Genomic DNA, 127858 nt, shown 5'->3' on the forward strand with positions numbered 1-127858 from the left:
GTGTTTGCCACAAAGAAGAGGTGCTTCCAAAGTACCTGAAGGCAGGACAAAAAGCAATGGAAGGAAACTAATCAAGGAGAGAAGCAACCAAGAACTAAGGAGAGATTTCCTGACAGAACAGAGGAAGGACTTGCTTCCAAAAGTAATGGATGCTCCAACACTGGACGTTTTTAAGAAAAGATCGGGGAGGTTGGACTAGAAGTCCTCCAGGGTCCCTTCCAATTGTTACTGTATTCTTGCAGTGGCAAAAGCTCTTTCTACATCCTGCCCCTTAGCAAACTTCAAATGTAGGACTCGGATCGCCTCTCCCTCGGCCTTTAAAAAACAGGAGCAACATTGATATGAGTGGAAAGGACGCACCTCCCCGTAGCACGAGGCGGGAGCGGGGATTGGGCCTGGTTCGCCTCGCCCCTTCCCGCCCTGAGGGTTGGCTGATGCAACGTGGCCACGCTTGCAAATAGCCCGAGAGCCTGGATTTGGGATCCTCGTGCCACGGTGAAGCCGATACCTCGGGATTCACAGAACGGGTAAGGAGGGCAGAACCGGGGCAAGGTGGGCAGAACCTCCTCGGGGCAGGAGGTTGTGAACGAGGGAGAAGAAACGTTTCCATGCCCGAGGATCACATAGCTGGGGCAGCTGCACGATTAGAAAGTGAAGGCTTGCAAAGATAAAGCTCATTGTTCTTTCCCTTTTCCTGCCCATTTTTGCACAGTATCTCTTTTGCCGATTGCTTCCCCTATTGAGGTTCGGTCTGCTACCTGTCCAAAATTGCTGATGAGAGCCATAAATAGAATAAAACGAATAACGACCTTTGGGTGCCGAGGCAAAGGAGCTTTTCCCAATTTAGGAAAAGGGGCGGAGGGGAGGGGCTCTTATGGCGTAAAATGTGAGACAGGTAGGGATTGCGATATGAATGTATTAAATGGTGTGTCCTGCACAGATTTTTTATGAGATTTAAAACATGTTTTATTTATCCAGTTTTAATTCTAGCTTTCTGCCCCTGGAACATCTTAACACAGGTACCGAAATTCACCTGTAGAATTCTTGATGTAATAGTTAAAGCCACAGCATCTATCTGATTTGGTGCAGAGGTGACCTAGGATGTTTTGCTTTCTTAAGGAATACTTGTGAAAGGAATAGCCTTTGACATACCTGTTTAACACTTGCAGGTTTATTACAACATTGTTTGGAATTTTGCTGGCTGTAAAATTTGCCAATCAATAAGATGCAAATGTTTTCCCCCTTTTGAACACATACAGAATAAGATACTGATCAGTTAAATAGTCTTGCCCAAGGTAAAGCAAAGGGTTGGCCTTAGGTAGTAGATGGTGAGGATATGGTAGGGAGGTGCTCCGGATTGGCAAACACTGGTATTCTTTGACATAGGGAGCACAATTTAGCGAAAAACATCTGTTGCTGCATCATTTTATGACCTTTCTTGCACAGCTGTTGAGTGAATCACTGCAGTTAAGTCAGTAACACATTTGTTAAGTGAATCTGGCTTCCCCATTGACATTGCTTGTCAGAAAGTCACAAAAGGTGATCATCACATGTCCCAGGGACACTGCAACCATCATAAATTTGAACCACTGGCTAAGTATCCAAAGTTTGATCAGTTATAAGTGTGAAAAACAGTCCATAAGACACATTTTCAATGTTGTTGTAACTTTGGTCACCAAATGAATGGTTGTAAGTTGACCACCTGTGTGCACGTGAAGTTGAGGTATGGTTCTCTCACCAGGACTGAAATGTGTGTTATTGCATCCAGGATCAAGAAGAAATTTTTTTTGTCTAAAATGAGTTCTATCACAGTTCATTCATAGGATGAAAAAAAGCTTTGGTTTTGAGGTTTTTAGAAATGCTATTTTTTTAGTGGCCACTTTTAATGCTTGGTCAACACTGAAATAGAATCTTAGTTAGCCTTCTCAAATAACAACTCATAAACACACTGGGCATCATCCAACTCTACATCCTTAGCACTGGAATTGTGCCTTGATATAGGAATTCTCAAATTATGGGTCAGAAACTTTTAAGGTTTGTAAAAACATTGGTGGTGGTGGGGAGCAGTTTTTTTTTATTTTTAAAACCAGTTAGGCTTGTGCAAACAAAATGAAAACATTAAAACCTGCTCTAGATTTTGCTCCTGACCCTGCAAGTTCGCAGTTGGCAAAACATCTGTGGAGATTTTCAGTCATCCAGGTCTGAGTTGTCTCAAAGATGCTTTTTTTTCTTCAAAAGGCAACTGGACTGTTTTTTCCTTGAGGTAGAAGAAAACATTTCGCTTCTCATCCAAGAAACTTTATTATTAGTTTAGGAAGAAGAAGAATTGATGAACTTCATCAGGATAAAGCTTCTTGGATGTGAAGAGAAATGTTTTCTTCTTCCTCAAGGAAAAAACAGTCCAGTTGCCTTTTGAAGAGGAAAAAAACACCTTTGAGCTTCTCAATTGGCAATTGTACTGCAAAGATTCAGAACTGTGATATATAGATTAAAAAGTATTAAAATTAAGATGTATATTTCTTGGCTTAACTTTAGAGAAATTGTTAATTTTGTTCACAAAGATGAACCTATGGTTTGAAAACGCCTGTCTTCACGTATTTAAATGTTTTAAATAAAACAAGATACAAAAAAGGATATTGAGACTCTGGAAGAGTACAGAAAAGAACAACAAAGATGATTGTGGGGCTGAAGAGTACAGAAAAGAACAACAAAGATGATTGTGGGGCTGGAGATGAAACATACATGCAGGAACTGAGTATGTTTAGTCTAACAAAGAGAAAAACTAGAGAGAACATGATAGCAGCCTTCCAATATTTGAGAGGCTGTAACAAAGAAGAGGGGGGCAATCTATTCTCCAAAACACCTGAGGGCAGGTCAAGAAGTATTGCGTGGAAACTTATCAAGAAGAGAGAGCCAGTCTAGAATTAAGGAGAAATTTCCTGACGGAACAATCAGGAAATTGTTTGATTGATTTCTTGATTTCAGAAGTTGTGGGTGCTCCTTTAAAGGTTTTAAGAAGAGATTGAATAGACATTTCTCAGGAATGGTATAGGGTTTCCTGTTTGAACTAGAAGACCTCCATGGTTCCGTCTGTTATTTTGTATTCTATACATTAATATGTGGTCCAGTACACATACCCTATACATTATTATAACACCTATATGTAGCAGTGGAGCTATATTTGGAATTGGGTGTAAACAGTGGTGTTTGGGTAGGAGAATCAGAGTCTGTCAGCCCTTATAAAGGCAATAGCAATGCCATATTTACCACTTGTAGTTTTCAATCATATTTCACAGATGCCCGTAGGTTGAGAGATAAGCTGAACCAAACATATGGAGTTGGAAAAATTATCAATAGGTCATGCTAGAAGTAGATTAATCTATGAAATAAAACTGTTTTGTGCAGCTAAATTTGGATTGTTCCTTTGATGGTAAAGGAATTCATTTCCTGTACAGATTTTCCCTGTCACAAAACTATTATTAACCAATTGTTTAACACTAACAGCTGCGAAATATACTTCCTACCTAAAATATGCTGTTGGGGGTGGGTTGGAATTTGGAATAATTGATTATGGATTTAGACAGATGGAGTTTTGTGTTTAAGGTTATAATAATCTTGGCTAGCTTTAACCTTAGAAAAATGAGTTAATTAAGAAATTTATTCAGTTAATCATAAGGACATGTGTTGTGCAAATACAGCCTAAATTAGAATGTTAGTATATGTACTTGTGCGAGGGGAAAAAGTCTGGGAAATAAATGTATGAGGGTGAAGGCAGAGATGCGTTTCCCATGGACTCAACAGTATTTATACACAAGCAATTGTGGTGTGTGGCTTGGGGTCGAGGGTGGAGTAGTTTTTTATTCCAAAGGAGTAACAGATGTGCCCATGATGGTGATAAGAGTTTAGGAGGATTTTTTTGTTTTGTTTTATAGTGAAAAAGAGAACTGGTTTGGAGACACTTCCATTGAAAGCCCTGGCAAGAGGGACTCATTCCAGAAGCAATGTATGCAATAATAAAATTCAAGCCCAATCAGGAATTCCCTTGCAGCATCTGTTTCAACAGCATTAACTATTATGGTTATACTCTTACGACATTCTTATTCATGATGAACACCTGTTTTTTCGGTGGTGTTAGACCCTGGAAGTGATCTCTCAGTGACTACCTTTGCATAACATAATTTAATTTCACATTAAAACATACATCAAGCCCATTGATTGGGTTCGCACAACAGCCTGGTGATTGAATATATTCAGTACTGCCTTTTCTATAGGAAATATGTATAACCACATAGTGCTACTTCCTCCTGTCTTTCCTCATAACTCTGTGAGGAAGGCTGGGTTTATTCATTTATTTCAGAGAAGTGACCATGTTATGTCTGCTAATCTTAAGTAAATACACTTGGGTGGGAATACAATCAGTATAAAACAACAGAGTTAGGTTAGGTTTAAAAAATGGCTGGCATAAAGTGATTTGGTAACAAAATATCTGAAAGAAGATCAAAATAACTCAGTTGTTATGAATTGACTAAACAAAGCTAAAGTTTTTAGATGCAAATTTTCCCCTTTACCAAATAATTTTTGAAACATTGACGGGATTTTATATACAGTGTCCTTGTTTAAACATGCCACTAATTTATTAATTATTTGCCTACACTGGACCACAAAGAGATTAATAGCCATATTTTAGACGTGTGTTGTGGGAACCCTGATTGTGAGGTTAGTTCATATATGGATAAACTATAAAAAAATAAGTTGAGTAAACTATATTTCAGTTAACCCTGGAAAAATACTATATACCATAAAATACAGCCCAAAACTGTTTTTTCAGTGTTGGCAATCTGTTGAGCATGCAGTGCCCTGTAGTCTATGATAATTCAATAAATTGTTGTTTACTTACATGTGGGTTAGCATACTCCCTGAAGACAAACTAATTTGCTAATGAATCCCCATGCATGTGTCTATGATTCCATAATATGGAAATGATTTCCCATGGACTTCTTAGGCTTTCTTTTTCCTTCCCTAATACTGAGAATTCTGGATAGCATTTCATTCATGTTCTGATCTAGTCAATCTCTCCTTAGTTTTTCCAGGCTTTATCCATGACCACCTGCTTTGGCACAGACTAAGAGATCTAGTCAAAAGTAATCAGACAGTAACAAACCTGAAGGTAATTGCCTGTAAAGTTAAGCTGAGTTTACAATTAGCTGGTAAAGGAAATAAACTTCAGATAGTCCTCAACCTACAACCATTTGTTTAATGACTGTTCAAAGTTACAGCTGCACAGAAAAATGTGATTTATGACTAGTCCTCGCATTTGCAATTTGCACATGTGATCAAAATTCAGGTGCTTGGCAACCATCATATATTTCCAATGGTTACAACATCCCAGGGTTATGTGATCACCATATGTGATCTTCTCAGATGGCTTCTGAGAAGCAAAGTCAATGGGAGAAGCAGAATTTGCTTAATGAGTGACCACATTTATGGAACCAGGAGAAAAACAAAACTGATTATGAGAAAGGCCAATCTAAATTAAAACTATTTAAATTTAAAATACTTGTTTTGTGCCTTTTATAATGTTCATGTTTTTAATATTAACAATATTAAAATGAATTCAAATGTTTGGTTTATAACTTGCTATATGCCACCCAGAGTCATTTGATTGTGAGATGGGCAGCTATATAAATATGATGAATAAATACGTTTGAAGGGGAATAGGAGCAAGGGGAGAGCAATCTTAATTTCTAATAGTCTCCTAATCTAAGACAGAAAGTTAAGTGGCAAGTTGGTGGCTTTTGTCACTTTTTTAACGAGCGCTTCTAAAGTGACTTAGGGTTTTGGTGCCAAGGCTTGTAGGTCACATTGTAACACGATGCTCAACTGGGCACAAGAAGGTGGGTGGTACAGAGATTTTGGAACTGGCTCTGGAACTAGTACTTTGTGCCACTTTGGATTAGAGAACTATAGACATAGTTTGCTGCAGAAATTTTTGGGCTTCAGTAGATTGAATTCCAAAATCTGGGGCTGGCTGCATGCAGCTCCCTGTAATAGGCTGCCGAGGTATTAACTGGTACTTCAGTAAGTTATGGCAACCCACCTGCTATCTTTGCATTAAGATTTTACATGGTTGTTTTGTTTCAGTATTACATCTGAACATGCAAACCCATATATGTAGGGGTTCTGAGAACCCAGCCGTTCTGTCTGTGCTGAGTCAATATGAATGGAGAGGACCATTCCTTCACTGCAAATGCATTACAGGTAGTCCTCAACTTACAACCATTAGTTTAACAAACATTTGAAATTAAACCAGAGCTGAAAAAAGTGACTTATGACTGGTCCTCACAGTTATGACCATCACAGTCCCTACGGTTGCATAATCAAAATTTGGGCACTTGGCACTGACATGTATGAATGATGGTAGAGGCATCCTGAGGTCACATGATTGTCAAAGTCAATGGGAGAAGTCAGGTTTGCTTAATGACAGCATGATTTGCTTAATGACTATAGTAAAAGAGGTCATAAAATTGGAGGTGATTCACTTAACAACCACTTCATTTAGCAATGGATGTTTTGGTCCCAGTTTTGGTTGTAAGTCAAGGATACTTGTACTATATTAATTAAAGCTGCCTATGAAATTTTGAGCATGCTTTTTCCAAGTGACCAAAATGTGTGGATATCACACGTGACAAGACGAACCTGGCCTCGTATGATATTAACTGCTGCCAATTTCAATATTCTGGCAATTTTTTTCCCATTTTCTAAGGACATAAACACAGCCATATGCAGGCATGTTCAATTTAAGAAAGTATCGCTAAAGCATAAAATGAATAGGGGATTTGAGGTTGGTAGATGGGCAAAGATGGGAATCTGTATTTAAATATTATGTTATTATGGGAAACTCAATCCTGGGAGAGCTAGAGTAGGCTGAAAGAGTGACTGGTTCCCACATCCATCTAGGGCAGGTCACGTTTGCTTCTTGTTAACTTAGTATGTTCCGTGAGTACATCTATTGTGGCTTCAAGCCACAACTTAGTGTGATATGCACATCAAACCTCTCTCACGCCTGTTTTGATGTTTTAACCACCATAACATGCTGCCTCTTGCTAAGAGGTCAGATACATTACAAAATAAAATGAGTCTAATACCAGCATGCCCTTAGCATTTCTGTAACCGACTTCAGATCACCAAAAACCTGTTCAAGAGGAATCTGACTGCTTGAGGCCATAAACAGATGGAATTCTCTCCTTTTTTAAAAAAGGAAAAAATTTCAACTATGTGTTGGTTCCTTCTTCTGGGAAACATTTGAGAATAAAGATGAGATGGATGAATATCTTTTCCTGTTAAAGTAAATAACATAATTAATTTTGTTTCTACTTGAAAACCACTTTTATTTATTTATTTATTTATTTAAATTTTTATACCGCCCTTCTCCCGAAGGACTCAGGGCGGTGTACAGCCAGGATAAAAACAGTAAATATACAAAGTTAAAAATATCAATTTAAAATACCTATTCAATAGTGGCCGAATTAAAACCGTCAGATTGACCAACCTAAAATACCCCATATAAAATTACAAAAGATTAAAAAATTTAAAATTTAAAAATTTAAAAATCAGTCCAGTCCCGCTTGAACAAATAAATGAGTTTTTAATTCCCGGCGGAAGGTCCGAAGGTCAGATATTAAACGCAAACTGGGGGGAAGGTCGTTCCAGAGAGTTGGTGCTCCAACAGAGAAGGCCCTTCCCCTGGGGGCCGCCAGCCGACGCTGCTTGGCGGACGGCACCCTGAGGAGACCCTCTCTGTGAGAGCTTACGGGTCGATGGGAGGCATACGGTAACAGCAGACGGTCCCGTAAGTACCCGGGCCCTAAGCCATGGAGCGCTTTAAAGGTGGTAACCAAAACCTTGAAGCGCACCCGAAAGACCACAGGTAGCCAGTGCAGACTGCGCAAGAGCGGTGTTACCCGGGAGCAACGAGGAGCTCCCTCGATCACCGCGCAGCTGCATTCTGGACTAACTGGAGTCCCCGGGTGCACTTCAGGGGTAGCCCCATGTAGAGAGCATTGCAATAATCCAGACGGGAAGTGACGAGAGCATGAGTGACCGTGCATAAGGCATCCCGGTCCAGAAAGGGACGCAACTGACGGACCAGGCGAACCTGGTAAAAGGCTCTCCTGGAGACAGCCGCCAAATGATCTGTAAACGACAGCCGTCCATCCAGGAGAACGCCTAAGTTGCGTACCCTCTCTGTTAGGGCCAGTGACTCGCCCCCAACAGACAGCCGCGGTTGCAGCTGACTGTACCGGGGTGCCGGCATCCACAGCCACTCCGTCTTGGATGGATTGAGTCTGAGTCTGTTTCTCCCCATCCAGACCCGTACGGCCTCCAGGCAACAAGACAGCAGTTCGACAGCTTCGTTGGGGTGGCCCGGGGTGGAAAAGTACAGCTGAGTGTCATCAGCGTACAGCTGATAACTCACCCCGAAGCCACTGATGACCTCGCACAACGGTTTCATGTAGATGTTGAACAGGAGAGGCGAGAGAATCGACCCCTGCGGCACCCCACAAGTAAGGCGCCTCGCGGTCGATCTCTGCCCCCCTGTCAACACCGTCTGCGACCGGTCAGAGAGATAGGAGGAGAACCACCGATAAACGGTGCCTCCCACTCCCAACCCCTCCAACTGGCGCAGCAGGATACCATGGTCGATGGTATCAAAAGCCGATGAAAGATCCAACAGGACCAGGGCAGAGGAACAACCCCTATCCCTGGCCCTCCAGAGGTCATCCACTAACACGACCAAAGCTGTCTCCGTGCTGTACCCGGACCGGAAGCCGGACTGGAACGGGTCTAGATAGACGGCTTCATCCAGGTACTGGGGAAGCTGCCATGCCACCACACTCTCTACAACCTTCGCCACAAAGCGAAGGTTGGAGACTGGACGGTAATTACCCAAAATAGCTGGGTCAGGAAGGCTTCTTGAGGAGGGGTCTCACCACCGCCTCTTTCAAGGCAGCGGGGAAAACCCCTTCCAACAAAGAAGCATTTATAATTCCCTGGAGCCAGCCTCGTGTCACCTCCTGAGTGGCCAGCACCAGCCAGGAGGGACACGGGTCCAGTAAACATGTAGTGGCATGTAACCTCCCCAGCAACCTGTCCACGTCCTCGGGAGCCACAGAATCAAACTCATCCCAAACAACATCAACAAGACGTGTCTCAGTCATCCCATCCGGATCATCACAATCTTGGTCCAAGCTATCCCGAAGCTGAACGATTTTATCGTATAGATAACCACTAAACTCCTCAGCACGTCCCTGCAAGGGGTCATCCCGTCCCCCCTGATGTAAAAGGGAACGGGTCACCCGAAACAGGGCAGCCGGGCGGTTATCTGCCGACGCAATGAGGGTGGAAACATAGGAACGTTTCGCAACCCTCATTGCCACTAGGTAGGCTTTCGAAAAAGACCTAACTAGTGTCCGATCAGCCTCGGAACGGCTGGACCTCCAGGTACTCTCTAGGCGTCTTCTCCGGCGTTTCATCTCTCTCAGCTCCTCAGAGAACCAAGGAGCCAATTGAGATCTACGCCGGGTCAGAGGCCGCAAAGGCACGACACGGTCCAAAGCCCCAGCCGCAGCCTGTTCCCAGGCCGCAACTAGTTCTTCAGTCGTGCCGTGGGCAAGATCATCAGGAAACGGCCCAAGCTCCGTCAGGAACCTCGCGGGGTCCATCAGGCGCCTGGGACGGAACCAACGCTTTGGTTCCGTCTCCCTGCGGTGGTGAGTGGCAGTCTGAAAGTCTAGGCGGAGGAGAAAATGATCTGTCCATGACACCGGTGTTGTCACTAAATCCCCTAATACCCTAATTTTTGGACTGCTTGAAGTGGAAAAAAATGGAACTTTGATTTTAAGTTTTACTGATTAGATAGATTTGTTCTTATGGTCAGTGGCTAGTATATATTATTATATAAAAGTAAAAAGTTGAGGTGTCATATACCTTTTTCTATTGCACCAAAAGGAATCAGAAGTCAATGCTTTTTTTTCTTTTCCCCCTCTGTCCTAAACTTTTCTCTCTTTTTGTTTCTCTTCCCTATTTTACCACTATTTTCATTTTTCTTTGTATTTCTGTATTTTATATTTTGATAAATTAATAAAATTTAAAAACAGGATTTCAAAATGTATTAATTGATACTATCAGAGACTAGCAAACTCCTCTGCCCAGTAGGACCAGAACATCCCCTGAAGACCCATCTAGTTGTGAGGGCTCCCTTTGGCTTTTTGTCTCCTTCAGTTCCTCTCCTTTCCTGTCAGTTCTTAGCATTCCATATCTGGGCTGCAGTAATCAAGATCATCATTAGAAGGCAGTAAAGGGACACTTTTGCTGCCTCTACAGGTCATCTGGAGTTTTGCAGTCCAGATATGATGTGCCCAACTTGATCATCTAGATTAGTTTCCATTGCAGTCCCAGAGGAGAATTTTGAGCTAACAACTCCATTGCTTGTTCATCTGTATGTTTTCTTTGGAGAAAGCAAACAAGGAAGTAAGTGCCAAGGCGCTGAGAGGACTACAGCAGCCAGCAGCGCATCATCGATTATGTCATCTTTCTGTACATGACTGGATTTGCGTGGAAAAATTCAGTCACAAGCTGATCACACTGTGGTTCACTATCATGCGAACCCAGAACATTGAGCAATAGGGTTATGAAGCTCCTGCGATTTGGTAGAAAGGCATTATTTGGAGCAACCAGGATAATACCTGCCTACTTCTCTTTAAAGTAGAGGTAGACTCTTTAAAATAGATCTGTGGACCATCTCCCAGAATACCCTTGGGGTATTCTGGGAGTTGAAGTTCATACATCTTAAAATGGCTAAGGTTGAGAAACATTGTTTTAAAGGATTGGCCGCACAATGTGGAGCAAAGATGCAGCTGCTTTAAGGGGTTGGGGAGAGGTATGCATCAGTGGTGGATTTCAATTTTTTTTACTACCAGTTCTGTGGGCGTGGCATGGCTTGGTGGGCGTGGCAGGGGAAGGATACTGTAAAATCCCCATTTCCTCCTGATCAGCTGGGACTTGGGAGGCAGAGAATAGATGGGGGCGGGGCCAGTCAGTTTTTTTACTACCGATTCTCTGAACTACTCAAAATTTTCACTACCGGTTCTCCAGAACTGGTCAGAATCTGCTGAAACCCACCTCTGGTATGCATCTGTGTGCTTGGTTGCCTGCCTTCTCAAACTGGATTAAAAAGAGATAGTTGGCAGCTCAGGGAAGGAGGAAGCCAACTTACTGAGGGAAACCCCATTTTCATGATAAAGAGAAGAAGTGGGCACACACAACACATTTAAGTAAAAAATGAATAAACCATGTCATGATGATTGTGCAGAGCCACACATTATGGATCACCCTAAGAGAGATGTAATTTTAACAGGGATATCCTTGATATTGGTGCCTTCATAAATAATATAGTAATCTGTTTAAAATATTTGAGTGGAATCAAATTAAAGGTTTATCTGGCCATAGTTTACTTAAATTATATGAAATAATATCCCCCAAATCTGGAATATTTCAAATTTATAAAAATCATTGGATATATTGAACTTAGACATTGGATATCATATATTTCTGAAAAAGTTATATGCCAGACATTAAAAATTGTCTTAATGAAATTGGTCATCTCTCCTTTAAATTAGTTTTATATTTAAAGACAGGCAAAAATAGACACTACAATTTCATTAAGTCCAGATACAATTTACTGTCAAAAAATTAAATCACAATGTAATTTCATTATATATGTATTTCTAGGGGAAGGACATACCCACTGAGTTATTTCCAAAGTTTTTCTGCTTATGCTGGAAACTTTTGCACTACTAAAAATACAAGGACCACTGTATCCACTAACATGCAATTAGTTATCTCACCCAATTGCTTAGAGATGGTTGTTTACAACTTACAACATTCGTTTAGTGACCGTTCAAAGTTACAACGGGATTGAAAAAAGTGTCTTGTTACCCTGCAACATCCCTGTGGTCCCTGTGATCAAAATTTGGATGCTTGACAGCTGCCGTCTATTTATGATTTTTTTTAAATTTGCATTTATATCCCGCCCTTCTCCGAAGACTCAGGGCGGCTTACACTATGTCAGGCAATAGTCTTCATCCATTTGTATACTATATACAAAGTCAACTTATTGCCCCCCAACAATCTGGGTCCTCATTTTACCTACCTTATAAAGGATGGAAGGCTGAGTCAACTCTGCAGTGTCCTTGGATCATATGATTACCTTTTGTGATCTGACGAGCAAAGTCAGTGGGGAAGCCAGATTCATTTAACAATCGTGTTACTAACTTAACAACTGTGGCAAGAAAGATCATAAAATGAAGCAAAACCTAACAACCGTCTGTCAGCAACGTTTAGCAACGAAAACTTTGGGCTCAATGATGGTCTTAAGTTTAAATTAAATAAGTTAAATTCACCAGAAAAAAAGGCAGTCTAGGATGTATTTGAAGTGTTGGCCAAAGCGTTGGCTCTCTCACCAAATGTCTGCCATGGAAAGTTGTTTTCTGTTAGAAAATGGCTCCAAAACATCCATTTACGGTACTAAAATCCAGTGGCTAACCTAGTTCATCAACATAGCATCCATACTACACCATTCCAGATGTGGTTAAGTGTAAGAGAAGAAGGGCTGATGGTCATTCTCCATGTTTGTGCAGATCACTATGTGATAAGCTGTACGTGGCCTCAGCAGTTCAGGGTTTCAGACAGGTCCTAAAATTATTTAATTTCGAATGGCTTTTTCCCAAAAGTTTTTGTGGAGTTCTTCCTAGAATGAAATTGCTTTAAAATACTTTAGGTAATCTATATGTGTTGTTTCTTGGCACATAGCTTTTTATTTTTTACTAATAAATATCTTAAGTTTTAATTAAGGTTAATAATACAATGAAAAAAGAAGCAGCAGAGGTATAGAAAAAGCAAGTTGTAAATAAAAAGGTTTAGAAACACAATGAAGGTAACAAAATATTAAAATGACATTAATATAAATATAAATACTAAAATATACTTTTGAAAGTTGGAATTAGTGTTAAAAGTAAATCAAATTACAATTAAATCATTGTATAGTAATTTACAGCCTTGACCAGTATAAATGGATTTATAAATTACTGTACCAGGAAAAATAACAAGATCTGCAGTTTTGGAAAAATGTAACAATATAGCAAATTACCAAAAATTAATGTTTATAGATTAGATGCTATATTCTTATGTTAGAAAGAACCTTGAAACCCAGTTAAATTCAATAGCAAATTTATTTTCTAAATATAAAGTTATTTTGACAGTGTTACATAATTCCATAATTTATTTTTTCTATAGAAGAAACCATTCATGCTTTCAGTAAGGAGGACAGAATATTCTAGCAGATGTTCCCATATATAGTACTATACAAACTCAGTTCAGTATATTTTGTATGAACATAAATTTTAGTACTAATAAAATAATAGAAAGGAAAAATCCATCTTTAATTTTGAATTCATTCTCTTATAAATCCTTGTCCAGAACTGTGGAATTGCCTTATATACAGTACAACATTGTTACCAAAAGTGGAAGAATGATCCAGTCTGACTTGCATTTCCAGCACTTTTTAGAAAATAAATATTATGTTAATAAAAATATTTCTGTTTGATACTTCCATTTGTTGGATATCAATTGTTCTATTAAAATTCTGCATCCAATTGATCATGCAGTCTAAACTTGTTCATTTTCTGAACCATATTTCAGCAGCAACCTAATGATCTGAGTTTCGTGTGATAGATTTCATATTATATGTTTTCATGTTATTTTTTTTTTAATTTATATCCCGCCCTTCTCCAAAGATTCAGGGCGGCTTACAATGTGTTAAGCAATAGTCTTCATCCATTTGTATATTATATACAAAGTCAACTTTTATTGCCCCCAACAATCTGGGTCCTCATTTTACCTACCTTATAAAGGATGGAAGGCTGAGTCAACCTTGGGCCTGGTGGGACTTTAACTTGCAGTAATTGCAAGCAGCTGGTGTTAATAACAGACAGACTTAGTCTGCTGAGCCACCAGAGGCGGCTATATGTTTTTCAAATTGGTCAAATCTTATTTTGGAATTTCTTTGGAATTATTTTACATATTAAAGCCAGAGTGTTGTCTGTTACCATTCTGAGAGAAAATCTCAAAAGACTTCATCTTTTATTAATAATTTTTGAAGTCTGTATAAATTCTCTCCCCATTATTCAAATGTCTTTTTCCATTCTTCACAAACTTAAATATTTAATATCAAAACAAGTAGTGATAATTCTGGATTTTTTCATCTATATTATCCCATATTTTTAGCATGCTCCCTAATAATCCCTTATAGCTATATTTTGTTTGATTGGCATCAGATCAAACATACTTATACACAGTGGTGGGATTCAAGTGATTTAACAGCCAGTTCTCTGCCCTAATGATTTCTTCCAACAACCGGTTTGACAAACTGCTCAGAAAGTTAAAAACGGTTCTCCCGAAGTGGTGCGAACTGGCTGAATCCCACCACTGCTTATACAACCCATGGTCAGATTGTATCATTTTAAAATGGTTGTTTCATTGAAATTGGAGAAATTATGTAATTTTATGTCTCTTGTAAAGTTTTAAGCATTTTAATAGCAAGTATACAAATAAATGAATTTCTGAATGAACAATATTAATTTAAGGCTGTTACCCTGTTTCAGAGACCGCTGCACCACAGAGGTTTAGTTTGTAAACTAAAAAAATCCAGAAGCTGCAGAAACGGAGGAAGGTGGGCACATTGCCCTGAAACACATTTGGCCACTGCATTCTTGTGTGATCACACGAAAAGCCTACTTCATAGGTAAGTTCACAGACCCTGTATCCTCTTGAGTAAATGGGATTTAATTGGAACCAGGATTATCTTTGTCACCTTTTATCATAAGCGAAACAGAATCAAATAATCAATTAGGCAAACCCAGGATTGTTTATTCTAATTGCTAGGGACTATTTTAGGCAAAGGTAATTATTTCCACAGTCCTTTTAACAGGGCTTGTTTGAAGTAGAAGTACTCAGAACTAAGCCTGAAATTTGGGCATTGCAAAATACAAGATTATAGAGCTGTGTTAGAACATCTATGTTGCACACAAAAGTTCCCAGGTTACAATCTTGACATTTTTGATAGAAATCAGGAGTCAAATATAGAAGCTAATTAGAAATACCTCTGTGCCCATTCATAGGTTGGTCTGCTTTTATTAAAAATAAATGATGAGGAGACTTGGACTAATGCACCACCTGACATTCATCTACAGTTTCCTCTCATTCCAGATGTCTTCTCATTCCTGATGTTTTCTCTATTCTGATAAAGTTCTGAGGACAGGTTAGAGCCTGGAGTGATCTGCAAAATATTATAAATTCTACTCTTTTCAGTTTAGCATCGAATGATTGTCTCTCCCTAGCCTTATCTATCAGAGGCAATTAAATGTACCCTGGACACTTTTGCTTAGGAAATCAACTGCCGTATCATGTGAAAGCTCTTTTGTAATTGAGCACCCACAAACACACTGGTCTTGCTTCATCATTTGATGTAAGATAACTGCCTTGAAGAACCGTCATTTGTGTGTAATTTACACAGCTAAAGATAGAAAAGTCTCTCCTAATTTGTGGTAGATTAAGGTTAGCAAACAAAGCCATGGAATATTTGCAGAGGACAACTGGCATTTATAATCTTGTTCCAGGACTGCCCCTTTTTTAAAATTCCCTCTCCTTGGTGGCTGGCACCCATTGCTGCCTTTCATATCTGAACTTCCCTTGTTCCATGAAGGTTAGATTAACCTCAGTTTCTCATTGTGAGGAATAATTTTTTGCATAGATGATGGAACTGGGGAAAAAAAGAGAGTAGAGAACAAAGGATCACCACAGACTTATTGTTGGAATTAACTTTCCTAGTTAAGATTGCTCTCTCTCTCTCTCTCTCTCTCTCTCTCTCTCTCTCTCTCACACACACACACACACACACACACACACACACACACACAACACTGTTGTTCAGTCACTAAATCATATCTGACTCTATGGCAGGAGTGAAATCTACTTACCTTCCTTACTGGCTCGGAAGTGCACACGCCGTGGAAGCAGACCTTCTGCGCATGCGCAAAACCTTCAGAAGGTAAAAAACACATTACTTCCTGGTTAAAACCAGGAAGTAATGACACCCGGGCGAGTGAGTGGAGCTTCGCTCCGCCATTGCTACCGGATCACCGAACTACTGGCTACAATCGATATCGGATCACGCGATCCGATCTGATCTGGGAGCATTTCACGCCTGCTCTGTGTACCATAGCACGCCAGGCCCACTTCCTCCTCTGTTTTCCGGAGTTTTTCCAAATTCATGTTCATTTCATCAACAACACTATGTCGCCATCTCATTCTGTCCCCTACTTCTTTTGCCTTCAACCTTTCCCAAAATCAGGTTCTTTTCCAGTGAGTCCTCTCTTCTCATTAGGTGGCCAAACTATTTGAGCTTCAGCTTCAGTATCTGTCCTTCCAAAGAACAATCAGGGTTGATTTCCTTCGGGATTGACTGGTAATGCTTTATTAAATAATTCTGATTTTTAGGATCAGTTAGTTTACAGACTAATTTCAGCATCATCACTTGGGCTCCAGAAATAACTTTCAGTATTGGTATTGTATGATCCTATATTCCATTTACCAATGGAGTAGTTGCATGCTGCACCATCTGGAATTTCTCTGACCTAAAAAGAACATTCCTGTAGACTATGTGACAACAACCCAGTTGTGAGATTATTAGGCCCAGGCTATGTGTATACTCTTTTAGCACAGGGTTCTCCAAATTTGGCAATTTTAAGACTTGTGCATGGCTGGCTGAGGAATTCTGAAAGTCCACCCGTCTTAAAGTTGCCAAGTTTGGAGACTCTTGCTTTAGCAGGAATGACATTTCATTCAGATCAGGCTACCTTCCTTAACTGAAGAATCATCTGTCCAGAAAATCCATACATTAAGTACCCAGTTAAGAATATCCAACTTACTGACAAAATAGGGGGAGGAAGCAGTATTTTTTTTTATTGAAAGAGTTTTAAAAAACAAAAACATTTTCCCCCCTTTTTCCCCCCTCCCTCTCAAAAAAACCCCTTCCCCCCTCCCTCCCCCCCCCCCGGCTTCCCGGGTCAATCACAAGGTATTGTTATACATAAACCAAACATAGAATAAAATTTTCCCTTCCAATCCAAATAACCACATCCAAAGCTTTTCATCTCCCAACCCCCTCCCCATTACATAAAATAACTTTCTAATTATTCAAAGGCAATCTGATATTTCTTAATCTGATATCTGTTTTGTAGATAATCCATTTTTTCCATTCAATTAAATATCTTTCCTGCGTATTGTCTTTTAAAAACGCTGAGATTTTAGCCATCTCAGCCAGATTAATAACTTTCAGTATCCATTCTTCTATTGTGGGTATCTCTTCTTTCTTCCAGTATTGTCCAATCAATAGTCTTGCTGCTGTTATTAAATTCAGAATCAATTTAGTCTCAATCCCTGTACAATCCGTTATAATTCCCAAAAGGAAAAATTGTGGCAGGAACTTTATCTTCTTCTTCAGTACATTTTGAATAATCCACCAAATTCTTATCCAAAAGACCTTAATTTTCTTGCAAGTCCACCAAATATGAAAATATGTAGCGTCATCACAATCACACCTCCAACATTTCGCTTGGATACATACGTGATAATTTTTTGGGATCTAAGTGCCATCTATAAAACATCTTATAAAAATTTTCCCTTAAATTCTGTGCTTGTGTAAACTTAACATTTCTAACCCAAATTTTCTCCCATGTTTCCAACATTATTGGTTCCTGAATATTCTGTGCCCATTTTATCATACAATCCTTTACCAAATCCTTTTCCGAATCTATTTCAAGCAACACATTATACAATCTCTTTATATGCTCCTGGGTCTGATTTCTAATTTGCTTTATTAAATTTTCCTCCCTTTGCATTATACCAATTTTTTGATCTTCTTTCCATCTAGCACTTATTTGCCCATATTGAAACCAAGTATAATTCCTCCCTTCTTCATTTAATACCTGTAATGATTTTAATTGCAATCTACCTCCTTCAGCATACAAAAGTTCTTTATAAGTAATCATTTCCTGTTTCTGTTCTATATTTATATTCTCTATTGCATGTCTAGGGCTCGCCCATATAGGAATCTTGTAATCTAATTTATAGGAATATTTTTTCCAGACCCGCAAAAGAGCACTTCTCAACACATGATTCTTAAAAGCCCTATCCACTTTTTTTTCATAAAATAAATACGCATGCCATCCATATAACAAGTCATAACCTTCTATATTTAAAATTCTTTCCTCTGTTAAGTTAAACCAGTCACTTATTACTGAAAGGGCTACTGCTTCATAATATAGTTTAAAGTTAGGCATTCTTAAATCACCTCTTTCCTGTGAGTCCTGTATTATTTTCATTTTAACCCTCGCCTTTTTACCCTGCCATATAAATTTGTTAATCCCAATCTGCCAATCTTCCAAATTTTTATCCTTTTTAATTATTGGTATCATCTGGAACAGAAACAGAAATCTAGGTAACACATTCATTTTAATAGCCGCAATCCTTCCCAATAGGGATAACTGCAATTTCTTCCAGACACAAAGTTCATTCTGAACTTTTTGCCATAGCAAGTCATAATTATTCTTATAAAGTTTCTTGTTCGATGAGCTAATATAAACCCCTAAGTATTTAACCTTTTTTACTACCTCAAATCCTGTCATTTCCTCTAGTTTTTGTTTCTGTTGTATAGACATATTTTTAATTATCACTTTTGTTTTATTCTGATTTATTTTAAATCCTGATACCTTTCCATATTTATCAATTACTTCCAACAAAAATCTACTTGAATTTATAGGATTTGTTAACGTAACCACTACATCATCTGCAAAAGCTCTAACTTTATACTCATATTGTCTAATCTTAATTCCCTCTATTTTCGTTAATTCTCGTATTTTATCTAATAATGGTTCCAGAGTCAAAACAAACAATAATGGTGATAATGTTAGAATATTAACCTTATAATCTTTCAAATAATCATAAATGTCCCTATTCAATATTTTGTCTTTTGCATATAATGCAGTGTAAAATTCTGAGAATGCCTTTTTAATTTTATCCTGTTGATATATCTCTTTACCTTTATATTCTATTTTTTGTATGACACGTGCTTTCTGTTTTTTCCTTAAATTATATGCCAACCATCTCCCAGGTTTATTTGCATTACAAAAGGTATTATGTTTAGCATATTGTATATTCGTTGCCACCTGGTCTGCCATTAACATATTAAATTGACTCTGTAATATTTTTATAGCCTCTTTAAGTTTGTGATCTTGTGGGTTTTGAATTAATAACTGTTGCTTCCTTTGAATTTCTTCTTCCAAATACCTACGCTGCCTTTGTTTATTATTCCTTTGCCTATTGTCCAAATAAATCAATATCCCTCTAATAAACGCTTTGCTCGCCTCCCACACAGTTCCTATAGGTGTCCCTTTGTACATATTAAAATCAAAAAATTCTTTCAACTGTTTCTTACAATAATTTACATTATCCTCATATCTAAACAGATTTTCATTCAACCTCCATGTTCTACCACCTTTTTTCCCTTGTAATAATTCCATCCATACTGGGCTATGGTCAGTTAAACACCTCGAAATATCTTCATTTTCTTCACCCTAGAAAGCAAGTCATTAGAAATTAAAATAAAATCAATACGTGAAAAAGATTGATGCCTATCGGAAAAAAAAGTAAAATCTCTCTCATCTGGATTCCGTAACCTCCATATGTCTCTAAACTCAAAGTCTTCCATCATTTCAAAAAAGGATTTTGGTAATTTTGCATGTATAGGTATCTTCTTGGAGGAGGTTCTCTTATCCCTTCTTGTAACAATTACTCCATTCCAGTCTCCTAATAAAATAAACGAACTATAATCCCAGAGGGCAACCTCTCGTGTAACATTTTGTAAAACTTTTCTTGTTGCTGATTAGGTGCATAAATACCTATCAGCAAAGTCTTTTTTGCATCTATCACCAGTTCAATAGCAATAAATCTTCCTTGAATATCTGCCTCAATTAACTTAGCTGGTATATCCTTCCTGATATATACAACAATTCCATGCTTCTTTTCCAAAGCTGATGCAACAAAATGTTTACCCAATTTTGAGTTAATTAAATATTTTTGGTCTGATAATTTTATATGTGTCTCTTGCAAACAAATCACATCATTTTTAAATTGTTTCAAGTAGTGAAATATTTTCCTTCTTTTCTGAGCTGAATTCAAGCCATTAACATTCCATGACAAAATTCTATTTGCCATTACTGGCCTCCTGAAGCTTTGAAGCAGACAACGGAAGCTCCTCCTCCGGTATCTTCCGTCTAGCTCCTCCCACAGCTTCCATACTGGGATCCTGACTTTTACTTTGAGACTGTTGCTCTTCTTTACGCTTAAGAGCTCCTCTTGTCACCCTTTGCTCTTGTGGTTCCTCTAATACTGGCAGCAATGAAGGCTCTTGGATCACCACGCCTTCTTGAATCTGTTGAAGTTTTCTATCACTTCTATTTCGACTTTCAAAACTGTAGAAAGAAAATCCTTTGCCTTTAAAACAGTGTCAATTCTATATCTCCTTCCTTGATAGAATACTGTCAGTCCAACTGGCACCTCCCATCTGAATTGAATCTGATGTTTTTTAAGTTCTTGTGTAAAAAAAACAAATTCCTTCCTATCTCTTAACATCTTTGAAGGAATCTCTTTCAGCACCTTCAGCTCCTGTTCTCCAATTTTTAAAGTTGTCTGATATGAAACTTGCAGAATCTGATTTCTCATAGTCCTTTTCACAAAATAAACCACAATGTCCCGAGGAAGCTTTCTCTGTCTTGCAATCCAGGAGTTAACTCTATATATTTTATCAATTTGGTAAGCTACCTCTTGGGGTTCCACTTCAATAAATTCAGCCAATGCTTCTGATATAATTTTTCTTAAGTCTTCTCCTCGCTCTTCTTGCATACCACGGATTCTAAGAGCTCCTTCCATAAGTTTATATTGTAATATCACAACCTGATCTTCATTTTGATCCACTTTTTTCTGAACACCTTTCATTTTGTCTTCTAAATGCTTATTTGACTGAGAGATCTGTTGCATCTCCTCTTCCAATCCCTCAATTTTTTTTTACTCAGTCCTTGAACTGCCATGAGAATATCTTCTCTTATTTTTGCATTAAAATTCTCCATCATTTCTTTTTGCCTATCTTCAGAAAGTTTTAATTGTACTTTCAATATAGCCTCAAGACTTGGTTCAGATCCCCTTCTTCCAGAAGGCTTTAAAGGTTTAGCTGCCATTCTGTCTTCAAAAGAATCAGGAATTTAAACTTAATAACTTTCCTTCCCTCCTTTCAGTATAAAAAAACTCCGTTTGTAACAATCCACAAATAACGCTACTTTATCGTACTAAAAAATTTTACTTTCACTTTCAGACGCCATTTTAAAAGTCAATTAATCAAAGACAAAGAAAGGTTTCAGGTTTCAAAAAGGGAGTCGGTACTTGCCGTGCTGATTCTACATCAAAGATCGAGCGCTTGTGAAATTCCCGTCTGCTTAGAAAATCAATCAATTTAATAAGTCCTTTTGAGCAGAAGCGACTCTCCTGCTCCTTTTTCCTGATAAAAAACAGGAGCGTGTTTGAAGTTGGAGGGAGTGGAATTCGATGGGATCATAAATCCAGGAAAATTCGCTCTTAAGAGCAAACCCCCTGTCAGACCTGCCACTCTTCCACAACTCTGCATAACCCCCTTTTTCCCATAGGGTATGCTAAGCTCAGTGAACAGTGATTTTTTTCTGTTTCACTGACTTGTACAATCTTCTAACACGGAGTGCTCTGTTAGAGCACCCAACAGGAGCGGTGACGTCACTGGAGCCTGGGGAGGAAGCAGTATTATGTATGTTTGCTGCCTTGAATTATTTATAAAGTAATAAGCACAGTAAATATTTATTTAAAGCAATTATTTATAAAGTGACAAACACAGGATAAATAAACTTGGTACTTTCGAATGGTCTGCTTATTACTAAAAATGGGGGAGGGTGTTCTCCTTCGAACCATTGAAGCTGTGTAGTGTTTTCATGAAGTATTGAAGCCGTGCATTTTTAATATACAGCTTGTCAGCTCAAGGGAGGAGAACACTTTCCATCATTTTTAGTAACAGTCCATTCATAAATACCACTTACATACAAATTCAAATAAGATTTAGGGATGGAACTTGTTCTTAAACTGGAGTACAGTCTGTATTAAGATTCAGCTTTATTTTATTAGCCCTCATTCACTTCAGGCAATCCTCAGACACCTGGTTAGCCCTTCCTGTTTGAGGGGAAAGTCTATGGAGGAAGTTGATTACCAGCTGCACATGACACGGATGACATCACACTTCACATATCTGGATGACCATCCCTTGTGGGTTATTGTAGAAGAGCAAATTAGAACTAAAGCAGGGGTGTCAAACTCGTAATGACATTTTGTCATCACGTGACTTATCACAACTTTTTTCCCCTTCGCTAAAATGGGGGTGGGGTGGCCGGCGCATGACGCATCTGGCCCGCAAGCCGCGAGTTTGACACCCCTGAACTAAAGGATCCCACAGTGCAACCACTGTGAGGATGCAGTAACTTTCCACCACTGCTATAACTTGAAAATTCCAGCTGTTGTTCCAGCTCCTCGCTCACAGAGCTACTCCACTGATACTCCATGATCAGTAATGTCAAAAGATCCACATGAATCTGCATAGTAGCATTTTTTGAGGATCGTTACTCAATAGCAACCGAATTGTTTCAGTGCTTCACTCAGATCTGAAACCAAACTGTAAAAGGAATCAACTTGAATCACCACATTGCAATCAATGTATGTTTGGCACCGTCTCGTTCAGGAACCTGTGGCTCTTGGTGGATCCATAAGCAGAACAGCTTCTTCTAAATTGTGATACATAATTTGAGAATAAGATGAGGATGATTTTATCTTCAAATTGCTTTAAATGTTACTGTTATTGCACAATGACGAACATATCGGTGATAGTCGAAGTCTCATTTTCAGCAGGAAAATTTAGGGGTTAGGAAGAACACAAAAGGGAGTTCCCAGGAGTTGAGTTGGAGATGGCAGCTGGTATTTTAGAATAGGTGGAAATGTTTTAAGAATTTAGCTCAGAATATGCAGAAGTGAAAAGAAGTGGGAAAGTTTTGCCTAGGGTTATAAAGGAGAACAAGAAAGGAGCGAGAAGTAGCTATGTAAATCTCATTGTCAGATTGGCGAGTTTGACCTCCCTTAATGAGATTTACAAAGCTACTTCTTCTTTTTTTTTGTATTCTCCTTTATATTATAAAAACAGAAATAGATTTGAATAATTTATTTTTGTTAATGTTTTTAGTTTTTATAGCTAAAATAAATAACAAATAAGTGTGAAGTGTTTCTGACAGTTATCAGTCTTGTAGAAAAAATGTAATGAATATATTTATTCAACATGGTAAATCCAGTTTTTCCTCAAGATAAATCTGCTACCCCTCCCCTGACAAATGGAGAATTTGCTCACATTTTCTTTTTCCATCTCTGGCTATTTCATGAGAGCTAGCTTTTCTTTCCCAGCCACAAACAGCCATTCTGTTTGTTTAGAGAGAGAGAAAAAGAAAGTTTCAAATTTACCAGAACATTTTGTAAAGCATCTAAATTATATATGCTTATGTCAATTTGAATAATTCTAGAAACCACCATTAGGACAAGAAGAATGAACACTTTGAGGCAGTTTGAATCTCCCTGACCAAGATGGAGACATGTCCAAAAAAGAGGGTTGAAAAGCATGTTGTTCTGGGGAATGTTTGGCTCTAAAGAAGTATTTTTTTCACTTGATGGAAATGAATACTTATTAAATTTCTGAACATGGGACCAAAAACAGTTCCAGAACAGGCAAGGGCTTGATTTATCTCCTCTTCTGTTACTTTCCCTTCATTTTCAGGCAAAAAAATTGTACTATTACTATTTCTCCTTTTTCTCCTCCTCTTCCTCCTCCTCCTTCTCCTTCTTTTTCTCCTCCACTTCTTCCTCCTCCTCCCTCCTCCTCCCTCCTTCTTCTCCCCTCTCTCACACATTCACATCAGAATTCAGAAATGCAGAGCTCCACAGAAATTTACTTTGGTATATGAATTAAAATTGGGCACGGGCCTTATCCTCAAGGTTATCAGCCAAAAGCTTACACACACAAAAGAAGAGAAGGGAGATCAGTTTAATATTGCCAAAACAAACTGGTAAGTTCTTCACAGAACATTCTATCCTGATGAGGCCAGGCTGAATTTTTAAAAAGATTTTCCTTTTCAGACGTAGTTGCTGAGGCAATTATTGGTGCCTTTTAGTCCTTTCTCCAGTACTATATCAGGGGTACCTTCCCCTTGGAACAGAAAGTTTTACTTTCGTATGCTGAAGGCAGGTTCCCTTTGTGGTCAGTGACCAGCATAGGCTAGGACTGGGTGCCCTCATCCATTTCTCCCAAAGGTGCTTTTTTTTTTTCCCCCTCCAAGAGGCAACTGGACTTTCTGGTTTTTCTTTGAAGACTTTTCGCTTCTCCTCCAGGAAGCGTCTTCAGCTTAGAGGAAGCTTCTGGAAGCAGCTAAAGAAGCATCTTGGAGGAGAAGCGGGAAAAAAAAGTGTCTTTGGGACAACCTGGATGACCGAGAACCCCCATAGACATTCCTCATCCTAGCCTTCCTTTCTGATGCCTCCTAGCCTTGCTTGCCTTCCATCCCTTGTGGTAGCCACTCTCCCAAAGCCCATGATAGTGGGCTTTGGGAGAGTCAAGAGATATCAATAAGAGATATCAATAAGTCCTCTTGTGGTATCCATTTTATATGTGAAATTATGACTGAAATATTTCTGCATCTATATTGGTTCTCAGGAAGTTTCTCCTTAGTTTTAGGTTTGTTCAGTTTTCATCCATTTCTTCTTGTTTTGCCTTCTGGTGCTTTGGAAAATACATTGCCCCCCACAACATATTTGTGGCAGCCCCTTAAAAGACTGTTGCCTATCACACTCTTGGGCAAGCATGTGAGCCATTTCCTCCTTTCATTGGTCCATGAAAGTGCATCTATAGTATGTAGATAATAAAGTTGAAAAATGGTGAACAACATTTTTACAGAACTATTGATAACATTGAGGCTGGGTGTGAAAAGGAATGGCTGGGAGGGGAGGGGCCAGGCAAGGCACCCCTTGACATGAGTGACATTGAGTTGGCCACACCCACCCAGTCATATGACCACCAAGCTACACCCACCCAGTCATATGACCACCAAGCTACACCTACAGAACCAGTAATAAAAAAATTTGGAACCCACACCTGACATACATACATGAGAAACATCGATTTATTAGAGTAACACTGGTGTGGGTAGATGACAGATAGGTAGGTAGGTAGGTAGGTAGGTAGATAACAGTGTTCCTCAAATTTAGCAACTTTAAGAGGCTTGGAATTCTGGGAGGTAAAGTTAAAAGTTGCAAGGTTGAGAAACACTAATACAAAGGAAGGAATCATCTGGCAATTTTCTGAATTTGAGGGACATTTCTATTTTTTCCAAACTGGTGTTTTAGAGCCAAGATTGTGGCTCCTGAATTAATCTTAACATTTCAACTAATTGTTTTGGGTGGTTTGTCCATTTGTTAAACTTTTTTGTCACTTTTCTTTTTCTAGATTTGCTTCTTGAAGAACATCCTCCAGCATGTGTATATAAATAAATCATATTACACGCGCATTTCATTAAGCCAAATTTTTCTCATTTAAAATTCTGCTATTCATGCACACAGTGACCCAAAACAAATTTGATAGGTTATGACTGAAGACAGATAAGTTCATTGAAATACATGCTAAACATATAATCAAAAACTTCTTGTATTGTGCTAATACTATACAAGCACACATAACACATATACACATTTTATCTTTTTAGATATACTTAGGACATGCTAGTGCCTCTGTAGTTGCATGACAGTGGGAGGGCAAAAAGCTGCTTTCGGGTACTAAATACCTGATGTATGAGCATATATTTCCTAGCAAATAAGGGATCTATTGTCAATGTGCAAAGATTCCATACACTTAGAAGAGTGTAGTTAAGCTTTTTTTAGTGCTACACTTGAAGAAGAAGACCAGAGAAGAGGGAAATCTGTGTACACTTCTAATCAAGCAGAGACTAGTATTTAGGTGTGTCAAAGGAACATAAGTTCTGCATCACAGTGTGTATCCACATATACATTGGTGTGTTTGGATTGCATACTCTCTCCCTTGATGGAGAAATCTAAAGCAGACCTAGAAGTAGCTGGAGATCTTGAAGGTGAATCCCATCAAGATCTTTTGTCTGAGGAACCAGATGCCCGCCCTATCTGGGGATCAAAAGCTCAGTATATCCTCGCCCAGGTTGGCTTTTCTGTTGGACTTGGCAACGTCTGGCGTTTCCCCTACCTATGTCATCAAAATGGTGGAGGTGAGTTGACTTGGGCAGTTTTGCCAAATTTGGGACTTGGATTCTATTGCAAGATTATCTCTCTTATTTCTAAGAAATTATAACTTCTCAGAAATGACTAAAGAAGCAGCTTATAAAGCTCTGTTATAATTTCAGTATTTTCATCCTTTTACTATTCTATAGGTATGTAATATATAAAACTTAGCCCCTGTAAATGGAAAAGGAATGATTTTCTGAGTTAAAGTACAAATTTGAGAAATAGCAAATAGACCATTTTAGCAGTTTGGCCAAAAGCAGGCAGACAACCAAAGTGGTGGATTTGTTACAAAATACATTCTCTACCATTTACCGTATATACTCGAATATAAGCCGATCCGAGTATAAGCCGAGGTCCCCAATTTTACCCCAAAAACTGGGGTAAACTGGGGACTCGAGTATAAGCCGAGGGTGGGAAATGAGGCACCTACCGGTTGGGGAAACCCTCCCTCCCTCAGCTGAGAAGGCTGGCGGCTCCCCGCCCCGCCCTCTCACTGCACCGGCAGGGCTTCCGTCCGGTAAAATGTGAAAAAAAGAAAAAAAAAAACTCGAGTATAAGCCGTATATACTCGAGTATAAGCCGAGGGGCTTAAAAAAAACAACAACTCGAGTATAAGCCGTATAGACCCGAGTATAAGCCGAGGGGATGTTTTTCAGCACAAAAAACGTGCTGAAAAACTCGGCTTATACTCGAGTATATACGGTAAATACTTATTTTTGTGGTGTGAGAATTGGATACTCTGTATTTTCACAATTTTAGTTATCTAGTTGCCCAGATCCCCACACACTCAGTTTCTAAACAGTGTTGTGTCAAATTGATGCTTTTCACAATAAAGAAAATTATTTCCATTTCTAAAACATTTGGAAACAGTATTTTGAAACAATCATCTTTTAATTGTAACAGCAAATCTATCATACATGTGATCTATTTCATCAGCTTTAAAAGGGTCAACTCTTTAAGGTAGTGGTCCCCAATCTTTCCAGTTTGGTGGCCTGGCGGGGGGAGCGGGGAGAGGATGTTCTGGGGGAGCGGTGTACACAACTCACTGCTCACACAAATGGAGCTTTGCAAGCGAGTGTGAGTGCCCACTGCTCACAAAAGTGGAGCTTCGTGTGCAAGGGCCACTTGCGCAACCTGGTTCTGAACAGGCCATGGCCCAATGGTGGCCCAGGGGTTGAGGACCCGTGCTTTATATACGGATATAAATGTCTGGTTAAATCATCTTGCTAGGTGCTTAAGAAAAAAAAGAACAGAAAGAGACCAGAGGCATAAATGCAAGAGACCTTCAGAATGCGATCCATAAACGATATTCATCTCTTAAGAGAAATGAAGGACAAAAGACATATTTAAAGGAGAAGATTCATTCTTTAGCAAGCAAGGGCAGTAGTTGGGGTTTGCTTAATCTGCTTACAGCCAGTTTGGTGTAGTGATTAAGGCACTAAACTAAAAGCCAGGAGACCCTGAGTTCTAGTCCCACTGTAGGCAAAAAGCCAGTTGGATGACTTGGGCTGTTCACTCTCTGTCAGCCCTAGGAAGAAACCAATGGCAAAACACTTCTGAAATCTTGCCAAGAAAATTGCAGGGACTTGTCCAGGCAATCATCAGAAGTCACAAAATGATTTAAAGGAACACATTGAAAAAAACCCAAAAAAGATCTACTGGTTTACTGGTGCATCATCTTTTCCCTTAGTTTAGCCTGATTTTTTTATTATTATTTTTTTATTTATTTATATCCCGCCCTTCTCCGAAGACTCAGGGCGGCTTACACTATGTCAAGCAATAGTCTTCATCCAATTGTATACTATATACAAAGTCAACTTATTGCCCCCCAACAATCTGGGTCCTCATTTTACCTACCTTATAAAGGATGGAAGGCTGAGTCAACCTTGGGCCTGGTGGGACTTGAACCTGCAATATTGCAAGCAGTTGATGTTAATATCAGGCTGCATTAGCTTGTTGTGCCACCAGAGGCCCTAATTCAGGAGACACTAATTTGTGGAATAATTGCCAGAACAACTGGAATCCGTAAAATGTTGCCTCTTGTTGGACAGGTTCCTTTCTGCTTTTATACCTGCTGCTTCTCTTCATCATTGGAATCCCTCTCTTCTTCCTGGAGTTGGCCGCTGGGCAGATTATCCGACAGGGCAGCATTGGTGTCTGGAAGCACATCAGCCCTCGCCTAGTAGGCATCGGCTTTGCAAGCTGTGTGGTGAGTGCCATGTCACCATTCTTCTAAGTCTGACATTTGTTTATATGTCTTGAAAACCTCCCCAAAAATACCCTTCAGAATAAACTAACCAGTGAGAAAAATACAATTGGTTAACCTTTCTAGTAATCAAAAGGAACTTTTTTACTTACTTACTTACTTAGTTTGTTTATTTGTTTGCTGCCTATCTTGTCACCAGGTGACTCTTGGTAGCTTATAGCCTATATATCTTCCCTATTCCCCATGACCCATTTTTGTTAGCTTCTGGCGGGAGGCTTCGCACCATCTGAAACAGAAAAATTAGATTCTGTAATAGCTTTATACCATATAGTATCAAGCTTGTTAAATCTCAAGACTCTTTTTTCCATTATGTATTCTAAATCAGGGGTCCCCAACTTGTGGGCTTTAGCCCACTAATGGGCTGTGAGGGTTTACAGCTGGACCATAGAAATGGCCAGCGCGCATGAGTTCATCTTCACTTGTATGAGCAGTGGATGAGCACATGCGCACGTGCTCCGTTTGTGTGAGTGGCAGGCAGGCGTGCATACTGCTTGTACAAATGGAGCTGCGCACACACTTATCAGCCACTTGTGCAAACCATTCCCTCCCCAACCCCTGCCAGTTTGCAAAGCTGAAAACATTGGGGAACTCATGTTCTAAATGGTCTGTGATTGTATATGTGTGTATATACATATACATACATACATTGTGTTTGTGCGTGTATGTATATATACACACAAGCATATACATGCATACATACATACATATTTTTGAGAGTGGGCATCAGAATTTCATTTTTTTAATATATGCTCATAGAAAATAGTGACAATAAAGGTTATCTATTGGGTGGAAATGTTTACCCTCTGCTACCTACAAGCATACTCTTATGGTCTAAAAAAGACTTACAACCAGTTGCTTTGCAACAGTTCAAAATGATAGTGGCTACCCAGCCTAGTTCTGACGTTCCAATAACCAGGAAGGCTCCCTGTGGTCATTTGAACACATTTTGGGTGCTCAGTAGTAAGCCTATATTTGCAGCCATTTGCAGTGTCCCACAGTCACATGAGCACAATTTGCAAAGTTGAAATCTGATGTTTTTTCTAGTATTTAGTAAAAACAACTCATAGCAAACAATGGGTTTGTTTAGCAACCACTGCGTCTTCAAATGTTTTCAGATTGGGATTGCTTGTGATGTGATAGAAGGGAAAGAACACTTATTAAAAATATTTAATTTGAATTAATGAAATCATAGAGGAAATCAAACCTAGTTCAGTTTTATTTTGGCCTGTTCCCTACTGTTTAGAGTGTAATCCTCAACCTGGAAAAGCTTAGAATGGCTGATAAAATGCATATCTCTGTTTTGGAAAATAGGAATATTTCAGAAGTTTCATGTTCTAAACACATTCCTTTTAAAACGTTTTTGACATAATCTGTAGTTTGTCTGCAAATGGCCCCTCTTCATCAAAATAGTTGTATCGATGTCCAGGGATAATGTGGAACACTGATTCATTTTGCTTTTCTTTTAGGTGTGTTTTTTTGTTGCCCTATATTATAATGTCATCATGGCATGGAGTCTTTTCTACTTGGGTAATTCTTTCCAGTTTCCCCTTCCATGGAGTGATTGCCCAGGAGCAGAGAATGAAACAGTTGCAGGTAAGTGGAAACACAGGAAACAACAGCCATTCATGGCCTTTTCTGTTTTTTGTGCCATCTCTGTATCACAGAATTATGCTGCTTTTAACAAGGATTCCTCCACACCGTTCCCAGTTTTGAAAAATGGGGTGGAACAATGGTTTAACTAGCTCTTTCCCTCCTAGCTTTAAGTTTCAACTTCTAAGACTGTTCAAAATACTGATATCAAAATATCAGGAGTTGGTTGAGTAGATCAGTCCCAACTGTGGTTTGACCATTACAGGTAGCCCTCAACTTACAACCACAATTAAGCCCGAAATTTGTGTTGTTAAGTGAGACATTTGCTAACTTAATTTTGCCCCATTTTACAACCTTTCTTGCCACAGTTGTTAATTGGATCGCTGCAGTTGATAAGTTAGTAACCCGGTTGTTAAGTGAATCTGATTTCCCGATTGATTTTGCTTATCAGAAGTCATAAGTATGAATCAGCTGCCAAGTCCATGAATTTTGATCACATGATCATCAGGATGCTGCGAAAGTTGTAACTGAAAAATGGTCTTAAGGTCATATTTTTCAGTGCCATTGTAATTTTGAATGGTCACTAAACGAACTATTGTAAGTCGAGGAATACCTGTATAGATGGGCTCTAACTCAGGTGTGTCTAATCCATTGGCCACATGTGTCCCTGGACAGCTAGTAATGCGTTCCCACAAGATTGTAAACTTTTACGATTATTATGTGATTTATATACATTAACTATATCAGGGCTCTCCAACCTTGGCAACTTTAGGCTTGGAGGACTTCAACTCCCAGAATTCCCCAGCCAGCTTTGCTGGCTGGGGCATTCTGGGAGTTGAAGTCCTCCAGGCTTAAAGTTGCCAAGGTTGGAGACCCCTGAACTATATTACATACTTTATATGGGGTCCAAGACAATTTCTCTTTACTCAATGTGTGGAGTCAAAAGGCTGGACACGATGCTTTAACTCAAAGGGAAAGCATATGATTTTGATGCAAAATTTCTAAGTAGGCCTGAGAAAAGCACTTTTGAATCACAGACAGTTGCGGTTAGTCAGGGTGGACAAAAAAGAGACAGGCTCCTGGTCTGGTATGAGGTAGGCATATTCAGTTGTTGTTTTTAGTTGTGAAGTTGTGAAGGACCCATTGCGACCTCATGGACAATGTTCCTCCAGGCTTTCCTGTCCTCTACCATCCTGTGGAGTCCATTTAAACCAGTGCTTCTCAAATAGTGGGGCGCGCCCCCCAGGGGGGGCGCAAGGCTCCGTAAAGGGGGGCGCGTTTCCTCGTCTCCCACCGTAGTCACAGTGAAGCCAAGCACTACATACGCCTCGCCATATTTTCGCGGGGGGCGTGAAAAATGTTTTCTTCTTCCTAGGGGGGCATGACAGAAAATAATTGAGAAGCACTGATTTAAACTCACGCCAACTGCTTCAGTGACTCCATCCAGCCACCTCATTCTCTACCGTCCTCTTCTTCTTTTGCCCTCAATCTTTCCCAGCATTAGGGTCTTCTCCAGTGAGTCCTTCCTTTTCATTAGGTGGCCAAAGTGTTTTGAGTTTCATCTTCAGGATCTGGCCTTCTAAAGAGTAGTCAGGGTTGATCTCCTCTAGGACTGACCGGTTTGATCGCCTTGCAGTCCAAAGGACTCGCAGGAATCTTCTGCAGCACCAGAGTTCAAAGGCCTCAATTCTCTGGCACTCAGCCTTCTTTATGGTCTAACTTTCACAGCCATACATTGCAACTGGGAAAACCATAGCCTTGATTATACGCACTTTAGTTGGCAGGGTGATGTCTTTGCTTTTTAGTATGCTGTCTAGATTTGCCATAGCTTTCCTCCCTAGGAGCAAGTGTCTTTTAATTTCTTGGCTGCAGTCCCCATCTGCGGTGATCTTGGAGCCCAGGAAAATAAAATCTGTCACTACCTCCATTTCTTCCCCATCTATTTGCCAGGAATTGAGAGGGCCGGATGCCATGATCTTAGTTTTCTTAAAGTTGAGTTTCAAGCCAACTTTTGCACCCTCCTCCTTCATCTACATCAAGAGGCTCTTTAGTTCCTCTCCACTTTCTGCCATTAGAGTGATATCATCTGCATATCTGAGGTTGTTGATATTTTTCCCGGCAATCTTAATTCCAATTTGTGATTCATCTAGCCCCGCCTTTCTCATGATAGACTAGAATAGAATTTTCATTGGCCACATGTGATTGGACACACAAGGAATTTGTCTTTGGTGCATATGCTGTCAGTGTACATAAAAAGAGAAGATACATTTGTCAAGAATCATAGGGACAACACTTAATGATAGTCATAGGATAGAAATAAGCAATCAAATCATACTAGGGAACAATATCAGTAAAATCATAAGGATACAAGCAACAAAGTTACATGCTGTGCTGTGCATGTAAGTTAAATAGGCAGGGTGACAGTATACAGCCTTGCCGAACTCCTTTCTCAATTTTGAACCACTCAGTGGTTCCGTGTCCAATTTTCACTGTTGCTTCTTGACCCGCATTTAGGTTTCTCAAGAAACAAATAAGATGGTCTGGTACTCCCATCTCTTTAAGACTTACTTGCCACAATTTGTTGTGATCCACACAATCAAAGGCTTTAGCATAGTCAATGAAGCACAAGTAGATGTTTTTCTGGAACTCCCTAGCTTTCTCCATGATCCAACATATGTTGGCAATTTGATCTCTAGTTCCTCTGCCTCTTCAAAATCCTGCCTGTACTTCTGGTAGTTCTCGGTCCACATTCTGCTGGAGCCTAGCTCTTAGGATTTTGAGCATAACTTTGCTAGCATGTGAAATGGGTGCCATGGTACAATAGTTTGAACATTCTTTCTTTGGAATTAGAATTGTAAACTGATCTTTTCCAATCCTGTGGCCACTGTTGAGTTTTCCAAATTTGCTGGCAAATTGAGTGTAGCACTTTTACTGCATCATCTTTTTAAGATTTTGAATAGCTCGGCTGGAATACTGTCACCTCCATAGCTTTGTTGTTGCTTAGACTTCCTAAGGCCCATTTGACTTCACATTCTAGGATGTCTAGCTCCAGGTCAGTGACCACCCCATCGTGGTTATCAGGGATGTTAAACTCATTCTTGTATAGTTCTTCTATACTGTAGAAACTGTATAGTTCTAGAGAACTGTATAGTTCTAGAGAAAAGTATAGTTCTTCTATACTATAGAAACTGTAATTTTGCCACCTCTTCTTAATCTCTTCTGCCTCTGTTAGGTCCCTGCCATTTTGGTCCTTTTTCATGGCCATCTTTGCATGAAATGTTCCCTTCATATCTCCAATTTTCTTGAAGAGATCTCTGGTCCTCCCTATTCTATTGTTTTCTTCTATTTCTTTGCACTGTTCATTTAAGAATGCATTCTTATCTCTTCTAGCTATTCTCTGGAATTCTGCATTCAATTGGGTGTATCTTTCTCCCTTGCCTTTGCTTCCCTTCTTTCCTCAGCCATTTGTAAAGCTTCCTCAGACAGCCATTTTGCTTTCTTGCATTTCTTTTTCTTTGGGATGGTTTTAGTTGCTACCAGTTGTACAATGTTGCAAACCTCCGTCCATAGTTCTTCAGGTACTCTGTCTATCAGATCTAATTCCTTAAATCTATTTGTCACTTCTACTGTATATTCATCAGGGATATGATTTAGTTCATACCTGAGCGGCCTAGTGCTTTTCCTTACTTTCTTCAATTTAAGCCTAAATTTTGCAACAAGAAGCTCATGATCTGAGCCACAGTCAGTGCCTGGTCTTGTTTTTACTGACTGTTTAGTGCTTCTCCATCTTTGGCTGCAGAGCACATTGTCAATCTGATTTCTGTGTTGACCGTCTGGTGATGTCCATGTGTAAAATTGTCTCTTGGGTTGTTGGAAGAGTGTTTGCTATGGCCATCATATTCTCTTGACAAAATTCTATTAGCCTGTGTCCTGCTTCATTTTGTACTCGAAGGCCAAATTTGCCTGTTATTCTGGTTATCTTTTGGCTTCCTAGTTTAGCATTCCAATCCCCCATGATGATAAGGACATCATTTTTTGGTGTTAATTTTATAAGGTGCTGTAGGGCTTCATAGAACCTGTCAATTTCCCCTCTTCAGCACTAGTGGTTGGGGCATAGACTTGGACTATTGTGATATTGAATAGTTTGCCTTGGATTCAAACTGAGATCATTCTGTCATTTTGGGGATTGTATCCCAGTAGTGCTTTTCCTACTCTTTTATTGACTATGAAGGCTACTCCATTTCTTCTGAGGGATTCTTGCCCGCAGTAGTATACCTGATGGTCATCTGAATTAAATTCACTCATTCCTGTCCACTGTAGTTCGCTGATTCCTAAGATGTCGATGTTCAGTCTTGTCATCTCTTGTTTGACCACTTCCAGCTTGCTTGATTCATGGATCTTACATTCCAGGTTCCTATGGAGTATAGATTTTTACAGCATCGGACTTTCCTTTCACCACCAGATACATCCACAGCTGATTGTCCTTTTGGCTTTGGCTCAGTCACTTCACTCTTTCTGGCGCTACTAGTACTAGCTCTCTGCTCTTCCCCAGTAGCACATTGGACACCTTCCGACCTGAGGGGCTCATCCTCCAGTATCATGTCTTTTTTCCCTTTTGGTACTGTCCATGGGTTTTCATGGCAAAGATACTGGGGTGGATTGCCATTTCTTTTTCCAGTGGATCACGTTTTGTCAGAACTCTCTGCTATGACCTGTCCGATTTGGGTGTCCCTGCACGGCATAGCTCATAGCTTCATTGAGCTACGCAAGACCCTTCGCCACAACAAGGCAGTTGATCCATGAAGAGCGTATACAGTATAATCTTGCTAATCTACCATGAAAAAATATAGGGATAGAAGATTATAAATAAACCAGAAGGTTGAGTTGGAACACAGCAATTTTTCAAGTTCTTGATAGATAACCAGGAATTAAGCTTGATCTCTTAAAAAAATCCACCCCCACCCCCAATGCCATGAAATGTCATATCCTGGGTGCAGAAGGAGTTAAATAATACTTTCTACATTATATGTCCTTTTTTACAAATTTTCTTAAGTAAATTACCAGTGATACCCCACTAGGACTTCCCCGTACTTGGACTGCAAAAATCTAGGCAACCCTTAAAATAATATTTCTCAACCATGGCAACTTTAAAAATGAAAGGATTTCAACTTCCAAAATAATTCCCACCAACATGCTAGGAAGAGAATTCTGGGAAATGAAGTCCACGCTTGGCAATATTGGAAAACCATTACAATACTAAAGAAAATGAAAATGATAAAAAAACAAATGCTGCCATCTAGTGGTCATGCAGATCTTTGTCATTTAGATATGTACAGTAAACATTGCTATTATTATTCAGCAGTCTTTTCCATGGACCAAAGCTTTTTCTGCAGTGTTTAGTCATAAGCAAGTTCTATTTAAAAAAGATCCCTTGCAATGTTATTTATGGCTTTCTCTTTTCTTGTTGTTACTATTTTATTATTGTTAAGCTTTATCATCTTAAGGTAGCCAAACTATTATTCTGTAATAACATTGTAGACTCCTGGCTTCAAATGTATGATCCCATATGCTAAATAAATAAAATAAATTGTCTGTTTTGGGTACTTTGGAAATGGGGGGAATTTTCTTTAATTGGGCATTACCCAGCTAGCCACTGCTGGAAAAGGAAGACTTTCCAATATTCCTTATAACATTTTCTCTTTCTTTATACAAAATATTTCTTTTGAAATACATACCTGTAGAAACTTTCATGCTTATATGAACTTGTAGCTCAGAACTGAAACTGAGGAATTTTAATGATAAATTGCTCTTTATTCTGAAAAGAAGTAGTAGTGAGCAGACATTGAAAGGTATTTATAGTTTATTTATTTATTTATTTATAGATATATTATAGTTGATTACCTTTGTGAAAATGCTCAATATATTTTATCTGTTCACCCTGGAAAGTTGGCACAGCACTTGTATTGTTTAGGAAAATTGCCAGAATTTGAGACACATTGGAAGCTACCTTAGTCCAGATAGGCAATTGATCCATCCAGTGTCTTATGCCAGTATCCGTATAGTATAGTATCAGTCTTCGCCAATTTCCAGAAAAGAATCTTTCCCAACTCTACTTAAGTGTCAAGAAATAGATTATAATATGAAATTGAGATTTTCTGCATGCCAAAAGGCATGCTATATCTGCAGTCTGGGAAAATACATTTGAATACATCAAATTACAGTACATTTCAAGTGCAAACGGTTAGTGCAGGAACGGAAGACTAAAGCAGGGGTCTCCATTCTTGGCACCTTTAAGCCTGGAGGACTTCAACTCCCAGAATGCCCCAGCCAGCAAAGTTTTCTGAGAATTTAAGTCCGCCAGGCTTAAAGTTGGCCAAGGTTGGAGACCCCTGAACTAAAGGATACAAGCCTCAAAATAGAAAAACCTTCATTGCTTTTTCTGAAAATACTTCTGTATTTATATATTTGGCTGGCTAGAGTTAGTGGGGGAAAAAATGGCTGTGCAAATAAATCTGCCCCTTGCTCATGTTTTCTGTACTTGCTAAAGTCAGTTTTGCAATCTTTACAGTTTTAAAATAACCTGGAATTGCCATGAAATGAGAGAAAGAAACATCCATTTGGGTGAGAGGCATTCTGGAAACCAGTATAGTTAAATGTACTAGACACGCATGAACTTTATCCACAATATTCCAAAGTAAACGTCCTGTTTTCTTTATTACAACATCATTGGCAAAGGAAAAGCTGGTCATTTGTCCCTAACCCTAACAGACTCTCTGTTTCTCTTTCTTTCCCTTTCCCTCTCTCTCTCTCTTTTCAGTCACAGACTCTGAATGCACGGACAGTTCTCCCAGTATCTATTTCTGGAACCGAAAGGCCTTGCACATTACCAACTCCATAGAGGAGAGTGGGGGTCTTGACCCAGCCCTTACTGGCTGCCTCTTTGCTGCTTGGTTGCTGGTTTGTCTCGCCATGATCAAAGGCATTAAATCATCAGGCAAGGTGGGTTGTGTCCACTCTTCTGGCTTTGCACAAAAATATTCTCTCAGAGACTTCATACAGGGACAGTGGTGAAATCCAGCCGGATCTAGCCGGCTCGTACGAGCCAGGGGGGCCAGCAGTGGGAGGCTTCGCCCACCCACCAGGATATTATGTCCCGTTTTTGACCTTCTGTGCATGTGCAGAAGAGGCGCGCTCACATTTCCAAACCAGTAGAGAAGATAAGTGCATTTTACCGCTGTACAGGTAGTCCTCGACTTACAACTGTAACTGAGCCCTGAATTATGGTCATAAACAATGCCAGTCATTAAGCGGGATACCACTTTACGATCTGATTTGCACCAGTTAAGGGTTCATTGTGTCATTAAGCAAATCCATTGTTCGCAATGGGTGTTTTTTTGCTGCAAACTGGAAGTAAATGCTGGTTTCCAGCAAAAAAGTTTTAAAACTGCTGCAAATGTAGATTGCTTGCTGAACATCCACTATATGATCATTTGATTGAGGGGCGGGGGGGAGAGGGGGGCACCAGAACTTCAAATCCAGGCTATGTAGCCCTAGGGAGGTCTGTCGTAACTTCAAAAAGTTTCTAAATGATAGGTCATAAATTGAGGACTACCGTAATTGACATCCCAACCATTACCTTGCATATAGTTGTCTTCTCTTCCTCAACCTAGCAGCCTCTAGGTCAGTGGACCACACTTCCATCCTCACTAGCTGATCTTACGGCTGAGGAAATTTGCATTTACTTTGGGATTTCAGGGAGGAAGGGAATTGGGAAGGAAGGGAAAGAAGAGGCATTAAAAGGGAAACCAAATAATTTGGATTATAGACTGAATGAGGAGAACTGTGAATTTTTAAGTGTGAATTTTTAATGTTGTACACTACCCAGAATCGCTGTGTATGAGCTGGGCAGATAGTCCTTGACTTACAACAGTTTTTTTAGTGACCGTTCAAAGTTACAACGGCACTGATAAAAGTGACTTATGACCACACTAACGACCATTGTAGCCCATTTTACGACTTTCTGTCAAGCAAAGTCAATGGGAAAGCCAGAGTCACTTAACAACAGTTTGACTAATTTAACAACTGCAATGATTCACTTAACTGTGGCAAGAAAGGTCGTAAAAATGGGGCAAGCTCACTTAACAACTGTTTTACTTAGCAACAGAAATTTTGGGCTCAGTTGTGGCTGTGAGTTAAGAACTGCCTGTATAAGTTTAATAAAAAATACATACATTCATACATATATACATTTGTGGAAAAGAAACATGAAAGCAAAATGTTATCCTTGTGCACCATCTACCAGCATGATTCTCGCCATGCTTTGATTTTTACATTGATTTCTACCATATCTTCTCTCCAACCCAGGTTCTATATTTCAGCTCTCTGTTCCCTTACTTGGTTCTCTTCTGCTTTCTTGTGCGTGCTTTGCTGTTAGAAGGAGCAGTTGACGGAATCAAAATCATGTTCACCCCTAAGGTAAGAGACTCTGGCCTTGGGCACCATCCTGGTTTTGAAGCATGGGTAGTCCTTGAGTTATCATCACAATTGGGACCAGAATTTCTGTTGCTTAGCAAAGCAGTTATTAAGTGAGTCACGTCCGATTTTACAGTCTTTATTGTCACAGCTGTTAAGGGAATTATTGCAGTTGTTAAGGGAATCATGAAATCCTTAAGTTGATCAGCTTCCCCATTGATATTGCTTGTCAGAAGTCAGCTGTGAAAGTTGCAAATGGCGATCACATGACATCTGGAACTGCTTAAATATGCACTGGTTGCAAAGCGCCCTAATTTTAATGATGTGATCATGGGAATGCTGCAGCCAAGACGTAAGTCTTGGCTCCAGCATTCCCATGATCACATCATTAAAATTAGGCACTTTTTTCAATGCCCATGCTGTACAGAAAAATGACTTATGTCATCTGAAAGGAAGTCCAGAGAAAATTAAAATCAATTGAATAAGAAAAAATCCCACTAGGGGCCCAACCTCTATTCTAACCTAAGACCTGAGGACTGAGTCAGGTTTTAAAGGCTCATTTAAACAATCCTGCAGGGGGGCGGGTGTCAAATAAGCCTAGGTTGGGATGGTATTCTATAGCGCAGAGCTCATGTCAGAGATGGGTCCCATCAGATGACATTGTTTAATTGATGGGACTTGGAGTTTGCTGGCTCTGTCAGGCAGAAATAGGCAATCCCTCAAAATCCAGTTCTTATCCCATATAGCAGTGTTTCTCAACCTTGACACCTTGAAGATGTATGGACTTCAACTTTCAGAATTCCCCAGGCAACGTAGCTGGCTAGGGAATTCTGGGAGTTGAAATGCCATATAGGGTTTTATAGATGATAACCAGCATCTTGAATTGCATTCAGAGGTCTGCAGTGCAACTCACAAAGCAGAGGTCATGGGCTTGTCCATAACTGTCTATATTGCCACATTCTGGACTATCTGGGTTTAGAAAAATTAGAACTACACCGCCTTCAGTATGACCTGAGCATAGCTCATAAAATCATCTGCTACAATGTCCTTCCTGTCAATGACTATTTCAGCTTCAACCACAACAATACACGAGCACACAATAGATTCAAACTTAAAGTGAACTGCTCCAATCTCGATTGCAGGAAATATGACTTCAGTAGCAGAGTTGTTAATGCCTGGAATGCACTACCAGACTCCGTGGTCTCATCCCAAAATCCCCAAAACTTTAACCTAAGACAGTCTACTGTTGACCTCACCTCATTCTTAAGAGGTCTGTAAGGGGCGTGCATAAGAGCACCAGCGTGCCTACCATCCCTGTCCTAATGTTCCCTTTGGTTGTATTCATTTTATGTGTTCAATTCATGCTTATACTTATATATTATTTAATATGTATTTGAATAAATAAATAAATAAATAAATCTGTAGCCTCCAGATAGTCTTCAAGGGCAATCCTGTGTGTAATGCACGGCATAGTCCAATCATGAGATGATCAAAACATCTTGAGTCTTTTTTTATGCCTTTCAGCACATGAGAAAAGGGCCAGAGGTGTAGAAATGTGAAATGATACCTTTTTTCCCTTCCTCACAATATCTTATCTTTCCCTACTCCCCAAGCTGTCCATTTGGGGAGATATGCAGGTCTGGCGTCAGGCAGCCACCCAGGTGTTCTTTGCTCTGGGCCTGGGCTTCGGCACCATCATTGCTTACTCCAGCTATAATCCTCAGCATAACAATTGCCACATCGATGGGTTGCTTGTGTCCGCCATCAATTTCCTTACCTCGGTGTTGGCCACACTGGTGGTCTTTGCCGTGCTGGGTTTCCGAGCCAATGTGTTGGCCCACAAGTGTGTTGTAAGGTTAGTGTCCATCTAACTGTTGATTAAAGGGGGAATAATACAATCAAGAGCCGTGGTGACACAGTGATCAGAATGTAGTATTGCAGGTGAACTCAGCTCACTGCCAGGAGTTCAATTCTCACTGGTTCAAGGTTGACTCAGCCTTCCATCCTTCTGAGGTGGGTAAAATGGTGGCCCAGATTGTTGGGGGCAATATGCTGACTCTGTAAACCGCTTAGAGAGGGCTGTAATGCACTGTGAAGTGGTATATAAGTCTAAGTGCTACGATCAGTCCTGCAAGAAAGGATTGATTTGGGGATATGATACCCCTTTTCAAGTACTGAAGGGGGAGGTGTAATAGCAGAAGGTAGGTCCTAGGTTGGTTGGGCTACTTGGCTCCACATGTACCAGATATAAGTGGGACAAGTTTTATTTACACCCAGAAAAACCTGCATCTTTCAGCCATCTCTCCTTCTTGTGGCATATTGGATTTATAGTATCCATTGCTGTTATCTATCTTGCAGTTAAAATGGCTTGACTGACTTTGTCCCCTTCATGCTACTTATGAGAGAGGCAGAGCATTTCACAGCTTGAGATATTATTAGGCATTATTTCCAGTTACGCCTGTGAATAACTGGGTGTTATTATAGTTCATTGCACAGTCAACCAGTTGTTTAGACCACATTTGGCAATTTTATCTACCTATCAAATCCTTCCCAAGGATTTGGAATGGGCCAATGTCTTTTGATGGTTTTTAAAGGTATTGTTGCAGGATATAAGCCAGTGATGGTGAACCTTTTAGAGACCGAGTGCCCAAACTGCAACCCAAAACCCATTTATTTATCGCAAAGTGCCAACACGGCAATTTAACCTGAATACTGAAGTTTTATTACCTAAAATAATGATAAACAAGGCAGAGTTCAGCTAATTGTTCTAAGAAAAATGTGATAACTGCACTTTTAGGCCCCTTCAAGTTTTTTTTTTCTTTTCTGCTTTTGAAATATTACGTTTAGCAACAATAAAAAAGAAAAACTTTTGTAATATCATTTCTTGGTTTTTATCTTCATTTTCTTACCCCAAAGCAAGAAAGTGGGGAGGGCAAAGCTATTGGTACATGGCCTATATCTTGCAGGAAAAGACAACATTAGGGATGCTTTGAATCCACTGTATGGAGACCAGATAGCATTTTTTCTTCTGCTTCTTTGTCTGATGAGTGGTTCCAATAAAGAAATATGCTTATTTCCCCCTTCCCCCCAATACCTTTCTCCCAAGGACTGCAAATACTGTGATTGACTAGGGTTGAAAAGTACAACATGGGTAGTTACCAATTTATACTCTTTGTTTCTCTGTCCTACACTCAGCCGCCACTGTGGCTACTACTTGTTTAGCTGGGCTGGCCTTGGCTATAGTGGACAGCTTCATTGTTTTTTTGTCCCTCACGATCCGTGAGGGAAAGGCAGGCGGAGGAAAGGCCACACACATGGCTGGGCGGCGGAGGAGGCAGCATGACACGGCTGTTTTGTTTGCCGCCAATGGAGCCACCGACCAACTGATCAACCCGATCAGCTGAGCCCAATGCAGGAGACATTGCGGGGTTATTTTGGTCAGGCAAATTATTCCCCCCCCCCTCCCATCAAAGTGGATCCTGGGCACTGTGCTACAATGTCGAAATGAGAAATGGAGCAGCCAGCGCAAGGGAAGGAGGAGGAGCAGGGAGAAGAGGGGGCCATCCGTTGCCCATTTCGCCATTGCAGTGCCATGCCGCAGAGCTTGCCCCACTCACCACCGCCAGGTCTGCGCTTTCCCCAAGCATTTCTTTGCCTACCTGATTCCAACTCCGTCACATTTTCCTGTCACGTTTCTCACCATTGTATGCAGGGAAACAAAAGTTTGTGGGACTAAAAAAAAAAAGTTCACTCAATCAATTCCAACTTTGTGAGATCTTTTTCTTTCACAAGAAATTGGAATTTATTGAGTGAATCTTTTTCAATTTGACACCCCTGCCTTATTGGACATTCCTTATTAGAGTTAGACCAGTCCATAAAACACATTTGTATATATTGCTTGTTTATTGTATGTAAGCATATGATCATAAAAATAGCAATAGCACTTGAACTTATATACCACTCCTTAGTGCTTTACAGCACTTTCTGAATGCTTTACAAATATCAACATATTAACCCCAACAATTTGGGTCCTCATTTTACTGACCTCAGAAGGATGGAAGGCTGAATGAACCTTGAGCCAGTCAGGATCAAACTCCTGGCTGTGGGCAGAGTTAGCCTACAATACTACATCCTAACCAATACACCACCAATTAGTTTGCAACAGTTTAAACTCTATTTGGAACCCTCCAGATCAAGAGTGGGTTTCACTTAACCTTTGCTACTAATTCACTCATGTGCGCATGCTGGCTTTGCTCTCGTGCGTGCCACTTCTGCACAGATTGTATTTGATGATGTCCGGATGGGTGGGCAGAGCCTACCGCTGCTGCTGCTACCAGTTCTCCCGAACCGGGGCAAACCAGTAGCAACCCACCACTGCTCCAGATGTGTTGGACATCAAATTCCAGTGTTGTCACCCAACTTATTCTTGAAATTCCAATGTTGCCTCCAAGCCTTGGTTGCCCAACCTTTGTCTAATGTCTTCCAGGTCACTGAGTTTGGGTTTTTATCTTCTGTTTATGGGCCCATGTGTTTTCCAACCTTTCTACTGTATGTTTATTTGTTTGGCAGAAATGCAGATCTTTTGACAGAGCTGGTAAATAATGGCTCCCTCTCAGCTGTGCTTCCTGCAAACTTCTCTGAATTTTCACCTGCTCAATACAGCAGTTGGTATCAGGATCAATGGAATGATACAAACAAGCAATTGCAGGAGTGGAAACTTGGTGACTGTCGTGTAGAAGATGAAATGAATAAGGTGAATAGATAGACAAGGGATGGATTCACAAATCTGGCTAACTATTGATCATTCAAGAGCATGCTGCTAAACCATTAACCAGGTTCTATAAATCTGAATGGCTGAGTTCACCAAAACCAAAATAGCCAAATTATGGATTAGAATGATATGTGTGTGGACCCAGTCATGGCTGGGCTGAAATCCATCCTAAGAAGCAAAGAGCTGCATTTGGGATAAAAAGAAGTCAAACTGTTGAGCAGACGTGGCCCTGCATATATTATGACTTGCCAGTCTCTTTTTTTTTTAATGTTTATTGGCAAACTTGCCTTAATGCCTCTCCATGAGTTGATGATCACTCACCCGGCTTCAACATCTTATTCAATAATGTGCTTCTCCTCCTGCCCAATTCTTGTGGCCGTCTCCGACCTTGAAGCAGCTGGTGGCGGCTGCTACTCCTCCCTGATGGGTCAGGGGTAAAAGACCGGGGCTGCATGGAGTTTGCTACCTCCCTGGACGCTCCGGCGGCTCCCCCATTCTTCGCTGCCCCTTCGAGGCAGCTATGGTCCTCAACGGACCCCCATTTGGGGGGGAATATTGGCGCTCACCCCGGAGCTATTGGGGTGAGCGACTGTTCCGTCGCAATGCTGGCCACGCCTCCAGAATTCTGGATGTGTAACTAGAAGAATGCTGGCTGGGGAAATCTTAAAGTTTAAATCTTCACATCTGGAAAAAATCCAGATAGGGGAAGACTCTATTAAAGTTTTCCATTTGCTTTAAATTTGACATTTGCTACAGTTCCTATTGTCTGTATTTTTCTCTCTTTCTCCCTCAGGGTGTGGAAGGGACAGGCCTGGCCTTCATCACCTTCACAGAAGCTATGACCCTGTTTCCAACAGCTCCCTTCTGGTCTATGCTTTTCTTCTTTATGTTGCTCAATTTAGGGCTGAGCACCATGTTAGGGAACATGCAAGGAATCATCACTCCTTTATTGGACAACTTCCAAAGCCTCCAGCGTCGACGGACACTCTTCACAGGTACCACAAAGGGGCAGTCTTTCTTCATCTGGGGCAAGACCAACATTCATGGGTGTGTTATATATCACAAGGGCTGGGATTTTAGGTTGCGATACTTTGGACTCGACAGCAGGGCCCCCGAAAGGATTATTAAATGCTGGAACAAAACTGATAGGGCCCCCCTCATCTAGTACTCTCATCACTAACATTCAATTGTTTCTCTAAATCTTTAAATTGAGAATTCATTTGATCTGATATTTCTTGAAAATCCAAACTGGCCTCATAAGATTCTGACCTTTGTTTCAGCTCTGCACTTGTCTCGTATTGTTCTGAATTTAAAGTTTCATTTTGGTTAGTTTCGCTTGTTTTGCATTTAATGCCAAATTGAAATAGCGTTTGTCACCCCTTTTTATTAACCTCATCACGTTTTTTCTTTTTCCTTGTGTTCTTGGGCTCCAGATTTTTGAGATGACATTCCATAACCATTCATAAACTGAAGTGAAATATAAAATATATTCATAAATGAATTGAAATTACGCTTGCAAACTTAAATAAACAAGTAATGAAATTAAATTCAATAAATTACATAAATAACTGTTCACTGAGTTTCAGATTAATAAAAGTTATGTCAAACAAGGCTGCAAGGCGGTTTTGCTATACACATGAAGTATAGAGTATGAACTATATATCCAATATTGTTTTTCTTTTTAAAAAATTGGTCTTGTAAAAAAAATTTAAAATTCCCCATTATGGGCCCCCTTTGAGCTCCCTGAGCAATTCGGGTTAATGCCAGCATTCCAGAAAACCCCAACTCCAATTAAAAACTCTGAGGCAAGCATTTTCTCAAAGTTCCATTTATTAGAATAGGTATACTAGCACATGTTGGGAAAACCTAAATCTGAGAGTTCCGGGTTTTTCCTCAGTAAATCAAAATCCCCCCAAACCATCCCCTCACTCATCAGTCCATCACATCTTCTAATCACCATCCGTCCCATCTCGAGACAGCACTCCAACCACTCCTTCTCCAGATGCAGGCTCGTCCTGATCTTGACTGAAAGGAAGAATGCTATTTTGTCTAAATACAATCCCACTACTAAAACCACCCCTCCTACTTTCCCCACACATGAGAAAGTGGCATCATGGAAGCTTCCGGCCTAATATGGCTTCCAAAGCTGACAGTATCAGCTGCATCCCCTTCTCCTCAGGCCTGCTCTAAAGAATATAGGTGACTAAGCAAGTAGTAGGATTTAAGATATTCTGCAAGATGAGATGATAGGATTTTAGATTGCAGAAGAATGAGTTGCATTTAAAATGGAGTGCTAATAGTGTTGATTGTTGATGGTGCTACTTCAGATGGCTCGGTCAGAATTTGGATGCTACTACTTTCCTACTTCAGAATGCCAGAGGACAATGAATGCATTTCATTGGCCGGAATAGCTCAGGCTGTAAGGAGCCTGTTATTAGAACACACTAGCCTGCAATTACTGCAGGTTCAAGCCCGGCCCAAGGTTGACTCAGCCTTCCATCCTTTATAAGGTAGGTAAAATGAGGATCCACATTGTTGGGGGGGGCAATAAGTTGACTTTGTAAATATACAAATAGAATGAGACTATTGCCTTATACACTGTAAGCCGCCCTGAGTCTTCGGAGAAGGGCGGGATATAGATGTAAAAAAAAAATAAAAAATTAAAAGGAAATCATTTTTAAATCAATCTGGTACTCTGCAGGACACTGGGGGAGGGAGGAACGAAAGATGATAAGCAAATTCCATATTTTTTATATCACAATGAAGCAAAAAATCAAGCATTCCTTTATAGCAAATGCTTCAACTACAATTCATTTTAAATCCATGCAATCAGAATTTTCCCTTTAAAGTATTTCACGAGAAAGAACATCATTTTGGGCTTTTACCACTGTTCACATGCAGATAATCCTCAACTTATTATTACAATTGGCACCAGAATTTCTGTTGCTAAGCAAAGCAGTCATTAAGTCAGCCATGCCCAATTTTATGATTCGTTTTGCTGTTAAGCAAATCACCACAGTTGTTAAGTGAATCACACAGTTCTTAAGAAAATCCAGCTTTCCCTATTGACTTTTCCTGTAGGAAGACAGGTGAATGGTGATCATGTGACCATGGACACCGCAACCATTATAAATACATGCTGGTTGCCAAATGCCCAAATTTGATCATACGACTGTGGGTAGGCCACGATGAGCTGCCTACAAGGACCTGTCAAGATACTCCTTTTCAAAGCTGTTGTAACTTCAAACGGTTGCTAAATAAATGCTTGTATATTGAAGATTATTGGTACATAATCGTGTACATAATTCTAGTCTGGCCTCCCAGTTCTATATTTTCTTCTGGGCTGGTACCATGTTTTCTGAATCTTGGGCAAGAGATCTTATAGTATCTTCTCCATCACAGCTTATATAACCAGCATGTGTCCTAAACCTGGGCCTAAAAAAACCAAGCGGCTGAGTGTTGTCCCCAGATGTCAATCTCGCCCAGGTCCCACAGCTCTTTTGGACTCTTGCTCCTCTTTTGTTAAGCTGTAACTTCTGTAGGAAGGCTGCAGCAAAGTAGTTGGGCTTGGCCACCTTGCATTTTGATCACAACTCTGTTTGAACCAGGGACTTTGATGGAGATACCTACTGGCTATAGATTCCTGATACTGATAGGCCCGTGATGGGGAACCTATGGCATACGTGCCACAGGTGGCACACGGAGCCTTATCAGTGGACACGTGAGCATTGCCCTAGCTCAGCTCTGGCATGCAGGTGCACGCCGGCCAGCTGATTTTTGGGCCTTCTGAAAAGTTGGGAAACAGGCTGTTTCCAGCCTCTGAGGGCCTCGAGGGTGGAGGCGGGCGGGGAAGGCCCATTTTTCATTCTCCCCAGGTTCCAGAGGCTTTCTTGGCGCCCAGGGAGGGCGAGAACAGCCTTCCCTGCCCCCCCTTGGAGGCCCTCCAGAGGCCAGAAATGGCCCGTTTGCCAATTTCCAGAAGTGCCTCCGGGGTGGGTGGGTGGAGAAGGCCATTTTCACCCTCCCCAGGCTCCAAGAAAGCCTCTGGAACCTGGGGAGGGTGAAAAACAGGCCAACTGAGCCCACCGTGCCATTACATGCCAAAAACGGGGAGGGAGCGCTGGGGGATCACGCGTGCATGTGCAGGGCGCATTGAATTATGGGTGTGGGCACGCAACCATGTGAACCCTTCCCATCCGTGCTTCCCCCACTTTGGGCATGCGACGGCAAAAAGGTTCGCCATCCCTGTGATAGGCCATTAAAATAATGGTTACATGCCTACATTACCCTTAGCTGTGATCCAGATAGCACCTCCTATTTTTAAAAATTCTGCCACATGTACGTTATGCTGCTTATGACTCTCTGATCATGCCTGTGATGCTAAATAAAAACAGCAGTGCCATCTCTCTTTTATCTGTACTGGTCCAGATATTCTGACAGGTACCTGTTCATGCCAATATTTTTTTATGTTTTTTCTCCCTACAGTCCTGTGCTGTATTATTGGATTCTTGCTGGGCTTGATTTTTGTTCAGGGCTCAGGCAACTATTTTGTGACTATGTTTGATGATTATTCAGCCACGCTGCCCCTCCTTATTGTTGTAGCTGGCGAAGCTTTTGCCATAGCCTGGGTCTATGGAGCTGACAGGTAATTCTCTTACTTTCCCTCCGATCTCTGCATGTTTCCAATTTGTTTGTATGATGGGAAGTTGGAGAAAGGTGGGGTTTAATCCAATGGTGAAATCTTCCCCAGTTTTCCAGTGGTTCGCTGCCCGCACGTGGGCGGTGCGGGCCAAATGCATGCGACACATGCATGTACACTGCACACCAAACACATGCTGCATCCATGTGCAGTATGCATTAAATGCGTGCTTTGTGGAGAAAAAGGAGGCTTGGGAAGGTAAGTGGCACAGCAAGGGGAAGACAGCTGTGCCGTGCAATTTAGATTGACTAGAAAGCAGGATTTCCTGCTTTCTAGTGATTTTAAATCACACGGCACAGCTGATCGTCGGAAATACCGGTTTGAAGGAACTGTTAGCTTTATTTAAACTACTTGTTCGCCCGAACAAGTCAGTAGCAAATCAGTAGCGTTCACTGCTGCTTTAATCGACAATCGTAACTTTTGTGTAACCTTTGCGCAAACAATCTTGTTCAGCTCTCTGCTACTTTTCCCTCTATGTCTCTCTTTCTGTAGGTTCTTAGATGACATAGAAAACATGCTGGGCTGGCGGCCGTGGAAAATCTACAGCTACATGTGGCGCTTTGTGAGTCTGGCAGCAATGTTGTGCCTGTTGCTAGCGAGTTTGGTATACCTGGTCATGAAGCGCCCCACCTACACCGCCTGGAACAGAGAAACGGTAAGAAATTTTATGTGCTCTTGTGTTTCATGCGTTGCACTTGGTCTGCTTGTCTTCTGTTTGAAAACAAACAAAAATAAAATGAAATCTAGGGACTGTTTCAAGTAGCCGTCTCCAGCGTTTCCAGCTTTACAGACTGGCGGCTGTGGGAGAGAAGGGATGGTTTCTTGTGAGCAGCAGACAAATGCATGTGTGCATGCAGCCCCATTTGCATGAGCGGCAGGCTGCTTGTACAAATGGAGCTGCAGGCAGATACTCACCTGTCACTTCCATGGCCCTGTTTGAAACAGGCTACAGCCTGATACTGGGCTCCGGCCCCAGGGTTGGGGACCTCTGATTTAAAGGGTGGGTTCACACAATATGTTTAGCCTTAACCTTGGGTTAGAATCTAAAACAAAACAAAACATAGTTCAGATTGTTAAACCCAAACAAATGCACCATATTATGGCTTACTTATGGAGAGAATCTTTTTCCACTGAATTTTCTTGCTGACACAACCAGAAGAGGCCTGTTGTAAAAGGGAGATAATGAATCTAAAATTTACTCTCTGCCTTCCCATTTCAGGCAGAGGAGGAGCAGCTGGAATACCCACCGTGGGCTTTGGGCCTTCTCATTAGCCTGATTGTTGTGGCTGCTCTGCCCATTCCAGTCATGTTTCTTAGGCAGCTCTTGCTGGAACGGTTTTCCCAACAGAGCCACAACTCTGGCCAGGTACGTGTACCCACCGAAGAAGAAGAAGAAGATGGAGTGCAAGAAAAAGAAAGCCCGGCTGATCTTGAGCTCGATTACCCAGGCAAGGGTTACTTGCTTGTGCCCGCAGAAGAGGGGCAGGAATAGAATGGGTGATGTACAGGTAGTCCTCGACTTACAACCACAGTGGAGCCCAGAATTTTGGTCATAAGTCATTGTGGTCATAAAATGAGGCATCACATGACCGAACTTGACTTTATGACCATTTCACAATGGTCATAAAGTGAATCACAGTTATTAAGTGAATCAGGGTCATAAAGAAAATCCAGCATATATCCAATGGGCGTTTTTTGCCATTTTTTGCTAGAAAGTGGCAAAAAATGTGGCAGATTGTGGTCACATGACCAAAACCCGCTGCAACCGGTTATACAAGTGTGTCAGTTCGCCAGGCACCCAAAATGCAATCACATGACTCTAGCAGAGTGCAGCAGTCATAACTTGGAGTACGGATCACAAATAGGTTTTCTGAAGTCTTATAACTTTGAGCAGTCGTTAAGCAGCTATTTTGAAGTGCATTGTAACTTTGAATGGTTATTAAGGGACAGTTGTTAAGTGAGAACTACCTGTATAGAATTGCAATTCTCCACCTGTTGCATTTCCAGCCTTTGACAGCCTTAATAAGAAAGAATATTTCTTTTGGTCTCACAGTCCCTGTCTGTAGAACAAGAGAAAAGTTACTTGGATCTAAAAGGAGAGACTCATTATAGTGACTTCAGAGTCTGACGCCAAATCCATCATAGCTCTTCCACTGGAAGCTATAAGCTTCTTAATTTTCAGCACTCTCAGAGTCATACTTGTCTATACCTATTCCACTCATAATGGTGGAATGGAACCTGAGTGGCTATTGGTAGGGAGGGAATTCCAAGCAAAGCATTTAAAAACAAAATCAAATATTTAATGCTAAGCGCTTATTCGTTAAAGCCTGATTACCCATTCCTAAAAGTTGAATGTATATAATCTATATGATCACAGTGTACAGTATATTTTTTAAGGTTAAGATGGAAGTGAAAGGGGGAAAATAATTTGAAATGGATTAGACTGCTTTATTGTTCTCATTTAAGCAGCATATTTCACTAATGCTTCTTTTTAAACTAAGTAGCAAAGCGTGAGGAAGGGGTTTCCAGAATTCTTTTTTTAGCCCTTAATTATAGTCCTACTGTGGGTCATGTGACTAAGAGGAAACAGGGCTTAGATCAGTGGGCAACATTCCAAGGTTCTGTCCAACTATATCTCCCAAAGAGATACACACAGGGGATTTTTCTGACAGTTTTTTTGTTTTAATCCTGGCGTGATCTGGATGACTTTAAATTTGATTTTTGTTTTATGGGCGACTTCTCCCACACCAAATTTAGTCCTATTCTGATGAACAGGCAGATAAAGTCATGAGTCCCTTTACATAATTTCTTTGCAGCATTCCATTGGGTTGGAAAGAATCAAAAAGTCAACGGTAACACAATTGGTGTGTTTAAAAAATTAATAGGGCACTAAACAGTTGTAACTTTAAACATTTTTTTAAAAATACAAAAGAAGACAATTGTTAAGGGTATCTATAGAAGCGAAGACTGCACTATTATTCCATTCTTTTAAAAAAAGCTGGCCTTTGTATGAACAGAGAAAGGACAGAAAAAACATTTGGAAAACATAAACCAGCTTCCAGATGGATAGTTTGTCATATGAGCCCCCTTTTGTGAATGAACAACACACAACAATTCCATATCATCTTGGAAAACACATGACTTGTGCTGGAGGACAGTAAAAATGAAAATGGAACAATAAAGGGCCTGTGAATAAAATATATTTAAGTAGACTCTCTTCACTTCGTTGAACCACCTTACAGTTTGAACAACTGTCAAAGAGTTTTCCGTTCCCCATGAAGGCATCTTTAAAAATTATTGGTTGGACAAATTCTGACTGGAGAATTACAGTTACTGGATTTCAAGGCACTTTATGCTCTCCAGTGATCAGTGGTAAAAGGAAATGAGGCCATCAAAAGATATGACGACTAGACACCATTGAAGTTCACACCAGCAATAGCATAGAACAACTGAAAAAAACCATGCAAGACAGGAAAAGGCGGAGACAGCTTGGAATTCCTGAGAATTGGAGATGATTGAACAGATAGCAGTGTCGTTCTGCAAAGAGAATGAATGAGATCCAGGAAGAAAAGGCCTGATGTCCAGGTGCATTTGATGCTAAAGCATCTTATGTCTCACACACTCCTCCCTATTCCCCAAAATTCATTTTAGATTGTAAGCTCCCCAAGAGCAAGGTCCCACCTGATATCTGATGACACTTGTCATGTTCTAAAGCAGTGTTCTCAACCTTGGTATATGTGGACTTCAACTCCCAGAATTCTCCACTCAGCCATGCTGATTGGGGACTTCTGGGGCTAAAAGTCCACACCTCTTAAAGTTGCTGAGGTTGAGAAACGCTGTTTTAAACTAATTTAGACTAATTGTTATTCTGGTGACTTGGAACAAGCTCTGGATTGGGACCTCTTAGGAGGGTTGTCACAAATATTTTTTTAAAAATTGAAAGAGCAAAGTTGTCAAAACACATTGCCAGTTATGCTCCTTGTTTAACCTGCACAAGGCTGCTGTAAGCAGTTATGGTGGTGCAATTTGAGAACTCTCAGTTATTACTAGTGGTATATATATTCCTTGCATAACCAAATCATAGCCTTACTTCTATATGATTCTACTTCAGTGGGAAATAAAGGGGAGGATGGACTTTTCCAGTAGTCTGTCAGAGATTATAGCTCAAAGAGCTTAAAGCTTTGGAAAAGTAGTCAATAAATAGACTGCTTGTTTTATAATATTCTCTATGGGGAATTACTGGACTTTTCAATAGTTCAATAAATGAACTGTATGTTGGGGTTTAAATTTTGTTTTGAGGACTTCCCTAATGCAGGGAAGAACAAAGCAAGTAATTAAAACACCACTGTTCTGATGACAGGTGTCAATTTATTATGAGGGAACAGAACCTGACTTCAACGAATGAGCCTTAAAGAAGAAAACATATTTAACTGTTTCCCCCTTTTTCTCCAATAAAAGCTGTTTAGCACAAACAATTGCATTGTATTAAATTCCTGGGGTGGGAAAATGTGTCCGATTTCTATCTTGGTTGATTTAAACTTCTTTATCATACATTAAAGTCCTGCAGTGGCAATAAAGATAACTTGTCAAGTTCAAATTAGGGAATTTTTCCTTGTTCAAATTAGGGCACTTAAAAACATAGATGTAGCTGTCACAATTTATTTCATTTTGATTAGGCAAACTAAGAACATCTCAGTCACTCTTAGTGCTGTAAAAGTTCCAAAATGTGAAACAGGTTGTTTCAGAGATTTTATAACAATAATAACAGAGTTGGAAGGGACCTTGGAGGTCTTCTGGTCCAACACCATTTCAGACAAATAGTTATCCAACATTTTCTTAAAAATTTCCAGTGTTGAAGCATTTACAACTTCTGGAGGCAAGTTGTTCCACTTATTAATTGTTCTAACTGTCAGGAAATTTCTCCTTAGTTCTAAGTTGCTTCTCTCCTTGATTAGTTTCCACCCATTGCTTCTTGTTCTACCCTCGGGTGCTTTGACTCCCTCTTCTTTGTGGCAACCCCTGAGATATTGGAACACTGCTATCATGTCTCCCCTAGTCCTTCTTTTCATTAAACTAGGCATACCGAGTTCTTGCAACCGTTCTTCATATGTTTTAGCCTCCAGTCCCCTAATCATCTTTGTTGCTCTTCTCTGTACTCTTAGAGTCTTAACATGTTTTTTTACATCATGGTGACCAAAACTGAATGCAATATTCCAAGTGTGGCATTATAAAGTGGTATTAACACTTCACATGATTTTGATTTTATCCCTCTGTTTATGTAGCCCAGAACTGTGTTGGCTTTTTTGGCAGCTGCTGCACACTGCTGGCTCATATCTAGATGGTTGTCCACTAGGACTCCAAGATCCCTCTCACAGTTACTACTATTGAGCAAGGTACCACATATCCCGTACCTTTGCATTTTGTTTTTTTGGCCTAAATGTAGAACCTTACTTTTTTCACTATTGAATTTCATTTTGTTAGATAGCGCCCAATGTTCAAGTCTGTCAAGATCCTTCTGTATCCTGAGCCTATCTTCTGGAGTGTTGGCTATTCCTGCCAGCTTGGTGTCATCTGCAAATTTGATGAGTTCCCCATCTATCCCCTTGTCCAAGTCATTGCTGAAGATGTTGAAGAGTACTGCGCCTAAAACAGAGCCTTAGGCTACTCCACTGCATACTTCCCTCCATGTGGATGTAGTTCCATTGAGGACTACACGTTGAGTGCGGTTGGTCAGCCAGTTACGAATCCATCTGGTGGTGGTGCTGTCTAACCCACATTTTTCTCCTTTATCTAGTAGTAGGTTATGGTCTACTTTATCAAATGCTTTACTAGATTCTCCATTCAAAATCAGATTTCATGAAATGGTTCAAAATATACTTTCCCTACTGTGTCTGTTGCCTTGAAACTCAGGCACCCAAATTTGATGTGGAGCTAAGAACTTTATCCCTGAATTTGAAAGAGACACTTTTACCTTTGCAAAAGGGCTTTTTTGCCCACCTGAAAATATGATTGATCATGAGTACAAATCACCAAGTAATTCAGGCAAAGCAAAAAGCATTTATTAAATGATGGTCAAGTCCTTTTGAAACAAATGACAAGTGTATTGTTATATGTGACACTTTAGAACTAGAGTCCTCAACCTGTGGCTTGAGCCCAACACCAGGCTGTGGCCTGTTCACAACCGGGCTGCGTGAGTGATGGGCGCCAGCAGGTCGCAGCCCCACTTTCACACAAATGAAGATGTGCGCGTGCGCAACTTCCCTCACACAAAACCATCCCTACTTCCTCCCCTCCCTCCCCCTGCTGGGCCACTGCTTTAGAAAGCCAGTGATCAAACAAAGAAAGACTTATACTTGCAAGTTTTAAGAAAAGTACAAACCCAGCTGGATATATGGGTTACATTACTCTTTCTCAGCTGGATTTCTATCTTTCTTATGACTATTGTATGAGACTTGAATAGAAAATTCTAGACAACTAGATACCAAAAATGGCAAATTTATGGGTTGCATTTTAGCTGTGTTTTAGCGACAAAAACACAAATTCTTGAATATCAAAAGATGGTTTTGGCAAAAATAGAAATAAAGTGTTTTTCTGAAGTTTAAAAAAAGGCCTAAATTGCCATGTTAAAAGTGCTAGTATCGCCTTTTAAAAAATGCTGAAGCTCCTCTTCTGCGTTTTTGTGATCAAACATGTGCCAGTCAGCTGGCTGTCGCTCATGCAGGAGCGGTGGAACCCAGAAAAGCAGCGTTCCGGCACACATGCTCAGGCCGGCATCCGGGTTGACGTGTGCATGCACGACGGCCAGTTGTTTGTCGGGCGCACTTCCATGCTGGTATCTGGGTGTTCCGGTTCCACTGCTCCCATGTGTTTGAAGGCCAGTGGGGCCATACATACCTCGTGGGATAGTTTCACGTGCCACTTCTGGCACGCAGGCCGGCTCGTGGGAATGCCAGAATTCGCCATCACGGCTCTAGAGCATGAGAAGAGCAAAAAACAATCCTTCCCCAACCCCACCAGGACCTCCGGTGGTAGGAAACAGGAGGTTTCCCTATTGCAGGTGGGCCAAAAGGCCCGAAAATCAGCTAGCCGCACATGCACATGCGCTCCAGAGCTGAGCTCACGTGCCCACCAATATGGCTACGTGTGCTACCTGTTAACTGCATGCCACACCAGATAATTCTAAGCAATTTGCCATTTGTTTATTTATTATTAAAATCATACTCAACCCATTGCATTGTCCTGAGTAACTCTGGACTGCTTACAATAGAAAAACACAAGTTATAAAAACATTTAAAGCATTAAGATTAAAATTAGCAACAATTGAGTAAAAGTTTAAAATCAAGAGCAAAGGGTTTTTTACAAGTTAAAAAAGATCATCCCAAGTTGAATTCAGTTCTTGATGATATAACATGTTCGTAAGAAGTTTCATTGGCAACAATATGGACATTTTTTGGTCATTTGAATAGCTAGTGTAGTGATTAAGGCGCTGGCCTAGAAACCAGGGGACTATAAGTTCTAGTGTTACCTTGTACATGAAAGCCGGCTGGTTGACTTTGGGCTAGTGCGCCTCTCTGAGCCCAACCCGCCTCACAGGGTTGTTGTGGGGAAAATAAGAGGAAGGCGAATTTATGTTTTAATAATACATGTGGCATAAAAATCTAATAAATAGTTTGCATTCCTGCATTTCAAATTATATCTAGTTTTTCACTTTGACTAAAGAGGTTTTTTCCCCTGCCTTGCCTTTCTATTTTAGCTCATTGAAGAATTCTTAAAACTCCCCACTACACACAACCATGATTAGGCTACTAGCCAACTGTATTTTGACGGGGTGTACAGGACAGTTAGTCCTCAACATATGACCACTATTGGTCCCCAAATTTAGGTTGCTAAGTGAGAAATTCATTAAGTGAGTTTTGCACCATTTTACAACCTCTTGCCACATTTATTAAATGAACCACTGAGGAGGTTAAATTAGTAACACTGTTGTTAAGTGGATCTGGTTTCCTCATTGACTTTGTCTGAAGGTTGCAAAAAGGGGAGCGTATGACCCCAAGACACTGCAAGTCACTTGTGAAGCACCCAAATGTAAATCACACGACCACAGGGATGCTGCAACGACCGTCAGTCACCATCAGCGCGAAAAATGGTCATAAGTCACTTTTTTCATTGCCATTGTAACTTCGAACAAGTGAACTGTTGTAAATCGAGGACTAACTATTGCGCGAACTCAATCCCGCCTGTTTTGCTTTTAGCGACCTCGGTCCAACCTTGTGCGTTTACGCAGAAGCAAATCTAACATTTTTTAAATTGAAGTTCATTTTGCTGCCCTCTACCGGCAATGACGGGGGATTAAAGTCTTTCTTCGAACGGGGCGGGGCCTCGTCCGCCTCGCACGATCCCTTACTTCGCATCGCACGATCGCTTTACTTTCGCCCCTTCCTTTAGAGAGGAACGACGGCACCGGGGTCACGTGACCCACAAAGTCGAGGAGGGGGCAGATTATGCCCTTACGTGCATTTGCTACAAAGACAGTTCTGCGCATGAGCTGACGGAAGTTTCAGTGGTTGCATTAATCCGCCCCGCCCCTCCCCCTTCCTTCCTCGGCTCTTCAAGCCGGCAACCAAAGAGGATGTCATGGCTTCAGCCCGCCTCTCCCTCTCTCGGGTGCCGCTGCATCGTCACGTGACCGGCAATGACCCTCTCCCATTCTCCGCGCTGCTTTTCCTCCCCCCATCTCTCACTTTTTTTTTTTTTTATTCCTCCTGTCCCCCTGCCGGCCGCTGGATCACGTGACTCTATAAAGCGGGTTGCCGCCTTGAGTCGGGCACAGCTGAGTAGAGTGGAGCGATGGCGGCGGCAGCGGCGGGTCCCGGGAGGGAGCGGGAGCTCCCGCCTCGCATGGAGGGTGAGCGTGCCGGGGCTCGGGGAGCAGGGAAGGCGGGGCGCGGCAGCCGGGCCAGCCTGTCGGAGGCTGGACGCCAAAGCACGCGCGAGCTGCCTCTCCGAAGACGAGGGCATGCCCGGGCATGAAGATTTCCATGGCTGCCTTTAGCCTGAGCGCCTTGATGCTGCTCCTCTCCAGCCTAGCGCCTTCCTAAGGAGACCGACTCCCGACAGTCGCCGTCCCCACCCAGCGAGTCCCCCCATTGCCTCTGCTTGGCGGAGGGTTGTAGTCTTGCCGGGCTGAGGAAGGGCAGGGCCGTGGGCATGTTTTGTTTGTGTCCGTGCGACAACCCTGCCAGGTAGGTTCAGGTGGCGGGCAAAAAAGAAAACAACCACCCTCGGCTGCCTTTGGGCTTCTGCTGCTTCCTCCTCGAGAATCTCGGGGTTTCTTTTCATCCATGGGAGGCTTTATTCTTGAAGTGATGCCTTGCCACAGGGTGGCTAAATCAGAATGAGGGTTTTGAAATGACAATAGGGGAACCTATCCTAGCAGGAGAGTTTTATTTAGCGCTCCAAAGATGCTGAACGGGGATTCCGATGAGGATCTGGTCATTGGTGATTTAGATTTCTAAAGCCACCCTACTCCAGAGCAACTTTGATTCAAATTAAAAACAAATCCACAGTGCATTAACAATGATCTGTCATTGACGATTTAGATTCCTAAAGCCACCGGACTGAAAAGCAACTCTGATTCAAATTGAAAACAAAATCACAGTACATTAATACACAAACCTCCACTCCATGAAGGAGGAGGATGAAGAAATAGGAATAGATGTATTACCAAGAACAAATCCAGATTATTGCAAGATTGGGAAAAAGCGGATTCAAAGACAGCAGAGTTGGCGGTATTCAAACCTCTGGGTGGAAGTGGGCGATGCCAGGGCAGATTTCAGGTGCTGCAACTGAGTTGGAAATGTTTGAAAAGGTTCTTTTCACGGTCTTTTCTTGTTAAAATTGTTGTAGTCACTATATTTCAAGTGGCTTGGTGCACAAAGAAGCACAATAAGTTCCTGAAAATCAAAGCCACAACAAAACATTGAAACATGAGATGGCGATGGATCATAGCATCAAAGTAGAAACTGAAAATCTATATAAGGGCAGTGTCTTCAGGAAGTTAATTAAAATGTCACAAAATCAGCACAGAAACTTTTGAATTCTTAAGAAATGAAACGAGGAAAAGCAAAAAAATGATATTGTAGTGAAGCTGAGGAGTCTATATTTCAGATGTTTCTAGATGAGGATTTTATTGGGCTAAGCTTTCCGTTTCTTAAATTGAATGAGCAAGTGCTCCAAATTTATTCATCCATTTTTAAAAACTCTTATTTGTGTCCCTCCTTCCCTCCCTCTCTCTCACACACAACACACACACAAATAAATATCCAGTAATAAAGAGAAAAATTGAGTAGCTTTGTAATGCTTTTTAATAGTAATGGGACTTTGCTCTTGGTAAGTGTCCATCTCAACCATAAATTACAAACGTTCACATTCGGTTTTGCTTTTCACATAGAACTTTTGGAGTAAAGATTTAATATGATTAGAAGATGGTAGATTTGATTTAAATCACTAAGAATCATTACTTTCTTGTACTTTGATATAGAACTACATTTTTCAATACTTTGGTACTTTTTGATTCAGTTTCTGAAAATTAGGATTACTTCGGCATTTGATATACATGGTTGTCTTATCTGGAGATTCAAAAATTATTCTCAAGTGATTTTATGGTGTGCTGTCTCAATAAGATTTAATTCCTACACTTTCTCCAGCAGAACTCAGAAATTTATTTTAAGAAACTGTACGCCCACCACCCATTCTTCCTCTTGTCCAAGTCTCTTCCATTTCCTCTCCCTCCATCTTTGTATTCTCAGTTTTACAAAGAGAGATAAGAAAATGCTATGTCTTGTCAAACATGGTCAATCAATTGGTAACCATTAACCAATATGCTGATAAAATATAATTCAAAATTCAAATGAATATTCATATTGATGTGTTTGAATTAAATAAGATCTCAATAACATTTTAAAATGTGATTTAACTAAGATCCTCATTTTTTAAAGAAAAACAGTTAATCCATCTTGATTGCCTGTTAAGATGATTTGATAATATATTTTGGTAGTTGTTCTGTTAATTTACATCTTATAGTTTAGTACTTGAACCGTATTTGTTTTATTTCTGCCTATATTTCCAAATTTGAGAAAACAAAGAGAAAAAAAATTCTCCATTTTTAAGCAAAAAAATAGAGATCCTTTGATAGGCAGAAATCAAAACTAGCAAAATGAAATTGTTTAACAATATTGAAGTTTATCTGAAGTACTAAATTTTAGAAATGTATCTAATAATTTGCCACTGTATTTTTTTACAATAAAATTCATTTTTTCACTAAAACTGATATATGAATTGGGTTTGTTTTTCCCTAGCCATTGAAATGGGTGTTGTAGTTCTTGATGTGGCCCTTTGTGTTTTCTGTTTATTTTTTGTTATAACCTATATTGATTTTTTTTTTGTTTTTGTTACAGGTTTGTTTCTTTTGACTTTTAATTCTGTTAGCTGCCCAGAAACTCTGTTGAGAGATGGGCAGCCATGTAAATAAATGAATGGTCCTTGCTACAGATATTGGTACTAACGTGTGTTAAATAATTAGTTAATTCTTTAAATTTAAAAAAGCCATGCTTAATCAGATTAAATAATAGTATTTCTAATTCATTTTTGTGTGTGGCCATAACAGAAATCTAAAAGCTACTTAGGAGCCAGAGATGATGTTGCTTAAGGAATTCTGGGAGTTGAAGTCCACACATCTTAAAAGTTGTCGAAATTGAGAAACACTGCTAGATTATTGTTCAGAGGAGTATTGCCTCTGGAAGTAGTTCTGTCTGGCTGGCTGGCTGGTTGATAATTGTCTCTAGAAGTGCCTTCTGTAAATCTGTCTCATTACTTTATCAAAATCAAGTTAGTGATCATTACGTAAAGGACAAGTCTCTGCTTGTTAGCAACTTACAATCTAAATTTAGATCAGGAGGGTTGAAAAAAGCACAAGGTATAAATGTGGCAAAAAAACAGGAAGACATAACCTGCAGCATGTTTTATGTGGATCCAGGCACTAGAGATGGTATTGAAATTTCAGAAAAATGGAATTTTACTCTGGTGTAAAACAAACATTTTTAATTGGCGCATTTTGGGGGGGTGAATGGGAGACAAGAACGTATTACTCCGGCAAAGATTCTGTCTAGATCAGGGGTCTCCAACCTTAGCCACTTTTTAAGCCTGAAGGACTTTAACTCCCAGAATTCCCCAGCCAGCAAAGTCCTCTAGGCTTAAAGTGACCAAGATTGGAGAAACCCCCCCACCCCGTTCTAGATTACATTCTTTGCTGATCATGGGGAAGTGTTGGCAGAATAGCAAACATGGGAGGTAAGAACATGTATGTGTAAAGACTCAAGAATACAGACAAAAGTTAATGGAAAAAATGGTTAAATAAGTACTGAACTTTTTGTGAACCTGGCATCACTGCTAACCTATATATCTACTTTTGCCATATGGAGCATATTTTAAAAGCAGGTTTTGGTTTCACGTTGCTCTGAAATCAGGTAAACAAAAGGCATTTTCTCATAAAAATTAATAACAAATATATGTACAGGTAGGCCTCAATTTACAATTGGCCGCTTAGTGACTGTTCTAAATTATGATGGAAACCCCCCCCTTCCCCCGGGGCTACTTACAACCCCAATTCAAAGTTCCAATGACCATTTCCCCCACCCCACCCCGGCATGGTCATGTGATCATATTTTGAGTGCTCAGTAACTGGCCCTCATCTACATCTGTTTGCAGTGTCCCATGGTCACATGACTACGATTTAATCTGTTTGTTTGACAGAAACCAGCGTTTACTTTCAATTTTCCACCCATTGGGGAAGATAGACTCACTTAACAATCATGGTAGTTACTTAATGACTGCTGCAAAAAAGGTTGTAAAATTGGCTGTGATCAGGTGACCCAACAAACAGCATGATTTGCAACCATAATTCCAGGCTAACTTACGGTCATAAATCAAGGACTACCTGCATGCAAGCTCTAAGAAACCCTGAGTCAAACCATTTTTACATTATGGCTGTAAGGCAACTTTGCTGTCCCCCTGACATCTGTGTGAGCCAGGCAGAAGAATGTTGAAGTTAGAGATGAATTATTTCTGGCTGAGTGGTTTTAGATCCTTGGTCTCTTTATTAGTTCTGTGGAGAGACTAAAAATAATGACCTGATACTTGAAACAATCACCTGAAATGATAGCTAAATATGCTGCTAGGTAAATAATTAGTCATGATAAGACTGTCTTGAAAGGAAATGAGTGGCACGTCAAAGAAATGAAAAAGGAAATTGATTTATTTTGCTAGAACTGATGAAGGAAGAAGTTGATTTTCTTTATAATCTTTTATTGACATTTGCAGCAGGTAAATTTCGGGCCTTAGGGAAGGGGTTTCTCGATTAAAAGATGAGTCAACCATGTTGACATGAGTAAGAGTGTACAAAGGTTCACATGCTGCTCTGTAAGTTTGCTTCTTAGTTTCTGTTCATCATTCTCTTAGTTTCGATTCATCAGTCATCAGTTCCATCCCCTTGGACACTGCAAGATTCACTACCCCATTTCCAGTAGATGAAAACCTTCAGGGAAGGTGAAGAAACCACTCTATGTAATGCATAACCTGTTCCATTGACCAGAAGCTCTTACTCTCAGGTTCTTCCTAATGTCTAATCTGTATCTACATCCTTGGAAGATTCATCCCATTAGCTTTGCTTTACCCTCTGGAGCAAGGGAGAATCGTCCTAACCCTAACCCTCAACAACAGGGGTGTCAAACTCAAGGCCTGTGGACCGGATCCGGGCCTCAGGGTACTTGGATTTGGCCCGTGGGGCCACCCTAGAAACAGCAAAGGACTGGCCTGCGGAGCCTCTGCCAGCGAAAACGGAGCTTGGAAAGGCCATGCTCCAATTTCTGCTGGCAGAGCGCTTGGGCCACCACAGGCATCCCCAACATGAGTGACATTGAGCTGGCCACACCCCTGGCCACACACACCCAGCCCCCCCAAGGTCAAACACAACCCTGATGTGGCCCTCAATGAAATTGAGTTTGACACCCCTGTTCTACAACAACCCTTCTGTCATTTTGGAAGGGTATGACAACCCTTTGGATATTTAAAGCTAGCTATCATGCCCGTTCTCAATCTGTTCTTCTCCAACCTAAACATGCCTAGTTCTTTTAACCATTCCTCATAGGATTAATTTGTTTTCCACATCTTTCATCATCCTGGAAGTTCTTCTCTAGACTAGTTTCTGTTGATCAAGTGCAGGACTCAGCACAATACTCTTGAGGCCTGACCAACGACAATTACTTCCTGTGATATGCTCCTCTTGATGCTCTTCAAGAGATTTTTGGCCGCCTTTTCAGCTGCATTACCCTATTAGAATAGGTTGAGCTTGTGATTCATTAGTACAGGGGTCTGCAAACTTGGCTCTTTTAAGACTTGTGGACTTCAACTCCCATAGTTCCTCAGCCAGCAAAGCTGGCTGAGGAACTATGGGAGTTGAAGTCCACAAGTCTTAGAAGAGCCAAGTTTGCAGACCCCTGCATTAGTACATCTAAGTACCTCTTACATGTGCCGCTCCTGAACCAGATTTTTCCTGTCCTGTACATCTCTCATTTTCCTTATCTAGTTGCATAATCTTATATTTCCTCTTACAAGTAGATCACAGCTTACCACAGTTCATTTAGTGACCATCCAAAGGGCACTGAAAATGTGACTTATGACTCCTTTTCATACTTAACAACCATTGCAGCATCCCCGTGGTCACATGATCATAATTCACATGCTTTGGCAATTGGCTCGTACTTATGATGGTTGCAGTGTCCTGGGGTCATGTGATCTTCTTTTGCGACCTTCTGCCATGCAAAGTCAATGGGGAAGCCAGATTCACTTAATAATTGTTAACAATTGCACTGATTCACTTAATAACTGTGTTGTAACAACTGTCTCACTTAGCAAGGTACGTTTTGGTCTCAAATATGTTCGCAAGTGGAGGACTCCCTGTACTTATTTTTAATGTACTTGTTTTTGCCTGTTATTCTAACCTAAGTCTGTTTGGATTTTTCTCCCGTCCTCCCTAATATTAGCTTTGTTTTGGCTTACCTTGTTAAACAACTCAAGCTGTTGCCATTTATTAGGCATGTCATAACAAAACATATAAACTATGTTATAATAAAGGCACGTGGCCCATAGTGCTATTGTGCCAGTCAGTTGAGTTCTGCCATTTGCTGAGCAAGATGTGATGATGACAGACCGTAATAGGGATTAGATGAGTCATAGAGAAGGGAAATTCTTTATATCCTGGGAGTGGGATTCCAGTACAAGCGGTCCTCAACTGCAGTGGAGCCCAGAATTTCCATTATTAAATGAGGCAGTTGTTAAGTGACTTATGTTTCATTTTATGACCTTTTTGTTGTGGTTGTTAAGTGAATCGCTATAGTTGTTAAGTGAATTGTGCAGTCGTTAGGCGAATGTGACTTCTCCCATTGATTTTGCTTGTCAGAAGCTGCCTAGGAAGGTAGCCGATGACAATCCCAGGACCATGCAACCATCTTAAATGTATACCAGTTGCCAAGCACCTGAAGTTCGATTGTGTGACTTTGGGGAGGCTGCAACGGTCATAAGTGTGAGAACTGGTCACAAGTCACTTTTTCCCCGTTCCATTCTAATTTTGAATGGTCATTAAACAAAAATAATTGTAAAATCAAGGAGTACCTGTAGTTCAACGATGTGAAGCAGGATGCTGAGCTGGGCAGAGCTTAGATCTTAATCAACTTGACTCTTTTGATCCTGGAGACTTTTCTCCTCCTCATTGCTCCTTTGCTTCTCTCCCTTTCAGGCACAAGTTCAGATCAAATCCTTCAGACAGGAACCATTCTTCTCAAAAGGTGAGTTCTATATCTTCAGCAAATATCTGGACCAGGGTTTCTCAGCCTTGATGAGATTAAAGAGGTATGGAATTCTGGAAATTGAAGGTGCTAAGGTTGAGAAGCTAAGATTGAGAAGTACTACTCTAGAGGCATATCGTTCCTCTCTTGGAGGAACTAGCAATAAAGCCAAGACTTTGAGCTGTTGATTTTTCTGCGAAGACCTGCAATGACAGAGCCGGTTGAGATCTCGGGCTGAAAATTCCCATATGATTTATTTTATTTTACTGGGATCCTGTTTCAGCTTTATCAGGGATCGGGTACAGTGCTGTGGAGATTCGGAACGCATTGAGGTGACCATGGCAGAGCTTGAAAATCCAGAGGCTCAGGCTTGTAATTCCAATACCAAATCACTAAGTGACTGCCTGCGCCGGATTGGAGATGAGCTGGATGGAAACACGGAGCTGCAGAGGTAACGTGATCAAACTTCAGTGTTTTTTTGCGCCATCACTATAGCCATTATTTATTTTTTAGAAGATCTAAATTGTTATTTGCAGTCCCATTATTCATGAACACTTATAAGCAACAATAACGGTTGGGGAGTGGGGAGAGAACTATAGGGAGACTTTGACTTACAATGCAGTGGAGCCCAGAATTTCCATCATAGTCATATGTTGAGGCACCCATCTGGCCGACCCAATTTTATGTTATATTTTGTAGTAGTTGTAGCCTATTGTCCATTTTTTAAAATTATTAGATACGTTATCCATAATGGGCAGATTTTGCCTGAAACTGGAAGTAAAATATTGGAGGTGGTGACTTTTTGAGAGCTGCAGGTAACAAAATTTCATTTTAATGTATGCCGATTAATATACATTCAAAGTGACAATAAAGTTATATTCTCTTTCTTTCTGTCCCTCTCTCTCTCTCTCTCTCTCTCTCTCTCTCTCCCCCCCCTCCAGCAAAATACACACGTGCCCGCCCACACACTGTAAATCATAGTCACATGACCATAGGAAGCTGCAAAGGGTCATAAATGTGGGCCAGTTACCAAGCGCCCAAAATATAATCACATGGCTCCTGGGTGTCAGTGCTGCCACTGGAACTTTGAAATCCAGGTCATAAGTATCTTTTGGAGGACAGTATAGCTTTAAACAGTGGCTAAATCATAAGTCAAGGAATACCTGTTGTATAAAATCCCCAGAGTTCAGATATATCTGCTATTAGTCTCCTGCCTAATAGAAGTAAGCTTTGCATTCATATAGTTACTGCTTTTCTGTCTGCTGTTAATCCCTTTGACACCTCTGTGTAATCTTGAACTGATTAAATCAATCAATTAGTTTTATTTATATTTAAGTACTGCAGTTTGCAGAGCATTGCACAGTAAAAATTAAAGCCTATATAATTGGTTATATCAGTTGTTCAAATGCCATGTAAATCGTTACAGAACGTTGTAGTCTAACAAATCCTATACAGAGGACAGATACGCTTGGACAATTTTTAAAATAATTATGTTTATTTTTGATAGGAGCCCCCCAAGCCAAAACTAATGCTATGTGAATTGCTCTGGATTGAGTGTTGCAAGGCAGAGGTACCAGGACTAGGAATAGTATGCATCTATTTGATATTGCCAATTTGATGCCAAGTGAGCCTGGGAGTTCCTTAGAGGAAATTTGACTTAATTGGATAATGCAATTTATAATCTACCTGATTCTTCACACACAGAGCTTTTGTTCGGAAGTGAATTGTAGTCCCAGCACTTTAGGAACGTGTCTGGGTGGCAAAAGCGAGATGGCAAAAGAGAGCCAGTTTAATGGCTCTAATGGTTAAGGCACCAGAAAAGCAGGAGAAACAATGAATTCAAGTTCCGCCTTAGCCATGAAAGCTGGCTGGGTGACTTTGGCCCAGTCACTCTCTCTCAGCCCAACCCACAGCACAGGGTTGTTGGTTGTTGTGGGGAAAATAAGAGAAGGAAGGTTGTTGGATATGTTTGCTGCTTTGAGTTATTTGTGAAAATAATGAAGGCAGGATACAAATAAATGAATGAAAGCTGCCTATTTCAGCTTGACAGCTCTCTCACTTTCTCCTTCCAGGTCTAGTGAATTTCTTACAAATGACTTCAAAGAGCTTAAGCTTTACAGGAGGCCAAAATTTAACTCTGCATGAATCATTTAAAAAAAACTGCATTGTATTAGGTTTACTGAGCTTATCCCAATATTTGACTGTCTCTAGTTTAGACTGGTTTGTTTGTTTTTTGCTTTTTTTTTATTTATTGTTTTTTTATTATTATTTTTTGCTTCACCCTACAGGATGATAGAACAAGTTCAGATGTATCCCCCCAAGGAAGTTTTCTTTCGAGTGGCTGCTGAGATGTTCTCGGACGGTGCTTTTAACTGGGGCCGTGTGGTGGCATTGTTTTATTTTGCATGCAAGTTGGTCCTAAAAGTAAGTATGTCATTTCTAGTCTTCCCCTTTTTCACACACCCTTCCCAGCTGCTGTCCATTTTGGGCTTCCTTTTCATGGACTTCTCCCCATCTTGGCTGTTTTTAATAACTAACTTTTTTTTCTTTCTTGATTTTGTCATTTTTCAACAGGTAGTGTGCAGTAAATTACCAGAGCTCCTAAGAACTGTCATCAGCTGGACGATGGAATATATCCAGGAACATGTCCTGTCCTGGATCCAAGCCCAGGGAGGATGGGTGAGTTTACTTATTAGATTTTTTTTATCCCAGCTTTATTACTTTATAAGTAACTCAAGATGGCAAATATACATAATACTACTTCCTCCTTCTATTTTCCCTACAACAACCTTTTGAGATGGGTTGGGCTGAGAGAAAGTGATTGCACAAATTCACCCAGTCAGCTTTCATGCCTAAAACAGGACTAGAATTCACAGTCTCTTGGTGGCTGGCCCAAAGTCACTCAGCCAACTTTCCTGCCTAAGGTGGGACTAGAACTCAGAGACTTCTGGTTTCTAGGCCAGCACCTGAACCACTATACCAAGCTGACTCTCATTTACAGTGTAAAGGTCATTTAAAGTAATTTAGAGTTTACAGGGACTTTACATTGACTTCCTTCAGATTAGAAAACATTTATCAAAGATGTAAGCCGATTTCAGTTTTTTAATATCAAAACTCCAGGCAGTGGTGAAATCTGAACCGGTTTATTACCGGTTCGCTGGCTACACATGTGCTCTGCATGCATAGTGCACACCACACACCAAATGTGAGGTGCGCATGCACAGTGCACGCCAAAAGGAGGCATGGGGTAAGTAGAACAGTATGCAGGGGGGGTGATCAGCTGTGGTGTCCAATCTTTTTTTTTTACTTTTAAAAGCATTTTTTAACAACCTATTTGGCCAAAGAAGTTGTAAAAAAATGCTTTTAAAAGTAAAAAAATCGGCACTGACAATCACGCGGCTCATCTGTGATTGTTAGAGCCTTTTTTTTTTACCTTTTATAAGCATTTTTTTACAACCTCTTTGGCCAAAGATGTTGTAGAAAAAATGTTTTTAAAAGTAAAAAAAAAAGGCTGATGATCGCGGGGCTCAGCTGTGATCGTCAGAGCCTTTTTTTTACCTTTTAAAAGCATTTTTTACAACCTATTCGGCTGCTTTTAAAAGTTAAAAAAAGGCTCTGACGATCACATGGCTCAGCTGGGGGGGGCAGGGATTTTTGCTACCGGTTCTCTGAACCACCCGCCACCATCACTACCGGATCAACCAGTCCAAACAGGGGGCATTTCACCCCTGCTCCAGGGCCCACGAACTAAAGCTTTGTGCAGTATAGTTAATTCTGAGCATAAGCATATATTGAGATGAGTTTGCTCGGCCCACTAAGCTAAGATTTACTTAGCTGTATGTTTTAGTAATCCACAGTTCTGATTGTGTACAGTACACTAAGCCATATATTATGGCTTTAAAAATTATTGAATTAGCAATAGCACCTAGTAATAGCAATAGCCCTTCGACTTATATACCGCTTCATAGTGCTTTTACAGTCCTCTCTAAGCAGTTTACAGAGTCAGCATATGCCCCCCCCCCAACAATCTGTGTCCTGAATTCCTACAGATTAAGCCAAAGCCAGACAAATCACATGGTGGTTTAGTATGTGGTGAGAACCGGTCACATTGATCTTAGTAGTTCACTCAGGAATAGAGGCTGTCAAGTAATTAAATTCCTTTTTATATTTAACAAAAAAAAAAGAGGAAAGATTTGAAGTGTTCTTAAAGTTCCTCTCTTCTTATTATCTTTTATGTCTTTTCTCCCAGCAGAACAATTCCTGAACATTTCTTGAGTTTACGCCATCCCAAAATTTTCAGCCGTCATGGATTTTTGTTTAAAAACTTTCTTTCCCCATAACCATACAGTAGCTGGGAAACAAAGAGAGCCTGTGTGGTTCAGATGTTGAATTGATTCTAATGGTGGGGGTGGGGGAGTGGACAGATTAAGACCACTATTGCTGAATGTTTTGGAAGTGCTCTGTCTCAGCCCAGCCTCCTTCACAAAATCGCTGTGAAAATGTGGGCTTTCATGGGGCAACTGTAAACATGACGCTGATGCTTGTGCAGGTAATCCTCAACTTGTGAATGTAACTGAACCTGACCCCAAAGAAGCCAACCCAATTTTCAGACTTTATTCATTTGCACAATCATTAAGTGAATGCCATGGTCATTAAATGAACCAATAGTTTGCTAAGGGGCCTTTTTGCCCAAAAATGGAAGTACCATAAATGAGAATTTTCAGCCTTGCAGTCACATACCTGTAGGAGACTTCAAATGGCCATCAAAGTGACCTAGTTGCCTCGGGCTTGAAATACAGTCACATGACTTGTGGCTGTCAGAACTTCAAAACCAGGTTGTCAGTACGTTTTTGAGGGTCCATCGTTATGACCACAGGTCATAAAATGAGGATTACCTGTATTGCTGTAACGTTTCACTATAAGATGTCTTTGTGTTCTTGCTCCCTTTGTTGTTTGTCCCTTCCAGGAAGGCCTCCTCTCCTTTTTCGGCACCCCCACTTGGCAAACCATTGCTGTCTTTGCTGCGGGGGTCTTGACTGCCTCACTGACCTTCTGGAAGATGTCTTAATCCTCAGCCCCCTCCTCAAGGAGGACCTTTTCCTTACAAGAACAAGTGGAGGAGGGGCAGGTTCCCCCCCACCATTTCCTAACCAAGAAAAAAACGTTTTAGGATTCCTTTTCAGACCTGTGCTGTTGCTCATATTTGGTGCCTTTTTTTCAAAAAAGTTGCACACTTTTTTGTTTTGACAAGTGTGTACTTCTCGCTTGCTTTTTCCAATCAATCAGCCTCTTGGACTTAGAGGTCCGAAGACATTAAGATTCTACAGTTTTGAAACAATGACGGGGAACAAGGTTGAAGGATGCAAGTTGATTAGTTCTCTCTACCAGCAGTTTGCAAATAACTGCTAAACGTTTATACCGATTTTTGGAAGATTAATCCCAGATTTCTTCTGCTAGCAGAAATAGCAGTGCATTTGTCCAGCATCCTCAGATTAGATGTTTTCTAAGGGATCCGTGCAAACAAGTTTTGATACTTTATGTTTTTCTTTCCTCGAACAGAAACTGAATTTTGGCAATATCCTGAGAGAAAACCAACTTCTCTCCTTAGTAAACTTTGAATAAATTACACTTCTGCTGGTAAATCTTTTTTAAAAAACAAAAGAACAACAACAGGTCATTGATCTGGTCACAATCAAAGTAGAGGAAATATTTACAAGCCTTTTGCAACTATTGATGCGTACAGGACTTTTTTGGCTGACTTTTTACACAGGAACTGTATTGCTGGAAAATGAGAATTTGGAAGCCATCCTTCGTTCTGCTAGATCTGTGTTTTTCTGTAGAAATGCTCTGAGGGACACTAAATAGAAACATGTTCTAATCTAAATGGGTCTGTCCCCAGTCCAAGCAAACAGAAGGTGAGAAAAATGCTTTATAAAAGCAACATGTCTCCAGGTGAAACACAGAAGACATCGCAAGATTGAGACGAAATGACTGGAAGATTCCCTTCCCTTTACTGCTTCATTCTGTCCTCATAGGAAATAACTTTTCACTTGCCTTGGAGATCTGAGTCAAGAAATGGAGAAGAGAGAATGCAAAGGGCTTCTGATCTATTTATTCTACAAGAATTTTTTTTTCATTGCTCGCTTCTTCTCCGTTTCTATATTTTACCTCAGCCTTCCCCAATCTTGTGATCTCCAGAAGTTTCTCAAATAGTATGCTGGTTGGGAATTCTGGAAGTTGCATTCTTAATCGATTTGAAAGGGGCCAAGTTGAGGGAACCTGTTGACTCGAATCACCCTTGGAGGTTTCTTTAGTCTTTAGACTTGGCCAAATAAAAAAGAAATCTCCAGGAAATCCAGCAAGTCATACTCTCTTCTACCATATCCTAGTACTTTGTATCTCATTATAGCTGTGATAACGGTTGAGACATTTGGCTGCATGTGACTATTGTGGGGTTGTTTGCTTTTTTGGCTACATTGCTTCTTTATTTTCATGTGTGCAATGATAAACATTGTGACTGCAGATCTATGTGCAAAAGATGGAGCATCTGCTTATATGCCCCCAAAGTATGCCCACATATTGATACCCATCTTGGATTATGGATTTCACGTTGATATTTATTGGTATGCAGGAAATATTTATCATTCTCGGATCAGGAATAGAAACATGATCCTCCAGATCAATGGTTAAATGCCTATGGAGATTCTCAGTCATCCATGTCATAGTTTGCCCAACTATGGGACATCTGTGGGACTCCAGATTAATGTTTCTCAATCTCAGCAATTTAAAGACATGTGGACTTCAACTTCCAGAATTCTGGGAATTGAAGTCCACAAATCTTCAAGTTGCCACAGTTGAGAAACATTGCTCAGGATGCTGCTGAATTATAAATTCCCAGCTGCTTCAACTGCCATGGGTGTTGCTGGGAATTTGTACTTCAGCAGCCTGTAATGAGGAGGCCACATATTCCCACCCCTGGTTTTAACATTTCCCAAAAGTATTTACATTCACTTTTATCTTCCAGTCGATCAACGGATAATCAAAATGTGTCTTTACACTTCTGTAAAGTGTACAGTGTTTGCCTTCCAAATGAATCTTTTCAAGCTATATTGAACTAGAAGGGGGTGGGCCAAATAATATATTGTTGAGCTATTTGACCAGGAGTTAGGGTACTGAAATTGTTGTGGTGTATCAAGCTAAGTGAGAGACACACAAAAAAAAAAAAATCAGCAATACCAGTTCTATTGCTTATTTGGTGACTTTTGGTCATCAGTCTTCCCTGTTGCTGCCACAACATCTTTGTTGTTTTAGCTTCCAGGAATGAAAGATGGCATGCATAGCTCTGATAACCTACATTGGGTTAGACCAGGGATGGGGAACTATGGCACTTTTATGACTTGTGGACTTCAACTCCCAGAATTCCTGAGCCAGCCATGCTGGAATTCCCAGGAATTCTGAGAGTTGAAATCCACAAGTCATAAAGGGGCCATAGTTCTCCACCTCTGCCTTAGACTATTGGTGTCTTTCACACAATTTAGTCCTAGCCCTGTTTGTAAAGCAAGTAATCTCTGCTAGTGAGTGAGCATGTATGCCAATTTGCATCCCCTAAAAAAAAAAACCCAGCTCACTGTGTTTTTCACTCACCATAAGGTTGCCTGGTGCTGTTCCTTAAAATTGTGGCCTTCCAGGTCAAAAAGAGCCAAGGTACGAGCATTGGGAATCCAGATGGTCCCATCCATCAGAGATGTTTAAAAAAAAAAAAGCTGGCACATGGGGTTTAAACTCCCCCCCCCCACTGCCACTTGTGGCTTCCTTCTCAGCATGTTTTGTGAACAAAGCCAATATAAGCTATCATTTGATAGTGCTAGGACTGCCAAATCTGTCAGACATTGATCGGTGGCAACCATCAAGTAGGAGTCAGGGAATTCTTTCAGATCATTCTTAGTTGCAAAGAAATGGTTGTGGCAAATGTGGTAGAGGATTTTTAAGGCGGTGGTTATCCAGTTCTAGAAACCTGGTTTTTTTCCATCCTCTTGCCAATTCTAAGTGGGGTATCCCTGTCAGACTACCTGATACAGTTGTACATTCTTCTGTCGTTGTGCTCAATTTATATAATGGCAGCACATCAAGCTAGGCTAACATCTGAGATCTGTTTTGTTATCCTTTGTAGATTTAGCCAGCGAATGACCCTTCTATTCATCCAAGCACATTGGTTCAGCTGGATGCTACAAGTTGCGGCTGGAGATGAGAGATAATGAGAGATAAGGTTTAGGGGCAGTGAATGCAGTGGAGGCAGGAGTGGGTCAATATGAATTAATTGTACTTGAATAATTATATTGGGGAGGGATTTTGTTACCTCAGGGGGTTGGGTTAGGGAGGGAATGAATTGCCATTAAGGGTTGGGCTTAGGTAGTCCGGACAAATTCCATTTTTCTCAGAAGAGCCAGAAGCAGAACAATGCATAAAAAACATGGGTTTGTGGACGCTGAGGCTTCTGTTGTAATTCTTTAAAGTATTTTGGGGTGCTGTGGATTTTCATAATATAATAATTTTGGAATTGTGAAGTAAAAGAGTCCAGGAGTGTGAATTTACTGGACTAGGGGTGGGTTGGATTGGGTTTATCTAGATCTTTGGCTTACTTTTTGTAGTGCTTTGATATTTCAAGCTGTGTGGGTTTTTTTCTTTCAAAATTTCTGGCTCTTTGAGGAGGTGTGGCTTATAGATAGCATGGCTGTGTTTTATGGCATTAGTTTGGGATTAGCAGGCAACAATGCTGTGGGATTTTTGGGCAGTTGGCTATTAATTGTCAATTGAGATTCAGTTATGCCTAAATCTGTGCTGTGTCGCCCTGGATTTGTACCTTCATATGGATGATGTTTTGTTTTTGTTCAGATGCTTATTTTGCATCATGCTTCCCTTCCCCAAAAGTATGGGGGACCCTTCTCATTGCACCAGCATGTTCAATTATTCTTTTGCCACCCAGTGTTAAAAATACACGCATCTTGCACATGGGCAAGTAGCCAATGTGAAACAAGTAGCTACAACAAATAACCCTGGGTGGATTGCCTCTGGGCGTTTATCTTTCTTAGCCAACAGTCTTCATGGATGGGCAAGTTCCTGAGGAACTGTTCAGTTCCTCCTGCTCCATATCCCCTTAACTCAGCACAGGACCTCTGTGCTACATCAGTAGACTGCTGAGATGAAGAGTAAGTCTTAGCCCAAAGTTCCTGTTCCAAAGCTCCAAAGTTAGCCAGAGGTAGTGTTGATGGTTGCTCAGCCAGCTTAAGTTTTTCATCTTTGCCATCAGATTCACTTCATTTATTTGTTCAGAAGGCAAGGAAGGAAGGAAACAATATTTGAAACTGTCAGCCGTGTGGGCAATTTAGACAGAACGCTATTCTCTTAGCTGGCCCCAATCTGGTATCTTTGCCTGCTTAATCATCTATCCTAACAAGCTGTCATGTTTTCAATCAGGAATTAAATTCTTGAATTATGTATATTTCTGGGGTTTGACATATACCGCAAGAGGTCTGCAGGCCTGAGACACAGTGGCTGACATGGTCGGTAGCTGTGCCTCTTAAGGTTGGAATCCAGTCACATCTGATTGTAAAGCCAACGTTAACATGCACCCAGGTTAGCTGTTCTATTGTTCAAGTTTATTCATGTCTGTATTTTCTATGCAATTGACCCTTCCCTTACTTAGGCAATAGTTTCTACATTTTTTTTAACAAAAAAGTTTTTTTGAAAACTACCTTACCATTTTATAATTTTTTAAAAAAATGTTTGATTCATCTTTAATCTGTCAATTGAAGTTACAATGGATTTTTTTTGTTAGTGTGGAAATTAAAAATGAGAAAAAAAAACTTAACTTGCATGTTCCAGAGTTGTCTGTACAGAAATGATGCCGTAAGAAACTACAACTGATAACAAGGACATCACTTCAGTAGATTTCAGAAAATGTGATTTTTATGTCTTCAGTGATGTAAATGTTGTTCAGCACATCATGTACTTCAGTTTTTTAGGACTAAAAACTTATATTGTATGTCCCAAGTCTATTGTTGCAAAGCTAGTTGGAAGAAATGCCCAGTCAGTCTCATCCATACCTTCCTTGTGTTCACCAAGAGAGGCTACACATCCAATATTGGTGTATTCAATAAAGCACTGCTGACTGGGGGATTCTGGGAATTGAAATATACAAATACCACTTTATAATGCCTTGGTAAGACCACACTTGGAATACTGCATCCAGTTTTGGTCACCACGATGTAAAAAAGATGTTGAGATTCTAGGAGTGCAGAGAAGAGCAACAAAGATGATTAAGGGACTGGAGGCTAAAATATATGAAGAACGGTTGCAAGAATCCGGTATGTCTAGTTTAATGAAAAGAAGGACTATGGGAGACATGATAGCAGTGTTCCAATATCTCAGGGGTTGCCACAAAGCAGAGGGAGTCAAGCTATTCTCCAAAGCATCTGAAGGCAGGATGAGAAACAATGGATGGAAACTAATCAAGGAGAGAAGCAACCTAGAACTGAGGAACAGTTAATCAGTGGAACGACTTGCCTCCAGAAGTTGTGGCTGCTCTAACACTGGAGGTTTTTAAGAAGAGATTGGACAACGATTTGCCTGAAATGTTACAGGGTTTCCTGTCTAAGCAGGGGGTTGGACTAGAAGACCTTCAAGGTCCCTTCCAACTGTTATTCTTTTCTATTTTCTATTCTTTCCTATCTTCTATTCCATTCCATCTTAAAAGTGGCTGAGGTTGAGAAACACTGCACTAAGCCATAAAACATGGTTAGCTAATCACAGTTCCTGGAGTCCTCAACATATGACCATAACAGACCAGAATTGCCATTGCTAAGCAAGAAGGTTGTTAAGCGAGTTGCATCCAATTTTTTTGCCCCAGTTAACTGAATCACTGCTGTTAAGTGAATCGTGGTTATTAAGCAAATCATGCTTCCCCTGAGCCAGATTTGAGTTGGCTTGGAAGCCGGCTGGGAAGATTGCAAATGATTACGTGACCTGGGATACTGTAACATCATAAATACATTGTAACTTCAAGTGGTCACTAAATGAATGATTGTAAGTTGAGGATTGCCTGCATTTGTTTAAGAGTTCATATATATATAATGCTGGCCTCCCCAAAAACTCCCAGCAATTCACAAAATAAAAATTCAAAAATAATAATACATCATAAAATCCATAATGATCCGTCCATTTTGATACCTCTTCACTGGTGACAGCGATATTGTTAAAATCACACTTCGTAAAAGCTTTGACACAGAAAAACAACAGAGTCTAATCATGTACATGGTGAGAAAAATCAATCTTGCAAGTTTAAAATACAGATGGCATAGGGAACAAAGCTATTAAAGAATTTGGTAGTCCTAGGAATATTTCAAAACCTCCCAAAGGGGAGCAACAGAAACAAGCCATGAAGTGGGTGTGTGGAGTCTCTAACAATGCTTTGTTAGACACATAGCGCTTATCAGCAGTATCTTAAATTATAGGAAGCGAGCTTCCTGTAATCATCTCTGCTGTCCTTACCACTCTCTATGGACTTTCTATCTGAGGCACTGCTGCCACCAAACCAAACAATGATGCAGTTTCAATAATGCCTCTGTTAAAAAGTGGCCAGGACAGAAGGAGAAAGATGAGCTTTCCTCATCCAACGCAGGAAATGCAGATCTTTGCACACTTCACTAAGGGTGATGTGTGGAGAGACTAGTTCGGATTGTTAGTTATCTGCACCTCCCGATACTTAATACTGTTGGCCACTCTACATCTGCATCTTTGATACTGAGTGGACTATGAATGTGCCAGCTCTTTCTAAGTCTACAATGATCTCCTTTGTTTTATTAACATTTAGAATCAGGTTACTTTTATTACACCAGTCCACCAGATCCTTCACCTCTTCCTTATAAGTATCTTCATTGTCATCCTGGATAAGACCCATCACTACCGTATCATCCACATACTTCACAATATGATTTGTAGCCGATTTGGCATAACAGTCGTGGGTCATCAAGGTGAACAGAAGTAAACTCAAGACACAGCCCTGTGGAGAACCTGTACTCGAAGAGATGGAGTTGGAAACTTTTCTTTCAATTTGCACACGCTGTTAAAGAGTTTTGTGGAATGTAGAGAAAGTCTAGAGATCATCCAGCCCACCTTCCAGGTTTAGAAAGGACCATACCATGCATCAGCTGGAGCTGAGCAAATCTTCCCCAACTAGAACTTCCACCTGTTTATCAGGCAGTGGACATTAGCCCAGAGATTTGATAACTGTATTTTCTAATTCCTCAGCCAGATTATTTATAATTGCTTTGCACAACATAGATCTAGCAAGAAAGTTATTCCACTCAACCACTGATCACCAATTTGACAGAGCCATTGATGGATACTTGTTGAGTACAATTGTTAACCAACTCTATATAGTATCCACCTAATTGTAGCATAACAGCTAATTTTTTTCTACCAGAGCATCAAGAAATCAAGGTAGAGTGTAGAGGTAGTCCTCTATTTACAACAGTTCATTTAATGACTGTTCAAAGTTACAACAGCACTGAAAATGTGATTTATGACCATTTTAGCAAAAAAGAACATTGGGTTGTTCATTTGCTCTACAGTATGCATTATCAGACAATCGCCGCGAGCTGAAGACGTATTTATTTACTCGCGCGGGGTTGGCTTAAATTTTAAATTCTAAATTTTAATTTTTTGGATGTATTTTAATGGGTTTTAAATTTAAACATGTTTTAAATTTTGGCCAATTTTATAATAAGTTTTTTAACTGTTTATTTTAAATTGTATTTTTTACTGTTTTTATTCTTGGCTGTACACCGCCCTGAGTCCTTCGGGAGAAGGGCGGTATAAAAATCTAATTAATAATAATAATAATAATAATAATTATATTCTAATTTTTATAAAAACAGTGACTTCTAACTTTTTTCAGAGCAGTAGAGTAAATTTACAGGAAAAATTACAACTTCAACTTTTTGCTTCTCATTTCTGCTTAATTAAAACCATTTCTGTAACAACAAAGTGAAATCCAATACAAACCTAAAGTCAAATTTTCATTCCCTCACCCACCAAATTTGGAGTTCAGAAGCGGTTTCCATGTGTAAACAAACTAGATAAATTCTTCTCTTTAATTAAAACAGTTTTGCCATCTTCACCAACTCCATCGCCTTTACCATCCATTCTTCCATTGCGGGAGTCGATGCGTCTATCCATCTTTGTGCATGTAACATTATTGCAACTGTCTACATATATAGTAACAAAATTCCAAATTTTCTTTCAAATTTTTTATCCATCAAACCTGAAAGAAAGACATCTGGTTTCAGTTTTATATTAAGAATCCTTTGAATTAAAATAAAGATCTGGTCCCAATGTGTCTTTGCTTTGCCACAAATTCACCATATATGATAAAAAAATATCCTCTTTACATTTATTTTTTCAACATACCTATAAAATTCCTTTATACAACTTTATAACACGTTCTTTTCTAAATGTTCAACAGCTCCCTAATAATGTCTTCCACAACTTTGCTGATATCAGTCAAACCCATCTGTGTTCAGTCACCCATGTCTAGCTTCATACACAACGGTAAGTAGCATAAGTGGGGGGAATAGTGGGCATTCCCATGAAGGATTGAGATCACAGGATAGAGCAGGTTTATCTGAAGAAGTTACTAAATAGGGATGCGGTGGGCAAGGCAAGTCCAGTAGAAATGCATGCATTCATGGCTTTAATTATTGAGGTGATTAAACAAAACTCTGGAATGCTAATCCACATTTGCCACATCATGGTTTACTAATTGCAGCATAGTGTTTAGATTCATCCAACATAATAACCAAAACATTAAGAATGCCCATTAACAGTATATTACAATTAGAACTGGTGAATAGGATTGTTCTTGGACTGAGTTCACAAACCTCAGTTTGACTGTATCTCAATCTCAGCAACTTGAAAAGGAGGGGACTTCAATTCCCAGAATTCCTCAGCCAGGAATCCTGGCTGAGGAATTCTGGGGATCGTAGTCCACACCTAAAAGGGCTAAGATTGTGAAGCACTGCCATAAAATACCCATTTCTCATTGTGGATTTTGGAGGGCACTTAACGACCAACTGTAGCATACACAAACCACAATTAAGCCTATGATGGATTTAACAGCGTGCGATCCAAACTTCATGGTGCCTTCTCAGAAGTTAAGTGCAAGAAGCGCACCCGACTTTTTGCAATTCTTCCACATTTCGGGAACGGAGTGGAAATCCCCTCAAGGACGCCTTTAGTTGGCTCCCTCTTTCATTTTCACCGGCAGAGGAAGTTACTCTGCAAAGAGGGCCGATCGTCATCGTCTGGAGATCGACATGGCTGCTGAGGGAAGCGGGAGGAACCGGCCGATGGACTCAATCCCCGGGGAATCGAGTAAGAAAGTTGTGCAAAAAAGCGGCCGATTTATGCCCCCAGTGGAGAATGGGAGGGCGCGAAGGAAGGACTTGGAAGTTCCGAATTCCGAGGCTGATTCAGCCAGCCTCACCCCTCGGTACAGGCAGAGGCGGGTTCGAGCATAGGCGGTCCGTGCCGCTTCTTTACGGTGCTGCACTCGGATAAATTGAGAAAAATAGTTAATTTAACCAGGGATCTGCGCATCGGGCAACCACAGTCAGAGTATACAACGAGTATACATAACCCCGGGCTATAGGATTCCACTGTGGAATGGAACATGCTTCTAACACAAAGTGTACAGGTAGACCTCAATTTACAAGTGTTTATTTAGTGACCAAAGTTACAACAGCACTGAAAAAAAGTGACTGCTATGACCCTTTTTCATACTTATGAAAAATACATACATATTCTTCTCATAATCCTAAAAGCTTTAACCAAAAACTTTCTACTATTGACCTCACCCCATTCCTAAGAGGACCATAAGGGGCGTGCATAAGCACACAAACGTGCCTACCGTTCCTGTCCTATTGTTTTTTTTTTCTTTTCTTCTTCCTATATATATATATATATATATATATATATATATATATATATATATATATATATATATATATATATATATATATATATATATATATATATATATATATATATATATATATATATATATATATATATTTGTTTTCTGAGGTTTTCACGGGTGTTTGTATATAGGTCTTTGGTTGTTCGGGTTTTCTCCCGTGTAAAATTGGAAATGTCTTGGCGACGTTTCGACGAAGTCTCATTCGTCGTCTTCAGGCTTCAGCTTCGTGCTTCTGGGAGCAATGTGTGATCGCAGCTGTTTCCTTTTAACTGCTTGTGCTTCTTAACCCCCACACGCAGTTAAAAGGAAGAAACAGCTGCGATCACACATTGCTCCCAGAAGCACGAAGCTGAAGCCTGAAGATGACGAATGAGACTTCGTCGAAACGTCGCCAAGACATTTCCAATTTTACACGGAGAAAATAACAATAAAGAGATATATATATATATATATATATATATATATATATATATATATATATATACATATATATATATATATATATATATATATATATATATATATATATATATATATATATATATATATATATATATATATATAGTTATACCTCCTATATTTACTCATATATATGTTTATATACTATATAATCTTTTTGTATGATACCTACATATATTGTTGTGACTAAATAAATAAATAAATAAATAATGACATTTGAAGCCTCCCTGTGATCATGGGATCAAAATTCAGGCGCTTGGCAACTGATTCATGACCATTGCTGTGTCCTGAGATCATGGGATCACCTTTTGCAACCTTTTGACAAGCAAAGTCAATAGGAAAGCCAGATTCGCTTCACAACCATGTTACTAACTTAACTGCAGTGATTCACTTAACAACTGTGGAAAGGTCGTAAAATGGGGCAAACTTCACTTAACAAATGTGTCACTTAAAACAGAAATTCTGGGCGCAATTGTGGTCGTAAGTTGAGGACTACCTGTGCTTTAAACAGGTATGTGAACAGTTCAACAAGTTAAATGTGTAATCAATCCATGTATTATTTAAAGAGAGAAGACTCCTTACGCAGGTTCTTTAGTCAATCAGTTCAAATGCTCTTGTAGTTCCTTAAAATAGGGACTAAATAATTTCTTGGCTAAATCCACATAATAGTTAACCCCTGAATTTGGACTAAGACATCTTAATTGCTATGTTGATCTTCCTTGACCGGGACACCTTATGCACAGTCACTCATGCTCTTGTTACATCTCGCCTGGACTACTGCAATGCTCTCTACATGGGGCTCCCCTTGAAGGGCACCCGAAGGCTCCAGTTGGTTCAGAATGCAGCTGCGCGGGTGATAGAGGCTAACACCACTCCTGCGCAAGCTGCACTGGCTGCCTGTGGTCTTTTGGGTGCACTTTAAGGTTTTGGTTACTACCTTTAAAGCGCTTCATGGCATTGGGCCTGGGTACTTACGGGACCGCCTTCTGTTACCTCATGCCTCCCACCGACCCATACTCTCACACAGAGAGGGACTTCTCAGGGTGCCGTCCACCAAACAATGTCGGCTGGCGGCCCCCAGGGGAAGGGCCTTCTCTGTGGGGGCTCCCGCCCTCTGGAACGAACTTCCCCCAGGACTTCGTCAATTTCCTGACCTTCGGACCTTTCGCCGCGAGCTGAAGATGCTTTTATTTATTCGCGCAGGACTGGCATAGATTTTTTTAGAAGTTTATTATCTGGTTTTAAATTTTAATGTGGGTTTTATTGTTTTTAATGTATTTTAAATCTGTGGCCATATTTAATAAGTTTTTAATTATTGTTTTATTCTGTATTTATCCATTGTGGTTTTATTTGGCTGTAAACCACCCTGAGTCCTTCAGGAGAAGGGCGATATAAAAATCTAATAAATAAATAAATAAATAAATAAAAATTTTTTTAAAATTTTCATTTATATCCCGCCCTTCTCCGAAGACTCAGGGCGGCTTATAGTGTGTAAGGCAATAGTCTCATTCTATTTGTATATTTACAAAGTCAACTTATTGCCCCCCAACAATCTGGGTCCTCATTTTACCTACCTTATAAAGGATGGAAGGCTGAGTCAACCTTGGGCCTGGTGGGATTCGAGCCTGCAGTAATTGCAGGCTGCTGTGTTTTAATAACAGGCTATCTTACAGCCTGAGCCACCACCATTATTATTTATAATAAATAAATAAATGTTCAAGTATTTAGGAAGCTCCTTTTAAGACAAGGCTCTCCAACCTTGGCAACTTTAAGCCTGGCGGACTTCAAATCTGGGAGTTGAAATCCGGCAGGCTTAAAGTTGTCAAGGTTGGAGAGCCTTGTTTTAAGAGACAGATCTTTGCAACAGAAGCTTGAGATTGTTCAGGGATGTCAGGGCACAAGTGACGGGATTCCCAGTTATATTGCAGGGAGTCCTCAACTTACAACCATGCATTTATGACCATTCAAAATTAGAACAACACTGAAAAAAGTGACTTACAACCGGTGCTCACACTTATGACCATTGCAGCATCCCCAGTGTCACGTAATCAAAATTTTGGCACTTTGCAATCAGCATTTATTTATGATGGTTGCAGCATCCCAGGATCATGTGATCATCTTTCGCTTTGCCATTTTCAAAAATGGATTGGACAATCATTTGACTGGGATGCTATAACACTCCCAGGATTGGACTAGAAGACCTCTGAAGTCCATCCCAGCCGTATGATTCTATGATTCTAACTTTCCCAGCCAGCTTCTGACACACAAAGACAATGGGAGAAGGTGGATTCACTTAACAACTTCATGATTTATTTAACAACTACAATAATTCCCTTAACAACCATAGCAAAAAGGTTATAAAATTGAGAGTGAGTCACTTAATCTCTGCCTTGCTTAGCAATGGAAATTCTGGTCCTAGAATTTGTGATTGTAAGTTGAGGACTACCTTTATATACCAAATTCCTTTCCTAAGTGTTAACCTTATGTGTGTTTGTTGTTTTTATTCTGTAGACACACTTAGAGAAATATGAGAACTTGGGCGTCCTCCTGGATGGACGGCTGTCTTTTGATGAACATCTGGCGGCCGTCGCCAGGAGGGCCTTTTACCAAGTTCGCTTGGTTCGCCAGTTGCATCCCTTCCTTGACCGGGATGCCTTATGCACGGTCACTCACGCTCTGGTTACGTCTAGGCTGGATTATTGCAATGCTCTCTATATGGGGCTGCCCTTGAGGTGCACCCGGAGGCTGCAGTTAGTCCAGAATGCGGCTGCGCGAGTAGTAACGGGAGCCGCTCGTGGCTCCCACGTGACATCGCTGCTCCGTAGCTTGCACTGGCTTCCTGTGGTCTTTCGGGTGCGCTTCAAGATTTTGGTAACTATCTTTAAAGCGCTCCATGGCTTAGGACCCGGGTACTTACGAGACCGCCTGCTGTTACCTTTTGCCTCCCACCGACCCGTACGCTCTCACAGAGAGGGTCTTCTCAGGGTGCCGTCCGCCAAACAGTGTCGGCTGGCGGCCCCCAGGAGTAGGGCCTTCTCTGTGGGGGCAGTGACGCTCTGGAACGAACTTCCCCCTGGCCTGCGTCAAGTGCCTGATCTTCGGACCTTCCGTCGTGAGCTCAAAACATATTTATTTATTAAAGCGGGACTGGCATAATTTGTGTTGAATTTTAAATTGGGTATTCTTAATATTTTTAAATTTTTAAATCTAAATTTTAATAATCAGCCTTTAAAATTTGCTCTTTTTAAATGTTGTTTTAAATTGTATATATTTTGGTTTTATTCTGGCTGTACACCACCCTGAGTCCTTCGGGAGAAGGGCGGTATAAAAATTTAATAAAATAAATAAAAATAAATGATAAAGAGCAAATCTACCATCATATATAGAACTTTGCCCAAAGAAATATTTGTTCCTGCTTTTCATTAATATTGAGAGGAGAAACACTGGACTCTGCAGCTAGCTGTTTTAATATTTAGCGTACTCTAAATAAGATATTATTCAAAAGAATAACTATTACATATACTGTATATTAAAACATTAGTTTTTTAACCTGCATTTGCGCATGAAACTCAATTATGGATAGCTTGCTCTATTATGACTGAGTTCCTACAACATGCCAAGCCAACAAATCATCCATTTTACGGGTTAATGTGGGATGAGCTTCTACCTTCTAGTAGACAAGGGACTGTTCCTAACTTTTGAGTAAGGCATAGTGGAGTAGATGTAGTAGTTAATTTTCCCAAGTAATTTTCTTTGTTGTTTTTTTAAATGATGATATGGTATATTTATTGCAGGACTTATCCTGAAGTTCTGCATCTGTTTCTCACCTGAATGACAAGAAATTGTGCCGTAGATTTTTTATATTCATGATCAAAGAGCTTCCAGGGGCCACAGAAGGGAATCTGAGGCTGACTTAGTCTTGATGGGTGAGCCCAACCCATCTCTTCTCCAATAAGATATTTCTTAATATGAGTGGTCTGATTGACCAGCCTAGGAAGAAATCTTCCCCAGAGAGAACTTGCTGTCTACTTTCCTTAAATTCTCAGGAAACCAGAAGCCAATTTAGCAAGTTTGCAGGAAAATGAATTAGAGATCGGTTCAATGCAAATGGAAAGTAAACAACTGAAATCTTTTATCTCTTTCTTCCGAGGGCTTTCTGACAGCATCTCATGCATCCTTCGAATTGGGAAAGCCTTGCTGTGGGGGTAGGCAAAAAATTGTTTGTTTGTTTGTTTGTTTGTTTGTTTATAATGTTTATATAGCCGCCCATCTCATAACTAATCTCAAGCAGCTCCATATGACCCTACAAGCGATATGATGAGAACATTTTGAGCATAAATGAATGCTCTCCGAGTTTTCTCTGTTACTTGAATAGAGCAGAATCCAGATGTGCTGAATTTGGGCTGCCCAGAAGGTCCAGCTGCAGAGCAAGTTGATGGGGGGGGCAGTTTCAGAGAACTGTTCTCACAGGGTGGTTGTTGTGGGAAAAAGAGAAGGAAGGAGTGTTGTGTATCTTTACCACCTTGAGTCACTTATAAAGTAATAAAGGGAAGATCAAAAAAATCAAATGAACTCATTCAAGAGCATCACTTTGTCAGTAAGGCTGCTCTGTACCTTTTAAGGAGTCTTTTCGCTACTCCTTTTTAGCATCTCTGCCCTTGACGTTGAATCTCCCATCCAGAGCCCAGTGATGGTAAGCAATGTAGGAGAGTGCTAACTCCACCTTCTTCAAATACCAGGCTCAGACGCCACATCTGTTCATGCCTTTTTCTCTGGCAGATTCATCAAGACTCTCTGGCAGCGATTTGCAGCTTGTTCTCCCCACCCAGCCTCCTTGGAGCAGTTTGGAAGAGGCAACTTGCCAAGGGAACAAGCAAATGGGGAAGATGAAACAGATGCTGCCCAGGTGTATTCATTGCAAGAGCACATGTTCCGCATATTACAGGAACTCAGAAGTAATGCAGATATCACCAGGTAGGAAAATACAAAACCAATTGGATCCACCCTACATCTGTGGGCCACTTTGATTCCCCCTTTGGGAAGAAGGCCAATTTCCAACGGGCCTCTGATTGGTTGCATTTTATTTGTTTGTTTGTTTCTTTGTTAAATTTATATGCTTCCATGTCACTATTGAGGGACTCTGAGCAACTTACATCATAAAGAAGAGCAACAAAGATGATAAGGGGGCTGGAGGTTAAATCGTACAATAAATGGCTAAAGGAACTAGGTATGTTTAACCTAATGGAGAGAAGGCTTAGGGGTAACATGATAGCTGTCTTCAAATACATGATCGTCTCTCACCGAAGAGGGGGGTTGATTTATTTTCCATAGCACCTGAAGGCAAGATAAGAAGCAACTACCGTTTCTCCGAAAATAAGACATCCCTTGATAATAAGCCCAATCGGGCTTTTGAGCACATGCGTTAAAATAAGCCCTCCCCAAAAATATTTAAACGCAGAGCTGGAAATCAGGTAAGACAGCAAAGGAGCCCCATGTATCTCCGTGTGCCCCAAAATAATAAGACCTTCCTGAAAATAAGGCCAAGCACTTACTTTGGGGTGCAAAAAAAATACAAGACAGGGTCTTATTTTCAGGGAAACGTGGTTGTCAGAGGGTGATCCAACCTGGAGCTAAGGAGAAACTTCCTGAAAGTGAGAACGATTAATCAATGAAACAGTTTGACTCCTGGAATTGTGGAAACTCCATTGCTGGTGGTTTTCAAGAAAAGATTGGGCAATCATTTAGAATAGAATAGAATAGAATAGAATTTTTTATTGGCCAAGTGTGATTGGACACACAAGGAATTTGTCTTGGTGCATATGCTCTCAGTGTACATAAAAGAAAAGATACGTTCATCAAGGTTCATCATTTGGGGTGGACTAAGGACTGCTGCTCTGGGCAGAGGGTTGGATGAAAAGATCTCTTAAGGTCCTTCCTGCCCTATGATTCTAGTAACCACTTCCAATGTGGGATGCGGCCATCAGGGCTCCAAGGCCAATTGGCAGAGCCAGGTTTTCAGGCCCATTCAGAAGGCCAAGAGGTTAGGGGTAGAACTTACCTCAAGGGGCACGTTCTTCCACAGGAGTCACAGCACAAAAGGCTATTCTGGACCCTGACTGCCACATTCCTTGGCCAATGGGATCCTTCTGCTGGAGTGAGTGGGGTAGCCAATCCCATTAGGGTGAGATGGTTCCTCAGATGATGTTCGTTACAACTCGTGCCTGAGAAAGTATATTCTGGATTATTAACACAGATGAATAATATCTGGTCTATTACACGAGTACATTTTCAGTTGTGTTTGATAATAGAGTTCATAAGAAAAAGAAAAAATAAGCTATTGTATGGAATGTAGTTATTGCCAGGACTTCTGCCTGGATGATGATTGTCGAATCTTTTTCCATCTTGCACCAGGCCCTAAAAGGACCTAATTAAGCTGAAATAATTTTATGTATGTACCATCTTTATTGATCAGGATCAATGCCACCTTTTAACCTCCTTTTCTATGAGATATTCACCTTTCGAACTTTTTCGCTTGCGAGATTCCCCCGCCTCGCAAGAATGGCCCTCCACGTTATCGAGGGCCTACCTTAATGAAGGGTCTTGGGACCCAGAGAGGTGGCATGCGGCTAAGAAGAACCTTTGGGGATTTTTAAATAGATTTTTAAATAAGGGTTTTTTAAGGGGGGGAGGGATATGACGGGTGGGGGAGAAAACCCGTCGGGGAGGGAGCCAGTCCCCGGGCTTGGTCATGGCATTACGACATCTGGTCTGAAGGCAGAGTGGGAGGGGTTCATTTCAGGTTTAGAGGGTCGTTCAATCTGTACGGTAAGTGGGAGAGGCAGATATGGCGGAGGGGGGGCCGTATCGAGTGTTGGGAGCATGTGCTCGCTGTTTGAAAGCGATCACGTGCTCCGGCCCCTCAGTCCCTACCCGTTCCTCGGGCGGCCATGATCCTCAGAGCCTGGGTTTTCGATTGATGTTATGTAATGCTCGGTCCGTGGTTAATAAAGCTCCCCTGATTTGTGATCTTATTCAGGGGGAGTCCGCGGACCTTATGGGCATTACGGAGACCTGGTTGGGCCCGGGGGGGGTCCCCCTGGTCAAGTTGTGCCCTCCAGGTTTCCGAGCATTCCATCAACCGAGGGCCCAAGGTAGGGGTGGGGGGGGTGGCGGTTGTTATTAGGGAAGATCTAGAGCCTAGGGAGGCCACTGTTCCTCAGATTGCCGGTTGTGAATCCCTCTTTGTGAGGTGGGGTCATAGGAATCAGCTGGGCTTGTTGATCACGTACCTGGCTCCCTGCTGCGTGACTACAGTCCTACCTGAGTTGCTGGAGGTACTTGCCGGGGTGGCAGTTGAGACCCCCAGACTTGCCATCGACCGGCTTGTCATCAACTGCAGCTCGGGAGTTCCAGGCTTCCATGACGGCCTTGGACCTGATTCAAGTAAATGATGGCCCTACGCACATGGGGGAAGGCACGCTGGACCTACTTTATATCTCTGGAATTAGATGATTTAGTGACAGAACCGGTGTCATGGTCAGATCATTTCCTCCTTCGCCTGGACTTCCGAACCGCCATCCACCACCGCAGGGAGACGGAGCCAATACGTTGGTTCCGTCCCAGGCGCCTGATGGACCCTGAGAGGTTCCTGACGGAGCTTGGGCCATTTCCTGAGGATCTGGCCCACGGCACGGCTGAAGAACTAGTTGCGGCCTGGGAACAGGCCTCAGCTGGGGCTTTGGACCGTGTCGTGCCTTTGCGGCCTCTGACCCGGCGCAGATCTCATCCGGCCCCTTGGTTCTCCGAGGGGCTGAGGGAGATGAAATGCCGGAGAAGACTCCTAGAGAGTACTTGGAAGTCCAGTTGTTCCGAAGCTGATCGGACACTAGTTAGGTCCTATTCTAGGACCTACCTAGTGGCAATGAGGGAGGCGAGGCGTTCCTACGCTTCCACTCTCATTGCATCGGCAGATAACCGCCCGGCCGCCCTGTTTCGGGTGACCCGCTCTCTCCTTCATCAAGAGGTGCGGGATGACCCTTTGCAGGGACGTGCCGAGGAGTTTAGTGGTTATCTATACGATAAAATCGCTCAGCTCCGGGATGGTCTGGACCGAAATTGGGATGATCCAAGCGAGAGGGAGGAGGCACGTCTTGTTGAGTCTGTTTGGGATGAGTTTGATCTTGTGAATCCCGAGGACGTGGACAGGTTGTTGGGGAGGCTCCACGCCACCACATGTTTACTGGACCCGTGTCCTTCCTGGCTGGTGCTGGCCACTCAGGAGGTGACACGAGGCTGGCTCCAGGAGATCATCAACGCTTCTTTGTTGGAAGGGGTTTTCCCTGCCGCCTTGAAAGAGGCGGTGGTGAGACCCCTCCTCAAGAAGCCCTCCCTGGACCCAGCTATTTTGGGTAATTATCATCCGGTCTCCAACCTTCGCTTCATTGCGAAGGTTGTAGAGAGTGCTGTGGCGCGGCAGCTACCCCAATACCTGGATGAAGATGTCTATCTAGACCCGTTCCAGTCCGGCTTCCGACCTGGATACAGCACGGAGACAGCTTTGGTCGCGTTGGTGGATGATCTCTGGAGGGCCAGGGACAGGGGTTATTCCTCTGCCCTGGTCCTATTAGACCTCTCAGCGGCTTTTGATACCATCGACCATGGTATCTTGCTGCGCCGGCTGGGGGGATTGGGAGTGGGAGGCACCGTTTATCGGTGGTTCTCCTCCTATCTCTCCGACCGGTCGCAGACGGTGTTGACAGGGGGGCAGAGGTCGGCCGCGAGGTGCCTCACTTGTGGGGTGCCACAGGGGTCGATTCTCTTGCCCCTTCTGTTCAACATCTATATGAAGCCGCTGGGTTAGATCATCAGTGGCTTTGGGGTGAGATACCAGCTGTATGCTGACGACACTCAGCTGTACTTTTCCACCCCAGGCCAACCCAACGAAGCTGTTGAAGTGCTGTCCCAGTGTTTGGAAGCCGTACGGGTCTGGATGGGGAGGAACAGGCTCAAGCTTAATCCCTCCAAGACGGAGTGGCTGTGGATGCCGGCACCCCGATTCAGTCAGCTGCAGCCGCGGCTGACTGTTGGAGGCGAGTTATTGGCTCCAAAGGATAGGGTGCGCAACTTGGGTGTCCTCCTGGATGGATGGCTGTCGTTTGAAGATCATTTGACGGCCGTCTCCAGGAGGGCCTTTCACCAGGTTCGCCTGGTTCGTCAGTTGCGCCCCTTCCTTGATCGGGATGCCTTGTGCACAGTCACTCATGTGCTTGTTACCTCCCGCTTGGATTATTGTAATGCTCTCTACATGGGGCTCCCCTTGAGGTGCACCCGGAGGCTTCAGTTAGTTCAGAATGCAGCTGCGCGGGTGATAGAGGGAGCTTTACGTAGCTCCCACGTAACACCACTCCTGCGCAGACTGCACTGGCTACCTGCTGCGTGACTACAGTCCTACCTGAGTTGCTGGAGGTACTTGCCGGGGTGGCAGTTGAGACCCCCAGACTTGCCATCGACCGGCTTGTCATCAACTGCAGCTCGGGAGTTCCAGGCTTCCATGACGGCCTTGGACCTGATTCAAGTAAATGATGGCCCTACGCACATGGGGGAAGGCACGCTGGACCTACTTTATATCTCTGGAATTAGATGATTTAGTGACAGAACCGGTGTCATGGTCAGATCATTTCCTCCTTCGCCTGGACTTCCGAACCGCCATCCACCACCGCAGGGAGACGGAGCCAATACGTTGGTTCCGTCCCAGGCGCCTGATGGACCCTGAGAGGTTCCTGACGGAGCTTGGGCCATTTCCTGAGGATCTGGCCCACGGCACGGCTGAAGAACTAGTTGCGGCCTGGGAACAGGCCTCAGCTGGGGCTTTGGACCGTGTCGTGCCTTTGCGGCCTCTGACCCGGCGCAGATCTCATCCGGCCCCTTGGTTCTCCGAGGGGCTGAGGGAGATGAAATGCCGGAGAAGACTCCTAGAGAGTACTTGGAAGTCCAGTTGTTCCGAAGCTGATCGGACACTAGTTAGGTCCTATTCTAGGACCTACCTAGTGGCAATGAGGGAGGCGAGGCGTTCCTACGCTGCCACTCTCATTGCATCGGCAGATAACCGCCCGGCCGCCCTGTTTCGGGTGACCCGCTCTCTCCTTCATCAAGAGGTGCGGGATGACCCTTTGCAGGGACGTGCCGAGGAGTTTAGTGGTTATCTATACGATAAAATCGCTCAGCTCCGGGATGGTCTGGACCGAAATTGGGATGATCCAAGCGAGAGGGAGGAGGCACGTCTTGTTGAGTCTGTTTGGGATGAGTTTGATCTTGTGAATCCCGAGGACGTGGACAGGTTGTTGGGGAGGCTCCACGCCACCACATGTTTACTGGACCCGTGTCCTTCCTGGCTGGTGCTGGCCACTCAGGAGGTGACACGAGGCTGGCTCCAGGGGATTATCAACGCTTCTTTGTTGGAAGGGGTTTTCCCTGCCGCCTTGAAAGAGGCGGTGGTGAGACCCCTCCTCAAGAAGCCCTCCCTGGACCCAGCTATTTTGGGTAATTATCGTCCGGTCTCCAACCTTCGCTTTGTTGCGAAGGTTGTAGAGAGTGCTGTGGCGCGGCAGCTACCCCAATACCTGGATGAAGATGTCTATCTAGACCCGTTCCAGTCCGGCTTCCGACCTGGATACAGCACGGAGACAGCTTTGGTCGCGTTGGTGGATGATCTCTGGAGGGCCAGGGACAGGGGTTATTCCTCTGCCCTGGTCCTATTAGACCTCTCAGCAGCTTTTGATACCATCGACCATGGTATCTTGCTGCGCCGGCTGGGGGGATTGGAAGTGGGAGGCACCGTTTATCAGTGGTTCTCCTCATATCTCTCCGACCGGTCGCAGACGGTGTTGACAGGGGGGCAGAGGTCGGCCGCGAGGTGCCTCACTTGTGGGGTGCCACAGGGGTCGATTCTCTTGCCCCTTCTGTTCAACATCTATATGAAGCCGCTGGGTTAGATCATCAGTGGCTTTGGGGTGAGATACCAGCTGTATGCTGACGACACTCAGCTGTACTTTTCCACCCCAGGCCAACCCAACGAAGCTGTTGAAGTGCTGTCCCAGTGTTTGGAAGCCGTACGGGTCTGGATGGGGAGGAACAGGCTCAAGCTTAATCCCTCCAAGACGGAGTGGCTGTGGATGCCGGCACCCCGATTCAGTCAGCTGCAGCCGCGGCTGACTGTTGGAGGCGAGTTATTGGCTCCAAAGGATAGGGTGCGCAACTTGGGTGTCCTCCTGGATGGATGGCTGTCGTTTGAAGATCATTTGACGGCCGTCTCCAGGAGGGCCTTTCACCAGGTTCGCCTGGTTCGTCAGTTGCGCCCCTTCCTTGATCGGGATGCCTTGTGCACAGTCACTCATGTGCTTGTTACCTCCCGCTTGGATTATTGTAATGCTCTCTACATGGGGCTCCCCTTGAGGTGCACCCGGAGGCTTCAGTTAGTTCAGAATGCAGCTGCGCGGGTGATAGAGGGAGCTTTACGTAGCTCCCACGTAACACCACTCCTGCGCAGACTGCACTGGCTGCCTGTGGTCTCCCGGGTGCACTTTAAAGTGTTGGTTACTACCTTTAAAGCGCTCCATGGCTTAGGGCCTGTGTACTTACGGGACCGCCTGCTGTTACCTCATGCCTCCCACCGACTCGTACGCTCACACAGAGAGGGACTTCTCAGGGTGCCGTCCGCCAAGCAATGTCGGCTGGCGGCCCCCAGGGGTAGATCCTTCTCTGTGGGGGCTCCTACCCTCTGGAACGAGCTTCCCCCGGGCTTCCGCCAAATACCTGACCTTCGGACCCTACGCCGTGAATTAAAAACATACTTATCTATTCGCGCAGGGCTGGCTTAAATTTTTATTGGTTTTAAATTTTATTGGTTTTAAATTTTTTACTAGTAATTTTTAATGGGTTTTAGTTTATGTTCCAAAGTTTTAGGCCAATTATGTAATAAGTTTTTTAATTCGTATTTTAATTGTATATTACATTTTTTGTTTTACTTGGCTGTACACCACCCTGAGTCCTTCGGGAGAAGGGCGGTATAAAAATTGAATAAATAATAATAATAATAATAATAATAATAATAATATAATAATGTAGTGGGACAGTCTACCAGTTCTGATATAAGATGCATCAGCTACTTCTGGTGAAATTGTTGCTACTTCTGGAGATTCAGATTGTTTCTTCTGCTTCTAGTAAAATTCATTCTCCTATCCTAATGATATTCAAGATCCATGAAAGCTTTTTTATTATTATTTTAAATGAAACCTGATTTGATCTGTTGGATCTGCTACTTTTTACATGATTTTGCTTTATTTTCCAAAATTATCTTTTTATTGTACAAGTACTCCTCGACTTACAAAAGTTCATTTAGTGACCGTTCGAAGTTACAACAGCACTGAAAAATGTGACTTATTACCATTTATGATTGTTGTAGCTTCCCCATAGTCATGTGATTTGCATTCAGATGCCTGACAACTGACTGACATATATGACGATTGCAGTGTCCTGGGGTCATGTCTTCCCTTTCGCCACCTTCTGACAAGCAAAGTCAATGGGGAAGCCAGATTCACTTAACAACCGTGTTAGTAATTTAACAACCTAAGTGGTTCACTTAACAAATGTGGCAATAAAAGTTGTAAAATGAGGCAAAACTCACTTCACAAATTTCTCACTTAGCAACAGAAATTTTGGGCTCAATTGGGGTCGTAAGTTGAGGACTTCCTGTACTGCTCTGAGCTGTTCTTTTCCCATTACAGAATGGCAGAAAGCGTCATCAGTGAAAATCCACTCCACGGTCTGGCCAAAATATCAGAGGAGATGTTTGCTACTGGAGTCAACTGGGGACGGATCGTTGTCTTCTTCTACTTTACATTCGAAGTTGGCAGACAGGTAGAAACCTGAAGGCATAATGTTTGTTGTCTCAACATCCTCAAAGAGTGGACAGGAAAAGCAATATAGGCTGAAATCAGTAGGGTTGTAGTAAGACCCGTCCAACCAGCGTAAGGCATAGTTACTTTGGAGTGTAGAGGCTTTTGGGGGAAGGCATTCTTAAAACTTTTTAAGTGGGCTGAATGTCACAAAGGGAGAAAGACTTATCACATGGCTGCTGGTGGCAGGAAAATTGGGAGTTATTTTTGTATTTTAAGTGCTCATTTTAAGGAAACAGCATTATTATCTTTTTTTTTTCCTGCCCCGGGATGATAGGTTTGATGTAGCTTTTTAGCAGTCATGGTGAGGGGAACTCACTATGCTACAGAAAAGCAACTTGACAGACACGTGAGGCCTTTTTGCCATAAATTACTCTCCCTTGCTGAAAGAGAGGATTTATAAGGATGAAGCTTCTCTTAATTAAAATAGTTAATCTCTCCTTATTGGTAATCTTTTTTGGGTCCTTCTCATCTTCCTTGCATGTCATAGTAAGAGATAGTATAGTTTTTTCTTATTATCTCTGGGTCAGATATGCTGTTTACCATGTTTGATAGTATGGTTTGGCTTTGGCTAGTTCACCTTATTCATGGCATGGTGTGCTAGCCAAATCCAGATGACTGGCTAATTTTTAATTAGGGACCCATTAGTTTTCCTACCAGAAAATGGTAGATGGGAGGGCTTGGATCCATTCATTACTAGCCGTGATGTCAAAATGATGACATGTAAGTCATCACCATGCAACTCATGCAGTTGTAGGCTTCCATCATGATATTTAGAGCACCATCTGTTTTGATGTGTTTGATGACACACAAGATGTCATTTTCCCTTCTACGAATGCCAAATGACTCTGTACATTTCTTTTATACCAACAAGCCAATGGAGAGTTAAAAAGAAAGAATATGGGGGAAAGGGTATTCTTTCTATCCACATTGACTGTTACTCTGCTCAAGCCATTGTATACCTATTTTAAAGGAAAAACAAACAGAAAAAATAACTGAGTCTTTTTGTTTTTGTTTTGCCTGGGATACTTTGTATGTTTGAAACCTCTGCAAGATTTAAGGTGCCTGCCTGTTTTGTCTTATTGATTGTGTTCTTCAAATCTTCCAGGTCCAATTCTCCTCTGTCTTCACTCATCCCATTTATCCTTCACTCTTTCCCCACCTATTTAGGAAAGAAATAGGCTCCTAAATCACTAAGTAATTCTTCTTCTGTTTCTTTTAAGTTGCATGCCATGCCATCCTAGCTTTTCAACCACAGAATTGACTGTGGCATTTTTTTCAGAAAGAAGTCATGCACTCAACTCAGTGCTAGAAGCAGATTTAAAACATGGTTGACCTCTCTCTTTTTAAGTAGCTAGAAGAGCTACTTTATTTTTCTTTAGCTCAATGCGTCTTTTCACAGATTAACATCCCTAGAAACTGATTGGGAAAAATTATGTCTCTTTGCACACTTATCTCAGAATAAATCTGACACTTGATTTAATTCTGAATTAATAAATGCACACAGTTGCTTCCTTTGTCTGAAATGTCCATGAATACTGCAGATTAGTAAATCCTAATCTACTGATCACCAGGCTGAAATGAGCCAGTGAATTTACAAATCTTGGAACAACACATTCTATTTAATTTTTGACAAGATGATTTAATTCATAGCCAAGAAACTCCTAATCTGCAAATCTGATTTTTCTACCCATTATATCCCACCTTCTCTCTCCTCAATATTTTGACTAAAAAAGATTGCCAAAGGTTATAAATTTTAGGTTCTGTTTTGAATCATTTTTGCTCTTTCATCTTTTCTATACCCGTAGTCTGCCTCCAGATTCTTCAGGGATGTGATGGACTGGGCCATGAACTTTTTAAGGGATCGGCTGGCTCGCTGGATCGAACAACAGGGAGGCTGGGTGAGTGGCACAGTTGAGGATCCTTTGAGTGTTTCTCTTATAGGCAAGATTTGAGAAGACTTTGTTAAAAATGTAGACTTAGGTTAGCTGTAGAACACGTGTACCAAAAGCCTGGTTTAGGCATCGGACATCAAGATCCAACAACGCCCAATTAGGATGAATTCTCACTAATAAGATCCTATAGAAATATCTGGAAAGCCACAGTATCTCCAGAAGATCCCACAATCTGGAAGAGTTCAGCTCCTGATCAGAAAAAGTAGGGCAACCTTAAGCAAAGCCGTAATGCTGTTCCATTCATTTTACCTTAATGTGTTGTTCTGGGAATCCAAGAATTGTGCTTTGTTCACTAAACTATGATGAACAACCTGGGTAGTGTAGCTGATTCATGTGCTCGTAAGAACCAAATCCTTTTAGCTGATCTTCCTTTTTAACAGCTGCATTTGTGTGGGGTTTTTTTATTCTCTGTTGAATGACTTGAAGAAACCACAGTTCATGCTGTTGGTGTTTTGAAACTGTTTGGGGCAGCTTCTTCCCAAGAAGTCCAACAGGGGGCAGACACGCCATGTCAAGCTAAACCCAGGTTAAAGATAAAGGTATCTTTGAATTAAACCTGACTCCAGGCAACTACATGGATGTGTTTGTTGAAAGTGTCATCCAATTCAAAAGATTATAGACAATCTAGGAACATTAACGTTTCCTGAAGAATTTGTGTTCCATGAAGCCAGTTTGTGCACACTAAAGCTGGGCTCAGAATCCTAAAAACTACCAGTTGTCTTTTAAAGAAATGTCTCTAGTCCTTAAGACAGCAAAAGGCAGTTGGGTGAATTATCTAAAAGTAGGAATTAATAGTAAGATTTTTTTTGTGGGAGTTCATGCAACTCTATAGCTACTTAGGAAAGCAGAAAAAATAAAATAGGCATATAATTTTATTTTATTTTAGAATTCATCTTTTTATTTAAAAAAATAGCTTGATTTTTAAACAAAAATTACTACCTTGTTACTGATCCAAAACTCAACGGTAAACAGATGCAACATATTTTCTTCCAAATGGTAAGATTTTTAAAGATACTGTTAATTTATCATTAAGTGTTAAATTGTACCCTATGACCATCATTTGTGTTGTAAATGTTGTACCTTGATGAAGGTATCTTTTCTTTTCTTTTATGTACACTGAGAGCATATGCACCAAGACAAATTCCTTGTGTGTCTAATCACACTTGGCCAATAAAAATTCTATTCTATTCTATTCTATTCTATTCTATTCTATTCTATTCTATTCTATTTAATGTTTATGTAGATTGATATACTACTCAGCCTACATTTCCCTTGTTTCACTAGAGAGTTTGCTGCACAAAGACCCACCCCCAAAGCCTCATATGGACACCACCAAAATTTTCTACTGAGCTTTTGTTATGAATGTGACATGGGGAAAAGTGTGAAACTGAAAATGTGTCTGGAAAACAATTATATCAAATAGCTATAGTTTTAACTCATGTTATTATAAATGACATCAAACATTTCATTTTTTTTTCCTGAACTTGCTCACATCTTTTTGAAATGTGACTTTGGACATGTACAGTCTTCATTCTGAGATAAATGTTCCTATTGCCTCCCATACAATACAGGTGGTGCACGACTTACAGCCGTTTGTTGTTGCAACTACTCAAAGTTGCAACAACACTGAAAAAGGTGACTTATGACAACTTACGATTGTGGAGATACATGATCAAAATTTGTTTGGCACTGTATTTATATTAGTTGCAGTATCCCATTGTCATGGGATTGCCATTTGCAATCTTCCAACGAGCAGTCAGTGGGAGAGGCCAGATACGCTGAATGACTGCTTGATTCACATTACAACTGCAGTGACTCACTTTAACAACCACCTTGCTTTGCAATGAAAATTCTGGTCTCAATTGTGGTTGTATGTCGAGAACTACCTTATCCCACCAAATATGACTCATTTATATGTGTGTCGTCCCCCACTCAGTGCCTGTTGCTTCCCCTGAATAGGTCATGAATGAGAAGCATTTACAGGCCATGAAAACCACACAGATTTGACAGAAGATGCTTTTGAATTAATCTACCACTTATGAACATCCTCCCTTCTCCTTCTCCTTCTCCTTCTCCCTTTCTTTTCTCCTTACCATAGCAGGGAGAAAACAGCTCTTGTTTGCTGCCTGCCAGCCAGCTGGTCATGGGGTAAAAACGGGTTGAGTTCCCTACACTTACAAGAGCTACACTTTTTCTAGCCTCAAAATTACAGGTTGCCCAACCCACAAATTAGGATAAATTTTTACCGCAGGCTACATTAAAAGCCATGTCAGGCATTGCAAAAGTGTTATTGAACTATTTCATGTCCAATTTTTTTTCTTAATTCTGCAAAGCAGTATTTAAATGACAGCACAGATGCAGTTTTTCCTAAACCATGTGATAAGAATGCTCTCCCCCCGAAATGTGATGATACTTTCCAGTTGTGAAAAATTGCAGAGGTGAAACTGCAAAGGTTATAGAACAAAAAACAGAAACTCTGTGGAAATAGAAAGGCAACAAAATATGGCTTGGGAAACATTTGTTGACTTTTCTCCAGCCAGGTTAAATATTTTTGCTTCCCTTTGCATTCCAAATGTTTCCATTCTTTTTTTTTTTCTTTTCTTTTCAGAATGCTCTACTAAACTTTTTCCCATCATAAGAATAGAAATCTGGAGAGATTGGTATTTCTCATTCCTGCTATGTGGAAGGCTAAGAAAATTTTTGATTGCTCTTGGGAAACTTTGGATGAATTTCATCCTGATCAGAAATAATAATAAAATGAAACTGTTGCTTGTTTATTTGTCTTGTGAGTCACTACAAGACAGACTTCATTTAAAGACAGGATACTTGAAAAACTCTTATGTCAGAAAACTTGCTGGAAATCTCTGTCCTGTAAGTATAGGCAGTCCTTGACTTACAACGGTTCATTTAGCGACTGTTCAAAGTACAACAGCACTGTAAGAAGTGATTTATGACTGTTTTTCCACACTTACAAACATTGCAGCATACCTATGGTCATGTGATCAGAATTCAGGCGCTTGGCAACTGATTCATATTTATGATACTTGCAGGGTAGCAGAATTATGTGAACCGTTTTTGTGACCTCCTGGTGTTGAAACAACCCGACGGCTGAAGATGATGAATCAGACTTTTTCCAGAATCAGTAACAAAGTTTATTGAAGAATCAACAGCATAAATAATCCATAGAATCAACAGTAAACAATGTCCAGAATCAACAGCATCTTATTGAACATTACACAAAGTTTATATAGCTTTTCATACCTAGCTCAGCTTAGCTAACGTATGTGTTACTTCATTATTGGCTAATGAATCTCCAAGGCACAATAATTGGTTAGTAATTACATCATCAGTTTTCGTATGAATATGCGTATATGCGCATGTGTGAAAAAGAGGTGAAAGAGCAACCATGTTTCAGGGTTACAATTTGTTTCATCCTGTATCCTTGTATATGCTGGGAAAGCTGCTTAAATGAGGTTTGCCATCCGAGATAAGAGCATTGCCTTCATTCCAAAATATGTACATGATGATGAACAAAATGTTAACCCTTCATCCTGACAAGTAAAGTCGATGGGCAAGCCATATTCACTTAACAACCATGTGACTACCTTAACAATTGCAGTGATTCACTTAAGAACTGTGGCAAGAAAGGTCATAAATTGGGGCAAAAATCACTTAACAAATGTTTCACTTAGCAACAGAAATTTTGGGCTCAAGTGTGATTGTAAGTCAAGGACTATCTGAATTTCCTTCCTTGTTTTTTATATATAAATTTTTATTAGACAATTTTAAAGAGAACATAAAGATAATGCTAATGAATACAGAATAAAAAGGTAAAGGTAAAGGTTTTTTCTGTCCAATTGTGTCTGACTCTAGGGGGCAGTGCTTGTCTCTGCTTTTTAGCTGAGGGAACCAGCATTGTCTGAAGCCATTTCCATGATCATATGGCCAGCAGGACTATGTGCCGAGCACGTGGAACACTATTACCTTCCACCCATTTATTTCCCTGCATTTTGCATGCTTTCAAACTCTAGGTGGGCGGGAGCTGGGTAATAATGAAAGCTCGCCCCATCACATGTGCTGAGTTCCCGAACCTGAGCTGTCATCTTTCCAGCTGACAAGATCAGTGTCTTTAGCTGCTGAGCCATCACGGCCCATGAATACAGAATAAAGAGAACAAAGAAAGCAAAAGTGGAAAACAACAATACAGAAAGAAAGAAATGATAGCAATTGAAAGAAGAAACTTCTAATTTCATAGAGTCCTATAATAATTAGGCTAGAAGGGATCTTGGAGGTCTTCTACTCCAACTTCCTGCCCAAAGTCTTGATATCATCTTAGACAAATGGTTGTCCAGTCTTTCGTGAAAACATCCAGTGATGGAGTAACCAAACTCCAGGAGGCAAACTATTGCTTAATAGTTCTTACTATCAGAAAATTCATCCTTATTTCCAGGTTGGATCTCCTTCTGATGAGCTTCCACCCATTGCTTCTTATCCTGCCCGCAGGTGCTTTGGAAAATAAATTGATGCCTTCTTCCCTTTGGCAGCCCTACATGTGTGGGAAGTCTGCTGTTGACTATTCACTAAGCAACAAAGAAAAGGTATATCCTATGTAATTCAGTCTTCTTAAAGACTATTGCTATTTCGCACATTCTACGCATTTGATTGTCTTCTGTTCTGAATTGGGCAGCATATCCTGAGATTTAGGTGATAACGTTATTTTACTTCACTATGCTTCTTTACAATTAAGACTTGTTGGGAAGACAGCTTGCTCCAATGAGGCCAACCTGATTAATTTCACAGGCCAGATGCTCCCCACCCTCTATTGAATAGAGAACTCGAAGACTTCAAGCTTCAAATCTAATTCTTGATTCTTTGAACATCAATGACAAGAAGATGTGTCAAGACAAATGGTTTTAATGAAGAGCAATCTGGGCAATGCAAAGATCCAACTTTCCACTCCCATTTGGTTCCTGATTGGTACTAACTCTTACCATTGTTCCATATCCTGCCATAATTAAATTATGGCTTATGCTCGTCCCTATTTTCTCCATGCTATCTTTCTGAATAGCCTCTAAGAGATTCTGCATGCTGGCCTTCAACTGGAAGAGACAGAGTTCTGGATGTGAACAATGGCAGAATTAGAATTAAAGTGGATCTCACTTGGGAGAGTATGCAGTGATGGTTCTTCCCCAACCCCTTAGCCAACTTACGGCTCACTGTTTTCTTATCACTATCTTTTTTCTGCATGGGTGGGGCAACCCTGGTCTTAGGAGGATAAAAACGTAGGTAGCATTACAGAAACCATGCATTATATCTACATTTTGAGCCGTTTGGAGCTTCTGCTTGGATATGACAGGATATCAGTTCCCTAGAGGCCAGGAAACAAACTTTTGAAGCAAACCCCTTCAATTTGGAAATGGGAAGATCAAGCCTATTTATTTATTTATTTATTATTTAAATTTTTATACCACCCTTCTCCCGAAGGACTCAGGGCGGTTCACAGCCAGATAAAAAATACACAGTAATACAATATAAATACGATTAAAATAAATTAAAAAACTTATTAAATTGGCCAAGATTAAAAATTTAGGATAAAAACCCATAAAAACCCATAAATTTTAAACTAACCCAGTCCAGCACAGATGAATAAGTGAGTTTTAAGCTCGCGACGAAAGGTTCGGAGGTCCGGAAGTTGACGGAGTCCTGGGGGGAGTTCGTTCCAGAGGGCGGGAGCCCCCACAGAGAAGGCCCTTTCCCTGGGCGTCGCCAGACGACACTGTCGCGCCGACGGCACCCTGAGGAGTCCCTCTCTGTGAGAGCGCACGGGTCGGTGAGAGGTATTCGGTAGCAGCAGGCGGTCCCGTAAATAGCCCGGCCCTATGCCATGGAGCGCTTTAAAGACGTTCACCAACACCTTGAAGCGCACCCGGAAGGCCACAGGTAGCCAGTGCAGCCTGCGCAGGATAGGTGTCACGCGGGAGCCACGAGGGGCTCCCTCTATCACCCGCGCAGCTGCATTCTGGACTAACTGAAGCCTCCGGATGCCCCTCAAGGGGAGCCCCATGTAGAGAGCATTGCAGTAATCCAGACGAGACGTCACAAGGGCGTGAGTGACTGTGCACAAGGCATCCCGGTCTAGAAAGGGGCGCAACTGGCGCACCAGGCGAACCTGGTGGAAAGCTCTCCTGGAGACGGCCGTCAGGTGGTCTTCAAAAGACAGCCGTTCATCCAGGAGAACGCCCAAGTTGCGCACCCTCTCCATCGGGGCCAATGACTCGCTCCCAACAGTCAGCCGTGGACTCAGCTGACTGTACCGGGATGCCGGCATCCACAGCCACTCCGTCTTGGAGGGATTGAGCTTGAGCCTGTTTCTCCCCATCCAGACCCGTACGGCTTCCAAACACCGGGACAGCACTTCGATAGCTTCATTGGGGTGGCTCGGTGTGGAAAAGTACAGCTGGGTGTCATCAGCGTACAGCTGGTACCTCACACCGAAGCCACTGATGATCTCACCCAGCGGCTTCATATAGATGTTGAACAGAAGGGGCGAGAGAATCGACCCCTGCGGCACCCCACAAGTGAGGCGCCGCGGGGCCTAGCCATTACTTTGTTAGCCATCTTTAGTAGAAAGGCAGGGTGAGTATCAAAAACATAAAAATACTGAAGAGCTGTGTAAGAAAGGCTTTATCTGGCATAATTTTAACAACTTCAATAAAAGAAAAGTTCTTCCGTCAGCTAGAGAATATGAACAAAGATCCTTAGAGTAAATGTTCACCTTTCACCGAATGCTTAGCCACTAAAACACAAGGTCCAAGCTGGTAACTGGCCTCCTTTGGCTGAGTTTGCATATTCTGCTTACAACACCTGATCAATTAACACAAGGTTTATTCAACCTAATTTTTTGAATCATGAACACATGACATTTAAGTCCTCGCAACAGGCTTAGGTAAAATATGGCTTACTGATTTTTGTTTCAGGGTATTCCATAAACACAATTTGTCTCCTCCTTTAAGAACTGGATTAAGGAAAAGGGGAAACTGCCTTAGCTATCTGAAGAAGCTGACTTCTTTCCAACAGATAGACTTCTGAGATCTTTAGGACATGCAAAGATAGACATAAAGGCAATGGAAAGACCTCATATCTCTCTTCAGTGCCACCAATTGGCTCAGCAAATGCATTGCCTGAGTGTGCCATTTGCAAACCGCCAAAGCCGAACTGCCGTCAGCCGGGTTTTTTCCTTGCCACCCTCAGCAAAATACCCGGTCCTTGGAAATTAGACCAAAAGGGTGGGGAGATAACGGGTTGCAACGCAAAATGATGTCATCGGTTAAGAAGTCTAATTAAGGCTATAGAGGCCTAACCATGAGATTGGAAAGCTCTAATTCAGCAAACTGTAGGGCCATTAGTGGCTTTTAATTAGCAATTAATAACTTCCACACCTTGGGCCCAGGTTGTGGCCTTTGCTGACAGGTCAATTTATGAACAGAAAAGGTTAATATATACACATGTGCTGAGGGTGGAAGGAGGAGAAGAAATTATATTCTCTCAAGGGTCAATGTGCACCAACTTGGTGTGGCCAATTCGCCATTGCCAACTCACTGCGGGACAGTTTGCAACGGGACAAGAGTTACACTTATATTGAAGAAATAGTCGAATGGAATCATTAAAGAAAGGATGCCAAAGGAGGGACAAAACGGAATGTGAATGGCAAAAATTAAAATAGTTTTAAAATTATTTAAAAAAATTAAATTGAATTATTGAATTGTCCCACAGCGAGTTGTCCTGGGGCAAGTTGACTGTGGTGAGTTGTCCCATTAAGGCAGTTGTTCTCAACCTTTATAGTGCTGCGACCCCTTTAATACAATTCCCCACGATGTGGCGACCCCTTTAATACAATTCCCCACAATGTGGCGACCCCAACCATAAAATTATTTTTGTTTTGAATTTATCGCGCCTGAAGCCGTATTGGCTAGCAATCTGAACTGCTTGCGATTGCCTTGAGGACGGAGGCATTAAAGCGGAGACTCTTCCCCTATTAAGTTTATCGCGCCTGAGACCAGATTAGGCTAGCGATTGGGAGTGATTGTAGCTGGCTTGAGAGGGAGACATCAGAGCAAAGATTTCTCTATTTTTTAATTCATCGCACCTGAAGCCGCATTCGGCTAGCGATTTGAAGAGCCTGCAGCTGGCTTGTGGAGTCAACCATTGGAGCGTGATTCTTCAACTCACAAGTATACTTCCCATATTTCCGATGGTCTTAGGCGACCCTGGGCAAATCGTCATTCGACCCCCAACGGGGTCCTGACCCACAGGTTGAGAACCGCTGCATTAAGGGCTTCTCCTCCAGTCCCATGTAGTTTCCCAGGCTCTGGAAATTCAGTGGAGGCTAGCTACTGACGGAGAGCAGGCTGATACAGGATCTCAGGGAGAGACACTAATTGAAGAGCTGGGTGCCTCGAATGTGTTGACGCCAGTTAATCTAGTCCGAACAAGTTTCCTGATTGAGCAGGAGGACATAGAGTTTTGCGCGTAGATCTTCTTAGCGCCCCCCTCCCTCCATTTTACAGCTGTGCTTGATGCTGACTCATGGTGATGAAACATCACAACTTCATGTCCAGCACAACATGCAAAGCCTATCAGAAAAACAACAGGGATTCAAAGTAGAACCGTATAAGGAAGTAAAGATAATAAAGAAAAATAGCAAGTAGTGAAAAAAGAAAATAGAAAATTTTAAAGAAGAGGCTTCTGATCTTTTTTAGCAATTATAAACACATTTACGTTCCCCCCCCCTAAAGTTGCATCATAATTTTCTTCTTTCCATAAGTTGTCTTTTCTAATCTTCAAACCCATAAGTCACAAGTTAATTTTTCTCTCTTTTTAAGCAAAACACAAAAATAAATTTAATTTTTGATCTTTTATTTATCTAGTGTTTTTCAACCTCCACAATGGCCTCTCGTACTGGCTGGGGAATTCTGGGCATTGGAGTCCCCATCTCTTAATGTTGCTGAGCTTAAGAAACATTGCAACAAGTAATTTTTGTCATCAAAAACAACATGGATTCTGTTGGAATTTGAAAAGACAGAAAAATTTTTTGGGGGGAGTCAACAGGGAAAGAGGTGGTAAATGAGAAGATGGGCCTGGATGGACATTAGTTACAAGATGCTGGGACTTGTCCTAAAATAGAAAGGGAAAAAGTTTCATGGCAAGGCAGTCCAACTATGTAGTGATGATGGCTAAGCTCAAGTAACATGCTGTGGTTTGTTGAGAAAAGCACAGTTGCCTGAAGTTGTGCTATATACTAGGCCACAAACCATAGTTTGCATCCCAGTGACTGGGTCTAAGCCAGAAACACTACAAAACATGATTTTACATGATGATGGTAATAATGGTGATGATATTATTCATTCAGCTGTGTCCAACTCTTGGGCAATTCTATGGGCCAAGGCTCTCCATGTCTTCCGATCTTGCACCTCTTTGTGTTTCTACGCTCTGACTGGTCACCATTTGATGGTGTCCATCCACTGTCCTTTGGCAGTCTGGTTTCCTTTTACTCCTAACTTTTGCAAGCATAATTGCTTTCTCAAGTGAATTCCTCCGCATGACATAGCCCAAATAAGTTAGATGCAGATTTTGCACATGGTTTTAAATAGAGGAAGTCCTCAACTTACAAGCATAATTGAGATGGGAATTTCCATTGCTGAACAAGGTAGCTATTAAATGACTTTGCACCCAAGTTTACCTCTTGTGTCAGAGCTGTTAAGTGAATCAATACCACTGTATTTGGAGTAGGGACCAGACCTTTAAGATTAAGGACAAATCTGGATTCCCCCGTAGACTTTGCTTCTTTGAAACCAACTGAGAAGATTGCAAATGGTGATAATGAGATCCTGGGACACTGCAACCATGGTAAATACATGCTGGTTGCCAAGCCCCCGAATTTTAATCATATATGTGGGGATGCTACGATGCTTGTGTGAATATCTGTTAAAAGTCACTTTTTTCAATGTCGTAACTTTGAACAGTTGCTAAACAAAGGGTTGTAAGTCAAGGAGTACCTGTAAACACACTTGCTGAATGCGACTCTCCAACTTTACAAGTAGTTTGTCTACTGAGGAACTAAGTCCTGAAGCTGGGGCTTCTTTTCTGTGTTCAAACCATCAGTCTGTTCTGAGACTGCAGCCCAGGATGTGGTTAAGTTAGTCAAGAAGCTATGCCCTGGTGCCATGGCCTCACTCACAAAAAAAAAAAAACACAGCTTGACTTTTTTGAAAACATCCTGCAGACAACTGTTACAGTTTCTTTCTACATTCACTCAGAAATCCTTTCAGAATGAATTTCTCTTCCTGATCAGTAGTCATGGATTTTTGTAGTGGGGACCAGCAAGTCCATCACAATGGGAATAGTGCCATTAATGTACATTGTAAAGCACAGACTTGAGATGCTGCTTTTACACAAAGATGTCACAGGACGTGGGTCATTTTGAGGTTATAGGAAAAGGTAAAGGTTCCCCTCGCACATATGTGCTAGTCGTTCCTGGCTCTAGGGGGCGGTGCTCATCTCTGTTTCAAAGCCGAAGAGCCAGCGCTGTCCGAAAATGTCTCCATGGTCGTGTGGCCGGCATGACTAAACACCAAAGGTGCACAGAACGCTGTTGCCTTCCCACCAAAGGTGGTCCCTATTTTTTCTACTTGCATTTTTTACGTGCTTTCGAACTGCTAGATTGGCAGAAGCTGGGACAAAAAATGGGAGCTCACCCATTACGCAATACTAGGGATTCGAACCACTGAACTGCTGACCTTTTGATCGACAAGCTCAGCGTCTTAGCCACTAAGCCACCGCGTCCCTGTTTGAGGTTATAGCTCAAGGGGAGAATATCCAGGGTCTCTTTGCACTCAAGGGGAGAATATCCAGGGTCTCTTTCTTTAAACAGCAACATGTATTATTTAATATAGGCTAACATGTGGCAAATCACCCTGGCTGTATTTGGGGTGGGGACCAGGCCCTTTAAGATTAATAAACAGGCACGTTAGAAAACCTCTTTTTTTTGTAGCAAGTTAGAGTTGCAAAACCTTGAACGTTTCTTTCTATCTTTCACCAAATGAAACCAAGACAGTTTTATTTTGCGGTTGCTTCTCATTTTCCATTTTCTCAGGAATGAGCATTTTTTTTTCTGAAACTCCATCCTTAATAGTCCATTATTCCTTCCCCGTTCCTAAACTACACTCTTTCAGAAGAGCGCTAAGGATTTTTTTTTTTCTGAAAAAAGGCCTAACATTGCCTTAACTTCCTGATATGGCCACACTATTTTTTCAATACTATGCTGCAATCATATAGATTACAGTTGTTCTCGACTTGTAAGAGTTGATTTAGTGACTATTCAAAGTTACAATGGCAATGAAAAAAGTCTTATGACCATTTTTCATATGATAGTTGTGGCATCCCCATGGTCATGTGATCAAAATCCAGACGCCTGGCAACTGACTCTTACTTATGACAGTTGTAGTGTCCCAAGGTCATGTGATCACTTTTTGTGACCTTCTGACAAGTAAGGTTAACAGGGAAGCTAGATTCACTTAATTGTGTTACTATATTAACAACCAGAGTCATTCACTTAACTGTGGCAAGAAAGGTTATTAAACGGGGCAAAGCTCAATGTCTCACTTAATAACATAAATGTCGGGCTCAATTGTGGTCCTAAATTGAGAACTACCTGTATTAACAAAACAGACAAGTCTGAAAAGCTTGTGGCTTGGTTTATACACTGAAATTAGCTAATATCAAGCTTGTGTATTTGTTTCATCCTAGATTAATACATATTGTTGTGTAAGCTGGTGCCCTACAAGTAAATGGGATTGTAAATTCTTCATTGGTTTGGGATGGAAGTTATAGCTCCAGCCATCTGGAGGATTCCAGTTTAAAAATAGTAAACCTGGAAATAAATGGACGGTCACCCTCAGACTACAGGTGGAAGATCCACTTTGAATGTTTCTGGATAAAAAATGAGAATAAAATAAACCCCTTCAGTACTGTATACCACACATGTAAACATAGATATTTTATTTTTAACACAAGAGAAGTAGCACTGCACCAAACATCTTTTATTAATTGATTTCTTTTTTTCTTGAAAGGGTATAGGGTCTCCTGCTTGAGTAAGGGGTTGGACTAGAAGACCTCCAAGGTCCCTTACAGCTCTTTTGATTGATTGATTGATTGATTGATTGTTATCTGACAGACCTGTTTAATAATGCTTGAAAGGTTGCCAACCAAAATTCACAAGACCTTCTCCTCTAACAAGAAACAGGCAGAAATCATTTGCAAATACATTCAGTAAGCAAAGTTCCAACCCTGATTTAAGTTCTTCATATATTTCCACAGCCTCCCCAAATTAATATCTTTCAAAAAGTGATCCATCAAGGTGGACCCCATCACATAACTCAAACCCTGTTCATGTTTCTTGGAGTGGGTCAAGCAATGGCAGGAAGCTGGTCTAATCCCACAGCAGATAGAGATCGCAAGTCATCCTGTTGGCAAGACAAAACCATTTTGCAATGGGCTATAGTCTTCATGGGATTTCTAAGGTTGGAAAGAGTATAAGACACTATGGTAGGTAAAAAGGTCCCCTTCCTTATCTGTCACCTGTTGAGACCTCGGTGGCCACCCAACGTTCGGAACAGCCTCCCATCTAAGATCGGAGGGATCTGTATCCAATTCATCTTCTGGAAGGTCATGAAGACATGGTTTTCCCCATAAACATTGGATTACCATGAGCCTTGAGCTGGGAGACTGCTTGGTTGGTGCCTGGGTTATTTCTCTTTTTATGGATTGTTGCAAGCAGCCTAGAATTTTGCTATGAGATAGGTAGCCACGGAAGTCTAGTAAGCAAGCAAATAAATGCAACTGGTTAAAGTTCTTTGGTTACTAAAGAACCGCGGCAATAAGGATTTCGTTTCTCAACTTCTAGTGGACTTTTGTCTAATTTCAAGAAAACATATAGTCCTTAAGATGCCTTAACAGTTGTTTTCATTTGCTCCATGCACACAGCTATTCTATCCAGAATAGCCAGGTCCAATCCAATCAGAATAGAGCTGGAAGGGACCTTGAAGGTCTTCTAGTCCAGCCCCCTGCTCAAGCAGGAGACCCTATACCATTTCAATGAGGCAGTTGTCACTTCTTAAAAAGTTCCAGTAATGAAGCACCCATAACTTCTGAACGAAAGCCGTGCCACTGGTTGATTGTCATCACTGCTAGGAAGTTTCTCTTTAATTCCAGGTTGCTTCTCTTCTTGATTAGTTCCTAATCCATTGTTTCTTGTCTTGCTTTCTGGTGCTTTGGAAAATAAGTTGACCCCCTGTATTTTGTGGCATCCGCTCAAATACTGGATTACTGCTATTCTACCAAGTTAAGAGTGAGGAACGACATTAACCGTAAGCCACCCACCTAGACAGCGGGAAGGAGACCGTCTGCATGCTGTGTCACGTGAATCGAGACGGGCGGGCACTAGGACTAGGGGCTTTCTCCGCCCAGGCTCCGCCTTTAGCAAACCTCCGGCCTGAGCTGGCAAGATCAAGTGGTCGGCGGCGGCTGCGCACGTCCTTCTGGATCGCTCAGCCGCTTTATAAAAGGGGCGCGAATCCCTTTGTCCCGCAGAGCTCGGTTCCTGCTTCAACAGTGCTTGAACGGAACTGGTTCCACCGCCTTTTCTGTTCTTTTTCCCCCCTGTCTTGGATCGCCTCTTTCCACATTCCTTGAGTTGAAAACAGACGAGGGAGCGACTTGCTGTTTGCCGATCTTCCGCCTCCAGCAGGATCTCCTTCGGCCGGACATCTCTTCTTCTGCCCTCTTCCAGCCCACCGCAGAAATGGACTCCCAGATCCGCCAGAACTACCACCGCGACTGCGAAGCTGCCATCAACCGCATGGTCAACATGGAGCTCTATGCCAGCTACGTCTACCTCTCCATGGTGGGTAAGGGGCAGGTTGCGTAGAGGCAGTTTGGTCAAATGGTTAGCCAAGAGCCTGAGTTCTAGTCCCACTTTAGCATGCAAATCAACTGGGAGACTTTGGGTCAGTCCCTTTCTAATTTGACCTACCTCACAGGGTGGCTGTCGTAGGAAAATAGAAGAAGTGCATTAGAATAGAATGAATAGAATAACAAAGTTGTAAGGGATCTTGGAGGTCTGCTAGTCCAATCCCCTGCTCAAGCAGGAAACCCTATAATTATTAGGTATGTTTGGCGCTTAGTTATAAAAATAAAGGGGGGGTCTAGGGCAACCTGCCTCCGCACCCCCTATCCCCAGCCTAGCTTAGGGTGATGGGGGTTTATCCCTTCCCCATCTTGAAGTCTGTGCGAAGCTGATAAAGAGAGGCGTAGTCGGGACTCCACCGCGGGCGGTTAGTGCAGTAATCCATTTTCTTGGCTAAGTAACCTAAGGCGCCTTTCTTTCGCTGAGCAGCAACTTGTTCTCTAGGGAAATTATTAGATAATTGTTTTCTTAGAAAAGAAATGGTGGCGACCGGGAAGGGTCAGAGTGGTTAGATTCGGGGAAGAGGTAAATAGCATGGGGGGCTAAGCCTAGTCGCTGAATTTTGCACATGCAGTAACTGACTTAGCACACGCACGTGCATTTTAGACGCACGGGGCGCTCCTTACTCAGGCATATAGCTCTATCTTAAACGATAGGGCTTAGCTTACCTGATGATGATACACCTGGCATAGTTTCAGTCCAGGCAGTGTCTCTCAACCTTGCCGATTTTAAGATGTGTGGACTTCCAGCTCCAGAATTTTCCAGCCAGCAGTGAAGTCCACACATCTTAAAATTGCCATGGTTGTAGACCAGTATTTCTCAATCTTTTAACAATTTTTAAGATCTTGGGGCTGAGGAATTCTGGGGGCTGAAGTCCAGCATATCTAAAAAGTTGAGAAACACTGATCTAGACCAAGGGCACACAAACTATGCTGTTTGGAACCTCCGGAGTTCTATGAGCATCTAGTGGTTCAACATGACAGTTTATCATCATAAAATGTTAAGATCTTTATTCCTTTGTTTCATTTAACTTTGAGAAATGTTCTTCATGTATGTCAAGTTTGAAGAATGTCAGTTTCTTTAGACCACCTCCATGCTGACTGGAGAATTCTGAGAATTGAAGTCCACTCATCTTAACATTGCCAAGTTTGAAAAACACTTAGTGTAGACAATAGATCCTGCTACTATTCTTCTTGTTCCAGTCCTGCTATTTTTTTCTCATTTGTCCAAGGAGCCGTTGGGTGGATCTACACCAGAAATACAGAGATAAGCCTACTGGAGCACAAAGACAAATTTCTGTTTCTTTCTGCAGGCTTCGTATTTTGACCGGGATGATGTAGCTCTTGCAAATGTCTCCAGCTTCTTTCGGTCTCAGTCACATGAGGAGAGGGAGCACGCTGACAAGTTGTTGAAGTTTCAGAGCCAGCGTGGAGGCCGGGTCCTCCTGCAAGATGTCAAGGTATGTGTGGCCCAAACTTCTGTTTCTCTAAGAGATGTTGAGAAAATAGTATTTTTCAATCTGGCTGCCCTCCATATGTTTTAGGCCTAAAAATCCTATTACTCGATGAAACACTGTGAGGGGACACTGGGGCAAATTTAGGCTGGAAGGATGTCCCAGAAATGAGAACTCTGTCCAGGTGTTGAGAGATTAGGGAAAAATGTTTCAAAGAGATTCCATCTTAATTAACTCATCAGAAGCATGACTGAGAATTTCCTCTTATATTTTTCAAACATCTGTACAGTTAGTCCTTGACTTACAATCACAATTGAGCCCAAAATTTCTGTTGCTAAGTGAGACAGTCCTAAATGAGTTTTGCCCCATTTCACAATTTATTTTTTTTGCCACAGTTGCATCACTGCAGTTGTTAATTAAGTAACAAGATTGTTAAGTGAATCTGGCTTCCCTATTGACTTTGCTTGTCCGAAGATTGTAAAAGCTGATCACGTGATCCTGAGAACGTGGCAATCGATGCCTCAGTTGCCAAGCATCTGAATTTTGATCATGTGACTATGGGAAATGCTACGATAGTCATAAGTGTGAAAAACAGTCAAAAGTCACTTTTTCGATTCCACTGTAACTTCAAATGGTCCCTAAATGAATTGTTGTAAATTGAAGTCTACCTGTATTTACCCCAGGTTAACATTAAATATCCCTTTCTGAATTTAATGTCATTTCTGATTTGCTTGGTCTTGCCTGCTATTTTAAGCCTATGGTCCTTATTTAATGTGGCTCTGCTGAGTTTGATGGAAGTTCTAGTCGCAGAAGATTTGGGGAAAGGGGTGTTACAGGATGCCTATAACAAGATTGGCAGGCCTCCCTGAGCCTAGGTTTATATATCACACTGAGCCATAATGACTGTATTCAGACAATGCAATCATCCTTGAATAATTTAACTGGTGAATCAGTTAACTACTATTGATATCCACAATGGAAGGGGCCTATAAGGTTCTGCAGATCCTTAAAAACATGCCTTGCTCCAAAGTCTGGAATTTGCTTTTGTTTTAACCCCTGGGGATATATATATATATTGGTAAGAGAATGTGTGTTAAGCCTGTTTGCACACATTCCTTTCTTATTTATATAATCTTTATTTATTATAATCTTCCCAGAATCATCAGGCAGTCATGCAGACTTCTAAATTTAATAAACACATTTGATCATAAACTGACTATGCTATTTGGGTTTGATCAGGTCATGCATTAATGTGCATTTGGCTAGTCATGCAAACTCAGCCGTTGGGGTTGGCTTAGTATTATTTATTTGTATCCCTCCCCCGCTTTATTATTTTTACAAATACCTCAAGGTGGTGAGCATAGCCAGCACACTATCCTCCTAGTTTCCCCACCACAACACATCAGCTTGTGATGTGTGTGGAGCTGAGAGAGAATGACTGGCCCAAAGCCACCCAGCTGGCTTTCTTGGCTTTCTAAAACAGGACTTGAACTCACGGTCTCCCAGTTTCTAGCCTGATGCCTTAACCACTAGACCAAATCAGGCATTGTTGCCTATGAACTATGCAACTTTGGTGTGTGAACTCTGGTCTAGCATAATAAGTAAATAGCAGCCCTTTGCCAGCCACCCCCCCCCCATTAGCCTTACCAAAGTTGTTATTGTGAGTCAAACGTATCCAGCCATAAAAAGAGTAGCCACAAGATCTAAACAAGGTGCTTTCCTTCCACAGAAGCCCGAGAAAGATTCTTGGGGGAGCATCCTGAACGCCATGGAAGCAGCACTCCAGTTGGAGAAGAGCGTTAACCAGGCCCTTCTGGATTTGCACCGCTTGGCGAGTGACCAGGGAGACCCACACGTGAGTCTTATGATTGGGGGTGTTATGATCAGGATTCTTCCCTCTCACCACCAGATTCCCATCAGGGGCTCATCTTACCAGTCTAAGTAAGATTCCTTTTCACACACCCAAAAAAGTTGGCTGAAATGGTCTTTTACTTCATTCAAGGGAAAAATAGAAGAGCCACTGTAATGTAGCTGAAGCAATGGCAGTGAAGATAAGAGAGCAAATTAGCAGTAAAACTCCATTCCATGATTTAATGGCTATCCACAAAGTTCCTTCAAAGCAGTAAATCTGAGACTTGGCACCAGTTGCTAGAATATCATGTACTTTTTAAAGAAGCAAATGGTCAGAGTTAATGAACGGATGTGTGGTTAGAATGATGCTTACCGTAGAGCAGGGTTTTCCAGCTATGGCAACTTAAAAATAGGTGGACTTCAACTTCCAGAATTCCCCAGCCAGCATGGAGAATTCTGGGAATTGAAGTCCACGTACCTTAAAGTTGCCAAGGTTGAAAAACCCTGCCTAAACACTGAGACTGCAAGCAGCATATAACTCTAATTTAATTGTCTGTATTTCTTTCCAGCTGTGTGACTTCTTGGAATCTCATTACCTCGACGAGCAAGTCAAAGCTATCAAAGTCCTTGGTGACTATGTTACCAATCTCCGGCGCTTGGGTACATCCCAGGGAGGGCTTGGAGATTATCTCTTTGACAAGCACACCCTAGGAGAGAGCAGCAGCAGCTGATTTCACCTTCTCCCCAATTCAGTCATTTCCCATGAACCCACAAAAACCATCCAGTGAACATCCATCACTTTTGCTGTGCCCCAGTCAAGGAGGGCTTCTTCCTGCCATCTCTCAGTTGGCATGCTTCCAATAAACATGGGTTCATCTGTTTTACTTTTGTGTCTGCGTGTGTTTTGTGTCTTTGTACATAGAAAGTTGGCTGGGTGACTATGGGCCGGTCACTCTCTCAGCCCAAGCTATCTCATGGGACTATAATGGTGGGGAAATGAAAGGAGGGACATTAGGTTTATTTGCTACCTTGAGTTACTTATAAAGTGATAAAGGAAGGCTAATGCCTTTATTTAATTTATCTAATTTATCTAAAGGCAGACTAAAAATCTAATTTATCTAAACTAGATAAATAAAATAGATAAAATGTTATTTTCTTCAGATGGAGTTTCATGAAGGTTGGCCTCCAGCAATAATGAAGTTCTATTGCTTGAAATCTTCATGAGTTAAAATGTGGCTTATGAACTACCTCTTCAAAAGGAAGAAGGGACTTTTTAGGTGGTGGGCAGGTGCTTTGTTTCTGGACTGTATTATACTGAACCTTTTTTTTCCCTGGCTGCCGATACAGCCCTAAGCTTCAATGATTTCCTGTCTTCTATGCAATGGGATGTGTTTGTATAGTAGCTTAATTTATATTGCAAGTGTTAGGTGTCAAATCGTACCCATTCTATTTTCTAATTCTTTGGGCTAAACTATAAATCCATAATGTGTGCCTTTGTACTGGATCATATCCTTAAGTGGGAGAAAGAAGGAAAACAAATGTATATAGATCAGCTGGTATAAATAATGCTGTCTGCAGCATTCCTAATGTTTAAATTCTCTTGCCACAAACCCCTTAATGTTCCCTTTCCTTAAATAATTCTTAACATGACTGGCAAATTAAGATAAGTTTTAACTCACATTGTGCAAAGCAAATGCTTGAAGTCTGCTCCAGACAATACCATCACAATAGATACATAGACTGCCCAGATATAAGGCTAGGTCATATGATCCAATATGCAGAAAAATTAAGTAAATTAAATAAGGTGGGAGATATCAAACTTCTGGAGTTATTTTGCTGTTCTGTGACTGCTTCAACCTCTCTTCCCATTCCATGAAAGAATACAGAAGCTGCTAGGACAGCCTGTGTGCCTTTGCTATGAAAACCACCCACCCATTTTCTGTACATCTGCACTGAAGTTTAGACTTCAGCGTGATGGGACAGATTTAATAATTGGCCAAACAAAGGGCTTCTTTATATTCTCTATAGGGCTTTAACTATGTTCTTGATTGTAGTTTAATTACTGAAATATTGTAATTGAACAACAAAAAAAGGAACAAACCCCATCACTAGGGCATGTTAAGATTTTATTATAAATGAAAGCAAACTTCAACGATTTGTGGTATGATACATGTCTGTTCTGGTAATTTAAGAAGGAAAAATAAATTAAATGTAGCCCTGATTGAAGTTTATGAAATGCTGAACTCTGCGGAGGACAATTTTCTCTTATTAGAACTTGGGCTGGTTGGCAGTAAGCATAGGATCAAAAAAATCTTCAAATAATGCACAAGTAATATATCCAGTGGTTGCCTTTTGCAATATTACAAGGCCAAGTAGGAGAAATGAAGAATGAGCATACTATTGATTAATAGTCTGATTGCCACATCCAGAGACAGAAGAAATGTAACTGAATACCACAGATTGAAGACAAATTGCAAGGGAAACCATTTATTATTTAATGACTGGTTTTTCAAAGGAGTTCCTATTATGAGGGGGCCCTTGTACCATTTCAGAAGACAAAGGAAGTAGGTTTAGGTAACATTTGAGGAAGTGAGATATGTTGCTCATTTATTAGGCCTACCTAGGCTTTCTATTAAAGAATGAATACTGTATGGTTTTCATATTCTGCTTTTGCTGTTCCAGACAAAGCTGGCTGCAGTCAGAGATAGTATGCTAAACTAGATATGTGGGTATGAAGCCCAGCCTTGTGGGTTAGTTCTCTTCTTACTTTCCAGCCAAACTACAATCAGTTTCAGATCCAAAGGTGCTTTTTTCAGGAGGCAACTGGACTTTCTTGGTTTTTCTTTTGAAGACGTTTCACTTCTCATCCAAGAAGCTTCTTCAGTTCTGATAGGATAGTGGGGAATGGAAGGATTTATATTCCTTGCAGACAGCTGGTCATTTGCACCCTTTAGAGCAGAGGTCACCAACCTTTCAGACCTCGGGGACCACTAAATTCATAATTTTAAATCCTGTGGACCACTAATATGAATTTTTAAAAAAAGATAAATAGCATTTAGTGCAATATATAAAATGCAAGTAATTTTTCTGTGGACCACCAAAATTTTCTCGTGAACCACCAGTGGTCCACGAACCACTGGTTGGTGACCACTGCTTTAGAGAGTCGTTGAAGCACTTGGAGGTTTATCTGTGTCCTCAGGGTCACCTGAAGAAGAAGAAGCTGAAGAAGCTTCTTGGATGAGAAGAGAAACGTCTTCAAAAGAAAAACCAAGAAAGTCCAGTTGTCTCCTGAAAAAAGCACCTTTGGTACAACCATGACCTGGATGACTGAGAGTCTCTATAGATAATCAGTTTCAGAATACTGCATTGTTTCCTGCTTCTCGTATGGTCCCTTTTATAGACACATACTGCAGTAGTGGGTTGCTACCGGTTCTCCCCAGTTCGCAAGAACCGGTAGTAAACATTTTGAGTAGTTCGGAGAACCGGTAGTAAAAATTCTGTCTGGCCTTGCCCCCAATCTATTGCTGCCTCCTGACTCCCAGCTAATCGGCTAGAAGGAAAAAATCAAGACTCACTTGTTGAAGAAGAGAAAAAAAAACACGACACCGTCCCTTTAAATTGATCGGCTGCTTCTCAGCCAGGAGATCGCTTGGCAAAGAAGAAGGGGGGGGGAAACACTGTCATTTTAAATTGACAGAGCGGCTAGAAGCTCCGTTCTGAGTCAGCTGAACAACAAATTGGATAAGAGGAGGAATTCTTATATGGTTCAATGTTTTTGAGGTTTTGGGGTTTGTGCAACATGGGCTTTGTGTTTCTAAAAAGGTTTGGGCAATTTCCATTGTGAAGTATCCTGTCTTGAATGAGTTTTCTGCCTGCTTGTAAATGGAGCCGAACTTCCCGGTAGCTGTTTCTGCTTACAAAGTTTCCTCTATGCAGCTGGCAGGAATGTGGAATTCCAGGCAGGTTCCTTGCTAGCAGCTTGATTATTCCTTAAATATCTGGGATATTTTATTTGGGAAATGAAGAGAGGGGAAGTTTGATTCCTTCCCAGAACAGATTAGTGGGGTGGGGAGGAAGTGGGAATTTTGAAGTAACCTTCCCCTTCAGTGGGGAGGGAATGGGAATTTTAGGCTTGCTGTCAAACATCAGCCATAATACTAATGATTGTTTTGAACAATATGCGGGTTGTATTACATGAATGGCTATTTTATATGTGAAATTATGACTGAAACCTATATAGGTTCACACTGTCAGGAAGTTTGTCCTTAGTTTTAGGTTGCTTCTCTCTTTGTTGAGTTTCCATCCATTGCTTCTTGTTTTGTCTTCTGGTGCTTTGGAAAATACTTCCTCCCCCCTTCTTTCTAGCAGCCCCTTAAAAGCCTGTTGCCTATCACACTCTTGGGCAAAGCATGTGAGCCATTTCCTCCTTTCAGTGGTCCATGAAAGTGCATCTATAGCAGAGATCTCTAACCTTGGCCACTTTAAGACTTTAAGACAGCAAAGCTGGCTGAGGAATTCTGGGAGTTGAAGTGACCAAGTTTGGAGACCTCTGATCTATAGTATGTAAATAATAAAGTTGCAAAAAGGTGAACAATATTTTTGCAGAACTATAGATACATTGAGGCTGGGTGTGACAAGGAATGGCTGGGAGGGGAGGGGCCAGGCGAGGTACCCCTTGACATGAGAGACATTGAGTTGGCCATGCCTACCCAGTCATATGATCATCAAGCCACACCCACTGTCACATGACCATCAAGACACGCCCACAAATAAGCCATGCCCACAGAACCAGTAGCAAAAAAATTTAGAACCCACCCCTGACACACTGTAAGATAGTGGCCTCTAACCTTTTGGGCACCAGGGACCAGTTTTTTTCGCAGACTGGAGGGGCCATTGTTTCACATGCTGCCTGCGTCCCGCAGATCAGGGTTTGCTTGTTTGTGCATCCCTGTTTTTGGCATGCCACGGACCAGTGCCGGTCCATAGACCAGGGCTGGGGATCCCAGCTGTAAGATATTCAGACTGAAATGGGTAGTTTTGTTTTTTAATACATACATGTACTTCTGTACGCAAACCACTCTTTCAGTTCCTAAAAATCATTGTTACTTCCTTCTTATGTACATTTATGTACAAATAGGCCATTTTGACTATTTAAGGTTCCCTATTCACCCAGCAGTTGGGAAAGATTGAAGGCAAAAGGAGAAAGGGACAGCAGAGGATGAGATGGTTAGATAGTGTCATTGACACAGTGGGTGTGAGTTTGGGCAAATTCTAGCAGACAGTGGAGGATTTGGGGGCCTGGCATTCTATGATCCACGCCGGGATTGCAAAGAATCGGATATGATTTAGCAACTGAACAAACACAAAATTCACTCCTGAACTCTGGAAATGAAAGGAAACTTTTGAGACCTTATTTGCTAAATCAAATGCTGCTTTGGAGTCATTTCTCCTTCCCTCCTGGCTGTCATCCATGGCTTGGTTGCAAAATGGCTGCTAACCTAACTGGATTTCAAATAATAAATGGTATTTTTAGAAAGCTTCTTATACTCAGGGGAAAAAAAGAGAAATACAATGTAGTTAGAATTATCAGATCAATGTTTTAAAAGTTTTAAATTATGTCTCATGGAAAAATATGAAACAAAACATGAAAACATGAAAGAATCGACAAATTGCATGAACTTAACAAAAGGCACTGCATTGAATACAATGTCATGTCAGTGAAAAACATATGACTTTCAACCTAACATTCATCTCTCATCACTAGCCAGCAGGGCTGTAAGTCAAAAACAATGGATGCTGAACTCCACCTCTGGAAGACCATAATTAATGACTGAAGAACAGACAATGGCTATAGGGAGTCCTCGACTTATAACCAAAATTGAACCTAACATTTCTGTTGCTAAGCGAGACTGCTGTTAAGTGATTTTGCCCCATTTTATGATCTTTCTTGCCTCAGTGAATTACTGAGTCAGTGAATTACTGCAGTTGTTAAATTAGTAACACAGTTGTACAGTGAATCTGGCTTCTCCATTGACTTTGCTTGTAAGAAGTCACAAAAGGGGTCACATGATTCTGGGATGCTGCAAGTATGATCAATATGATCCAGTTACCAAGGATCTGAATTTTAATCACGTGACCATGGAGATACTGCAATGGTAATAGGTGTGAAAAACAGTCCTAAATTACTTTTTCCAATGCCATTATAACTTCAAATGGACACTAAAAAGATGGTTGAAAGTCGAGGATTCCTGTACTGGATTTCTTGAGTCTTGGAACTGCCTAAAGCTGTGTTTAGGCAACTTTAAGATATGGGGGATTCTTGGGGAGTTCTGCTAGGGAATTCTGGGAATTGAAGTCCACATATTTTAAAGCTCACAGAATTCAGAAACACTGGCCTAAAGATTGTGGAAGTTGATGCCAAACCTGGTTCTCAGTTATAAGGAGCAGGACTAGCCAAAAATATTCCTCTTCTCATGTGAAAGACCAGACGTGCTCATCTTTCCCACCCTAACTGTAGAATCTGATCAGCTAGTTGTTGGTTCATCATTGGTGATTGGGTCATATTTAGTGCAGAATAGGCTTCAGGATATCTCTGTGAGTTTGTGCACAAGCACATACATGCACACAAACCATTGTTCTTCAAGACAGGGACAATCAGAGAAGGGCTAAGAGGAATCGGTAGCTCTTCCCAGATATTGTAGTGAGTAGAGTAGAGTAGAGTAGAGTAGAGTAGAGTAGAATAGAATAGAATAGAATAGAATAGAATAGAATAGAATAGAATAGAATAGAATAGAATAGAATAGAATAGAATAGAATAGAATGAGACCGTGAAAGTCTTCATGGTCCAACTCCCTGCTCAGCCAGGAAACCCTACATCATTTCAGACAAATGGTTGTCCAATATCTTCTTCAAAACTTCTAGTGTTGGAGGACCCACAACTTTTGGAGGCAAGTCCTTCCACTGATTAATTGTTCTAACTGTCAGGAAATTTCTCCTTAGTTCTAGGTTGGATCTCTCCTTGATTAGTTTTCATCCATTGCTTCTTCTTCAGGTGCTTTGGAGAAAAGGTTGACCCCCTCTTCTTTGTGGCAATCCCTGAGATATTGGAACACTACTATGATATTACCCCTAGTCTGCCCCCACTCACTGGTCCCAGAGATGCAGTCCACCATGCAGGACAGAAGGCTCCTACATTTCAGGGCTTTTAAGGAGTTGGTCACTGAATCCATTCTAAGGATCCACTTAACAAAAATAAAGGTTTTGTCTTCACCTTACTGGGGATCCTCAAAAAAACCTGCATCTCTTCCAATTAAAATAAAACAGGTAAAATGTGATGTGAAAAAAAAATTGCCTGAAATCCTTAAATGTAGCTAACCTTCAGAGCTAGGCAGCACTGAATCTAAAGGAACAAAAATTGTAGAGTCAAGTGCCTGGCAGTTATTCCTGTATATCAAAACATTCATTCAGCTGTGTCAAGAACACACTGTTAAAAGCCTCCCCATAAACATTGCCCTTTAGACAAGTTGGGCTACCTTAATACCAAATTCTAGCTTGCATGACAAGAGGTGTGTCAGTGATAAAAACCCTGGAATTACTATTCTTTGCACAATGTATCAAGCTTATCTCCTTGGAGTTTATCAGCTCGGGAACAATACATGTATTATATTGTTGCCTAAACCAATTGCAAAGCTTTCCCTCCCATTTCTCTTCTCCTTCACCTAGTTTTTATGGTTCCATCTGTTTTGTAAAGGAACATGTGAACTCACAGCCACTGTTTTTTAGTTTGCTTTGTCAGGGAAACTCATGGAATTTAAGAAGAGCAAAAGGAAAAGATATTTGCCAATATTCTTTCGACAGTGTCTTCCAGAGTCTGATATACAAACTTACTCAACTCTATAAAAAACCCCTCCAATAAACTATATTTGTAAACTACTGTATATTCTTTGAGTGTTTGCAAATGTAATTGCACAAATCAATACAGGCTGTCTTCCACTTACAACGGTTCATTTAATGACTGTTCAAAGTTATAACAGCACTGGAAAAAAAAAGAGTTATGACCGTTTTTCACACTTATGACCATTGTAGCATCCCTATGGTCATATGATCAAAATACAGATGCTTGGCAACTGATTCATATTTATGTCGGTTGCAGTGTCCAAGAGTCATGTGATCACTTTTTGCATCCTTCTGACAAGCAAAATCAATGGGGAAGCCGAATTCACTCAACAACTGTCTCACTAACTTAACAACTGCAGTGATTCACTTAACAACTGTGGCAAGAAGGATTGTAAAATGGGTCAAGATTCACTTAACACTTGTCTTGCTTAGTAACAGAAATTTTGGGCCCAATTTTGATTGTAAGTTAAGGACTACCTGTAATCTACTTGCATGTTTATAATAACTGTAAATTCACAGTACAAATAACTTTCTAATGTGTTATAGATCATTATGCATCTGGAACATAACAGTCATAGAAGGTTGGATTTGATAATTACTGGTTCTCATATTATTATAATTGCAGAATCAATATATGTGGTGAATATTAACTATCTAGGTATTCTTTTATTACAGGTGACATTGCTCAAAATTTCCATTAATTATAAATATGTCATATAAAAAGAGTTCTTTGGATATTGGCAGATAGCAGCCTTATCCCTTGGCCTAGGTTAAACATTCTAAAAAGAAATCCAATTTCCAGGATACTTTATATCTACAAACATTTTTTAAAAATTAATGCACTGCTCTAAAAAATTATGTTTTTTTTTTACTCCAAAGATATATTTGACAAAGATGCAGTTTTCTGCTGAAGAAGGGGGCTTTTGTGAATTGTGAATTATACCATTATGCAAATTTTGTGGCAAGTACCAAATTTTGCTTAATATAAATCAATCCTCCAAAGAATTTACATTTTAATTTTCAACATGAAAGATAGTGAGAAAAAGGAGGTAAACATATATAATACAGGTAGCCCTTGAATTATTTGTTTAGCAACCAATCAAAGTTAAAATGGAACTGAAAAAACTTATGGCAGATTCTTACCAGCTATGACCATTACAGCATCCTTGCAGCCACATGATTAAAATTTGGGCGCTTGGCAACAGATTTATTTACAATTGGAGTGCCTGTGGTTATGTGACTGCAACATTTCTAGCTGATTTTCGACAAGCAAAGTCAAGGGGTTGGAGGAAGAAACTGGATTCACTGTGATTGACTTTACAACCATAGCAAAAAAGGGTGTAAAATCAAACATGACTCACTTAACAAGTGTCTTTCTTAGCAATGAAAATTCTGGTCCCAATTGTGGTAATAGGTTCAAGACTATATAGAAAAGAATAGAATAGAATTTTTTATTGGCCAAGGGTGATTGGAGACACAAAGAATTTGTCTTGGTGCATATGCTCTCAGTGTACATAAAATAAATAAATAAATATATTTATATATAGATAGCAATAGCACTTATATACTGCTTTACGGTGCTTTACAGCCCTCTCTAAGCTGTTTACAGAGTCAGCATATTGTGCCCAACAATCTGGGTCCTCATTTTACCCACCTCGGAAGGATGGAAGGCTGAATCAACCTTGAACCGGTGAGATTCAAACTGCCAAATTGCAGGCAGCAAAAGTAGCCTGCAGTACTGCATTCTAACCACTGCACCACAGCAACTCTAAATGTTTTTATATTGCTTTGGTGAGAAGAAGTCATACAAATAGTATAGGGCTTTTTAAAACTTTAAAACTTTAAAACTATAATGGCTAGCAAGGCTTGAGTGATCTTGTTTGGTCTTACAATATAAGATAATTAGGATTTGTCCTGATATGTACTTGAATGGAAGATTCTGTCTCAATTTTGATTGATTGATTGATTGATTCATTCATTCATTCATTCATCCCTTCATTATGCCACCCCCCCTCCCCTATAAAATGACTCTGGGTGGTTTACAGATTATAAAAAGATAAATAGAAAAGTAATTAAAATAGTAAAACTATGCGAATTAAAAATTTAAAAATAAACAAAAAAACAGGACTAAGAGACAAACAGCACAGGGATGGAGTCTTCTTGCCCCATCAACCACCTCTAGCGTGAGCGCCCCCCCACCCCTAAATCTCAATGCCTGTGGTATGTTTTAGATCAGGGGTCTCCAACCTTGGTCCCTTTAAGACTTGTGGACTTCAACTCCCAGAGTTCCTCAGCCAGCTTTGCTGGCTGAGGGACTCTGGGAGTTGAAGTCCACAAGTCTTAAAGGGACCAAAGTTGGAGACCCCTGTTTTAGATTGGGAATTCAGAGGAAGCCAGAAAAACTACAAGTGTGCCTATCATATTACCAGTTCAGTTTCTTTTTTTATTATTATTATTTCTGAGGGACTACTAGCGACTGGGAAATAGCTACTTCTCCTACTTGGTTACAGATGAACTAAAGAAAGAAAAACAACAACAGTGGTCCTTGAAAAATTTGTAACGTTAACCTGTACATGCAACATTTTATTCAAAATTTTGAAATGATTTTGAAACATAATTCCTATTCACAGTTGAACTGGGCATCTTATCTGGTAGGGAGAAAATGGTCCTTGGAAATTATTCATAGAATTTGTGAAACTATATTAAATCATTGTTGGGTTTTCAAAATGGAAAGTAGGGGAGACAGATTTCCTATCTATGTTCTGTTTTTAACTAGCTCCATATAGCTGCATAGAACGAACATTCCTCATAACTACACCACAAAATCTTTGATTAAATACTTTGTTTCACCCAAGAAGCTTCTTTAGAACTATGTGATTTTTGTCATAAATGTGTGTAGTTTTAACCTTCTAGTTTTAATTCCAGTCCAGAGAAACTGACCAACCTCATTCTCTGTGACCAGGGCATTTCACAAATTGAGGGATATTAATGATACTGTATAGCTTAGGACTTGATGATGCTCAAGTGTGGGATATAAATGTTCTTATGTCCTCTAGGATGGGTGATGGCAACCTATGGATCTTCAAGTCACAGGCCATAATTTGGGTGGAGAGTGGGCCGCTCTCTCTCCCTCTCTTTTGGGCAAAAACACTGGCACTTGGGAGGACTTTGCAAGGCCAAAGGGAAAAATGTGTGGCACTGCAAACTAAGTGCCTTAATATTGGCCTTAACACCTTATGTCCATACAAAAGGGGAAGGGGGATGGGTTGTGTCACTGCCCACAATCTTGCAGATCTTGATCCCTCTTCCAAAGGGGAAGATACAATCCATTTTTATGCCGGCTCAGGATCTGACAAAGTGGTGGGATTAATTTTTTTTTACTACCAGTTCTGTGGGCATGGCGTGATGGTTGTGGCAGGGGAAGGATACTGTAAAATCTCCATTCCCACCCCATTCCAGGGGAAGGATACTGTAAAATCTCCATTCCCTCCCCACCCCAGGGGAAAGTTATTGCAAAATCCCCATTTCCTCCTGATCAGTTGGGACTCGGGAGGCAGAGAATAGATGGGGGTGGGGCCAGGCAGAATTTTTACTACCGGTTCTCTGAACTACTCAAAATTTCCGCTACCGGAACTGGTCAGAATTTGCTGAATACCACCTCTGATCTGACATCTCTTCTTCCTGTGCAACCAGAACATCTCTTCATTTGATTAAATTCATCTAGCAAGCTATCCCACAAGCAAACTTCCTTAGCAAGTTGGCCATAATGACTTTTTCATTTATTCACATCCTTAAATTTTATGCAAACCTATTATAAATCCATTTCTTCTCTTCTTCCTGGAGGCAGCAAAACCAAGAATTTAATTTCCTCTTTTCGTGGCTCCTGTGCAGATCTTTCACAATAACTCATCATGAGTTTAATGTTGTCATCCTTAAAAAAAAACCAAGTCAGGCGGGGGGGAAAGTGCACTGTCACAAATGAATAGCTTAGTCACATGAGATTGGGAGAGACAGGTTTAAAAGAGATCAAGACTATATGGTGGCTTCCCCACCATAGGTGCCTCCCACAATTTGCAGAATTTTCAACTAACAGCTGCAGAACAGAGAACTGTGAACCTCTGGCAGACGCCAGGGAAACAAAGGTTCTTGGAAATAAGGCATCAATAAACTGACTAAGAGGAGAATGGTGGGGAACAACAATCTGTTTTGCTTCTCTATTTGCTTGTTTAAGGGTTTTGTGTTGTGCAATGTTTCTGCCAAGGTTATCACCATGTGGCCTCTGCATGATAGCTAGTGCAGAGGTAACTTAGGGATTTTGTATTCAAGAAAATTGAAAGGTTAGAGGACAAAAATCTATATACATGTTCTAATGTGAGAATAGAAATAAATAGACAACTCCTGACCCTTTGGGTCATTGTTTCAGAGATATGTCCTTATCCAAACTGAGAAACAGAATGACCACAAATGTGCAAAAAAGCAGTGGGAATGCTGACTTCTTGCCAGATCCTCCATTGGCTTTCCTTAGGGGAAACTGGCAGAAAACATTGGAAATGACCATATGGATATAGCTACTTATGGTGGCTCAGTGGCATAGTGGCATTTGCCAAATTTCAATCCCACTGGAGTAATGTGTCCTGAATTTTGGATACATTCTTTAAGTTAACCTTTTAGAGATGTCGGTTCAAAAATTGTTGCCCTATAATGATGCATTGTTTTGCCTAATCAAAGGTTACAAACAGACAATCAGGAGAGTTTTAGTAGCATACAAATATTTTGGTTTGTCTTCATCACAAGCTACTCACGTTTTCTAAAAAGTGCATCACAACACCCAAAGGCATTAGCAAGTAAATTTAATAGAGAGGCAAACATTGTTTTGGTAAGATACAATTTAGCAGACGCTGTTTTTTTCCAGGATAAATTTGCAATTGTCTATAATTATATGGGGTTAAACATTCCAATCTACTGAAAAAATGAAAGTGAGTGGGGGGAAAAAATCTACCAGACACCTGTCTTTGCTAAGATTCTACAAAGATGGAAAATTCCATTTTCTGTGTATGTTGCTGAGTACACTCATCCCTTTTTGTTTAATTTGTATTCCCATAATCTACAGAGAAAAAGGAAAAGGCAAATATAGCAAAATAGAGAGCCAAATGCATAAAAAAGTAAAAATATTCCAAAAGACACTAAAAAATAAAAAAAACTCATTATAAGCAATTCAGTTTTTAAACAATAAATTAAAGCTTGCCAACACATAATCCTAATAATCAGCCTTTCCATTTATTTCATAAAGGCCACATTTGAATGTTTTCTAAATCTTTCACTCATAAGCTTGCCAGCCTAGTTTTAACTCAGGGACATATGTATACCTAGTCATCCCACTTTACAATTTATGATTTACAATTCTGTCAGAACAATGGGCTTGTTCAATAAACTATAGTTAAAGAAATCACAATTTAAACCTAGGAAATTGCATTTTTAATTTGCTCAACACTTTAATCAGGATTTATTAACCATGGCTTACATTTTTTTAATGTTTCACCAGCCACTGTGGGTGCATTTTTAGATGCAAGGTGGCCTGTTCTACCAGTTGCTGTTGCTGGGGAAATTGCAAGAAATCTGGTCTGTAAACCCTCAACCTTAACACTGCCCATCAGATATCAACTGTGAAAGCCTAGACCAGAGGTGTCAAACTTGTGGCCTGTGGGCTGGATGTGTCATGCCCTGGACATGCCTACCCCCCGTTTAGCGAAAGGGGGAAAAGTCACCCGATGACAACATGACGCTGTGAGTTTGACACCCCTGGCCTAGACCGATAGATGTATATATGTTTCTATAATGCTTGAGGTGTAAAATAATACAGTTAGTCCTCAACTTACAACAGTTTGCTTAGTGACTGTTTTTTTTTTAAATTTGCATTTATATCCCGCCCTTCTCCGAAGACTCAGGGCGGCTTACACTATGTTAGCAATAGTCTTCATCCTATTTGTATATTTATATACAAAGTCAACTTATTGCCCCCAACAATCTGGGTCCTCATTTTACCTACCTTACCTACCTTATAAAGGATGGAAGGCTGAGTCAACCTTGGGCCTGGTGGGACTAGAACCTGCAGTAATTGCAGGCAGCTGTGTTAATAACAGACTGTCTTACCAGTCTGAGCCACACAGGCCCTTAAGGTTACAAGGCCCTTTAAGTTACAATGGCACTGAAAAAGTGACTTATGACCATTTTTCACACTTACAACTGTTGCAGCATCCCCATGGTCACATGATTTATATCCAGATGTTTGACAACTGACTCACATTTAAGATGGTCCCAGTGTCCCAGGGTTATGTGATCATCTTTTGCAACCTTCTGACAAGCAAAGTCAATGGGGAAACCAGGTTCACTTAACAACCTTGTTACTAACTTAACCATGCTAGCAGTGGGGGCCCAGTGGTTAGAATGCAGTACTGTACTGCAGGTTAAGTCACTGCTCACTCCAGGAGTTTGATTTTTATCCGCTCAAAGTTGACTCAGCCTTCCATCCTTCCGAGGTTGGTAAAATGAGGACACAGATTGTTGGGGGCAATATGATAACTCTGTAAACCTCTTAGAGAGGGCTGTAAAGCACCATAAAGAGGTATATAAATGCTATTGTTATTAACAACTGCAATGATTCACTTAACAACTGTAGCAATAAAGGTCATAAAATGGGGCAAAACTCACTTAACTAATTTCTTACTTAGCAACATAAATTTTGGGCTCAATTGTGGCTGTAAGTTGAGGACTACCTGTAACCATATTTTGTTTTAAAAAAAGGATACATAGCATAATATAATTACAGCAAAGTACAGGTAGATCTCAACTTACAACCACAATTTAGAACAGAATTTCTGTTGCTAAGCAAGGTGGTTGTTATGCAAGTCATGCTGTAGGAGATGACCAAGCTGAGTACAAGAGAGGGGGTCAAACATGTCATCAGTCATGAGTCCTTGCATACCTACAAGAGATCTAAATCCAGCTCACCTTGAATTTCTTTCTATTCTTAACTTCCACTAATTTCCTTTGACCATTAGTAGCTCAGATTCTTGTAGAGAGCTTAAGTTTACAGTAAATCTTTATACACATTTGAACTGCCTGGATCTCTCAATTTCCTTGGTGCTTGACGTTAATCTGGATGATGGGTCTATAATTCTCTTGTTTTTCTTATTTTATCCTTCACAACATCCAGCTCGCTTGGGGTTACCTTGATAGGTAACTGATGAGGGAATTAGTCTATGGAAATGGGGTAGCCTAGTTTTGCTAAAAATACAAGATCTTTGGTTTCCCACCTCCCTGTACCATTCCAGTGAAATTTTGCCCCCCTGAGATCAAGGATTAATAGACAAAACAGCCTTAAGATTTCACAAAGAATAGGAACAAATTTTTTTTTTTTTGCTGAATCATTGTGAGGTGGTTTCTTCTTGGGGGTCAGATTCTGTAGGAGCTTTTTGCTGAGTCACTTTAGTGAGGGAAGTACACAGAGGAGAGGGGTAATATGATACGACAAGCTGTTGAACTTCCTCTCCAGACAATACTGTTTTTTTAATAATACATTTTGAGTGGTGCAAGCACTTTTTAAAAATATCATGGAAGGACTTCATGGTCTTATGGGCTGAATCACTTCGTTTCAAGATAATGTAATATGAATGTTTTAAAAATTAAATAAGCATTTGCACCCATCAATTGTTAATCGCATATTACAAAGGAAAAAGAAAAGAAAAGGATATTATGAGGAAAAGGATCGTGCATGGCCTGGTATGCCCTTTGCTGATTCACACAACGCATTACTGTAATCCTGTAATTGGAGTTAATAAAATGAAAGACTTTAAAGGTGTTTCTAAGTCAAACCTGAGTCCTGGTGACAATGGATATGTCCATGTCATTGACTTGGCAACAATTTGCAAGAGATCTGCCGCTCTCTTTTTCC

General features: G+C 41.0%; 4 protein-coding genes across 6 annotated transcripts; all 4 read left to right on the forward strand.

Annotated features, from left to right (window-relative positions):
* The first annotated feature begins 404 nt into the window (after positions 1-404).
* On the forward strand, positions 405-52859 carry SLC6A16 (solute carrier family 6 member 16). The gene is made up of 13 exons (XM_058181441.1): positions 405-527; positions 14721-14860; positions 25784-26570; positions 28638-28795; positions 30319-30445; positions 37260-37441; positions 38807-38917; positions 40528-40769; positions 43484-43667; positions 44479-44680; positions 48171-48330; positions 48877-49039; positions 49604-52859. Exons 3-13 carry the CDS (start codon positions 26375-26377, stop codon positions 49874-49876), a joined length of 1998 nt encoding a protein of 665 aa, XP_058037424.1. The 5' UTR covers positions 405-527; positions 14721-14860; positions 25784-26374; the 3' UTR covers positions 49877-52859.
* Positions 52860-57026: 4167 nt separating this feature from the next.
* Positions 57027-74151, forward strand: LOC131197615 (apoptosis regulator BAX-like). 3 transcript variants are annotated; one of them, XM_058181889.1, is made up of 6 exons: positions 57027-57289; positions 64235-64283; positions 64567-64734; positions 66572-66707; positions 66858-66962; positions 68536-69243. In XM_058181889.1, the coding sequence occupies exons 1-6, from the start codon at positions 57232-57234 to the stop codon at positions 68545-68547; spliced, it is 528 nt and encodes a 175-aa protein (XP_058037872.1). In that variant the 5' UTR covers positions 57027-57231; the 3' UTR covers positions 68548-69243. The 3 variants fall into 3 exon arrangements, with proteins under 3 accessions (XP_058037872.1, XP_058037870.1, XP_058037871.1); XM_058181887.1 differs by lacking the exon at positions 68536-69243 and adding an exon at positions 69250-74151 and having other exon boundaries at positions 57053-57289; XM_058181888.1 differs by lacking the exons at positions 57027-57289; positions 68536-69243 and adding exons at positions 61072-61986; positions 69250-74151.
* A 4270-nt stretch (positions 74152-78421) lies between these two features.
* LOC131198324 (apoptosis regulator BAX-like) lies at positions 78422-99296 on the forward strand. Its single transcript, XM_058182825.1, has 6 exons — positions 78422-78713; positions 83927-83981; positions 84556-84750; positions 92559-92691; positions 94538-94630; positions 97293-99296. The coding sequence occupies exons 1-6, from the start codon at positions 78656-78658 to the stop codon at positions 97320-97322; spliced, it is 564 nt and encodes a 187-aa protein (XP_058038808.1). The 5' UTR covers positions 78422-78655; the 3' UTR covers positions 97323-99296.
* Positions 99297-108229: 8933 nt separating this feature from the next.
* Positions 108230-112895, forward strand: LOC131198325 (ferritin, higher subunit-like). The gene is made up of 4 exons (XM_058182826.1): positions 108230-108644; positions 110020-110166; positions 111890-112015; positions 112581-112895. The coding sequence occupies exons 1-4, from the start codon at positions 108543-108545 to the stop codon at positions 112740-112742; spliced, it is 537 nt and encodes a 178-aa protein (XP_058038809.1). The 5' UTR covers positions 108230-108542; the 3' UTR covers positions 112743-112895.
* Positions 112896-127858: the final 14963 nt, after the last annotated feature.

Source organism: Ahaetulla prasina, chromosome 4 (assembly GCF_028640845.1).
Source record: "Ahaetulla prasina isolate Xishuangbanna chromosome 4, ASM2864084v1, whole genome shotgun sequence".
NCBI classification, from domain to species: domain Eukaryota; kingdom Metazoa; phylum Chordata; class Lepidosauria; order Squamata; family Colubridae; genus Ahaetulla; species Ahaetulla prasina.

Bases quoted from the DNA above. Each gene is read 5' to 3' on its own strand.
- LOC131198325 (XM_058182826.1), top strand. From the start codon at position 108,543: ATGGACTCCCAGATCCGCCAGAACTACCACCGCGACTGCGAAGCTGCC. The intron at 108,645-110,019 runs GTGGGTAAGGGG...TTCTTTCTGCAG, and splicing joins GCTACGTCTACCTCTCCATG to GCTTCGTATTTTGACCGGGA. The intron at 110,167-111,889 runs GTATGTGTGGCC...TTCCTTCCACAG, and splicing joins TCCTCCTGCAAGATGTCAAG to AAGCCCGAGAAAGATTCTTG.
- SLC6A16 (XM_058181441.1), top strand. From the start codon at position 26,375: ATGGAGAAATCTAAAGCAGACCTAGAAGTAGCTGGAGATCTTGAAGGT. The intron at 38,918-40,527 runs GTAAGAGACTCT...CTACTCCCCAAG, and splicing joins AAATCATGTTCACCCCTAAG to CTGTCCATTTGGGGAGATAT. The intron at 49,040-49,603 runs GTAAGAAATTTT...TTCCCATTTCAG, and splicing joins CCGCCTGGAACAGAGAAACG to GCAGAGGAGGAGCAGCTGGA.
- LOC131197615 (XM_058181887.1), top strand. From the start codon at position 57,232: ATGGCGGCGGCAGCGGCGGGTCCCGGGAGGGAGCGGGAGCTCCCGCCT. The intron at 57,290-64,234 runs GTGAGCGTGCCG...TCTCCCTTTCAG, and splicing joins GCTCCCGCCTCGCATGGAGG to GCACAAGTTCAGATCAAATC. The intron at 64,735-66,571 runs GTAACGTGATCA...TTCACCCTACAG, and splicing joins GGAAACACGGAGCTGCAGAG to GATGATAGAACAAGTTCAGA.
- LOC131198324 (XM_058182825.1), top strand. From the start codon at position 78,656: ATGGCTGCTGAGGGAAGCGGGAGGAACCGGCCGATGGACTCAATCCCC. The intron at 78,714-83,926 runs GTAAGAAAGTTG...CTTTCTTCCGAG, and splicing joins CTCAATCCCCGGGGAATCGA to GGCTTTCTGACAGCATCTCA. The intron at 83,982-84,555 runs GTAGGCAAAAAA...TTTCTCTGGCAG, and splicing joins GGGAAAGCCTTGCTGTGGGG to ATTCATCAAGACTCTCTGGC.